We start from the raw sequence: 139013 nt of genomic DNA on the forward strand, positions 1-139013 counted from the left end.
ATAACACATATGGAATCATGTATTAACCAAAAAAAAGTGTTAAACAAATCAAAATATTTTTTAGATTCTTGAAAGTAGCCACCATTTACCTTGACAGCTTTGCACACGCTTGGCATTCTCTCAACCAAATTCATGAGGTTGTCACCTGGAATGCATTTCAATTAACAGGTGTGCCTTGTTAAAAGTTATTTGTGGAATTTCTTTCCTTCTTAATGCGTTTGAGCCAATCAGTTGTGTTGTGACAAGGTAGGGGTGGTATACAGAAGATAGACCAAGTCCATATTATGGCAAGTAAGCAAAGAGAAAAGACAGTCCATCATTACTTTATGACATGAAGGTCAGGCAATCCGTAAAATTTCAAGAACTTTGAAAGTTTCTTCAAGAGCAGTCGCAAAAACCATCAAGCGCTATGATGAAACTGGCTCTCATGAGGACCGCCACAGGAAAGGAAAACCCAGAGTTACCTCTGCTGCAGAGGACAAATTCATTAGTTACCAGCCACAGAAATTGCAGCCCAAATAAATGCATCAGAGTTCAAGTAACGGACACATCTCAACATCAACTGTTCAGAGGAGACTGCGTGAATCAGGCCTTCGTGGTCAAATTGCTACAAAGAAACCACTACTAAAGGACACCAATAAGAAGACACTTGCTTGGGCCAAGAAACACGAGCAACGGACATTAGACCGGTGGAAATCTGTCCCTTGGTCTGATGAGTCCAAATTTGAGATTTGTGGTTGCAACCGCCGTGTCTTTGTGAGACGCAGAGTAGGTGAACAGATGATCTCCGAATGTGTGGTTCCCACCGTGATGCATGGAGGAGGAGGTGCGATGGTTCTTTGCTGGTGACACTGTCAGTGATTTATTTAGAATTCAAGGCACACTTAACCAGCATGGCTACCACAGCATTCTTCAGAGATATCCCATCTGGTTTGCAGTTAGTGGGACTATCATTTGTTTTACAACAGGAGAACGACGCAACTCACCTCCAGGTTGTGTAAGGGCTATTTGACCAAGAAGGAGAGTGATGGCAGTGCTGCATCAGATGACCTGGCCTCCACAATCACCCAGCCTGAACCCAATTGAGATGGTTTAGGATGAGTTGGACCGCAGAGTGAACGAAAAGCAGCCAACAAATGCTCAGTATATGTGGGAATTCCTTCAAGACTGTTGGAAAATAATTCCAGGTGAAGCTGGTTGAGAGAGTGTGCAAAATTGTGCAAAGCTGTCATCAAGGCAAAGGGTGGCTACTTTGAAGAAATCTAAAAAATATTTTAATTTGATAACACTTTTTTGGTTACTACATGATTCCATATGTGTTATTTCATCATTTTTATGTCTTCACTATTACTCTACAATGTAGACAATAGTAAAAATAAAGAAAAAGCCCTGAAAGAGTAGGTGAGTCCAAACTTTTGCCTGGTACTGTGTGTGTGTGTGATATATATATATATAAACAATATGTGAAAGCAGAGATATCTGGAAAAATACGTTCATTCAAGTTGATAAAAATTGATTGAGAGTGAACGTGTTATACAAGGCATTAGGCACAGTCTTGCAACTTTTATTTTTTTGAGGTAGCACCTCATTCCCAATGAAGGACTGGAAAGGCCCGACTCTTAACCTGAAAGAACCCAAACAAAACAACAAGACCAAAATGACAGTTGAATAGTCTTTTAAAGCTACATTTGGATTGACTAGAGGCAATATCAAAAAAATGTACTGGAATGTGACCTGGTTATCCAGCCTTCATCAGACAAGGGTAGAATAGCTCCCAGTAAATGGAGGGAAGAGAGGTAATTTAAACTCAAAGGTCCTTAGAGAGAGCAGGAGAGGGAGAGGGGGGAAAGGGGCAAGATCCACCATTTGTTAACTTTGTTCTGTGTACATATGACACAACACAGAGGAAATCTATGACGAGTCTATTGAGGGCAAATAGGATGTGGACAGGGACTGAGTGAGCAACAACACATGAGAGAGAATGAGAGCAAGAGAGGGTCCCTTATGTCACAAGAAAGTGGGTCCTTGCATTTTGATGATGTCACTAAAAAGGAGGTCCTTGCATGTTGATTTCACAAGAAAGAACAGGTCCTTGCATTTTGACAATGTCACTAGAAAGATAGTAATTTTCCATGGACATGTTACTAGAGAGGTCGTGGCGTTTTGATGTCATCTCCAGATAAAAGTATCCTCATCTAGAGATGGGAGAGGATCCTCTTATTGTTGATGTAAGAGAGGCTATGTGTTCCGATGATGTTCCGGTGATGTGGGAGTTGGTGTTCTAGTGATGTCATACAGGATGTGTTCACCAGGCCTCGGTGTAGCGGACGTCCACCTCCTTCAGATTGGGGAGTTTTGCCTGACAGGGACAGAAAGAAGATAAGAGACCAAAACAAATGTGATATTTGTTGATATACTAATATGTTCTTGTCAGAGAGGGAATGAAGGTTCATCTTACCTTTAAGTCATCATATGTGTCTGCTGTGAGCTTGGTGCTGTTCATGTTCAAACTGCACAGGCTCTTCATGGCTGGAAGAGACACGCATAAATAAGTCACCGTTCAGACACTGAGTCTACAAAATATTAGGAACAGCTTCCTAATATTGAGTTGCACCCCCCTTTTGCCCTCAGAACTGCCTCAATTTGTCGAAGCATGGACTCTACAAGGTGTTGAAACGTTCCACAGGGATGTTGGCCCACGTTGACTCCAATGATTACCACAGTTGTGTTAAGTTGGGTATATGTCCTTTGGGTGGTGGACCATTCTTGATACACACGGGAAACTGTTAAGCGTGAAAAACCCAGCAGCATGACAGTTCTAGACAAAAAACGGTGTGCCTGGCACCTACTACAATACCCCGTTCAAAGGCATCTTTTGTTTTTTGACCATTCACCCTCTGAATGGCACACATACGCAATCCATGTCTCAATTGTCTCGAAGGCCAAAAAAAATCCTTCATTAACAGGTCTCCTCCCCTTCATCTACACTGACTGAAGTGAATTTATCAGTTGACCTCAATAAGGGATCATAGCTTTCACCTGGATTCACCTGGTCAGTTTATGTCATGGAAAGAGTTAGTGATCCTAATGTTTTGTGCACTCAGTGTATATAGAGTTAGGATATTGTGTGGGAAGCCTGATCTATACTGAATGCATGAGGTCGTGTGGCAGGCCAGAAGTATACGGTATGCGAGAAGTATATAGTTAAATGATTGAGACAAGTTCTTACAGCTGAGGGACAGCAGGCCGGCGTCGGTCACGGGTGTCTCACACAGATTCAACACCTGCAGACACGCCAAGTGTTCAGACAGCAACCGCAATCCTGTATCTCCAAACTGAAGGAAAGACAACAGGAAGAATGTCTTTCAAAGTCATGCACAGTATTACTTATCCAATTCAAATAACAACTAAATATGTGTGTGTGTGTGTATGTGTGTGTGAGTGTGCTAATACTAGTGTGCGTGTGTAGGGTGGCAGGTAGCCTAGCGGTTAGAGCGTTGGGCCAGTAACCGAAAGGTCGCTGGTTCGAATCCTTGAGCAGACAAGGTGAAAAATCTGCCGATGTGTCCTTGAGCAAGGCACACAATCCTAATTGCCCCTGAAAGTTGCTCTGGATAAGAGCGTCTGCTAAATAGCTAAAATGTTAAATATAAATTGAACAAAAATATAAACGCAACATGTAAAGTGTTGGTTCCATGAGCTGAAATAAGATATGCACAAAAAGATTATTTAAAAAAACACAAATTTGTTTACATCCCTGTTAGTGAGCATTTCTCCTTTGCCAAGATAATCCATCTACCTGACAAGTGTGGCATATCAAGAAGCTGATTTAACAGGATGATCATTACAAGGTGCACCTTGTGCTGGTGACAATAAAAGGCCACTCCACTATACTTACACATACAATGCCACAATGCCACAGACGTCTCAAGTTGAGGGAGCGTCCGTTCAATTGGCATGCTGACTGCAGGAATGTCCACAAGAGCTTTTGCCAGATAATTGAATGTTTATTTCTGTACCATAAGCCCCCTCCAACGGTGTTTTAGAGAATTTAGCAGCACGTCCAACTGGCCTCATAACTGCAGACCGTGTGTGTGTGACCACGCCAGCCCAGGACATCCACATCCGGCTTCTTTACCTGAGGGATCGTCTGAGACCAGCCACCCAGACAGCTGATGAAACTGTGGGTTTGCACAACCAAAGAATTTCTGCACAAACTGTCAGAAACCATCTCAGGGAAGCTCATCTGAGTGTTTGCCGTCCTCACGGACTGCAGTTCGACATCGTAACCGACTTCAGTGATCAAATGCTCATATTCGATGGTCACTGGCACGCTGGACAAGTGTGCTCTTAACGGATGAATCCCGGTTTTAACTGTACCGGGCGTGTATGGCGTCATGTGGGTTAGCAGTTTGCTGATGTCAACATAGTGCCCCATGGTGGCGGTGGGGTTATGGTATGGGCAGGCATAAGCTACAGACAACAAACACAATTGCATTTTATTGATGGCAATTTGAATGCACACATACCATGACAGGACCTGATTGTCGTGACATTCATCCGCCTGCCATCACCTCATGTTTCAGCATGACAATGCACGGCCCCATGTTGCAAGGATCTGTACACAATTCCTGGAAGCTGAAAATGACCCAGTTCTTCCATGGCCTGCATAGCACCAGACATATCACCCATTGAGCATGTTAGGGATGCTCTGGATCGAAGTGTGCGACAGCGTGTTCCAGTTCCCACCAATATACAGCAACTTTGCACAGCTATTGAAGAGGAGTGGGACAATATTCTACTGGGGAGATGGAGATGTGTCGCACTGTATAAAGCAAATGGTGGTCATACCAGATACTGACTGGTTTTCTGATCCACACCCCTACTATTTTTTTTAAAGGTATCAGTGACCAACAGATGCATATCTGTATTCCCAGTCATGTGAAATCCATAGATTAGGGTCTAATGAATGTATTTCAATTGATTGATTTCCTTGTATGAACTGCAACACAGTAAAATCTTTGAAATTGTTGTTGCAGTTTATATTTTTGTTCAATGTACGTGTGTGTGAATACTTGCGATTGTGAGTGTGTGTTCTGACCTGGGTGGACCACAGGTTGAGCTGTTTGAGAGAGGGCAGCTTGATGAGCTGTTCAGCACAGGCACTGGTGACGTTGGTAAAGGCAAGACTCAGGTTCTCCAGGTTCCCAAAGGAGCCAGAGCTCAGTAGCCTTGCAAGGTCTGCATCCTACAGAGAGACATGGTCGGATACAGAGGCAGCGAGAGACATAATAAAGCTGTTTGACTTTAATTGAGACGGAGGGTCTGGGAGAGACATGAAGAAAAAAGAAACAAAATCCTACCAAATTTGAACATTTAGTTAATCATATGTTCATATGAAAGAAAAACAAAGAACCTTTAAGGGAATGGGAGTAGCATAATAAAAGCCAATCTCACCGTAGACTTGGAGGGCAGAGTAAGTCGGGTTGGGCCTCCTTTTCTTTGCTGAGGGAGAAAGGGAAACAAAAATGTTGACTGATTACAGCAGGCTTTGCAGTTCCTCATTCAGACAGCAGGTGGTGTCTGTGAACAATGTGCCACCGATGAAATATATGAGGTCTTTTAAATTAGATAAAGGGTTAATATTTCCATGAAGTAACAACAGAGAAAGATTAGGTAACACAGAAGAATGAATAGATATCTCTAGCTGTGTCGACGGTGTAGAGTAGTAACAGTTTTAACTGAGCAGATACCACAGCTGTCCTCTGATGAACCAGATATCTAGTTTATTTTGCGGAAACATTGCAGAATAATTGTGAACGCGGCGCGAGGTTGAGCGTGTGGTGTTTGAGCCTTTGTTGGTTTACAGTAGTAACTCACCAGCTCTTTGAGCTCCCTCTGCCTGTCACACAGCTGCTCGTACATGTGAAGGCCCACCGGAGTGCTCTCCAGGGTGGAGATGATCTGCAGCTGGGTGTCCTTGTTCTCCATGATGTTGTACTCCAGCATCAGACACAGGATCTGAAACACACACACTTGGGTCACTTCTCCTTCCTGTACACTTATACCTCTCTGCCACACACTCACACACTAATAAAAACCGGTCAGCTCTGTGCTACGGGTGCACACACACACACCTCAACCATGGTTTGGTTCCCACGCAGAGCCAGGAGCATGCAGGGTCCAAGCTTGTTTTCAGCCAGGGACAGGAGGAACTTCTTCGTTTTGTAGCAGGAACCCATAAGGATGTGGACCTGGAGGAGAGGATCAAAGGTCAAGTCCAGCCAATTAGAACAGAAGGTGGCATGAGGGTTAGGATTATTAGGGTAAGAACACCAAACACTCACCATGCTGGCAAAGAGCTCCCCATCATCATCACAGGCCACACCCCCTGGACTGTAGAGCTGGAACCAACCGTCCTTTCCAGAGCGCACACTGAGCAGACAGGAGTGGACCTGCAACAAGCACACAACCATGAGTACCACACACCCCAACCTAGCACGGAACAAGTGTGAAACAGTGATTAATAGAGCCACACTCACTTCCTGTCTGGGGTCTTCTGCAAACCTCTGAATAACATATTTCAGCTCTCTGTTCAAACAAACAGACAGGTCAGGCACAATCCTCAAGCTTTCCTTACAGATTAATCTGGACGGTAACTGAATGTAACATTCGTTAAATAAACGTCATGGCTGTAGATACTTACTTTGTGAACTTGGCATGTGCAAGGGCCCTAAAGAGGAGAGAGGTAAGAATAATCATTAAAACATGTAATACACTAATCATGATGAAATGAAAAAAAACACATTTAAACACTTCTACCATGTTTACACTCAAACATGCAGAAAGGTGTTGAACAGATAGCAGCTGGATTGCATAGGAAATACAGACCGTTTTTGTTGTTGATTTGAACGTATCTTCAAAACACACAAATAAATACATGTCCATGTGAAGCTCTTAGGGTGTGTGTGTGGGGGTTCCGTCTGACTCATTCATTCTGGGAGTTGTGTCGGAGTGTTTTGCCCTTTCTAACGACGCCTGAATGCTTCGATTAGGCTCTGGTGCGCAGGTGAGCAGCAGGTGAGTCTCCCGGCTGTGACAACAACAGTTCTCTTTAGGTGACTGGTAATGAGGGCCAGGGCTGAGGAGCCAATTACAGCAGCAAGCCTGGAGCCCATCCCATCCCCCAGCAGGGCCCCTCAGCAGCACACCCACGTCAACACCAATCCCAGGATCCTACACCTCAGAGAGAGGCCCTCACCCACAGTCCCAGCCGTGGGTGAGGGCGAACTTATGGGCGATTCACAATATATACATACTGTGTATAATTTTTATCTAAATAAGTTTTGTTGTACAATTCAGGGGCAATCGCCATACCCTAGCTCAAGACCAAAAATGTAAAAGGCCATTAAATAAAGAAGTAGGCTATAAAAAAAGTTGACTAAAATCATTCCAATCACAATTAAAATGCAACGACAGTTAAGCGTATTGTGAGCTGCCTTTAGGACAATGCGGAGTGTCGCTCTGAGAAGCTGCCAGCCTACATGCTTTTCTCTCACTAAGAAAGTAGAAACTGTGTCAGACAGTTTGCTTTGCCGGTCTGCCGTTAAGGCAGTGCGCCCTGATGGCTCTGAATTTAATGTCGGCATTTGAACTCGGCCTTGGAAGTCTCACGGCCAGCTGTTTTATTCACCGGTTACTTTCACATTGATGTCAACATAGGCGATAGGCTTGGGGAAGTTAAGCTTCACCGAAAGCTTTAAAAAATTGCTATATAAAATGACTTGTGCATATACATAAAAATACAAATGAAAAATACTACACCAAAGAAGATCATTAGCATGTTTTAAAACGAGCCTACCAGATAACTGATTGTTGTGTTGCAGCAATCACAATATTTAAAAATACAATCGTAGGAAAAACAGCTTAGAAAGCAATGGCTATTAATGAAATGAGAAAACAAAGAAAAGACTAAATCTGTTTCCAGTTATCAAAATGATCAACTCCCAATGAAGCAAACAGTAGCCTATCTTATTGGAACCAGCGGAGAGCATGGGCCATATCGATATCGCTGACCTCAACAAACACCTTTGGGATGAATTGTGACGCCTACTGCGAACCAGACCTAATCGGCCAATATCAGTGCCCGGCCTCACTAATGCTTGTGTCTGAACCGAAGCAAGTCCCCGCAGCAACGTTCCAACATCTAGTGGAAAGCCTTTCCAGAAGAGTGGAGGCTGTTATAGCAGCAAAGGGGGGACCAACTTCATATTAACGCCCAAGATTTTGGTATGAGATATTCAACGAGCTGGTGTCATACTTTTAGCCATGTAGTGTATATAACGTTATATTGGTTGCAAGAATTCTGTATAATAATTTAAATTAAACTGGGTATCAGTTCATAAACCATGTGCAATGGAGTTGGTACATCGAAAATCTCTTCCCAACTATTTTGGCATCTGTATGGCACAGCTATCAATTTTTGGGTCCTTAAAATAAACTGGTATACTTTTTTATTCATTACAATTTTCTTCAACCAATTTTGGTCTTTAATGCTGGGCCAACAGACAAGTTCCTTACTTTCTCCCCCTTCGATGTTTGCAGTAATGCTGCAATTAGTTGGTTGTAATTTTGGAAAGAGCAGACATGTACATATTATTTTGCTAGCTGCATGTGTGATACAACTCCACCAGTCATAATTATGACATCATTTACAAAGATTATACTTTTCATTTGATCAATTAGTATATTTGAGTTTAACCGTAATATTTGTTCTGTCTTTTCTGGTTAAACTGAAATTGCAACCAACTTTCTTGTTTTAAAAATAGCGATATTGTGGAGATGATTTCATTTTCAAATCACTGAAAGTGAGAGGTTGTAATCTGAATGAAGGGAAAAAGGTCATGGTTGAACACGGGGTCAGCAATTCTTATTAATCTGCTAGAGAACCAGTTTGGATTTAAGTTTAGCTTCTGTATGACTGAAGAATTTAGTGAGAGGTCTAATGCTTTAAGGGCAGTATGCTTACTCTTTGGGGAAGGGGATGGGCTGCAGCAGACTGGCCAGGGCTGGTCTCCAGTCATCGTAGTCAGACCTGAATGGTTGGAGAGAGAAAGTGAATGATAGAAAGAGGTACACAACAGAAAGGGGTACACAGAATGAGAGCAGAGGGCTGGTCACCAAGGGAATCACAAGAGGTAACCTGAGTATAGTCCCATGATGCCCAAAAATACAAGGATCAGAGTAATGTCTGTTAAGCAACAGTGTGATTGTTACAGACACACTATTTAGTTCATTCCCCCTATTCCCACACACATAATATAACATCTTGCTCGACAGCGTCACATCCATATCATCCATCCATTCAGAGAGACACACTAAGCAGCACTCCCTCCTTTTCAATTATTCCCCAGTAGGACAGAGGCAGCAGCTGTGTCCAGCTGCTCAGCACAGCCCACACAGATAGCACCACATATTCATTCTTGTTTACACTTAGGGCTTTTTCACAAAATTTTGTTTGCAGGGATTTTTATGACATTGAAATCCTTGGACGGGCAGGGCCTATGCATTTTCTTTGGGCCACATATGCTCATAACAGTGAAAAATAGAGAGAGAAAAATAAATATATTTATATATACAGTGCCCTCCATAATTATTGGGACAGTGAAACCTTTTCTCTTTTTTTGGCTCTATACTTAACTTTTGATTTGGAATCAAACAATGACGGTAAATTGCAGACTGTCAGCTTTAATTTGAGTGTATTTCCATCCATATCGGGTGAATTGTTAAGAAATTACAGCACGTATTGTACACCCATATTAGGGGAGAAAAAGTGTTTAAGTATTAAAAAGTGATGTATTTGGTCCTATATTCATAGCACTCAATGACTACGTCAAGTTCATTACTTTCTGTAATAAACTGTATACATGTATTAAATACATTATCGGGATCGAAAAATGCTTTCAGTGTCAATTTAAAAGACTAAAAGAGAAAGTATGTAGGGAAGATAATGGGCCTACAATACCAGTCAATACCAATAAAAGTTTGGACACAGCCACTCATTCCAGGTTCTTTTTGGGCTCCCGAGTGGCGCAGTGGTCTAAGGCACTACATCTCAGTGCTAGAGACGTCACTACAGACACCCTGGTTCGAATCCAGGCTGTATCACAACCGGCCGTGATTGCTAGTCCCATAGGGCGGCACACAATAGCTGTAAAACAAAATGTTGAGTAAGTCAAGGGGTATGAATACTTTCTAAAGGGACTCTACATTGTAGGAAATCAGCTTTAAAACGGCAAAAATGTCTTGGCTCCTTGGAGAAATGTGTACAATTGCAGGAAAATGGTCTGCAAGTCTTAAGTGCCTTCTGGAAGGTTCTCCCATCTCTTCAGAGGAGCTCTGTCAGAGTCACCATCGGGTTCTTGGTCACCTCCCTGACCAAGGCCCTTCTCCCCCAAATGCTCAGTTTGGCCAGGCGGACAGCTCTAGGAAGAGTCTGGTTCCAAACTTCTTCTATTTAAGAATGATGGAGGCCATTGTGTTCCTGGGGACCTTCAATGCTTTGGTACCCTTCTCCAGATCTGTAACTCGACAAAATCCTGTCTGGGAGCTCTATGGACAATTCCTTCGACTTCATGGCTTGGTTTTTGCTCTGACATGCACTGTCAACTGTGGGACCTTATATAGACAGGAGTGTTCCTTTCCAAATCATGTCCAATCAATTGAATTTATCACAGGTGGACTCCAATCAAGTTGTAAAAACATCTCAAGGATGATCAATGGAAATAGGATAAACTGGAGCTACATTTTGAGTCCTATAGCAAAAGGTTTGAATACTTATGTAAATAAGGTATTTCTGCTTTTTATATTAAATACATTTGCAAAAAATTCTAAAAACCTGCTTTCAATTTGTCATTATGGTTATTGTGTGTAGATTGCTGAGGATTGTATATTTTTGTATCCATTTAGAATAAGGCTGTAACGTAACAAAATGTGTAAAAAGTCAAAGGGTCTCCAATGCACTCTGCCGACAAGAAAATATTTAGCTTAGTTTGTTTTGTTTCGATATGTTACATTGAAAGTGTCTAATATTGAGTTGATTCGATCACAAGTCACACAAAGGGAAACGTTGATAGTGTTAACTAAAGGGGAAAACTAGAAAGATGAGAAGTTCAATCTCGCACTTCTCTGCGATACTTCTGCGTGGCAGTCCTGGGGGAGCTGCATGCCCGCGCGCAGCTTAGTGGGAACATTGGCCCCAACCTTCATATTACTTCCGCTATGTAACATGTGTGAGGAAACTGTGACATGCAGCCAACAAAGGAGACATGACTCTGCATCAGATGCGCTCATAAATGCACACCGCTACACACAAAACGTTTCAGAGATATCAAGTTACAATATTGCATGCATTTAATCAAATGCTCGCAGTCAAACAACCGATAATAGTGCGCACCTCTGATTCTTTTCCTGTGTTTCGACCAGACTACGTTTTCACCTGCAGCGAACTGCACCACAGAATGGAATGGGACCACCCTATTTGAACAAACCACAGTGTGTTGTCACCAGAGTGCAGATTGTGTTCTGTCCAAACAAACCGAATGTAGTGGGTAAAAGTAGCAGAGTAAGAAAAAAACCCTGCTTAAAACAAACTTGGTGTGAAAGCCCCCTTAGACACACACAGACATAGTAAGGCAGGCAGTAAGGGAGAGGCATTACAGGGCCGAGACGATACTCGTTAATATCAGGCAAGGAAACAAAACATGAAGCAGATTTAACTTCTTTAGAAAAACAGCCCTGATGTTGGAAACAGAGTCACATTTATTTATTTTCCAAGCTATAGCACAATATTTTACATACAGCAGGTTTTTAAAGGACCAAAGAGTTTGTTCTGCTTTGTGTTTTCATTTTTTCCAAGGAAAAAGTATTGCGATACTGGTATCGTCACAGCCCTAAGTAACAGTAGTGGTAACTCACAGCATTTTGAGGATGAGTGCGAAGCAGCCCAACACGCGGTCGGCCTGGGCAGGCAGCTGGATTGACAGGGCGTTGAGGGCGGGGCTGACCAGCAAACAGTCGATCAGGTTGGGCTCACTATCGCTTCCCGCTGGGCCCTTCCGCCTGGCGTTGGCAGTGTTGTTGTTGCGTTCCAACTCCACCAGGATCTCACTGGAGTTGACGATGGAGGGCGGGGGAGAGAGGGGCAGTGTGGGAGAAGGGGAGAGGGGAGCTGAGGGGGAGGGGAGAGGGGCAGCAGGGACGTTGGTGGAGGTGTGGGGGCTCTGGGCGCAGCAGGCGGAGGGGCAGGGGGTTTACGCTCATTCTGTTGTTGGCAGCCGTTCCTGATCTCCTTCAGACTTGGGGAGTTGTCCCGGCTAGACAGCGAGAGAGTGGACAAGAGGAGAGAGAGATATTGATGGAGAGGGGGCAAGAGAGAGAGAGATATTGATGGAGAGGGGGCAAGAGGAGAGAGAGATATTGATGGAGAGGGGGCAAGAGGAGAGAGAGATATTGATGGAGAGGGGGCAAGAGGAGAGAGAGATATTGATGGAGAGGGGGCAATATTGTGTAAGAGAGGAATGGAGAAAGTCACTGTATCACACATTGAATAATAATTTCAAGACTACAACATTGAGGTCCATAGTAAGAATGCATGTCATTCTGTTGGGGTTGTATGTCTCTGTTACAACCCCTGTGTATTTAGAGGGAGAGTGAGGAGAGCCATGTATCCGAGCGATGATTCTCTGGGGTGACAATGTCACGGAAATTTAGCAAATGTCCCCTCACAGGGGCTGAGGACCCAGTGGCTCAGGGTGATGATGTTATGATAACCAATTAGATGACTCATTACTCAAGTCAACATCTCATTTAAAATGTTTAAAGGAGAGGAGAATAGCCTATGCTAACCTGGGAGGTTTATTTGGCCATTGAGTCTAGTCTGTGTGGTGGTTCTACAGAACACTACAGTAACAGTACATCACTCACCTGTTGATTAACTCCTCGTAGCAGGAGTAGATGGCAGCCAGGCACACTGCCACCAGGTTGGGCAGGACGCGGGGGTGAGGGCATTGCCCGGAGGGACCATGCATGCTGAAACACAGCCACACACACAATTAGCATTCAATACCCTAAACACCCTCCATCGAACATGGAGAAAACACAAAATAAACAAGGGGGTGCTGTTGATATATCTAGGTCCTGAGTTTTGGGTTGGTGGAGAAAACACAAAATAAACAAGGGGGTGCTGTTGATATATCTAGGTCCTGAGTTTTGGGTTGGTGGAGAAAACACAAAATAAACAAGGGGGTGCTGTTGATATATCTAGGTCCTGAGTTTTGGGTTGGTGGAGAAAATTCCAGTCCTAAAAACATGTTGTCACCGACTCACCTGTGAATGAATTTCTTCACAACCTCCATCCCAGCGTTGAGCTCATTTAGAGCTAAGATGTACTCTTGAGTGAAGAGACGCAGTCTGGGGCATTTCCCAAAGTCCTGACAGAGAGAGGAGGCAGAGAAATAAACATGGGGATAGAGAGGACAAGAGGCAGTATAGTGAGCTTTGACTCACTCCAACATATGACCACAGAAGAAAACAGACATAAACAAACTGAGCGTGACCCTTGACAGGAAATAAGATGGAAAACTCAGCTCACCATGTTGTGTTTGAGGATCCTCTGGACCACAGGGGTGAACACTTCAATCACAACCATCGACCGCGGACGCTCCCGACAGTGCTGCACAAACACACAAACACCATTTAACAGTAGCTAGATGTCCATACAATTTGCGACAGATTTTCATGTCAATATTCTGAAATCCGCATAAACAAAATATGCACATTTTCCCTACATAAGTTTTAATCTATAACCTAATAAACTGCATGGTTTCCCAAGTCGTACTGGGAGGACCACACACTCCATGTCATCGCGTGACTCCAATTTTACTTCGATATGATGGTTATTATATCAATATTTGCACATAAAGGCATTTCGACCGCCATTTCTCGCGTAATTGATTTTACTGGCATAAAAAGGTCACACCATATCAAACTAACAAATGATCTGTCTGCATTTATAAAATTGTACCGAAACGCCGTTTCCATCTCAGCCATCTAAATGTTCTATTAACTAGGCCCGGAACAACTAACTGTGCTGTTAATGATAGCCATGGTTGTAAAGAGTTCAAATCCTCTGCTCAAACAATGGCCCTAGGGTGAGGGACGTCAGTGTGTTTGATTCCTCAAGTCCTACCGGGCCTAGATCTCGGATCCTCTGTCTCGCAAAAACACACAAGACCGCCCTCTTGACAATGCCTAAAGGCCTCTACACACTTCATGCAAACTACGCTCCGTCGCTCTGTTTGCATAGGGTGTAGGGCCCTTCAGCCAGCTACGCCCCCGAAAAGCTAGCAATTGTATGGGCTCGGGTGGAGGCATTTCAAGCTGAATAGTGAGATTACCACTAGCACTAACTAAGGGCCAAGAGAGTTATGATTTTGACAACAGGTTGAGGTGAAATGTTTGGGCCCCATCTTTACCTTGCAGAAGAACTCACACAGGTCCGGTGGAGGGTGGTTCTTTTCCAGGAGAGGAGCAATGGCCTAGGGACACACAGAGATACCAGAGACAGGACTGATCAATACAACTTCACAATTTCCCCAGCCATGCTATCTTGTATTTACAATGGCCCCTTGCCAGCAACCTGTCATGGGCCAATAAACTCTGCTATCCTAGTATAATTCCCAAGAGTTACTGCAGAAGTCAACTTAAAAGTACACAGCTGTCCCTATTATCCTCTAGGGCTGTATTATCTTAGCTCTCAATTCGCCTCAAGACAGGTAAATAAGGTGAGCAGCTGTTCGTATGCAACAAGTGTAGATTTAACTGTACCTCGTGTGCTGCAACAGTTTAATAATGCAATCATCCTATGATTCAAGTGGCCAGGGTCCATGGGGGTATGGACACAAACACATCTAGATGAATACACCATTACACTGTAACAATAGTAAGTGGGCATAATCTGACTAGCATCCACACGAACACCAGTGGGTGCCGCTGCTACGGAGTAGCTGTCCATCATCAAAGCTGCTATCCAGGGGCTTATTGCTAACCTGCTCGACACGCCTTCTGAGCTGCAATAATAGGCAAAAAAATGTGCAGTCTCAGCAGTTTGACCAGATCACTTTCACTAAACTTCGCCATTGCTAAACTACAAAATGGTTTCTGTCCAGTCATTGACGTAATAATATGAACAAAGAAAGCATGGCTATTTACAGTTACAGGAAGCTGGCGTTCTAGAAGCTAGTGCTTCCATTCACCTTTAAACTCACCACAATGATGTTCTCATGGTCCTGAGAGCTGAGGTTGGTGTTCTGGGGAGGCAGAGGGGACAACAGAAGTGGGACAGGTATGATCAGAGAGCGAGAGCAGAAAAACAAATTGAATAGAGCCACTCCCAAACTGACGAACAGTTCTGACTCTGCCAAACAGCAGGCATCTGTGTGTTTTGAGCTGAGCTCCCAGCAGCAGGTGTGTGTATTGTAGTGTGTGTATTGTAGTGTGTGTATTGTAGTGTGTGTATTGTAGTGTGTGTGTGTGTGTGTGATGACTGCGGGCGTGCGAGGCCAGCAGATGGGCATACCTCGGCCAGCAGGGTGGAGATGATTTGCAGCGGGGCCTGGTGAATGGACTCGTCCTGCAGGGGAGAGGTCAAGGCCATGTCCACCAGTGATCTGATCTCCTTCAGAACCACCTCCCAGCGACTCGGGTTGTTCAGAACCTTACGGTACTTATAGATCTTTTTCTGGTTAGAAAATAGAGGCACACGCATAACCACATACAGATTAACTACAATTTATCACTCCAGTGTTAATCTGCAAAATTGTAATTATTCGCCTACCTCCTCATGCCTTTTGCACACATTGTATATAGACTCTCCCTTTGTTTTCTACTGTGTTATTGACTTGTTAATTTTTTACTCCATGTGTAACTCTGTGTTGTCTGCTCACACTGCTATGCTTTATCTTGGCCAGGTCGCAGTTGCAAATGAGAACTTGTTCTCAACTAGCCTACCTGGTTAAATAAAGGTGAAATAAAATAAATAAATAAAAAATAGGCTTCAAGCCTTTGGGACACAATATGTTGCTTTATAGGCTTATCAAACCAATGCAGAGATACATGAGGGAAATGCATGCATTACAGGACGAATGCATCTGAGGCCCATGGGCATCGACCAAATAAGAAAAAAATTATTTGATTTAATAATATTTAAATAAAAAGTAACTTTCAAAACATTTGTGCAGTTTTATAATGCTATTCTACACATTTTGTAATGAGGCCAAGAGAAAATGTTTCAGTTTTAAGGCAAGTTTCCTGCTATTCTACACATTTTGCCTTGAAGTTATGAGAACATTTTGGAATTGTAAAGCACATTTCCTTTAATTCTACACATTTTCCTATCATATGCTATTTGGGGAGCCTCCGACCTCCAGTGGGACCCATTCCCACGTGCCCTGCCGATGCAGCTCTCTGTGTAGCCTACAAATAAAATCTCTGTGCAAAGTACCGTGAGTCTTGTTGAACCCCCATGAACACAAACCAATGAATACTTCATCATAGTAATCCTACCTTCCACTGCAGGGAATGAAACCACTGGTCCCGAAGATAGCTGTTGGCTGCCTGTTAGGGCACACAGAACATCAGGTAACTGATCGAAAGCACACATGCATGTCATGTTACATGAATAGGGAGAGAGGGTACAGGGCATACCTGCAGGAGGACGGTGCCCCCAGGGAAGCTGAGCTGCACACAATATTTGGGGGCATTATCCCAGGAGAGCAGCTGCAGGTCCTCTATGGTACTGTAGGACAGGGCAGCCTCCATGTACCCCGTGGGCTAGAGACCATGAGAGAAATAATGTCAACCACTCATTCGTACATGCTACACACGCAGGCTGCACATTTGTATAGAGAAATACAAGGCCAACAGACAGGCTATCACAGTGTTCCAAACAATCTCTCATTGGGAAGTCATAATGATCACTGTACGTATGACCAATGTTTCCTCAAAGCTGCGCACAGAAGAAATATCAGAGCGGGCAGAGAAGCACGAGATTGAGCGTCACTCAACTTTATTGAGGTTTCCACTCTTAACACTATCAACCTTTCTCTTTACTGTGGGAATTGTGATCGAATCAACACAATATTAGCCATTTTCAATGCAACATACCAAAACAAACTACTATGCAAGACTTAATATGTAAAACAAATGATGTAAGAGATTTTGTTGTGGGCAGAACGCACGTAGGATTCTATCTTTGAAAAGCGAGTCAGGTAAAGAGCTTTTTTTAATGTAAGGGGCAGTTGGGTTTTGAGACAGGCTTGAATAAGCTAAGTAGCCAATAACCATAATGGTAATGTAATAATGATGCATTTTAAACTGTTTTTTTTGCATCAAACACCACAACAACATTTTTAGTCACCTTGTCTGAAGGACAAGTGGATGAACAGGTTAATGTCCAGCCCTGCATGTTTTTTTCAAAAAAGTCTAATGGAATGTAATCCTACATCGAACACAACACACAGGCTGAACAATAGAACAGCTATATCCATGTTAAAATGTTATTGGATGCATTTTCTTCATTGTTTTTGATGGTAGGCTACTCTGTTAGGACTACATTATGATCAAATAGCCCCAGAAGCCTACTTGACCGATGTGTAAAACTAACTTAAAGCAGGTACAGCCTCAGTGTTCACAGTAAACATGCGTCGGAAGTTGCACAGAATTTTCACAACATTCATGTTTGCGCTCAGCAGACCTGAAATTTGCCCAGTGATGGAAATAATTAGAAGAGGCATTGCTGACGACTTGTACAAGGCAGTATTCAACACCCAACATAGCTGTCCATAGAGCACAGGGATGGGCAACTTTGATGGGGGTGGGGGCATATTGTTATGTTCAAACATAAAAAATAAAAATAAAAGTGTTTTAACATTTAACGTCAATTATCTAAAAACACGTAAACTGATTTAGTTCATATTTTCACATATATGTTGTAGCTTAAATCCTCATTTCCATCATCTGAGGTTTTTGTGTTGTGCCCACCATCGGTTGAGACACAACATGCTCTTGAATACAGGGTGGGTGTCATTTCAGTCAAACAAAGAAAATGTACAGAATGGACTCATCACTAAAAACCACTGCAATTTAGTTGGTACAGGTACACTATTGAAATTTATTTGAAATTTTAACTTCTAATTACTACTACAAATATGGCCCACGGTCCACCCACTGCTGAATGTCAACTTAAAGTGGTCATGACTATTCTATTATCTATATTTCTATGATTTCAATGGGTTTCCTATGGAAGATTGAAAGCATAATTTAAAAGAGATATTCCCATTCAAGTCAACATTCTCTGATGTACATTTATTAGACAAAAAAATGACACCAACCCTGTATTCAAAAGCATGTTGTGTCTCTAAAGTAGGGTCTAAGCTAGAACATATACACAAATCTTTCTGTCTATATATAGTACCAGTCAAAGGTTCGGACAAGCCTACACTTTCAAGGGTTTTTCTTAATTTTTTACTATTTTCTACATTGTAGAATAATAGTGAAGACATCAAAACTATGAAATAACACATATGAAATCATGTCATAACCAAAACAGTGTTATCAAATCAAAATATATTTTATATTTGAGATTCTACAAATAGCCACCCTTTGCCTTGATGACAGCTTTGCACACTCTCAACCAGCTTAATGAGGGGGTCACCTGGAATGCATTTCAATTAACAGGTATACCTGGTTAATTTGTGGAATTAGAACAGCTCAAATAAGCAAAGAGAAACAACAGTCCATCATTACTTTCAGACATGAAGGTCAGTCAATACGGAAAATTTGAAGAACTTTGAAAGTTTCTTCAAGTGCAGCCGCAAAAACCATCAAGCACTATGATGAAACTGGCTCTCATGAGGACCGCCACAGGAAAGGAAGACCCAGAGTTATCGCTGCTGCAGAGGACAAATTCATTAGTTACCATCTACAGAAATTGCAGCCCAAATGAATGCTTCAAAGCTCAAGTAAGAGACACATCTGAACATCAACTGTTCAGAGGAGTGTGTGAATCAGGCCTTCATGGTCAAATTGCTGCAAAGAAACCACTACTAAAGGACACCAATAAGAACAGATTCTTCCTTGGGCCAAGAAACACGATCAATGGATATTAGACTTGCGGAAATTTGTCCTTTGGTCTGGAGTCAAAATTTGACATTTTTGTGAGATGCGGTGTGGGTGAACGGATGATCTCCACATGTGTATTTCCCACCGTAAAGTATGGAGGAGGAAGTGTTATGGCATGGGGATGCTTTGCTGGTGACACGGTCTGTGATTTATTTAGAATTCAAGGCAAACTTAACCAGCATGGCTACCACAGCAATACTCCATCCCATCAGGGTTGGGCTTAGTGAGACTATCATTTGTTTCTCAACAGGACAATGACCCAACACACATCTAGGCTGTGTAAGGGCTATTTTACCAAGAAGGAGAGTAATGGAGTGCTGCGTCAGATGACCTGGCCTCCACAATCCCCCAACCTCAAGCAAATTGAAATGGTTTGGGGATGAGTCGGACCGCAGAGTGAAGGAAAAGCAGCAAACAAGTGTTCAGAATATGTGGGAACTCATTCAAGACTGTTGGAACACTGCTGAGGGGACTTGCTTCCATTCAGCCACAAAGGCATTAGTGAGGTCAGGCACTGATGTTGGGCAATTAGGCCTGGCTCGCAGTCGGCGTCACAATTCATCCCAAAAGTGTTTGTTGGGGTTGAGGTCAGGGCTCTGTGCAGGCCAGTCAAGTTATTCCAGACCGATCAACAAACCATTTCTGTATGGACCTTGCTTTGTGCACGGGTGCATTGTCATGCTGATACAGGAAAGGGTCTTCCCCAAACTGTTGGAAGCACAGAATAGTCTAGAATGTTATTGTATGCTGCAGTTTAAAGATTTCCCTTCACTGCAACTAAAGATCCTGAACCATGAAAAAACAGCCCCAGACCATTATTCCACCTCCACCAGACTTTACAGTTGGCACTATGCATTGGAGCAGGTAGCGTTCTCCTGGCATCCGCCAAACCCAGATTTGTCCATCAGACTGCCAGATGGTAAAGCGTGATTCATTACGACTGGACTGCCGACGTGATCGGACGATTTGGTCTCAACCGGCTATTCTGTTACGATGTCACCAAAGAACCATCTGCTAGCCCCAGCCCGCTAGCTTTCTGAACGCTGTGTTCCCTGCTCACCTAGTGTAATAGTGACTACCGAACGGCACCCTGACTCACCTATTGCTGCTCTTTTGACCCAATGATCACTCGGCTACACAGCTGATGCCCCCTGGACAGTTTCAATAACACGGTACTTCATTTTGGTTACATGTCTGCCCCAGCCTTGAACTCAAGTCCTGTATGTACATAACTGACCCGCTTTGCCCATTCATCGCCATTTACCCGTTGTTGTCTTAGCTCTCCTGATCAACACCTGTGATTACTTATTGCCTCTCTCTAATGTCAATATGCCTTGTCTACTGCTGTCTTGGCTAGTTCTTATTGTTTAATTTCACTGTAGAGCCCTCAGTCCTGCTCAACATGCATTAGATATCTCTTTTGTCCCACCCCACACACATGCAGAGACCTCACCTGGCTTAACTGGTGCCTCAAGAGACTAAACCTCTTTTATCTTCACTCAACGCATAGGTTTACCTCCACTGTACTCACATCCTACCATACCCATACATTGTGCCCTGAATCTATTCTACCACGCCCAGAAATCTGCTCCTTTTACTCTCTGTTCCCGACGCAGTTGACAACCAGTTCTTATAGCCTTTAGCTGGACTCTTATCCTACTCCTCTGTTCATCTGGTGATGTAGAGGTTAACCCAGGCCCTGTAGCCCCCAGATCCACTCCTATTCCCTAGGCGCTATCTATTGTTGACTTCTGTAACTGTAAAAGCTATGGTTTCATGCATGTTAACATCAGAAGCCTCCTCCCTAAGTTTGTTTTATTCACTGCTTTAGCACACTCCGCCAACCCTGATGTCCTAGGCGTGTCTGAATCCTGGCTTAGGAAGGCCACAAAAAAATCTGAAATTTCCATCCCCAACTACAACATTTTCTGTCAAGATAGAACTGCCAAAGGGGGTGGAGTTGCAATCTACTGCATGCTACCCAGGTCTGTGCCCAAACAGTTTGAGCTTCTACTTTTACAAATCCACCTTTCCAGAAATAAGTCTCTCACTGTTGGCACTTGTTATAGACCCCCCTCAGCCCCCAGCTGTGCCCTGGACACCATATGTGAATGAATTGCCCCCCATTTATCTTCAGAGTTCGTACTGTTTGGTGATCTAAACTGGGATATGCTTAACACCCCGGTTGTCATACAATCAAAGTTAGATGCCCTCAATCTCTCACACAAATTATCAAGGAACCTGCCAGGTACAATCCTAAATCCGTAAATACGGGTACCCTCATATATATCATCGTGACCACCCTGCCCTCGAAATACACCTCCGCAGTCTTCAACCAGGATCTCAGCGATCACTGCCTTATTGCCTGCATCCGTAATGGGTCTGCGGTCAAACGACCACCCCTCATCACTGTCAAATGCTCCCTAAAACACTTCAGCGAGCAGGCCTTTCTAATCGACCTAGCCCGGGCAGCCTGGAAGGATATTGACCTCATTCCGTCAGTAGAGGATGCCTGGTTATTCTTTAAAAAGTGTTTCTCACCATCTTAAATAAGCATGCGCCATTCAAAAAATCTAGAACTAAGAACAGACATAGCCCTTGGTTCACTCCAGACCTGACTGCCCTTGACCAGCACAAAAACATCCTGTGGTGTACTGCATTAGCACCGAATAGCCCCCGCGATATGCAACTTTTCAGGGAAGTTGAGAACCAATATACACTGTCAGTCAGGAAAGCAAAGGCTAGCTTTTTCACAGAAATTTGCATCATATAGCACAAACTCCAAAACGTTCTGGGACACTGTAAAATCCATGGAGAATAAGAGCACCTCCTCCCAGCTGCCCACTGCACTGAGGCTAGGAAACACACCAATAAATCTATGATAATCGAGAATTTCAATAAGTATCTCTACAGCTGGCCATGCCTTCCACCTGGCTACCCCTACACCGGTCAACAGCTCTGCACCCCCCACAGCAACTTGCCCAAGCCTCCCCCACTTCTCCTTCACCCAAATAGCTGATGTTCTGAAAGAGCTGCAAAATCTGGACCCCAACAAATCAGCTGGGCTAGACAATCTGGACCTTTCTTTCTAAAATGATCCGCTGCAATTGTTGCAACCCTTATTACTAACCTGTTCAACCTCTCTTTCGTATCGTCTGAAATCCCTAAAGATTGGAAAGCTTCACTGGTCATCCCCCTCTAGAAAGGCAGGGTAGAATAGATATAGGTCTGGAAGAGTTTGGGTCTAAAGTCTTTGAAAGCCAAGTTAACAAAACAGATCCCCAACCATTTTGAATCCCTCCGTACCCTCTCCACTATGCAATCTGATTTCCGAGCTTGTCATGGGTGCACCTCAGCCATGCTCATGGTCCTGAACGATACCATAACCACCATCGATAAAAGACAGTACTGGGCAACCGTCTTCATCGACCTGGCCAAGGCTTTCGACTCTGTCAATCACCACATTGTTATTGGCAGACTCAACAGCCTTGGTTTCTCAAATGACTGCCTCGCCTGGTTCACCAACTACTTCTCAGATAGAGTTCAGCATGTCAAATCGGAGGGCCTGTTGTCCGGACCTCTGGCAGCTTCTATGGGGGTGCCTCAGGGTTCAATTCTCAGGCCGACTCTTTTCTCTGCATACGTCAATGATGTTGCTCTTGCCACCTCTACGCAGACGAAACCATTCTGTATACTTCTGTCACATCTTTGGACACTGTGTTAACCAACCTCCAGATGAGCTTCAATGCCGTACAACACTCATTCCGTGGCCTCCAACTGCTCTTAAATGCTAGTAAAACTAAATGCATGCTCTTCAACCGATCGCTGCACGCAACCGCCTGCCCGACTAGCATCACTACTCTCGACGGTCCGGACTTAGAATATGAGGACAACTACAAATACCTAGGTGTCTGGTTAGACTTGAAACTCTCCTTCCAGAATCACATTAAGCATCTCCAATCAAAAATGAAATATACTATTGCCTTCCTATTTTGCAACAAAGCCTCCTTCACTCATGATGCTAAACATACCCTCGTAAAACTGACTATCCTACTGATCCTTGACTTAGGCAATGTCATTTACAAAATAGCCTCCAACACTCTACTCACCAAACTGGATGCAGTCTATCACAGTGTCATCCGTTTTGTCACCAAAGCCCCATATACAGTAGGGCAAAAAAGTATTTAGTCAGCCACCAATTGTGCAAGTTCTCCCACTTAAAAAGATGAGAGGCCTGTAATTTTCATTATAGTTGAAGTGTACCTATGACAGAAATTCCAGAAAATCACATTGTAGGATTTTTATGAATTTATTTGCAAATTATTGTGGAAAATAAGTATTTGGTCAATAAAAGTTTCTCAATACTTTGTTATATACCATTTGTTGGCAATGACAGAGGTCAAACATTTTCTGTAAGTCTTCACAAGGTTTTCACACACTGTTGCTGGTATTTTGGCCCATTCCACCATGCAGATCCCCTCTAGAGCAGTGATGTTTTGGGGCTGTTGCTGGGCAACATGGACTTTCAACTCCCTCCAAAGATTTTCTATGGGGTTGAGATCTGGAGACTGGCTAGGCCACTCCAGGACCTTGAAATGCTTCTTACGAAGCCACTCCTTCCTTGCCCGGGCGGTGTGTTTGGGATCATTGTCATGCCGAAAGACCCAGCCACCTTTAATCTTTAATGCCCTTGCTGATGGAAGGAGGTTTTCACTCAAAATCTCACGATACATGGCCCCATTCATTCTTTCCTTTACACGGATCAGTCGTCCTGGTCCCTTTGCAGAAAAACAGCCCCAAAGCATGATGTTTCCATCCCCATGCTTCACAGTAGGTATGGTGTTCTTTGGATGCTTCTCAGCATTCTTTGTCCTCCAAACACAACAAGTTGAGTTTTTACCAAAAAGTTATATTTTGGTTTCATCTGACCATATGACATTCTCCCAATCTTCTTCTGGATCATCCAAATGCTCTCTAGCAAACTTCAGACGGGCCTGGACATGTACTGGCTTAAGCAGGGGGACACGTCTGGTACTGCAGGATTTGAGTCCCTGGTGGCGTAGTGTTTTACTGATGGTAGGCTTTGTTGCTTTGGTCCCAGCTCTCTGCAGGTCATTCACTAGGTCCCCCCGTGTGGTTCTGGGATTTTTGCTCACCGTTCTTGTGATCATTTTGACCCCACAGGGTGAGATCTTGCGTGGAGCCCCAGATCGAGGGAGATTATCAGTGATCTTGTATGTCTTCCATTTCCTAATAATTGCTCCCACAGTTGATTTCTTCAAACCAAGCTGCTTACATATTGCAGATTCAGTCTTCCCAGCCTGGTGCAGGTCTACAATGTTGTTTCTGGTGTCCTTTGACAGCTCTTTGGTCTTGGCCATAGTGGAGTTTGGAGTGTGACTGTTTGAGGTTGTGGACAGGTGTCTTTTATACTGATAACAAGTTCAAACAGGTGCCATTAATACAGGTAATGAGTGGAAGACAGAGGAGCCTCTTAAAGAAGAATTTACAGGTCTGTGAGAGCCAGAAATCTTGCTTGTTTGTAGGTGACCAAATACTTATTTTCCACCATAATTTGCAAATAAATTCATGAAAAATCCTACAATGTGATTTTCTGGATTTTCTTTTCTCATTTTGTCGGTCATAGTTGAAGTGTACCTATGATGAAAATTACAGGCCTCTCGTCTTTTTAATGGGAGAATTTGCACAATTGTTGGCAGACTAAATACTTTTTTTGCCCCACTGTACTACCCACCCCTGCGACCTGTATGCTCTCGTTGGCTGGCCCTCGCTTCATATTCGTCACCAAACCCACTGGCTCCAGGTCATCTATAAGTCTTTGCTCGGTAAAACCCAGCCATATCTCAGCTCACTGGTCAACATAGTAACACCCACACGTAGCACGCGCTCCAGCAGGTATATTTTAATGGTCATCCCCAAAGCCAACTCCTCATTTGGCCGCCTTTCCTTCCAGTTCTCTGCTGCCAATGACTGGAACGAATTGCAAAAAAAAATCACTGAAGCTGGAGACTTATATCTACTAGCTATCAGAGCAGCGCACCGATCATTGCACCCGTACACACCCCATCTGTAAAGAGCCCATACAACTATCCCATCCCCGTATTGTTACTTATCCTCATGCTCCTTTGCACCCCAGTATCTCTACTTCCACATCATCTTCTGCACATCTATCACTCCCGTGTTAATGCTAAATTGTAATTATTTCACTACTATGGCCGATTTATTGCCTTCCTCCATAATCTTACTACATTTGCACACACTGTATGTACAGTTGAAGTCGGAAGTTTACATGCACTTAGGTTGCAGTCATTAAAACTTGTTTTTCAACCACTCCACAAATTTCTTGTTAACAAACTATAGTTTTGGCAAGTTGGTTAGGACATCTGCTTTGCGCATGACGCAAGTAATATTTCCAACAATTGTTTACAGACAGATTATTTCACTGTATCACAATTCCAGTGGGTCAGAAGTTTGAACAGCTTGGAAAATTCCAGAAAATGATGTAATTAATAATTTGAGTCAATTGGAGGTGTATCTGTGGATGTATTTCCAGGCCTACTTTCAAACTCAGTGTCTCTTTGCTTGACATCATTGGAAAATCAAAAGAAAATCAGCCAAGATCTCTGAAAAAAATTGGAGACCTCCACAAGTCTGGTTAATCCTTGGAACAATTTCCAAATGGCTGAAGGTACTACGTTCATCTGTACAAACAATAGTATGCAAGTAACATGGGAACAAAGATCATACTTTTTGTAGACATGTCCTCTGGTCTGATGAAACAAATATAGAACTGTTTGGTCATAATGACCATCGTTATGTCTGAAGGAAAAAGGAGATGCTTGCAAGCCAAAGAACACCATCCCAACTGTGAAGCACGTGGGGTGGCACTTCACAAAATAGATGGCATCATGAGGATGGAAAAGTATGTGGATTTATTGAAGCAACATCTCGAGACATCATTCAGGAAGTTAAAGCTTGGTCGCAAAATGGGTCTTCCAAATGGACAATGACAACAAAGTCAAGGTATTGGAGTGGCCATCACAAAGCCCTGACCTCAACCCTATAGAACATTTGTGGGCAGAAGTGAAATAGTGTGTACGAGCAAGGAGGACTACAGACCTGACTCAGTTACACCAGCTCTGTCAGGAGGAATGGGCCAAAATTCACCAAACTTATTGTGAGAAGCTTGTGAAAGGCTACCCGAAACATTTGACCCAAGTTAAAAAATGTAAAGGCAATGCTACCAAATACTAATTGAGTGTATGTAAACTTCGGACCAACTGGAAATGTGATGAAAGAAATCAAAGCTGAAATATATCATTCCTTCTACTATTATTCTGACACTTCACATTCTTAAAATAAAGTGGTGATCTAACAGACCTAAGACAGGGAATTTTTACTCTGATTAAATGTCAGGAATTGTGAAAAACTGAGTTTAAATGTATTTGGCTAACACGTAAACTTCCTACTTCAACTGTATATTTTCTATTGTGTTAATGACTGTATGTTTGTTTATCCCAAGTGTAACTCTGTGTTGTTTGTGTCGCACTGCTTTGCTTTACCTTGGCCAGGTCGCAGTTGTAAATGATAATTTGTTCTCAACTGACCTACCTGGTTAAATGAAGATGAAATAAAATAAACTCCAGAGAACGTGTTTCCACTGCTCCAGAGTCCAATGACAGGGAGCTTTACACCACTCCAGCCAACGCTTGGCATTGCGCATGGTGATCTTAGGTTTGCGTGCCCTGCTCGGCCATGGAAACCTATTTCATGAAGCTCCGGACGAACAGTTCTTGTGCTGACTTTGCTTCCAGAAACAGTTTGGAACTTGGTAGTGAGTGTGGCAACCGAGGACGCGCTACAGCACTCGGTGGTCGCATTCTGTGAGCTTGTGTGGCCAATCAAATGCGGCTGAGCTGTTGTTGCTCCTAGAAGTTTCCTCTTCACAATAACAGCACTTACAGTTGACCGGGGCAGCTCTAGCAGGGCAGAAATTTGATTAACTGACTTGTTGGAAAGGTGGCATCCTATCCCATTATTTTTATTTCTACTTTGCACATTCTTCCACTGCAAATCTACCATTCCAGTGTTTTACTTGCTATATTGTATTTACTTTGCCACCATGGCCTTTGTCTTTACCTCCCTTATCTCACCTCATTTGCTCACATCGTATATAGACTTGTTTATACTGTATTATTGACTGTATGTTTGTTTTACTCCATGTGTAACTCTGTCGTTGTAGTTGTCGAACTGCTTTGCTTTATCTTGGCCAGGTCGCAATTGTAAATGAGAACTTGTTCTCAACTTGCCTACCTGGTTAGATAAAGGTGAAATAAAAATACATTTAAAAAATGACATTACCACATTGAAAGTCACTAAGCTCTTCAGTACAGGCCATTCTACTCCCAGTGTTTAACTATGGAGATTGCATGGGTGTGTGCTTGATTTAATACACCTGTCAGCAACGGGTGTGGCTGAAATAGCAGGATCCACTCATTTGAAGGGGTGTCCACATACTTTTGTATATACACAAAAAAAATCAATTTAACTTAGACGTTAGAAGGTTAAAAAAATATTTTTATTTAAAAAATGTTATACAAAATTAAATAATTTGACAACCCTGTTTGTAATAGAATGGACATTTGAAATAGTTTCACTATTTTTAATAATACCATGATATTTATTTAGGTATCCATGTAGTTGGGGCGGCAGGTAGCCTCGTGGTTAGAGCGTTGGGCCAGCAACCGAAATCCGAGCTAACAAAAACGTGTGTCGGTCATTGTAAATAAGAATTTGTTCTGACTTGACAAGTTAAATAAAGGTTACACTTTTTTTTTTAACTGTCTTACATAGTAGAAAACACGTTTTTTCTAACTTCAAATGGAGTCTCCCAGCCGAAACAGTTCGGAAGAGTTCTTGCATATATTATGACAACTTTTGTGAAGTTTTGGACATCCGGCTGTTCGGACACACCTTTTTTTTCTTGAGGTCGCTGGAGTCGACGCCCCTTCGTCGGTGATTGGTCAACAGTAGAGATTCTTCAATCAAATCTGTTGTCATTCAACGAGAGAACTCCTATTCATGCAAAATATTTTAAATGAAAATAATGCACTAATAAACATGAAAGATTTCTAGAGTTCTTAGATTAATTCGGACTACTTTGAGGAAGTGTATACTGGCTACAGCACTACTGCCGCCTTTGTCAATACTTTTTCCAAACAAAAAGCTATTTTGGGAGTTTGCGAGCACACTCGCCGAACTTAAGTAAGCAGACGCCTTTACTCACGAGACTCAAGAGCGAGGGTGCGCTGCTTGTTTCAGTAGAAGGGTGCGGGCGAGGGAGGCGCAGCGACCAGTGTGTGTGACAGTCCGTGTGGAAAGGAGCGAGAGCGATAGACAAACTTGGTATGATAACATATGGCTGCAACATCTGGTCGTGCCTGTCTTGACTGCATCAATTTGTTGTAAAGAAGCTAGCTAAAGTATTAAGGCACATTGTCTATTTTGCTGCGCTCCCTGTATGTCTACAACAACTCCATTCATATGAAACAACAGCCTATAGTACCTGTTCGTCGATCATTGTAGCATACTCCTAATTTAGCCTATTTAATTCCGTAATTTTAATTATATTTTGCGTTGACTAGAAATGGAGCCTGGGACAGTTGAGCAGCTTTGATTGACGGACAATAACAATGTGTGTGTGGAACGTGTATAGACTAGTAGTGCGTCTTTTTGTGTGGGTAGCTCATAACTTGTTTTATAAAAATGTAGAATGTAATGGTCTATCCTTGTAGTCTATGTAGCAACGTTACATAGATAATTTACTTTGACAAAGCTTTATTATTATTTTTCTTCTCGGAAATGAACTCTTCCAAGTAATCGAATACTACCATCCGTTCGGGTTATTTTAATAACCATGCCCATCCCTAGTTTAAGCTTTTAAAATTATATATTTTCCAGTGATTAAGACATGTCTTATGGTCTGATGGGGTTTGCAAAATATGTTAACTTTGAGCACCTTTATCTCTTGAATGTTTTACCATTCAGGTCCACTTTCTGCGCTACAATGGGCACATATGTATGGATGGTTGTATGGTAAAAAAAAAAAAAAAAGTGTTGTCAAAAAGTGATTTGATTCAAATGGATTTACAGTTAGACTTAAACATCTATCCTTGGATATTTGGGAATTGATACTGGTAAAGTAAATGGTATACACAGAAAGCAATAAACTACTGGTAATAGACGTTTTTCAGCTGCATGACTGACTGTTATGGTCACATGGCCCAAAAAGTCAACAAGCTGTGCTGCGTCTTCATCTCTCTACAATATAGGAGACCAGAGCTGTTCTGTTTTGTGTGACACCCTCCCATCAGTCAAACCAGCAGGCTCTTCCTTTTACTTCTGATACCCTCCCTCTGCATTAACACACTGGAGCCATTCCTTTATTTGTGACGTTTTTCCTTGTAAATTCAAACACAGTTCCTTATTTAATGTCGCCCTCAGTCAAGCCAACAGGTTGTTCCTTTATTTGCATCTCTCTCAATCTCTCCTGTGTGATAGAACAAACAAGCAGTTGCTCCATGTGTCTCCCTCCCCCTGCAAAAGAACAAACAGGCAATTCCTTTATTTAAATCTCCCTCCCTGGTTGATAGAGCAAACTGGCGGTTCAACGTCTCCCTCTCTCTGAGATAGAGATCTAATCAAATTGTCACATGCGCCGAATACAAGGTGTAGACCTTAACGTGAAATGCTTACTTACAAGCCCTTAACCAACAGTGCAGTTCAAGAAGAGTTAAGAAAATATTTACCAAATAAAGGAAAAAAATAAATAACATGTAACAACGAGGCTATATACAAGGGGTACCGAGTCAGTGTGTGGGGGTACAGGTTAGAGGTAATTTGTCCATGTAGGTAGGGGTGAAGTGACTATGCATAGATAATAAAACAGTGAGTAGCAGCAGTGTACAAAACAAATGGAGGGGGGAGGTCAATGTAATAGTCCAGCGGCCATTTGATTAGTTGTTCAGCAGTCTTATGGCTTGGGGGTAGAAGCTGTTAAGGAGTCTTTTGGTCCTAGACTTCGCACTCCGGTACTGCTTGCCGTGTTGTAGCAGAGAGAACAGTCCATGATTAGGGTGACTGGAGTCTGACAATTTTATGGGCTTTCCTCTGACACCAACTATTATATTGATCCTGGATTGCAGGAAGCTTGGCCCCAGTGATGCACTGGGCTGTACGCACCACTCTCTGTAGCGCCTTACGGTCAGATGCCCTGCAGTTGCCATACCAAGCGGTGATGCAACCGGTCAGGATGCTCTCGATGATGCAGCTGTAGAACTTTTTGAGGATCTGGGGACCCATGCCAAATCTTTCCGTCTCCCGAGGGGGAAAAGGTTTTGTTGTGCCCTCTATTCGACTGTCTTGGTGTGTTTGGAACATGATAGATCGTTGGTGATGTGGACACCAAGGAACTTGAAACTCTCAACCCACTCCCCTACAGCCCCGTTTCCTGTAGTCCACGATCAGATCCTTTGTCTTGCGCACATTGAGGGAGAGGTGGTTGTCCTGGCACCACACTGCCAGTTCTCTGACCTCCTTATAGACTGGTCTCAGCGTTGTCGGGGATCAGGCCTACCACTGTTGTTGTCAGCAAACTTAATGATGGTGTTGGAGTCATGTTTGGCCACGCAGTCGTGGGTGAACAGGGAGTACAGGAGGGGCCCCAGTGTTGAGGATCAGCACGGCGGACATGTTGTTGCCTACCCTAACCACCTGGGGTCAGCCCATAAGGAAGTCCAGGATCCAGTTCCAGAGGGAAGTATTTAGTCCCAGGGTCCTTAGCTTAGTGATGAGCTTTGGGGCACTATGGTGTTGAATGCTGAGCTGTAGTCAATGAACAGCATTCTCACATAGGTGTTCCTTTTGTCCAGGTGGGAAAGTGCAGTGTGGAGTGCAATAGAGATTGCGTCATCTGTGGATCTGTTGAGGCAGTATGCGAATTGGAGTGGGTCTAGAGTATCCGGGAGGATGCTGTTGTTTGACATGCCGTAGCCATATTGTGAAATCAGGAGTGATTTGCATTACACCATCCCTATATCAAAAATATATTTTTTTGTCTAAGAACAAAATACATTTTTGTTTTGTTTTTGTCTCTCCTTCAGAGAGTATTCATACTCCTCGGCTTATTCCACATTTTATGTTACAGCTCGAATTCAAAATGGATTAAATAGATGTTCTCCCTCACCTTTCTAAGCACACACACAATACCCCACAATGAATGTGAAAACATGTGTTTAGACATTTTAGCAAATTTATTGAAAATGAAAATACCTAATTTACAGGTATTCAAAGCCCTTTGGCAGCGATTACAGCTGTGAGTCTTTCTGGGTAAGTCCCTAAGAGCTTTGCACACTGGGATTGTACAAGATTTTCCCATTATTCTTTTCAAAATTCTTCAAACTCTGTCAAATTATTTGGTGATCATTGCTAGACAACCATTTCCAAGTCTTGCCAGAGATTTTAACGCAGATTTAAGTCAAAACTAACTCCAGTGTAGGTTTGGCCTTATTGTTTTAGGTTATTATCCTGCTAAAAGGTGAATTCATCTACCAGTGTCTGTGCTTAGCTCCATTCAGCTTTTTTTAAATCCTGAAATATTCTACAGTCTTTAATGATTACAAGCATACCCATAACATGATGCAGCCACCACTATCCTTGACAAATTGGAGAGTGGTACTCAGTAGTGTTGTATTGGATTTACCCCAAACATAACACTTTGTATTTAAGACAAAAAGTACAATTACTTTGTCACATTTTTTGCAGTATTACTTTAGTGCCTTGTTGCAAACGGGATGCATGTCTTGGAATATTTGTATTCTGTACAAGCTTTTCACCCTGTCAATTAAGTTTGTATTGTGGAGTAACTACAATGTTGTTGATCAGTTTTCTATCTCGTAAATCCCTGAGCCGTTTCCTTCCTCTCCGGCAACGGCGTTAGGAAGGATGCCTATATCTTTGTAGTGACTGGGTGTATCGATACACCATCCAAAGTGTCATTAACACATTGCTCAAAGGGAAATTCAATGTCTTTAAAAAAATTTTTACCCATCAACCAAATGTGCCCTTCTTTGCGAGGCATTGTAAAACATCCCTGGTCTTTGTGGTTGAAATGTACTGCTCGAGTGAGGGACCTTGCAGGTAATTGTGTGGGGTGAATGAAGTAGTCATTCAAAAATCATGTTAACTATTATTGCATACAGTGTGTCCATGAAATTTACGTGACACATTTTTACTCCTGAACCTATTTAGGCTAGCCATAACAAAGGAGTTGAATACTTACTCAAGACATTAACTTTCATTTGTAAAAATGTCAATATAATTTGACTTTGACATTGTGTGGTATTGTGTTTAGGCCAGTGGCCTAACAAATCTCAATTTAAATTCAGGCTGTAACAACAAAATGTGGGAAAAGTTGGGGTATGAATACTTAAGGCACTGTCCAATACCATTTTTAATTTAACTTGTTGTGCGTGTATCTGGACACAGGTGCATGCACAAATGCACCACATATGCATGCATGCACACAAATAGCAAAGCAAGACAAAAAACTAAAGTCACTTGAGAAGTGGAACCTTGCATCTCTGAGAAATTGAAATGAAAAAGTCTATATATATATTACAGGAGCAAACAGATAGGGTTAATTGAATCCCCTAGAGCACAAGACGTTGAAAAGCCATCTTTCAACCAAATTTGCTCACTGGGAACTACCATAAATTGTCAAAGATGCAATATCTTGCACAAGAGCTTGCTGTGGTAACTTGCATCAATCTTTCTTCACTTTTGCTTATGGTCTTTCTTCATCTAATTTTGTCTCTTTTTATTCAGCTTTTCTTCCTTGAGGAGAAGTGGAGTACAGCTCTTCTCACCATCACAGCTATGTTGCCATGGAAACAAGGAGGTGAAATGGAGACATGTTTTTGTTGTTTCCAGGGAGAACCAGGTGGAAAGCATCTCTGTATTCAGGTGCACTGGCAAACTGATCATATGAACGATGAAGACAATCAATGTTGATCTTGCTCATGATATAGTCTAACAATCATAGCAGGTTTCAGTGGTCAGTGTTCATGATTAATTCTTTAGCTCTAGTAATGAACACAATGAATTTACCAACACTGTGCTCACCTTATTCAATTATACCCCATGTCTCTTTATAGGATGTTTATATCAACTAAATTTGAGGATGAATGTATTTTGGCAGCAAAATTTTTTTATCACACCAAAAAAAAGATGGTAAAAAGCATTCAATTGTAAATTAATTTGAATGTATAGAAGGTACACAAATACTGCCAGGCGCTTCTACATACCGATGCAAATAAAATATGAAAACAGCTATTCACAAAATGCAGCATCAAATCTCTCCTTCCATTGTATAGGCATTATGGGTATTGCTAGCCAAGTACTCTCCACCATTTTCTCATTTGCACATGTTATGAACATCAGAGACCAGTAGATGGCAGTTGCCTCTGGACAGCTTGTATGAAGGATATCCAATTAATGAGACTTCAATGGCAGCCTGAAACTATGAGTGATTAGAGAAACAGAAAACACAGTGGTTTGAAAGGTACATTAGGCTACTTTGTAACACAGCATCCGTTTGCAGAAGGTGAGGTATGGAGGATTATTAATCAGGCATGACCTAGTGGACCTGAGGTTAATAAAGTCAAGCCATGACGCATTGGGGGATTCTGACTGGTGTATGTGGACAACTCCATATAGTGATTGTGACCTGCACAATATGGCTTGATCTAATAAGAGACAGACTGCAGTGGACGTGCATGTAATAGCAACCATTACCCCGTTTTCTTCAAACAAAAACACACATTTGACAAGCTGTGGTTTTTCTTTTTGTCAATACCTTGATAAACTTTATACTGGTTTTTGTAATGTTATGCTAGCCGAGTACTTTAAGCGTTCACATCTGGTCCGGAAGGCATGAAGGCTTCCAGTGTGAAAGATGGTAAAATAAAGGTGAAATGGATTATGGGATACAGGGCAAATAGGGTGTAAGCATTTCATCATACAATGCTGGAACATACTATTATGTAACTCACAGAAATATGTCTCTTGGCTTAGATTCAATAATGAAAAATAAACAATACAATTGTGCCAACATGCCTTCCCAAATATCATGCAAATGGCCACTTTTCTAGGTGTCAAAATGAATGATACATTAAATCAGCTTTATGTGCAGCAAGTTGTAACAAAACGGGTTATTATTACTGTAACTGCATAATAAGGAACCAACCAGTAGGTTGTAAATTACCAACCAGGCTGCTGTCTGATAAACAAGCTCTAGTGTAAGTGTGAAGGACTTTGAATACCTGAGCCGACAAGGTGAAAAAAATCTGTCTGTGCCCTTGAGCAAGGCACTTAAACCTAATTTGCTCCAGAGGTACTGTACTACTATGGCTGACCCTGTAAAACAACACATTTCACTGCACCCATTCGTGTGACAAAATATATATTTTTAAATGTACTGGGATTTCACTCTATGAACATGGCAAAACAAACTAAATACATTAAAGGTATTACTTTGGGAAATGCACTGTGAGAGCTGAGACAATCGCACTGAGAGAGCTGAGACAATCACACTGTGAGAGCTGAGACAATCACACAGTGAGAGCTGAGACAATCACACAGTGAGAGCTGAGACAATCACACAGTGAGAGCTGAGACAATCACACAGTGAGAGCTGAGACAATCACACAGCTGAGACAATCACACAGTGAGCTGAGACAATCACACAGAGAGCTGAGAGCAGTGAGACAATCACACAGTGAGAGCTGAGACAATCACACAGAGAGCTGAGACAATCACACAGTGAGAGCTGAGACAATCACACAGTGAGACAGACAATCACACAGAGAGCTGAGACTGAGAGCTGAGACCACACAGAGAGCTGAGCTGACAGACACACCACACAGAGAGAGCTGAGACAATCACACAGAGAGAGCTGAGACAATCACACAGAGAGAGCTGAGACAATCACACTGAGAGAGCTGAGACAATCACACTGAGAGAGCTGAGACAATCACACTGTGAGAGCTGAGACAATCACACTGTGAGAGCTCAGACAATCACACTGTGAGAGCTGAGACAATCACACTGTGCCACTGGCAAAATAGAGCCCAGCCAGGACCTCGCCACAGCAGAGGTTCCAAAGGTTCTCATATGATGAACCATGTAAGGGAGGGGGATAATCTAGTTCTGATGCCACATGACCAGCTCACTGCCCTTCCTTTCACCACTCTGTTACTCCCTCCTGAACTGCCAAGGATCCCATGTACTGTATACCGTGTCTGAGTACTGGGCTACACAAATGTTTATACTTGATAGCACCTGTTCCACTGTTACTGTACAGATTGGGTTACAACAAAGGTGGCAAACTTATGGTAGTTTAGTACCACTTCAGTTAGAAAATCTATAACATTTGCTGTAACATCTGTATTTGATTTAAAGGGATTTCTGATTAACAACACCCATTGGTCAAATGCACACAAGAGCCAAAACCACTGCTCATCATAGTTATGGCATACAGCGGGCTACTGTACACTTTTATAATAAGGCATAAAACGTATTTACTGGGTAGGTGACAAATAGGCCTGAGTCTATATGTCTAAGATTATGATAAAATGACCTTTATTTCATTATTGCACACATGTTCTCTTTATTTCTCCCTCTACTGAATGTTCTGGAAAAGGGGAAAGTCACATTTAGGTTAATAATAAGAAACCATATGTCAGGGTACTGCAGCTTAACTCCAGACAATAATTCAAATATTCTCTTAATGGGTGATTATCCCAACAAAAGGAGGATGATCCTGTATTTGAATGTGAACACATTTGTCTGCCAAGAGGTTCTCTGTGGCGTCTGTGTGTGTCACAACTGCGTATTATAAATGTCTTCACTTCATTTTACGCTACAATAATAGCTATAATGGAGTATGATGTGAAAAATAGTTTGGTTTTTCAGTCTGACTTTCAATGTTTAGATTGTATTTTTTATTTATTTAACCAGGAAGGGCTCATTGAGATTTGAAATCTCTTTTTCAAGAGCGTCCTGACCAAGATAGCCTGCACCAAGTCAATACACAATTACAGACATGAACAACTACAGGTAATCTAGTAAAAAAACAGAATTCACAAGATCATAAAACAACAAGTAAAATAAAACATTGACAGGTCAGGGAATCAGCCTCAAAATCCTTAATCAATGATTTAAAAATCACCAATTCCAGTTTAAAACTATTTTGTAAGGTGTTCCAAGCCGATGGCGCAGAGTACATAAAAGCCCTTTTACCAAATTCAGTTCAGACATTTGAAACAGTTAGCAGGATAAAGTCCTGTGAACAAAGAGAGTACCCACCACATTTCTGAACAACAAAAAACGCCCAAATAAAAAGGTAGTAAACCCAAAATGGCTTTGTAAATAAAAGTATACCAGTGACAGCCTACGATTGACTAGAGAAGGCCAGCCAACCCTTGTAGGTAAAGTGTAGATAGAAAGTTGCCTCATCTTGTGTTTTCAGTTGCTTGCTGATAGTAAGGTATCTCAGTCTAATCTGAGCTCTTTGGGGAGTAGTATGGCCTAACCCTGCTCAACCTCATGTTCTTAGTTTCTGTCTGTTCGTGTTCGCTTCAAGACATAATAGGACCCTTGAGATATCAGAACTGCAAGCTAATCTGTAGGCCTTTGTGAAGGAGGCGTGACAGGAAGTTCTTGTAATGGGTTGGTGTTACGCAAATATGATGCAGGTTCTCAATAGTGACTGGCCTATGCTTAAGAAGAGGAATGATTCACATTTCTCATATCAGGCTCTCATCTATTTATACAGTAGCCTACCTCATTTGTTGAAACTGAAGCATCCACATGGCTTGGGGTTTTGTCCTAATGTAAATTATGACAGGAAAGGAGTAAGTCTGATAGGAGAAAATGCACCTGAACTTGTGTGGCATGGCTCAAAGTTTCAGTCACAGTTTGGTGACCCAATACACAAAGGAAACATAATTCAAGTTGTTTTTAGTACAGAACAACAACAGTTCTGCACTCGATAATTTGCGATTGAACTAGTTATAGACCTGACTTGTCTGACATATAGTCAAACTGTGGAATTACAATGTATGGGGGAGAAAAAATTTCCTTGGGGCTTTAATGTGCAATTTATTGAGAACAGTACCTTGTTATGAATACTATATTGACACATCAAACAATACATGTAATGGCTCACTTCTAAAGACAGACAGACATTACAGATTTAAAAGTAAGACACTGACTGTGGCCCAAAGAGACCATTAGCCACAGACAACTACACATCCATTAGTGACGCTCCACCAGACAATGAGCACCTGTTGGACACCTATTAGTGACCCTGTTGCTGAGAGGGACTGTTATTGATAATGGGGTGAGGTGGTTAGTCAGCACCTTACTCTTCACATCTGATAGAATGAGCTGTGAAGGAAGACATAACTTTTTTGTAAAGTTATGTAGTCTACTATATATATATATATATATATACTCATCAACAACTAGGTCAAGCCACAAAATACTGTCTAATTTGTCATGATGTCTGACAAAGACGTCTTGTCTGGGAGTGTTTGACACTTGTAACTGTACTGTGCTTTTCATTGAAGCACTGTGGCATTAGTGTGATTATCCACAAGTTAAGATGAGCTATAAGAATATATTTGACAGTATGTCTTCGTAAATTGTAATGCAGTCTACCAAGACAAAACATTTGTGAACAGCCCCATGGGTGACTAGCCAATTGTACTGCAATTAAATGATATCTTCTGCATAAGTGTAATACATTCAAAACACACTGTATGTTCATATTCTTATTAAAGTAACTTATTAAATATCCCCACCATTGTTTACTATATGAAGTCTTTTCATAATAAAATCTGAAAAATACCAAATGTGGCATTATTAGCTTACTGCATGCAGCATGGGTGAAATTGTTCAAATGGGTGAAAATGTAAAACAAAAAAACAATGTCCTCTTAGAAAACCTGTTGATAAAACAATGCCCTAACCCTTATGACAACTGTCCCACTGCCACCAGTAAACAACAGTAACAATAATAATAGCCTAACAGTGATCATGATCGTATTTTTTTCAACCATTTTAGATGCATTTAACCAGGAAGTCTCTTAATAAGGTGTGAACCTTTTTAAGAGACCAGGCACTTGTAACTATAGGAAGAGTAATATTAATACTATTTGTTCGGTTTAAAAACTCATATTTCGTATGGCATTCCTGTTGAAAACAGTTTTAATCTATGAGCTATGGCTTCATACAAGGTTTACACAGCAGATCAGAGTCCAATGAGTACAGTAATGTTTACATCACAGTTAGGATCAATTCAGGAAGTGCATTGAAATTAAATATGATAAATGCCTATTGTTTGCTTCTTGAATTCACTTAATTGATCCCTGCCCTGGCCTGGGCCAACCGTATTTAATGTGATACAAATCCATAGGAGGCAGCTGTTGGGAGATTAACATTAGGCCCAATTCAGCTTTCATAGACTACAGAAAATGTCATCCAATACATTTGTGAGCATGCCATCACTCACTGCCCACAAAACAATGCTTTAATACAGAAATAACACGTCAGTCCGTGCCTATGTATCCAACGTGAGGACAACAGTAGGCCTAGGCCGCCGAGGACTGATAAACCATATCAACAGCCATACATGTTTGATGAACCAATAGTCCTAGAGATTATCAAATGTTATAATGATATGAAAATCGTAGCCAACTAAAATAAAAGCGTAGCAAATAGGAGTCCACTGCACAGTCGTCAGAGGATGTGTGTAGGTGTAGCGACAATAGTGTCACCGAAGGGGGAAATAAAGCAACAATGTTGCGATCTAATTATCAGCTGAGCAAATGGAACTTGGAAGGTAACAAAGGAAACTGATAGGCTACATTTTCTGCTGTTAATCACAGAAAATGCGTCAATCGTCGTGTTTAAACGGATTATTACAAGTGATAACAAAGCCCACATTTAAAAAAAGACAGCATGGGGGGGGGGGTATAAACATTGTACGTGCACACAATGTTGCAACAACAGTAGCAACTCACCGTCGCAGACGCCAGGCTGCAGTCTGTCAAGGTGAGGTGGTGCGGTTCCCATCTCCGTAAGAATTTTGAGGTTAGAATTTTGCTGAGGAAGGTCCGAGGGTGTTTGACCACACACACCTGGATGTCCCCCTCCTGTAGTAGTTTATATCGCATCCCGCTGCTGCAATGGAGAAGGGTTCTCTTGCACGGCCCGGCGCCTAACTTAATATTATTCCCCTCCGGTGGCGTCGGCGCAGACATCTCCCCCAGCAAAGGCTTGCTCTCCTCAGATTGATAGAATTGTTTATTATGTAGCTCGTTACCCCCGCCGCTGCTGTTAAAATCCATATTCAACTAGTCGCAAAAAGATCCTATAGGTAACAATGTAGGCCTATCTAATATTAGTTTAAATATATATATTTCAAAAGAAAAGCCAATTGGATTGGATTGTAAACCTTGGGAGCAAAGCTACCGCGATACGACCTCAATTGTTAAAAGAGTGTTGTGGGCGAAAAACAGACACGGCGGAGCCACTGATAGAAAAGCCATGAAAGAGTCTTTGATGGGGGTATTTCAGAACGGAAAAGTAAAAGAGCAGTTATTGGATAGGCAAATAATCATATATCCACACCATTCCCACTGTAATGTCTATCCTGTCCGCGTTTAGCACCCCCAACGAGCTACTCAATATGTTCGGGCCATGTCCATTCTGCCAGCTCCGGTCCAGATAACATCTTCCACAGATTGAACTCATACAAGTCACGTAGCTTTGATAGAAAACACCCAAATCCAAAGGCGACGTATTTCTTCGTGTTTCTTGGTCTTTAAACGGTCATTGGCATGGTTCCTTTTTACTGTCTTTTTCTTCTATCTTCGTGAAAGAACCTAAGCACTTCGATAGAGCCACTTGGATTGGTCCCTTCTCGTTCATGTGATACCAAAGTGACGTCAATGGGGAGGCAAGCGGATGCGCTGTGCGTCTTTTAGCTCCACTGTCTGCTGCCTACTATGTGATAGGAGGGTGTACAGTTTCCTCAACACAAAAATGGAGGGCGCACGACCTACATGTCAATTTTCTCGTCTAGCAGTGTTGTCTCTATTTTTGTTAAAGAAGACTGCGTTTGACACGGAAATCAATCATTCTACATAATAAATGTTGCTGGAATCACGGGCGTTATGAATCATAAGAAGACCGGATAGGATACTGAGGGAAACATATGGCAATATTTAATATGAGGATATCCGCCTAATGGTCGGTAGGCTACTGTTTCAATTACAAACCGAAAACGGTTGTAGGCTATAGTTTCCATTTTATTGCAAATTCTTTAGCGTTTTGGTTCACATTATAATAAACATGAATCACGGACAGTTTCCCTTTAAGTGTGAGCTCAATGTTGATACTTCATTCCCAGAATTGATTGATTAGCATCCACACGGTCTGTGATGGGGGACTGCACAACACATACCCATTAAAACTGTTTCAGCAATGGGTCAGAGACTCCCAGTCCCATTCTTGACCCACAGTGACAGTATGTATTGATGTTTCCAGATTAAATCTAAGAAAACAGTTGTCACAAACCTACGGTATGTAACAGCCTTTGTTGACAATACGGTATGGGCATGCTGAAGGGTATACTGAGTAGGATAAGTATTGCAGAGATAGAAGAGGGACCTCTAATGCTGCGTTCATAACCAAGTGGGAAGTGGGAATTTACCACATATGACTGGCAAAAATCCACTTGAACCGACCTCCAACTGGTAATTACAAGTGGGAACTCATATCATCATGAGCTCTGACGTCACCTTGCTAACAGCATTTTCGGTAGTTAAATGCAACAAAACATTTATAAAAAGCAATCTATTAATATGGTTTTTGAATGGAGTAACTTATTTACAAGCATGATAGCTGTACTTTTAATTTATGGTTTATGCAGCTTGTTGGCCATTAGCCAATCAGCATTTCTAAATGAATTCAATGCATGTGAATGCATCCAACTGGTATTTACGGCATCACAACTGGTAAATTCCTACCTCCCACTTGGTTACGAACGCAGCATTGTCTTAAGTAATTGTGCCGGTTCTTTTCATTAACATTTGGAAATTATGTTTTGTTTGTGGGGAGGGACACAGCAGGTAGACCAGAGTTAAGCAATAAGGCCTGAGGAGGTGTGGTATATGGCCAATACACCACGGCTAACAGCTGTTGTTAAGCACGACGCAACACGGAGTGCCTTAATACAGCCCTTAGCCGTGGTATATTGGCCATGTATCACAAACCCTGAGGAGCCTTATTGCTATTATAAACTGGTTTCCAACATAATTAGAGCAGTACAACTAAATGTTTTGTCAAATCCGTGGTATACAGTCTGTTATAAACTGGGTGGTTTGAGCCCTGAATGCTGATTGGCTTACAGCCGTGGTATATCAGTCTGTATATCACAGGTATGACAAAACATATATTTTTACTGCTCTAATTACATTGGTAACCAGTTTATCGGCGATGCCTCATGCGTAAGAACAGCCCTTAGCCATGGTATATTGGTCATATACCACACCCCCTCGTGCATTATTGCTTAAATATACCATGGCTTTCAGCCAATCTGAATTCAGGGCTCAATCCGCCCAGTTTATAATGTGAAATATACAGTACCTTGGACACTCAACTCATGGGTCACACTCTCAAAAACAAGCATCTCTCCAAAGATGCACAATGCAGAAACCGCTCCGCCATTTCCGGGTTGCTAAATTCTAATAGTTTGCCTAATTTCATTTTATGACAAAAGAAGCAAGTATAGTGTAGAGAATCATTGTACCATCTAAACCGCTGTGAAATATATTTTACATAACCAAAAATATTGTATTTTCAGAGCTGTACAAAACTGAAAGTAAGATGCAAAACGAAACTTAAGAACGGGAAGCATAGAAATAGCGTACATAGAACATATCTATAACTAACATTTCTGTAAATTTGGTCAGGTCATCCAAAAAGTTACATATTGCTTCGTCTCTCTGCTAAGGTCTAGATGCTCCCACTGGGAGCGGAACACATTTCTCTGAATACTTTTTCAATTCCACCCTCTCCCATTACGCAACTTGACCACAACATTGCAGAGATAGCACTCTTACCAATTGTGCTCCATATTTGCATCACACAATAGCAAGCCTTGGTCTGTCATGCCTGAACACTTAGTAAAGCTGAAAGTGAAAGACAATGTGACTGTCATTATGCAGTTTAGACATTTCAGATATAAGAGGAAGTTAAATAACCCCCTATGTAGTCTGTTCTTTAAATGATAAACCACATTCAAATGCAACAAACATAAGGAGGTCCCAATACCTTAGGGCATAACAGATAGTTTCCTAATTTTTCCTAATTTCTGATTAATTCATTCCTTTACAATCAGCATTAATATTTAAACATTGATTACACTCAACGTAAATCTCAAAACAGGTTTTGTCAAAGCAATGAGTGTAGAGTGCTGGTGGCTTTCTGTTATGCTTCCCTTCACATGCCACTGGTGGACATGAACAAGTCTCATCAAGTTGTCCGGCAGCACAGTCTCTCAGATCTCAGTTTAACATTAGCTACTCATCAGTGTCCCAAGTCACAAGATCTCTTGTTAAATGATGAGGATGTAATGAGAGCAGCTTGGTTTAAATTAATTAACTCCATCCTGATTATCTTCAGTAATCCTGTTGTGTTAAAGGGAAACTCCACTCAAAAACAATTTGGCAATTTTTTATAAAAAATGAGTCCACAGCAGTCAAGTTTTAAAGATATTGGTCTTTCAAGAAGCAAAGAGTCACCATCCACATCATCATCATTTAAAATGCACCATATGGCTATTTTCTTTTGCTTCTTGAAAGTCCAATATCTTAACTTGACTGATGACATGAGAAACATTTTTGGACTGTATCTGACATACACACACTTCTGGAGTGGATTCTCTTGGTTAACTACTGTTTCCAAAAAAATCAACAATAACCAAAATATAATGGATTATTTGGGGAAATAACTCCTCAGTAACCCCTGAATATAAAAGTATAAAAAAACATCCTGAATGCTACTTGATTTAAACCACTTCAAGCAGGGCTGAAGTCACAGAGGAATAACTACCCAGTTGACCACACAGAGTCGTGTTTAATCCATTTTGTTAAACCAAAAGACACTCATGATTGAGCTCATTCCATGACACCTTCCTTGCTACTCCACAGAATTGACTACAAAATACAAATAAATTCAAAGCTATGTTCCTCTCGAATCCCTATTTTGGTTAACAACCACTTGATGGTACTATTGCAGAATTCCCAGAAGAACAGTGCTTAAGTGCATCAAAGTGTTTTGATAGCTACACAATGGGTGAATGTTTTGTGAAAGCACTGTTTTGACCACTGAATGTGGATAGTGTTTTAACTGTGTGAGGGACACTGGAATGTTGAGTATCTCTCAGCAATACACTGTAACATGCTGCAAGTAAACAGTGTTAAGTGGAGATTGTGATACAGTATAATATGTGTTCTTGGTGCTTTTCAGAGGTGTCCTGAGCTCTGTTGGCTACATTAATAAGGCATTAAGTGTGTGTGTGTGAATGCATTTTCTCTAATACTGTATGCGTCTGTGAGTGCATAGGTGATGAGTTGCCCTTCTATTGAGACGGAACGCAACAGCTGTAACTCACACAGAACAAATGGGGTCAACAGATGCCAAATCTGTCCACTGACTGAAAAGCCAGTTCAAAGGTCATCAGCCAATTACACCCAGCAACTTAAAATCCAATTTATGCTTGATCCAAAAATGTGGTCCGGGTCTACCTAATGGAGGGTGCGACGCAATTGCAGAGCCTCCAGAGGCATAAAGATGCCAAATTGAGATCTGTACCGCATCGCCATGGACCTCCCAAATTTTGTAACAATGCAGAGGGCTCCATATACAGTTGAAGTTTACATACACTTAGGTTGGAGTCATTAAAACTTGTTTTTCAACCACTCCACAAATTTCTTGTTAACAAAAGATAGTTTGGCAAGTTGGTTAGGACATCTATTTTTACAATTTTTCCAACAATTGTTTACAGATTATAATTCACTGTATCACAATTCCAGTGGGTCAGAAGTTTACATACACCAAGTCGACTGTGCATTTAAACAGCTTGTAAAATTCCAGAAAATGATGTCATGGCTTTAGAAGCTTCTGATAGTCTAATTGACATAATTGGAGTGAATTGGAGGTGCACCTGTGGATGTATTTCAAGACCTACCTTCAAACTCAGTGCCTCTTTGCTTGACATCATGGAAAAATCTATAGAAATCAGCCAAGACCTCAGAAAAAAAATTGGAGACCTCCACAAGTCTGGTTCATCCTTGGAAGAAATTTCCAAATGCCTGAAGGTACCACCTTCAACTGTACAAACAATAGTATGCAAGTATAAACACCACGGGACCACGCAGCCGTCGTACCGCTCAGGAAGGAGACGCGTTCTGTCTCCTAGAAATTAACGTACTTTGGTGCGAAAAGTACAAATCAATCCCAGAACAGCAAAGGACCTTGTGAAGATGCTGGAGGAAACAGGTACAAAAGTATCTATATCCACAGTAAAACAAGTCCTAAATCGACATAACCTGAAAAGACGCTCAGCAAGGAAGAAGCCACTGCTCCAAAACAGCTATAAAAAAGCCAGACTACGGTTTGCAACTGCACATGGGGACAAAGATCGGACTTTTTGGAGAAATGTCCCCTGGTCTGATGAAACAAAAGTATAACTGTTATGTTTGGAGGAAAAAGGGGGAGGTTTGCATCCCGAAGAACACCATCCCAACCATGAGGCACGGGGGTGGCTGCATCATGTTGTGGGGGTGCTTTGCTGCAGGAAGGACTGGTGCACTTCACAAAATAAATGGCATCATGAGGATGGAAAATGATATGGATATATTGAAGCAACATCAAGACATCAGTCAGGAAGTTAAAGCTTGGTTGCAAATGTGTCTTCCAAATGGACAATGACCCCAAGCATACTTCAAAAGTTGTGGCAAAGTGGCTTAAGGACAACAAAGTCAAGGTATTGGAGTGGCCATCACAAAGCCGGGACCTCAATCCTATAGAAAATGTGTGGGCAGAACTGAAAAAGCGTGTGCAAGCAAGGAGACCTACAAACCTGACTCAGTTACACCAGCTATGTCAGGAGGAATGGGCCAAGATTCACCCAACTTATTGTGGGAAGCTTGTGGAATGCTACCTGAAACATTTGACCCAAGTTAAACAATTTAAAGGCAATGCTACCAAATATGAATTGAGTGTATGGAAACTTCTGACCCACTGGGAATGTGATGAAAGAAATAAAAGCTGAAATAATTATCTCTACTATTATTCTGACATTTCACATTCTTAAAATAAAGTGGTGATCCTAACTGATCTAAGACAGAGAATTTTAACTAGGATTAAATGTCAGGAAAGGTGAAAAACGTAGTTTAAATGTATTTGGCTAAAGTGTATGTAAACTTCCGACTTCAACTGTAGCTCCGCATTTACACGATTGGTTGACGGTAGGTGGGGGCGGGAGGTCCTGTATAAACAAACGCACTTACTTGACAACAGCTCTGCGAAGCGCAAGAAGTATGGATGCCCGGACTTCTACAGAGGCCGTATCACCGTAAATGCTGCATGGCCAATGCAGATGTTGGATTGACCATGCAGCAACATTAAGAGCAACACTAGTAACTCTACATCTATTTCTGACCCACGCTGTTCCTGGAGTGCTTGGTTGAAGAGAAACCAATGGCACTGCAGGAAAATGCTTAACTCAGCCTTATATTCATGTCATGAAGAGATTTCACTTAGGATACAGTACCGTTTATATATACACACACACAGTGCACAAAACATTAGGAACACCTAATATTGAGTTGCACCCCCTTTTGCCTTCAGAACATCCTCAATTCGTCAGGGCATGAACTACAAGGTGTAGAAAGCATTTCACAGAGACCCTGGCACATGTTGACGCCAATGCTTCCCACAGTTGTGTCAAGTTGGCTGGATGTCCTTTCGGTGGTCGACCATTCTTGATAGGCTAGAAACGGTTGAGTGTGAAAAACCCAGCAGTGTTGCAGTTCTCGACCCACTCAAACCGGTGTGCCTGGCACCTACTACCATACCCTGTTCAAAAGCACTTAAATCCTTTGTCTTGCCCATTCACCCTCTGAATGGCACACATACACAATCCATGTCTCAATTGTCTCAAAGCTTGAAAATCCTTCTTTAACCTGTCTCCTCCCCTTCAGCTACACTTATTGAAGTGGATTTAACAGGTGACATCAATAAGGGATCATAGCTTTCACCTGGTCAGTCTGTTGTGGAAAGAGCAGTTGTTCCTAATGTTTTATACACTCAGTGTATACAGTATATCACCAGTAACCATTGAAATATGTGCTATGCTCCAGCTTTTGGCATTAAGCACTATAAACTGTCTATTTAGAAAGTCTATTTTGAGTAAAGATAATTTTATAGGCCACAAGTCCCTTAGCTAAGGGAACAACTAAAACCACATGTTATTTTATAAGTCTCCTTGTGTATCTCTAGTTGTCATAGGCCAAAAACAGCATTTGTCCTTTTGTGAATCTAGTTATGCATCTCTAGTTGACATTCACTGACTCATAACAACAACAAAAAAATACAGTGTTAGACATGGGTCTAGATTTTCCTTAAAAATGACAGGCTAGGTGATTACAAATTACAGTACTACTAGGCGGCAGGGAGCCTAGTGGTTAAGTGAAAGGTCGCTGGTTTAAATTCCCGAGCCGACTAGGTGAAAAATGTGTAGATGTGCCCTTGAACAAGGCACTTTCATCTAATTGCTCCTGTAAGTGGCTCTGGATAAGCGTGTCCGCTAAAATGTAATTCTTCCTTTTCACCCCTTAAAAATAGTGTTCCATTCTCTAAAACCCACCAAGCAGCAGCAAAAATGTAGTAAACATAAAAAGCAAATGGGGAATGTCAGTAAAATGTATTTACAAATCATTCCCACTGTTAAATTGCAATGAAATAAGGCCATGTTTAAAAAGTGATCCCTCTTCAAGCAAGATCGCACATACAATAATACCCTCATGAACCCTAAGAAAGTCAGCAAAATATGCAGATAAATACTCCAAACATCCCCATTGGAGGGTCCCTTCTTCAACCTCCATTCTTATGTCCCATTGCTGTGCCCATAGCCAAAAGATGTGGAGACAATGCCACTCCTTTAGGTGCTTTCTATGACGATGGGACCCTGTGTCTAAACAGGCCCTGCTTCAGCTGCAGACGGAACAGTTTGCAGTTAGCGATGCGCAGGGCTGCACAGCCCGTCTTGCACAGATCAGATGTCAGCATGGGCTTGGTGCGGTGCCACGTCCCCGAGCTACGACGGAATTCCCTCACATAGTCATAGGTTGTACCTACGCAGAGGGAGGAAAATATATATTGATATTGCCCTCAGGGGATTGCCAGCTGTGTACCCCCCCCCTTTAGAGAATGTATACACACAGTAACTTGTATTGTTCAACTTGTTGTTGTAATATGCTTCAGGAGTCCATTACATAACATATCATAATATTTACATTCTATTGGCACAGCCTTTAACTCACCAGTGTCTAGGTCTCCCACCACATAAATGCTGACTCCAATGGGGACAGCTCCATACACAAAGGAGGAACTGGTCTGAACACAGAGATTCTGGTCATCCAGGTATATCCATCTGGACACAGTGTGGTTGGGCAAAAAAAAAAGATGATTGAAAGATGTTGATAATCTACAAACACAGTAAATATAAGGTCTCTTCGTCTTTAAGTAACAAGGATACACCCAGTCTATAACCGTTCTGGCTAAAGCATGAATGAAAACAAGGATGTATTTGATCAAAGTAAGCCCTATTATTGACCTTTTCATCTCATCATGGAAAAACTCGGACTTGCAGGTGGTCATGGTGCTGGATTCTGGGTTCTCTGAGTCACGGCTCCTCACGCCTCCAAACACATAGAGCTCCTGACCCACACCACACGCCACTGAGCCAAACCTGCAGGCAGAGACATCCCCACCGTAATATCAGGTCAGGTGTCACTCATCAAAAGCATAACATTAATAACACCAACACTAAACAAATCCACCACAGGAGACTTGGTGTAACATTCCTCTTCTGTGGTCTTTGAAGGGATGAAAAATATACTTTAAAAATACGAGTTCATCTGGGGACGCAGCTATGCTTCTGACCTTATTCTCGACCTCTTGGGTGGAAATACAATAGACAGAATGCAGTTATGTAATCTAACCTAATATATAGTCAGTATAATAAGTGCATGCAATTGTTCACTGTTAGTTTTTTTTTATCACTTTGGTGCAATTTTTACAAGTATGTGGAACTGCTCCACAACTCTTAGTTCAAATAAAATGTTATTTGTCACATGCTTCGTAGACAACAGGTGAAAATGTTTACTTACGGGTCCTTTTCCAACAATGCAGAGTTAAAGATAAGATAGAAAATCGAATAAAAAAATAAAAATTACGAGTAAAAATACCGTGGTTATATACAGAGTAGAAAATACCATGGTTATATACAGAGTAGAAAATACCGTGGTTATATACAGAGTAGAAAATACCATGGCTATATACAGAGTAGAAAATACCATGGTTATATACACTGAGTGTACAAAACAGAAACACCCTCCTAATATTGAGTTGAACCCCTTTTGCCCTCAGAACAGCTTCAATTCGTCAGAGCATGGACTCTGGTGTCGAAAGCATTCTACAGGGATGCTGTCCCATGTTGACTCCAATGCTTCCCACAGTTGTGTCAAGTTGGCTGGATGTCCTTTGGGTGGTGGACCATTCTTGATACACACAGGAAACACCCTCAAACCTGTGCGCCTGGCACCTACGAACATACCCTGTTCAAAGGCACTTACATTTTTGTCTTGCCCATTCATCCTCTGAATGGCCCACATACATAATCCATGTCTCAAGGTGTAAAAACCCATCTTTAACCCATCTCCTCCCCTTCATCTACAGTGATTGAAGTGAATTTAACAAGTGACATCAATAAGGGATCATAGACTGACCAGGTGAAAGCTATGTGATGGAAAGAGCAGATGTTTCTAATGTTTTGTACACTCAGTATACAAGGAGTACCGAGTCGATGTGCAGGGGTACGAGGTAATTTAAGTAGCGACGTACTGTACATATAGGTAGGGGTAAAGTGACTAGACAACAGGATAGTTAATAGACAGTTGTTGCAGCTTATGTGGTGAGTGTGAAAGTGTGTGTGTTGAGGTGTCAGTGTAAGTATGTATGAGTGTGTGGGTAAAGTCCAGTGTGGGTAAAGTCCAGTGTGGGTGCATAGAGTTAGTTAGTGCAAGAGAGTTAGTGCAAAAAAAGGGTCAATGCAGGTAGTCAGAGTAGCAATTTGATTAGATATTTGGCAATGTTGTTTAGAAGTCTTATGGCTTGGGGGGGTTAGAAGCTGTTCAGAGTCCTGTTGGTTCCAGACTTGGTGCACTGTTACCACTTTCTGTGCGGCAAAAAATGTATTCATGAAAATGTACAGTATCAGTCAAAAGTTTGGACACACCTACTAATTCAAGGGTTTTTCTTTATTTTTAAAAATGTTCTACATTGTAGACTAATAGTGAAGACATCAAATCTATGAAATACACATATGGAATCATTTAGTAAGCAACAAAAGTGTTAAGCAAATCAAAATATATTTTACATTTGAGATTCTTCAAAGTAGCCGCCCTTTGCCTTGATGACAGCTTTGCACACTCTTGGCATTCTCTCAACCAGCTTCACCTGGAATGCTCTTCCAACAGTCTTGAAGGCATTCCCACATATGCTGAGCACTTGTTGGCTGCTTTTCCTTCACTCTGCGATCAAACTCATCTAAAACCATCTCAATTGGTTTGAGGCCAGTTGATCTGATGCAGCCCTTCCACTGCCTGGAGGTGTGTTGGGTCATTGTCCTGTTGAAAAACAAATGATAGTGGGACTATGCGCAATCCAGATGCAATGGCGTATCGCTACAGAATGCTGGAGTAGCCATGCTGGTTAAGTGTGCCTTGAATTCTAAATAAATCACAGACAGTGTCACCAGAATAGCACACCCACACCTCCTCCTCCTTGCTTCATAGTGGGAACCACACATGCCGAGATCATCCGTTCATTTTCTCTACGTCTCACAAAGACATGGCGGTTGGAACAAAAAATCTCAAATGTTGACTCATCAGACCAAAGGACAGATTTCCACCGGTCTAATATCCATTGCTTGTGTTTCTTGGCCCAAGCAAGTCTCTTCTTACTATTGGTGTCCTTTAGTAGTGGTTTCTTTGTAGCAATTCGACCATGAATGCCTGATTCACGCAGTCTCCTCTGAACAGTTGATGTTGAGATGTGTCTGTTGCTTGAACTCCGTGAAGCATTTATTTGGGCTGCAATCTGTGGTTCAGTTAACTATAATGAACTTATCCACTGCAGCAGAGGTAACTCGGAGTCTTCCTTTCCCGAGAGCCAGTTTCATCATACGCTTGATGGTTTTTGTGACTGCAATTAAAGAAATGTTCAAAGTTCTTTAAAATAATCCGGACTGACTGACCTTCATGTCTTACAGTAATTATGGACTGTCGTTTCTCTTTGTTTATTTAAGCTGCTCTTGCCATAATATGGACTTGGTCTTTCACCAAATAGGGCCATCTTCTGTATACCACCCCTACCTTGTCACAACACAACAAATTGGCCCAAACGCATCAAGGAAAGAAATTTCACAAATTAACAAGGCACACCTGTTAATTGAAATGCATTCCAGATAACGACCTCATGAAGCTGGATGAGAGAATGCCAAGAATGTGCAAAGCTGTCATCAGGGCAAAGCGTGGCTACTTTGAAGAATCTAAAATATATTTTGATTTGTTTAACACTTTTTTGGTTACTACATGATTAAATGTGTTATTTCATAATTTGTCTTCACTATTATGCTACAAAAAAAAAGTTAAAATAAAAGAAAAACTCTGGAATGAGTAGGAGTGTCCAAACTTTTGACTAGTTCTGTATGTCTGAAGTATAAACATAAAAAGTACAATATATACTCAAATGTACTACTATGATGACTATTGTAAACTTGCCACAGCAAGTAAAATCATATCTGACAAGATCAGACATGTACAGATTAGCAGGTGTTACAGCAGCTGCAGCGAAATGCTTGTGTTTCTGTCACTACAATTTCAAATAATCCAGAAAGTCCAAAACAAGTAATAAATGCATCCCCTATACAGTAAACATGTATCCAAAATGCCATGGATGAGGCATGGAATGATTTCAATCCAGACCTACAGTGCATGTCAGGTTTGGACTCGCCATGCCAAAAGGGTTTTCCCCAGGTGCATGAACAATGAGGATATTTACTGCAATTTCGATGAGAGAACCTTTGGCCAAATGCTCAAGACAGGCTTGCTGCAAACTAGTGCCTGCTAAACATGATGTTTCTTTAATTTGATTACATTGCTTTTTGCCATTCTCAGTGCAGGTGGTACATAAATCCCTGAACTCCTTAGATCAGAGAAAGCCTGCAGGTCCTGATCTTCTGGATCCCTGCTTTTTAAATCTGGCAGCTGATTTCATAGCTGAACCACTTACACATCTGTTCAATCTAACCCTGGAATGTAATGCTGATTTACAGATCTTTGGATTGTTTTTGGGCCTACCACTTTTAAAAGGGGAGATCCAACTATTCTAAATAATTATAGGCCAATCGCAAAGCTGTCACCCCTGGTGAAAATACTTGAAACCCTTGTAAGTGAACAGCTAAAAGAGTTTTTATATACTAACTCTATTTTATCAATGTATCAATCGGGCTTCAGGAAGAGGCATAGCACAGCAGCCATGAAGGTTTTAAATGATTTCACTGAAGCCATTGACAAACAACAGCACTGTGTCTCACTTTTTATTGATCTCTCTAAGGCTTTTGATACAGTTGATCATGCTAATTTTTATGCTGATGATACTGTTATGCCTGGTCTCTTACAAAAGCATTCCAGAACTTGCAAACTGCTTTTTATACTGTTCAACATACCCTAGTGTCAATTGAGGCTTATCCTCAATACTGACAAAACTAAACTAATGGTGTTTTCTAAAGCAAGATATAGACCTCTGAACTTTTCACCTATTATTACCTGTCAGGGCAATGAGATTGAGACTAACCTCATATAAATATCTTGGAATTTTAATTGATGACGGCCTCTTTTAAATTGCATATTCAACAATTTACAAAAAAAATGGAAGCTGAAATTGGGATTTTATTTTAGGAATAAGGCCTGTTTTTCTTTTGAAGCCAGAAGGAGGCTAGTATCAGCTACATTTATGCCCTTACTAGACTGGGAATATTTTATATATGAATGCTTCCGCTCAGTGTTTGAGATCAATTGATGCCCTTTACCATTGCACTTTGAGATTTATTTTAAAACTGCAAAACCATTACGCACTACTGCACTTTGTATACCAGGGTTGGCTGGCCTTCTCTAGTCAATCGTAGGCTCAGTCACTGGTATACTTTTATTTACAAAGCCATTTTGGGTTTATTACCTTTTTATTTGGGCATTTTATTGTTCAGAAATATGGTGGGTACTCTCTTCGTTCGCTGGACATTATCCTGCTAACTGTTCCAAATGTCCGAACTGAATTTGTTAAAAGGGCTTTTATGTACTCTGTGCCATCGGTTTGGAACACCTTGCAAAATACTTTTAAAAACTGGAAGAACTTTTTAAATCACTGATGAATGATCTTGAGACGGATTTCCTGACCTGTCAATGTTTTCAATTTGCTGTTTATGATTTTGTTATACTCCTGTGAATTCTGTTTTTTAATAGATTACTTGTAGTTTTTCATGTTGTTTGTCTGTAATTTTTGTAATGACTTGGTGCTGCCTATCTTGGCCAGGACGCTCTTGAAAAAGAGATTTTAAATCTCAATGAGCCCTTCCTGGTTAAATAAAGGTTCAATCAAAATAAAATCAAAATTGTGAAAGAAGATCACACATGGGATAGAGATGATGGAAATGTGATGTTCAGTAGTGCAAGTGTATTGCCTAATGTGAAAACAGTGTAATGTACTGTAATTTACAGGACTGTAGCATGCTACATTACATGTTTTGCTATTGGATTAACTGGTTGTTAAAAATAACTAAATTGAGAAGATATCATTATGTTGTGTTTGTGATTAAACCAATGTACTCATGATATATTTCACAGTAAACTCATATTTTGGATCAATGGTTGTGTGGTGAAAGATGTCTACAAACAAAATTAATGCACGATGAAAGGTTTTGAATGTTTGAATGGTTGCGTTACAAGTTACCAGTTTGGAGTTTAGTACTAAGAGTTTAGAAAATAGTACAAAAGCAATAAAATAAACTGTATTACAATTGTATAAATGTGTTACTTGGAAAATAGCATTTGGCTTCACCTCTCATCTAAATAAAGTTGAATCATTTCTGAAGTAAAACCTGACATCTGACAGGTAAAATATATATACACACACACACACACACACACACACACACACACACACACACACACAGTGGGGTCATAAATTGACACCCTTGATAAATATTAGCAATAATGACTGTATAAAATAAATAATTCAAATACTGAGCTGTATTGTATGCAAAAGAAACTGGTAAGTTATTTTTTTATACTAATACAATTGCTCAAAGATAATTACTTCGTTTAACAAGTAATATTTATTTTTCTCAAAAACAGGGGTCAAAATTACTGACACCCGTTTTCACCTTGCGAGGATAACGGCACTGAGCCGTTTTGTAAAATATTTTATGAGTGGTAGAACACATTGGAAGGGATCTTAGACTATTCCTCCATACAGAATCCTTCCAGATCCTTGATATCCTTCCTCTGTACTTATGGATTGCCCTCTTCAATTCAAACCACAGGTTTTCAAATGGGGTTTCAAGTCCGGAGACAGATGGCCATTGCAAAATGTTGATTTTGTGGCCAAATGAACTATTTCTTTGTGGATTTGTATGTGTACTTGGGCAAATAGTCTTGCTGGAAGATCCATTTGCAGCCAAGTTTCAGCCTCCTGGCAGAGGCAACCAGGTTTTTGCCTAAAATATCCTGGTACTGGATAAAGTTAATGATGCCATTGACCTTAAAGGCCCAATGCAGACATTTCTATATCAATATCAAACCATTTCTGGGTAACAATTAAATACCTTACTAACCACGTTTCCATCTACAGTTTTTATACGAGTAAAGTTATACCATATAAAAGAAAATTATGACAGCTGTGATGGAAACAGGAAGTTTCAGTACAATTTCATAGATGCAAACAGATAATTTATTTTACAGACCAAAAAAATCTCAATGTTGAACGAACAAATTATGCATGAAATTGTGATGGAAACCAAGTGCAAATAGTGATATAATAACCATCATATCGATGTGATTTTGTAGTCACGCGATGATATGGTGTGTGCTCCTCCCACTACGACTCGGGAAATCATGCAGTTTAAATTAGGCTACAGATGAAATAAGTTCATATGAACTTCACAGGGTGGTGAAAGTGCATGGTATGAAGTTGATGCTCCTTTCCAATAAATGTCGAGAATCTTATTCTGGTGACATGATGAACAATGACAAATTTTGACAAATAAAAACGGTTTTGCACTTATCCATAATCTCATCATGTAGACAAGCTTATCACCACTGTATCTGCGAGCTGTTGGCTAGAATGCACATGCCAAGACCAGAGTAGGCATATTTGCTATTTAATGCAACAAATTGTGACAAAACTACTGGTAGAGTTGAAAATGCAATGGAAACACTGATCCAGTGGCAACCCGTCATTCAGGACAGGTGGGGCAGAGAACCAATAATACGTGTCACATATTAGTTTGCAAACAATGTAAAAAAAATATATATACACATCATTGAGTTAATAGAGCAGCATACAAACATGGTCTTTTTTTTGTTTTCTTGAGTAAGGCAGCTCCAAAATGCAGGCGTTTCAGCCTAGCTCAGTGCATTCAGGGTGTTGTTGGGGCAAGCCAGCAGAAAATATGGCGCATTGAGCAGTGATTGGCTCGGTGTTCTGTCACTCATGGGGACACTACGTCAGAGCCAAGTCTAAGACCTCGAAAATTCTCGCCCGTTGGGTGCTGCATTAGAAGTGCCCATTTAAGAAGGCTCAAGGTCTTTGGCCACATAAAATGGTCAAATCACGTTATATCTACAGTAGCTTTGATTTTTTTTTTTTACCTTTATTTAACTAGGCAAGTCAGTTAAGAACAAATTCTTATTTCCAATGACGGACTAGGAACAGTGGGTTAACTGCCTGTTCAGGGGCAGAACGACAGATTTGTACCTTGTCAGCTCGGGGATTTGAACTTGCAACCTTTCGGTTACTAGTCCAATGCTCTAACCACTAGGCTACCCTGCCGCCGATTGGACTGATCATGTCAACATCATACTTACACAATCTTAGCTAGCAGTCATGAATTAAGTCCACAATCTACTGGCAAATCCTTTAGAATCCTTGTCATATGCTCATCGACCATGGACATAAACATTACACAAGTTAGAAATCGCAAATTTAACAATGAGTGGTTTGGAAGGAATCAGTGGCTAACTGCAAGCATTGCAAAGCAATCATTAGCCTGCTAGTCTATTTTCACCTACTCTTCTGACTTGGTGGTGCACATATGACCTGTTTTTGAGAAATGTAATCATTGAAAATTGTAAGCGCTTTCATTATCTGCTTATAGGCCCCCTTTATCTATCCTACGGTTCTGAATTGGTGTACAGGGAGAACTCTGTAAGAGCAGCCCATGTTCTGAATTCTGATGCTGTACATTTCAAAAGTGCTGAACAAATTGTTATATTGACTACGTCCGTCCTAGCTGCCTCATTAATGTCTTAATGTCTTTCGAAATTACTGATTGCCTCTTATCCGCTCGTTGTCCCCTTGTGCCATAGTTTGTACAATTAATGTATTGTTTAGTGGCTTTGCTGGCATGCAGCCCATTTAATGTTTTTTTCCCCCACCAAGATTTACATGCTAAAACATCAAAGATCCACCAGCATATTTTACAGTAGGTATGGGGTTATTTTCTGCTTGTGCATTCTCATTTCGGCGACAAACCCACCACTGGTGTGCGTGGCCAAAGAGCTCTATTTGAATGTCATCTGACCAAAGCACTAGTTCCAATCCAAGTGTCCATGTCGTTTAACAAACTCCAGGCATTTACATGTGTTGGATGACATGAAAATTGAGCACTTTGACCATGCACACCAGTTGATGAAGGACATCAAGGATCTGGAAGGATTCTGTATGGAGGAATGGTCTATGATCCTCCTAATGTGTTCTCGAACTCATAAAACATTTTAGAAAAAGGGTCAGTGCTGTTATCCTCAAAAAGTGAGATATTGAAAGTAATTGAAAACGGGAGAGAAAAACCTATATTACTTGTTAAACAAAATACATTTCTCTGAGCAATTGTATTAGTATAAAATACTTTCTTTGGCATACAATATAGCTCAGTACTTATTTTATATAGTCATTTCTCCTCATTTTTAATCAAGGGTTTCAATTTCCAACCCCACTACATATACAGTGGGGCAAAAAAGTATTTAGTCAGCCACCAATTGTGCAAGTTCTCCCACTTAAAAAGATGAGGCCTGTAATTTTCATCATAGGTACACTTCAACTATGACAGACAAAATGAGAAGAAAAAAATCCAGAAAATCACATTGTAGGATTTTTAATTGAATTTATTTGCAAATTAATGGTGGAAAATAAGTATTTGGTCAATAAAAGTTTCTCAATACTTTGTTATATACCCTTTGTTGGCAATGACAGAGGTCAAACATTTTCTGTAAGTCTTCACAAGGTTTTCACACACCGTTGCTGGTATTTTGGCCCATTCCTCCATGCAGATCTCCTCTAGAGCAGTGATGTTTTGGGGCTGTTGCTGGGCAACACGGACTTTCAATTCCCTCCAAAGATTTTCTATGGGGGTGAGATCTGGAGACTGGCTAGGCCACTCCAGGACCTTGATATGCTTCTTACGAAGCCACTCCTTCGTTGCCCGGGCGGTGTGTTTGGGATCATTGTCATGCTGAAAGACCCAGCCACCTTTCATCTTTAATGCCCTTGCTGATGGAAGGAGGTTTTCACTCAAAATCTCACGATACATGGCCCCATTCATTCTTTCCTTTACACGGATCAGTCGTCCTGGTCCCTTTGCAGAAAAACAGCCCCAAAGCATGATGTTTCCACCCCCTTGCTTCACAGTAGGTATGGTGTTCTTTGGATGCAACTCAGCATTCTTTGTCCTCCAAACACAACGAGTTGAGTTTCATCTGACCATATGACATTCTCCCAATCTTCTTCTGGATCATCCAAATGCTCTCTAGCAAACTTCAGACGGGCCTGGACATGTACTGGCTTAAGCAGGGGGACACGTCTGGCACTGCAGGATTTGAGTCCCTGGCGGCGTAGTGTGTTACTGATCGTAGGCTTTGTTGCTTTGGTCCCAGCTCTCTGCAGGTCATTCACTAGGTCCCCCCGTGTGGTTCTGGGATTTTTACTCACCGTTCTTGTGATCATTTTGACCCCACGGGGTGAGATCTTGCGTGGAGCCCCAGATCAAGGGAGATTATCAGTGGTCTTATATGTCTTCAAACCAAGCTGCTTACCTATTGCAGATTCAGTCTTCCTAGCCTGGTGCAGGTCTACAATTTTGTTTCTGCTGTCCTTTGACAGCTCTTTGGTCTTGGCCATAGTGGAGTTTGGAGTGTGACTGTTTGAGGTTGTGGACAGGTGTCTTTTATACTGATAACAAGTTCAAACAGGTGCCATTAATACAGGTAATGAGTGGAAGACAGAGGAGCCTCTTAAAGAAGAATTTACAGGTCTGTGAGAGCCAGAAATCTTGCTTGTTTGTAGGTGACCAAATACTTATTTTCCACCATAATTTGCAAATAAATTCATTAACAATCCTACAATTTGATTTTTTGGAGAGAAAAAAAAATCTCATTTTGTCTGTCATAGTTGAAGTGTACCTATGATGAAAATTACAGGCCTCTCTCATCTTTTTAAGTGGGAGAACTTGCACAATTGGTGCCTGACTAAATACTTTTTTTTGCCCCACTGTATATTCAAACTAGTGACTTGATTATGTACCTTCTCTCTTTCAAAGGGCAGATTGCAGTCCACTGCTGGGTCTTTGGATCATAAGATTCTACTGAGTCGTACAGCTTTCCATATGACCCACCACCCATGGCATAGATCTTCTTTTTCATGGTGGCATAGCAGCCAACCTGAGGAGAGGAGAGATCGTTGGGCAAGTGGTGAGAGATTTGGAAAGGATGCAATTTGTGAATGTGTTTGTTATACATTTCAGTTGGAAGCCGGAAATGTTCATGTCACGTCACACCTTGCGGACCATGGTCATGCTGGTTTGGGTTGTCCAGGTGTTGTAGTGAGGGTCGAACACCTCCACAGTCAGGAGCTCCATGTCCTCTTCCTCTCCTCCCAACACATAGATCATCCCATCCAGCTCAGCAACACCAAAGTTCTGCCTCGCCTGACCAAACAAATGGCAGAAGCCTTAATAATACTGAGAAACATTGACCCCTAGTGGCATCACTTGGAACAATAACACACTTTAGGAGGGTAGAGAAGAAGAAAACAAATGGCTACCAGTGGGAGTATACAAGTAAAAAGGACAGATGGAACATTTGATAGATTAAATAAATTGTCATGTATGTACATACCACAATATTCACTTTAGTTCAGTGGAAGACATTTATTTTGTCTACATAACCAATTGAAGTGAGAACTTCAGATGATACCACTTGAAATGTCTATGAACCAAGCGGGTTGAATGGTGCTAATGAAAAGGTTGAAAGGATTGCAAAGAAAAAAACGTTGCAGTTTTTAATGTTGTGTGGAGTAGTACTGTAGAATACCTGTTTCATGGAAGGAATGGGGGTCCAAGTGTTTGTGTTTGGGTCATATTTCTCTCCACTGCTCAGGACTGTCTTGGTTTCATCCATGCCACCCATCACAAAGAGATGGCCCTCTGAGAGGACAAAGAATGGGGTTAATCTATTGTTGATTACTAAGACTAGGTTGGGTTTGCCTTACATGAGAATTGTTGGAGCCATCAACTAATCATTAGCTGCCATGAAGACTGCACTGTGTATAAGTATGTGCATATGTAACAGTAAAACTGTGTCTGGATCCAATACCAACCTGCTGCCAGCACCCCATGCCCTATTCGCCCAATGCTCATTGGTTCCAGCTCGATCCACAGCTGGCGGTTTGGGTCATAGAGTGGACACATGCAGCGTATCATGGCTGACGGCTTCCTCGTTCTAAACAGGAACCAAACAACAGGACGTCAATTGTGGTCAGTCCTGTTAGTTTTTATCTCTGACACACTGGCTCCTTCTCTAACCTCATCCGCTGTCTATGTGTCACCAGAACACCCCTTCAACTTTACTTACTTGTCTAGAGTCTCCTCAATCACTATGCGCTCTATCAGTAGATCAACCACACACTATTCTCAGTTTTTCCCCTTCCTGTCCTTAATACATTCTCTTCTTGCAGATATCTAAATGTTTTGCATGAATTTCCATTACAAACTGTTTATCTATCAAGCATGTGCACAAAACCACAGCATATCGCAAAATGAGAATCCATGTGTTATGACCACATTGTATGAGTCATATACAATACCTTCAGAAAATATTCACACACTTGACTTTTTCCACATTTCGTTGGGTTACAGCCTGAACTTAAAATTGATTAAATTTCGATTTTTTTTGTCACTGTCCTACACACACACACACACACACAATACCCCATAATGTCAAAGTATAATGATGTTTTTGGAAACTTTTATAAATTCATTTAAAATGGGAAGCTGAAATTTCAACCCCTATGTTATGGCAAGTCTAAATAAGTTCAGGAGTAAAAATGTTCTTAACAAGTGACAGGAAGGTTGTCCAATGCACCCATTGGTAGATCAAAAAAAAAGAAAAAGACTTTGAATATCCCTTTGAGCATTGTGAAGTTATTAATTACACTTTACATGGTATATCAATACACCCACTCACAACAAAGATACAGGCATCCTTCCTAACTCAGTTGGCAGAGGGGAAGGAAACCACTCAGGGATTTCACCATGAGGCCAATGGTGACTTTTAAACAGTTAGAGATTAATGGCTGTGAAGGGAAAAAAAACTGAGGACGGATCAACATTGTAGTTACTCCACAATATTAACCTAATTGACAGAGTGAAAAGGAGGAAGCGTGTACATAATGCAAATATTCCAAAACATGCATCACTAAAGTAACACTACAAAAAAATGTGGCAAAGCAAATTCACTTTTTTCTCTGAAAACAAAGTGTTAGGAGTACCACTCTCCATATTTACAAGCATAGTGATGGCTGCATCATGTTATGGGTATGCTTATAATTGTTAAGGACTGGGGAGTTAATCAGGATTTTAAAAAAGAAACAGAATGGAGCTAAGCACAGGCAAAATCCTAGAGGAAAACCTGGTTCAGTCTGCTTTCCACCAGACACTGGGAGATGAATTTGACAGAGTTTAAATAATGTTGATAAAGAATAATGGCAATCCAGGTGTGGAAAGCTCTTAGAGACTTACCCAGAAAGACTCACAGCTGTAGTTGCTGCCGAAGGTGCTTCTAAAAAACGATTGACTCAGGGGTGTGAATACCTGTGTAAATAAGTTATTTCTGTATTCATTTTCCATGAACTTGCTAACATTTCTAAAAACATGTTTTTTTCACTTTGTCATTATTATGGGGTATTGTGTGTAGATGGGTGAGAGAAAAAAGTTATCTATTTTGAATTCAGGCTGTAACACAACAAAATGTGGAATAAGGGGTATTAATACTTTCTGAAGGCACTGTACACATTCAACAGCATAGACATTTATGTCTGGACATCGTCCCAGAGTAAGAGACTCACACTCTCTCCTCCCCCCCTACAGTGACAATGCACTCCGAGTAGCCACGAGGTTTGAAGGCGGCTAAAAGAGCCTCGCCCTGCAGTGTTGCGCCCCCCAGTGGAGCATTGCAGTACTCCCGGATCACCTCCCTCATCAAGGGCTCTCCTAACATCTGCTCCCTCAGGTAACCCTGGTCCAGCCCCTGGATCCACACCGATGACATCACCTCTTTCATGTGTACCTGGAGGGGAGGGGGGGCACACCAAGAAGATGTTACTCAGGGGATAAGCTAAAAGGCCAATAGTAATGCATAGGCAAATTGTGTGCGAAAAACACATTCCTTCAAATTATTTAGTAGTCTTCGACCATAATTGTAGTAATTCTACAGCCATGCTTTAGGCAGACGTTTGTATCACATCTGGCTGTATCACATCCGGCCGTGATTGAGAGTCCCATAGGGAGGCGCACAATTGGCCCAGCGTCGTCTGGGTTTGGCCAGGGTAAGCCTTTTTTGTAAATAAGAATTTGTTCTTAACCGACTTGTCTAGTTAAATAAATAACACAAACAGACAGAAATAAGGGCAGGACCACCACCACCCTAGCAGTAGAACAGGCCCTCACCCTCCGTTCCTCCAGGTCATGGCCAAGCCAGCGCACCACAGCCTCCAGGACATGTTTCTCATTGCCCACGTTGAGCTTGTCCATCGACAGGATCTCGCACAGCCGGTCTGGAGGTAACTCCCTAAACTCCTCCGTGACGGCCACATCACAGAAATGTGTCTGAAGGAAGTCTGTGGCAGCATGGTGAACATGGTGAAGGCAGTAATGTAGAGAGAAAAGCCGGATCCCAATGCAGTTCTCTGCAGCAATGCAGCTCTCCAGGAACTGGCAGCACAGGGACTTCAGGTCTGTCAAGAGCAGCAGGTCAGCGGCCTGGACCATGTCCTGAATGGTGTCCTCACTCAGACTGATCTACACACAGACAACAAGGAGCGGGATGGAAGGAGAAGTGTAACATCAGGATTGTTCTTGGTATCATAATATGTTTTTGAATATTATACAATTCTAAAATAGATATGAATATGGATTCTCTCAAAAGAGTTAGGCATATAACCTACTGGACAATATCAGTACTGGCAATTTAAAAACCATTATAAGAATCACACGTACTGGTCAGTTTTAAGTAATCTGACCCATCCCACTTGTGTTCACTTTACTGTAGGCCTACTACAGATTTGCATACTGCTTACCTCCCCACTAAAGATATAGTCCAATATCTGCTTCATGATAGTGACAGAGATTCCCTGGAGCTCAATGGTGTACATGGATCCATCTTCCTTTGGAGGGTTGTAGTTCAGCTTTGTTCTATGGGATGTCAGAATACTGTATCAGAATGACAGGAAAGGGCACTGACAGTCTGCAAGCACAGAGTGGGACACACCCTTGACAGCTGGAAAACTGTTACATAACTAGCCCTGTCAACATTTTTTTTAAACCATAGCATGTCAAAAGCTGATTACCTGATATATGGACTAGCCGCAGCCAAAATGTTTTTCTGGACTGGAATCTTTTCCCCTTCCAGTACTAACACTGCGTCTTGGAAGCATTGTTCTATCCAGAATGAGCGAAGGGCCTTGAGAAGTTTCTGAGAGTGTTGAGGGTCCGATACCACCGAACCTGCAGCGCTAACCACTGGATCAGAGGTGGACATTGTGTACCTACAGATGAAAAACCCGTTATTATTAACACAGCTGCCCGGATGAGGGCACAGAGAATAAATCAATTTAACCGGCCAGTGTTAGTTTCACACAGGATTAGCCTACGTAGGCTATGCTAACGTCAGCATAATAAATTAGTTACTGTAGCAATAAGTAATGACTGAACTGAATTGTTGGCTGAATATTAAGTGACATCGTTACACTTGGTAGGGTCACACACATTTCAATAAAAACCGACAGGTTTCGGCGACATGCATAGCTAACTAACGTTATAATAGTAACCTACTTTACCGCTAGCTAGCTAGACAGACAAAGAACAGGGTGCGTCCCAATTCACAGTAGCATTACGTTACCTTGCATGGATCACCACAAATCAGAGGCAGACGGTGAGTTTCTGTAAAGTAGGCGTGAAGAAGCTTTCAGCAGGCTCCAATGACAAACGTTTAATGTCCTTCCTTTTGAGCAAACCATACATTAATTGGAGCAATCACAGACCTGCGAGATATATATGTTGAATCCTTCCTTTCACCTTTCCGCTTTCAAACAGATTCGTGTGTGCACCATTGATTTACATTATATATGAAGATGTAAACCTCGAGGAAGAAAGGTTGGATACATCTTCAAAGTAATCTAACAGAGCCAAAATGTACTGTATTTTGGATCCGCCCATGTTACGCCCACAAAAAAAGCACTACAGTGTTTTCACACAAATGGTCCAAGCGCATGTGTCAGAGGCAATAATGCTGCATTCATAACCAAAAGGAAAGGTAGTAATTACTAGTGGTGAAGTCGTAAATACATTCATATGCTTTGAACGCGTTGAGAAACGCCGATTGGCTGATGGCCAACAAGCTGTGTCAACCATTAACTAAAAGTATGTCTATTGTGCTTGTAAACAACTGGTAGTGTTCAAAAACCCTATTAATAGATTGCTTTTTATGTATATAGAATGTCTTGCTGTTACATTTAACTGCCGAAAATGCTGTTATTGAGGTAATTTCCTTAGTAGGTGACATGAGGTCAGCATGTGGGAGAAGTCGGAAGGATGACGCAGCAATTTTCAGGTTAGAAAGAGGCCCGATTTCCCCGAGTAGGGTGACCGTTCAAATTGATCTCTCCCAGCCGGAGCTCGTTTTTCCCCCAGAGTTCCCAGTTGTTTTGAACTCACTAAAGTCGGAAGTCAGAGATTTCCGAGTTCCCAGTTGTTTTGAACGTGGCATGATATACGAGTTTCCCCACTATTAATTACGAGTTGGATGCGCATCGTGTATTTTCTCAGAGGTTTGTGGTAAATACCACCTCCCACTTGGTTGTGAACGCAGCATTCGAGCTGCGCATATTTCTCCAGTACCCCTGACTGCAGTGTGCAAATCGAGGCCCGGCTCCATACGGGCGGAGTCAAAAGCTTGACCCCACCCACCTTTTTTTGTCCATCTGAAGTTTGGCAGTCACACTGAATACAAACACACACGTTTGCACAAGGCACACGTTCAATACAAACGTAATTCATTTTTAAAGATCTTAAGAAATATTATTTAAAGTGGTACCAGCAGATGTGTTGTAACACTTTTTGCTTCATGCTATATTTGAGACAAGCTACTGATATTGTTGCAGTGAACAGACTTGTTATGTATGTCATATACTGTTAAAATTGCGTTGATAAGTGTTATAACTTTGTAATTATATTATTTCATTGAACACACACACACTACCTATCTGGATGCTATTTACTTTTCTCATGAGAATGGAGACAGACTATACCATATAGACAAGCTGAATGTGCTTTGTACATTAAGTTATACGAGCTCCAGTAAAGAGATCAGAGACTCGGGTGACTTCTACGTCATCTTTACGAAACCACATAACACAATTAAAACAGCAGACAAAAACGAGGTTTGACCACTCCTCAAAAATGGCTTCACTCCTGCTCCTCAAGAGGCAAAGACAGTAATTTTCTTGTTGTCAACTGCCTCCACATAGAACATCTCATAATCTCTCTCTGTAACAGGAATGGTTCCTTGAGGAGAATATTTTCCTCTTCATCCTGGCCATCATACAACCGTAGTTCTTTAAGGGTTGTAATGCGGTCTTCCCCGTCCATCCCAATTACACTATGGAAGGAAACAATGCCTTCATATGTTGAGTTCGCACCACCTTGCTGCCTCTAGGGTGCCCCTTAGAAGAGCATCTGCTTCCTAGAAGAAAAAGGAAGAATAAATATTAAGAGTAGTGCCTCATTGGGTGATGAAGACAAATTACACCCCACTTTCACAATACCACCATGCAAACAAAAAACACTATTACTAAAGGGGTGTTCAGTGATATCTATAACTACTCAACAAGTCATCACAACTATTATATCGTGCCATGCATCAAGCCTTCAGCATTACATACAGTAGACTACATAGCCAGTTCACAGCTCCCAGTTGTCCGTGCATTTTGTTTTCAGTATCATCTAGAAAGAAAACAGATTGTGGTCATTAAGTAATATAAGGGAACCTCTAGGGATGTGTGTACAAGAATGCATCTTACTTTAGCTAATAGCCAATACAGTACCTGATCCTGTAGAGCTGGATGCTGATGTGACATGCTTGGGGGGGGGGGGACATCTTCTACATCAACCTGAAATATATTGGAGGGAGGGTTTAAGACGTTAAACATTGGTTTAAGACTTTACCACTCATCATATGACACCTACCTGTAATGTGTTTTGTTTTCGCCACCTTTTTCAATCTTTCAACCTCTCTTCTTCAGACCTTAGTGAGTGAATGACATACATTCAATATGAAAATATATTCAGGTCAGTCTGGCTAGTGAAACAAGTGATTTTAAGGATGCAAATGAAACGTTTTTATAATGTTCAAGACTTACGGCATGGGAAAGTTCTGCAGAACAAGGCACCACCGTCGCATAATTTGCTGCATGTTTTCCTTTGAAAAAGAAAATCACATAGTCGGATGGGGATCCCAAAAAACATATCCACTAGTGATGAGAATTTCATAATTTATACATACCTCAGTGAAATCACACTGTGCTTCCACTGCAATGTACAGAGCATACTGTAAGTTAAGAAAGAGTAGGTTGTTAAGTTTGATAGTTATAACAACAATAATGATAATAGTAAATAATAATACCACCACCCCCCAGGAATATATTTCAGGATGTAGAAGACACCCCCCCACCCCCCAAGAAGTCACAGTATGTCACATCAGCATCCAGCTCTGCAGGAGTTTGATGTATGAATTGTATGTCGTGTAAAAACTGTAGGAAATAGGTTAAAAAAAGTGTCAAGAATAATAAAGAAGAAGTAGTATGAGAAATAACAAGTGTGCTTTGCATGCTACAAGCACATAAATAATCATATATTTTCATATGTTATAACAGAAAATAGGACTAATATAATATACTGAATAGCCAGCATCTTACTATCAAAACAAACACCCCACAGTTGTTTGAGAAACCTTGCTTTGGTAGATCCTGTGGTGTGAAGAAGGTACAATTTTCAATAAAGGAATGACAATCAAATGGTATAGTTCAGTGGAATCATTTAAAGGAATATCTAACCTGATCATCCACACCAAAAGTTCTCCAAGGTCCAAGATCCGAGCAATGTTTCTGTGAACAGTGTATGTGGAAGTAAAGAAAAAGTACAATTCAACAGCTTTTTATGCTCCAGCATGCATAACATTTTTGAACACAGCTGGAACTGAATTAGCCCAAGTATTTTTCACATCATTATGGGTGTTGTTGGACCAGAAAATGTATTTTCGACTGCAAACACCATTTCTCAAATCAATGCACTCACATGGCAAAAATATTTCCTTGGACACTGTTTCAAAGCAATGTGAATGCTTTCTTCGTAAAATAAATCATTATTGTACATATTATGTGTATGACGACACACATTTAGAGCCAAACACAATAAGGCATTTGCAAATGAATTCATTAAAAATCCTACAATGTGATTTTCTGGATTTTTTTTCTCATTTTGTCTGTCATAGTTGAAGTGTACCTATGATGAAAATTACAGGCCTCTCTCATCTTTTTAAGTGGGAGAACTTGCACAATTGGTGGCTGACTAAATACTTTTTTGCCCCACTGTATAGAGACCTGCCAAGAGGAAGGATCTTATGTGCTACATGCCTTTCAATTAATGACTTTGAACACCTTGAAATGCATTTGTTGTAAGAAATGTGCTATATATGCTGAACAAAAATATAAACTCAACATGTAAAGTGTTGGTCCCATGTTTCATGAGCTGAAATAAAAGATCCCAGAAATGTTTCATAGGCACAGAAAGCTTATTTTTGACAGGTATGGAATATCAAGAATGTGATTAAACATCATGATCATTACATATGTACACCTTGTGCTGGGGACAATAAAAGGTCACTTTAAAATGTACAGCTTTGCCACACATCACAATGCCACAGATGTCTCAAGTTTTGAGGGAGTTTGCAATTGGCATGCTGACTGCATCCACCAGAACTGTTACCATAGAATTTAATGTTCATTTCTCTACCATAAGCCACCTCCAATGTCGTTTTAGAGATTTTGGCATTACATCAAACCAGCCTCACAACTGCAGAGGTGGGTGCTGAGGAGTATTTCTGTCTGTAATAAAGCCCTTTATTGATAAAACCTATCTTGTTCGAGAGAGAATTACACTGTTATCAAAACATCACGCCAATGTAAGCCTACACCAAACACACAGTTAATTTGAAGTGTTTGTAAAAGTCACAATGTGAAAAATGAATGGCGAAAAACCATAGGAACCATTTCCGTGTTGTTATGGGTACGGACTATATGGCAGACAAGTGGCTTCAAAGCCTCTCATCAGCTATCCAGGGTTTAAATACATCATTGGTCAATGACATTCAATTCAGCATTGGAAAAAAGCACGTTTACATTTGTTCTACCTGAGCAAGTCTGACCACAAGTCAAAGACCACTATGATGACACACCAAATGTGTTTGATGGATCCTTATTTGTCTAATTCTAATGTAATCCAAAAGTAACGGAAAGTAATCAGATTACATTACTGAGTTTGGGTAATCCAAAAGGTACATTACCGATGAAAATGTTGTAGAGGTAACTAGTAACTGTTACATTTAGAAAGTTACCTACCCAACACTTTTGGTTTAATCAGTCTATAGACAATGTATGACAGCAATCAATGCTTTGGTTTTGTTTCCCTGGCACTGTTTCCACATGCTAACATTTTAACATGCCAAATCATGGGAATGATTTTAACATTGTTCGTGTGTCATGTCCAAATAATCCCTAAGTACAATATCTGAAATTGATTGTGAAGCTCAACAAAGTCACTTATAGATGATTTGAACATAATGCGCAAAAAATGCTAATATTTGAATTGGATTTGTGCCACAAATGCTCAAACGTTATTTTGTGGAAACAGTTCCAGGTAAACTAAACCAAAGCATCGATTGCTGTCATACCTTGTCCATAGACTGCTTACAGGTTAAGGAAACCAATATCTCATTTTGAAATTGCATCTTAAATTAGGAATTAAAAAAGAGAGAAGGTACAGTGTCACACCCTGACCATAGTTTGCTTTGTATGTTTCTATGTTTTGGTTGGTCAGGGTGTGATCTGAGTGGGCATTCTATGTTGGATGTCTTGTTTGTCTATTTCTATGTCTGGCCTGATATGGTTCTCAATCAGAGGCAGGTGTTAGTCATTGTCTCTGATTGGGAACCATATTTAGGTAGCCTGGGTTTCACTGTGTGTTTGTGGGTGATTGTTCCTGTCTCTGTGTTTTGCACCAGACAGGGCTGTTTTTGGTTTTCCACATTTATTGTTTTGTAGTGTTCGTGTTTATCTTTGTTTATTAAACATGAATCAATATAATCACGCTGCGTTTTGGTCCGCCTCTACTTCACCCCAAGAGAACGTTACATATAGCCTATACTTTACTTATTTAATTCTCAGACCTGCTGTTAATATACACGGCTTTTATTTAATTTATTTCTATACATAAAAATATACTTCAGGTATTGTTTTATAATGGAACATATCCCTCTGCTATGCTTTTTTAAAATTTAAATACAGTGTTTTAACTGTTTTATCAACAGATGAGTGAGAAAGCAGTCAACCACTGCCATAAAAGGACAACTTGGCAGGACGTCAAAGTAAACTCTATTATTTGTGCATGATTCTTTATATTATGTATTTTCCTGTTTATAAAACGGAAGAGGATTATAACAACTTTACAAGTGCACACAGCTGGCCGGTGCTTACATTACAAGTTTGGAGGTTTCAGCATCTAAACTACTGAGTTTTCCTGAGTTTGTCTTTTTTCCTCGCCTCACAGATGATGATTCCTGAAATAGGCCAACCAGTTTGATCTACTGCTCTGCTAACTAGCTAGCTAAAGTGTAGTTAGTGGCTAGCAAAGACAGAGAAAGGGGAGGTAACTTTTTTTCAATTAATTTCAATACAGCACATGGATTCATCATGGATTGGGCACAGAAGTTCTCTCATCGCACTGGTGAATGGTAGCTGAAAGTGTGGGCTAGAAATTATGTGCAGGAGCTTCCTGCAGGAATATGTAGTCTTGCTGAGGTCTTCTCTATGACTAATTTCATTTTTTTTTTGTAAATTGAGGGGAATATATTGAAAAAACTCACCTTGTCGGAGAGATAATTACCCACACGGCAAGGTAAGCCTACACCAAACACATACTTAATTTGAAGTGTTTGTAAAATTCACTGTGTGAAAAATGAATGGTGGAAATGCGATTGGAACTATTTCCGTGTTTGACCACAAGGTTTTATGGGTATTATGACACGTCCACTGTGGGGGACTATAACCACCTAATCAAGGAGCCCTGTGGCTGCAATGATCTCAATGCACTCGTGGGGCATTTAAGTCTTGAACGATGCCTGACAGGCAGTCCTTTCTCCCAGGCTGTGCTATCTACCAGGCTGCGTGCCACTCCCAAGACCACAGCCAATCAAATGCACGGAATAACGCAGCAAAAGTTAGTTAGGTAGTCTTCTGTTATTTATGCTAGTTATCAGCTTGCATAACTGATATGTATATAATTATAAGGGACACTTAATGTTTTGTGGATAATATTTCAATTTACAGTGGGTGAGCTCCATTCCTGACAGGCTGATCAGATTCAATAGCAGCATCAGAGACTGACAAATCAGGATGCTGCTTTGTAGGCTCTTTCACATGTAAGTCTCCTTGCAGTCAGCCTACAAGGCAGCATGCTGACTTATCAGCCTCTGAGGCTGTTATTGAATCTGATCAGCCTGCCAGGAATAGAGTGCACCCACATTTAATCGTAATCATAATGCACTTTCTGCTAATCTGCCTGCAAGCAGCTTTACCTATGAAACAGGCTACAAGCCAAAATCCTGATTTATCAGCTTTGAGGCTGAAATCTTATTTGATCAAGTCAAATCAAACTTTATTTGTCACATGCGCCAAATACATCAAGTGTAGACCTTACCATTAAATGCTTACTTACAAGCCCTTAATAACCAACAGTGCTGTTCAAAAAGAGTTAAGAAAATATTTTACAAATAAACAAAATAAATAAATAAAAACAAAATAATAATAACGAGGCTATATACAGGGGGTACCGGTACCGAGTCAGTGTGCGGGGGTACAGGTTAGTTGAGGTAATTTGTACATGTAGGTAAGGGTGAAGTGACTATGCATTGGTAATGAACAGTGGGTAGCAGCAGTGTACAAAACAAATAGAGGGGGGGTCAATGTAAATAGTCTGGTGGCCATCTGATTAATTGTTCAGCAGTCTTATGGCTTGGGGGTAGAAGCTGTTAAAAGGAGCCTTTTGGTCCTAAACTTGGCGCTCCGGTACCTCCTGCCGTGCGATAGAGAAAACAGTCTATGACTTGGGTGACTGGAGTCTGACAATTTAATGGGCTTTCCTCTGACACCGCCTATTATATACAGTTGAAGTCGGAAGTTTACATACACCTTAGCCAAAAACATTTAAACTCAGTTTTTCACAGTTCCTGACATTTAATCCTAGTTAAAATCCCCTGTCTTAGGTCAGTTAGGATCACCACTTTATTTTAAGAATGTGAAATGTCAGAATAATGGTAGAGAGAATGATTTATTTCAGATTTTATTTATATTATCACATTCCCAGTGGGTCAGAAGTTTACATACCAAATGCTAATTTAGTGTAGCATTGCCTTTAAATTCTTCAACTTGGGTCAAACATTTCAGGTAGCCTTCCACAAGCTTCCCATAATAACTTGGGTGAATCTTGACCCATTCCTCCTGGCAGAGCTGGTGTAACTGAGTCAGGTTTGTAGGCCTCTTTGCCACACATTTTCAGGTCTGTCCACAAATTTTATATGGGATTGAGGTCAGGGCTTTGTGATGGCCATTCCAATACCTTGACTTTGTTGTCCTTAAGCTATTTTGCTACAACTTTGGAAGTATGCTTGGGGTCATTGTCCATTTGGAAGAACCATTTGCAACCAAGCTTTAACTTCCTGACTGATGTTTTGAGATGTTGCTTCAATATATCCACATAATTTTCTTTCCTCATGATGCCACCTACTTTGTGAAGTGCACCAGTCCCTCCTGCAGCAAAGCACCCCCACAACATGATGCAGCCACCCCCGTGCTTCACGGTTGGGATGGTGTTCTTCGGATTGCAAGCCTCCGCGTTTTTCCTCCAAACATAACGATGGTAATTATGGCCAAACAGTTCTATTTTTGTTTCATCAGACCAGAGGACATTTCTCCAAAAAGTCCGATCTTTGTCCCCATGTGCAGTTGTAAACCGTAGTCTGGCTTTTTTAAATCGCGGTTTTGGAGCAGTGTCTTCTTCCTTGCTGAGCGGGCTTTCAGGTTATGTCGATATAGGACTCGTTTAACTATGGATATAGATACTTTTGTACCTGTTTCCTTCAGCATCTCCAGAAGGTCCTTTGCTGTTGTTCTGGGATTGATTTGCACTTTTCACACCAAAGTACGTTCATCTCCAGGAGACAGAAAGAGTCTCCTTCCTGAGCGGTATGACGGCTGAGGGGTCCCATGGTGTTTATACTTGCGTACTATTGTTTGTACAGATGAACGTGGTACCTTCAGGCATTTGAAAATTGATCACAAGGATGAACCAGACTTGTAGAGGTCTACAATTTTTTTTCCTGAGGTCTTGGCTGATTTCTCTTGATTTTGCCATGATGTCAAGCAAAGGGGCACTGATTTTGAAGGTAGGCCTTGAAATACATCCACAGGTACACCTCCAATTGACTAAAATGATGTAAATTAGCCAGAAGCTTCTAAAGCCATGACATTTTCTGGAATTTTCCAAGCTGTTTAAAGGCACAGTCAACTTAGTGTATGTAACTTCTGACCCACTGGAACTGTGATACAGTGAATTATAAGTGAAATAATCTATCTGTAAACAATTGTTAGAAAAATTATTTGTGTCATGCACAAAGTAGATGGCCTAACCGACTTCCCAAAACTATAGTTTGCTAACAAGACATTTGTGGAATGTTGGAAAAACTAGTTTTAATGATTCCAACCTAAGTATATGTAAACTTTCAACTTCAACTGTAGGTCCTTGATGGCAGGAAGCTTGGCCCCAGTGATGTACTGGGCCGTACGCACAACCCTCTGTAGTGCCTTGCGGTCAGATGCCAAGCAGTTGCCATACCAGGCGGTGATGCAACCGGTCAGGATGCCCTCGATGGTGCAGCTGTAGAACTTTTTGAAGATCTGGGGACCCATGCCAAATCTTTTCAGTCTCCTGAGGGGGAAAAGGTTTTGTCGTGCCCTCTTCTCCGACAGTCGTGGTGTGTTTGGACCATGATAGTTTGTTGGTGATGTGGACACCAAGGAACTTGAAACTCTCGACCTGCTCCACTACAGCCCCGTCGATGTTAATGGGGGCCTTTTCAGCCTGCCTTTTCCTGTAGTCCACGATCAGCTTCTTTGTCTTTGTCACTGCCAGTTCTCTGACCTCCTCCCTATATGCCGCCTCATTGTTGTCGGTGATCAGGCCTACCACTGTTGTGTCGTCAGCAAACTTAATGATGGTGTTGGAGTCGTGTCTGGCCACGCAGTCGCTGGTGAACAGAGAGTACAGGCGGGGAATAAGTACACACCCCTGAGGGGCCAAAGTGTTGAGGACCAGTGTGTCTAATGTGTTGTTGCCTACCCTTACCACCTGGGGGCAGCCCATCAGGAAGTCCAGGATCCAGTTGCAGAGGGAGGTGTTTAGTCCCAGGGTCTTTAGCTTAGTGACAAGCTTTTTGGGCACTATGGTGTTGAACGCTGAGCTGTAGTCAATGAACAGCATTCTCACATAGTATGTTCCATTTGTCCAGGTGGGAAAGGGCAGTGTGGAGTGCAATAGAGATTGCATCATCTGAGGATCTGTTGGGGCGGTATGCGAATTTGAGTGGGTCTAGGGTATCCGGGATGATGCTGTTGATGTGAGCCAAGACCAGTCTTTCAAAGCACTTCATGGCTATGGATGTGAGTGCTACAGGGCGTTAATCATTTAGGTAGGTTACCTTCACTTCCTTATGCACAGGGACTATGGTGGTCTACTTGAAACATGTAGGTATTACAGACTCGGTCAAGGAGAGGTTGAAAATATCAGTGAAGACACTTGCCAGTTGGTCCGCGCATGCTTGAGTACACGTCCTGGTAATCCGTCTGGCCCCGCGGCTTTGTGAATGTTGACCTGTTTAAAGGTCTTGCTCACATCGGCTACCAAGAGCGTTATCACACAGTCATCCAGAACAGCTGGTGCTCCTGTGCATGCTTCAGTGTTGCTTGCATCGAAGCGAGCATAAAAGGCGTTTAGCTCGTCTGGTAGACTCGCAGGACTGGGTTTCCCTTTGTAGTCCGTAATAGTTTTCAAGCCCTACCACATCCGACGAGCGTCAGAGCCGGTGTAGTAGGATTCAATCTTAATCCTTTATTAATGTTTTGCTTGTTTGGTGGTTCATCTGAGGGCATAGCGGGATTTCTTATAAGCGTCCAGAATACTGTCCCGCTCCTTGAAAGCGGCAGCTCTAGCCTTTAGCTCGATGCGGATGTTGCCTGTAATCCATGGCTTCTGGTTGGGATATGTACATATGGTCACTGTGGGGACGATGCCGTCGATGCACGTATTGATGAAGCCGATGACTGAGGTGGTAAACTCCTCAATGCAATTGTATGAATCCCGGAACATATTCCAGTGTGTGTTAGCAAAACAGTCCTGTAGCGTAGCATCCGCGTCATCTAACCACTTCCGTATTGAGCTGGTACTAGTACTTCCTGCTTTAGTTTTTGCTTGTATGCAGGAATCAGGAGGATAGAATTATGGACAGATTTGCCAAATGGAGGGCGGGGGAGAGCTTTGTATGCATCTCTGTATGTAGTGTAAAGGTGATCTAGAGTCCCCGGTCACTAGAGGCGCCGCTTCTGCATGAGCATTTTCTTGTTTGCTTATGGCCTTATAGAGTTGGTTGAGTGCTGTCTTTGTGTCAGCATCGGTCTGTGGTGGTAAATCGACGGCTACGAATAATATAGATGAGTACTCGCTTGGTAGATATTGTGGTCTACAGCTTCTCATAAGGTACTCTACCTCAGGCGAGCAATACCTCGAGACTTCTTGAATATTAGACATTGCGTACCAGTTGTTATTGACAAATAGACACACACCCTTAGGCCTCCCGAGTGGCGCAGTGGTCTACGGCACTGTATCGCACAAGAGATCTTGGTTTGAGTCCAGGCTCTGTCGCAGCCGGCTGCGACCATGAGACCCATGGGGCGGTACACAATCAGCCCAGCGCCGTCCGGGTTAGGGGAGGGTTTGGCCGGCAGGGATGTTCTTGTCCCATCACGCACTAGCAACTCCTGTGGCGGGCCGGGCGCAATGCCCACTGACACGGTCACCAGGTGTATGGTGTTTCTTCTGACACATTGGTGCAGCTGGCTTCCGGGTTAAGCGGGCAATGTGTCAAGAAGCAGTGCCGCTTGGCTGGGTTGTGTTTCGGAGGACGCGCAGCTCTTGGCCTTCACCTCTCCAGAGTCCGTTTGGGAGTTGCAGCAATGGGACAAGACTATAACTACCAATTGGATACCACGAAATTGGGGAGAAAAAAAACAAAATAATATAAATATGTATATATATATATATATTTTAATAAAAGACACACCCCCACCCCTCGTCTTACCAGACACAGCTTCTCTGTTCTGCCGGTGCATGGAAAATCCCGCCAGCTCTATATTATCTGTGTCGTCGTCAGCCATGACTCGGTGAAACATAAGATATTACAGTTTTAATGTCCCGTTGGTAGGATAATCTTAATCGTAGGTCATCAATTGTATTTTCCAATGATTGTATGTTAGCCAGTAGAACAGATGGCAGTGGGAGTTTACTCACTCGCCTAGGGATTCTCAGAAGGCAGCCCGACCTGCGCCCCCTTTTCCTCCATCTTTTCTTCACGCAAATGATCGGGATTTGGGCCTGTTCCCGGAAAAGCAGTATATCCTTCTCTTCAGACTTGCTAAAGTAAAACACTTCTTCCAGTTTAAGGTAAGTAATCACTGTTCTGATGTCCAGAAGTTATTTTCGATCATAAGAGATGGTAGCAGCAACATTATGTACAAAAACTAGTTACAAACTAACAAAATAGCCATCAACTTTGGCGCCATCAGATGCATGATAACCACCTCATCAAAGAGCCCTGTGGCTGTGTTGATAACAATGTGCTTATAGGGCATTTAAGCAAATATTATCCATAAAACATGAAGTGTCCCTTACAATTATACACATATCAGTTACGCAAGCTAAAAAAAAGCATTGATAATAAACATGCTAGTTAGCTATCTAGGTAACACTACTACCTACCTAACTAGCTAACTAGCTGGCTCACTCACAAGACTAGCCAAGTTAGCTGCATTGCTTGCATGCGATTGGCTGTGGTCTTGGGGGTGGCACACAGCCTGGGAGACAGAGATGCCTGTCAGGCATTGTTCGGGGCTTAAATGCCCCACCAGGTCTTACTTAGCTCTTTCACAAGCTCTTAGCTCAGGGTAAGGACATTTAGCTTGCAAACATTCTAACTTATAAACTGATAATTAGCTCCAAACACAAATTAAAGCATGATGTTAGCATGAAATGTGCCATCCCTTAGCGTAGCAATAATAAAATCACTCCTATTTATAGGGTGTTTCGATTGTGTGCAAGTTGGATTGAACAGAATCTCTGAGTGTTTGTCAGGTACAGGGGAAGTGCACTAAGACCAATCCTTAGAAGTCTTGAGTAAAATCAAATACGTTTTGCGATTTTTCTTTGAATACAATTTATGTTTTTAATCTCAACATTACAACTTTTGTTATGTCTTGACCGTGAGAAAATGATATCGTGATCAGGAGAAAACAACTTTTATTTGGTTGTGATCTTTTTTATTCATGTCTGTTCTGGACTTCCGTATTAAAGTGTGTGTGAATAAGTAAACTATTTAAAAATTATATAATTCACAAGTCAGGCAAAAAAAAGCACACGATTCTCTTTCTCACCATTAGGTGTTGCCAAATGTCTTTCTTTTGTTCCTGGGAAAGCCAAGTCCATAGGCCAGGGTTTGACATACTGTATGATACTATCTTTAACCAAATCTGGAACCCTTCTTGTCAGGGTTGCTCTGACCTCTTTTGGAGGTAAAATATTTATATAGTGTCTAACACTGTCCCTGTCGATGCAATATTTATATAATTCAAAGGGTGACCTCTGTAGCCCATTTCTCTATCAAATGTAAATGTTTTGGTACTCAATTGATTGTTTAAAATATAAATACTTCTTATTGGTTACACTATAATTGTCTAAGAGCCATCTCCCCACTAACCAAACCAACAGAGTAGTGTAGGACAAGTTTTTGATGTCCACAAAACAACCTAGAAAAAATAGCCTAGTGTAGGTAGACTATATGCTCATTGACCACATTATTTCCATTTTTGCATTTACCCCAGCTATTATATTTAAATGATAAATATTTGTCACTTATAGTGGGCTTGATGTCTATATATTTTGTCTGGGGAGCAACTTTGGTTTTAAAGGTGGAGGGGACATAATATTCAAAATAAATGTTTATCCAGTCGGATAAACACTCCAAACACCGCTCAGAGGCGTCCTCATGGTCCTGAAGCACACCGTCGCCTCATTTTGTATCACATTCCAATGATAAAACTGGGGGGACAAAAATGCAATTTCAGAATGTGGGGGGACATAGTCCCTACTGAAAGTTGTGCCTCCGTATTTTGTTATTGGTCAATTAATGGAATGGGCTGCAATAGCACCCTCCAATATCAGATGAGTGTATGGGATAAACACTTGAGAGAGACTACATAGCCTCAAGGTTAGAGCGTTAGACCAGTAACTGAAAGGTTACTGGTTCAGATCCCAGAGCTGACAAGGTGAAAACCTGTCACGGTGCCCTTGAGCAAGGCACTTAACCCAAATTTCTCCAGAGACACTGGACAATGGTGACCCTGGTCGTGAATCCACTCCCTGTGGGTGTCTCAGGGGGAGTTGGGATACACAAAAAAAACACATTGTACAAGTGTGTAACAGGACAAATATAAGCACCCCCCATGTTATTATTATTACCTAGGCTATAGGCTGCTTTTGGACACGATTGCCTCACAGGAGGTTGGTGGCACCTTAATTGGGGAGGACGGGCTCGTGGTAATGGCTGGAGCGGAATCAGTGGAATGGTATCAAATAAATCAATCATATGCTTTCCATGTGTTTGATGCCATTCCATTCGCTCAATTCCAACTATTATTATCAGCCGTCCTCCCCTCAGCAGCCTCCACTGGTTGGCTGATTTCTTAATGAATCATCATCTGTGAGGCGAGGAAAAAAGACAAACTCAGGAAAACTCAGTAGTTTAGATGCTGAAACCTCCAAACTTGTAATGTAAGCACCGGCCAGCTGTGTGCACTTGTAAAGTTGTTATAATCCTCTTCCGTTTTATAAACAGGAAAATACATAATATAAAGAATCATGCACAAATAATAGAGTTTACTTTGACGTCCTGCCAAGTTGTCCTTTTATGGCAGTGGTTGACTGCTTTCTCACTCATCTGTTGATAAAACAGTTAAAACGCTGTATTTAAAAAAATCAAGCATAGCAGAGGGATATGTTCCATTATAAAACAATACCTGAAGTATATTTTTATGTATAGTAATAAATTAAATAAAAACAGCAGGTATGGGAACTAAGTAAGTAAAGTATAGGCTATACCTTCTCTCTTTTTAAATTCCTAATTTAAGATGGAAGGGGGATCTGCACAACATGAGTTAAAGGGATAGTTCACCCAAATAAAAAAATTAAATATTGGTTTCCTTAACCTGTAAGCAGTCTATGGACAAGGTATGACAGCAATCTATGCTTTGGTTTAGTTTACCTGGCACTGTTTTCACGTACTAACATTTGAGCATTTGTGTTCAAATCATCTATAAATGACTTTGTTGAGCTTCACAATCAATTTGAGATATTGTACTTAGGGATTAATTGGACATGACGCACGAACAATGTTAAAATCGGTCTCATGATTTGGCATGTTAAAATATTAGCATGTGGAAACAGTGCCAGGGAAACAAAACCAAAGCATTGACTGCTGTCATACCTTGTCTATAGACTGATTAAACCAACAGTGTTGGGTAGGTAACTTTCTAAATGTAACAGTTACTAGTTACCTCTACAACATTTGAATCAGTAATGTAACTTTTGGATTACCCAAACTCAGTAACGTAATCTGATTACTTTCAGTTACTTTTGGATTACATTAGAAGAAGACAAAAAATTATCCATCAAACGCATTTGGTGTGTCATCATAGTGGTCTTTGACTTGTGGTCAGACTTGCTCAGGTAGAACAAACTTAAACTCGTGCTTTTTTCCAATGCTGATTTGAATGTCATTGATCAATGATGTATGATGTATATAAACCCTGGATTGCTGATGAGAGGCTTTGAAGCCACCGGTTGACCATATAGTCCGCCACAGTACCCATAACAATACGGAAATGGTTCCAATGGTTTTTCCGCCATTCATTTTTCACATCGTGAATTTTACAAACATTTCAAATTAACTGTGTGTTTGGTGTAGGCTTACATTGATGTGACGTTTTGATAACCGTGTAATTCTCTCTCGGACAAGGTAAGTTTGATCAATATAATTCGCCTCAATTTACTCTAAAAATGTCAATATGCTAATTAGCAACAGAAAATACCTCAGCAAGACTACAAATTCCTGCATGAAGCTCCTGCACTTCAGTTGACATTTACCACCAGATCAGAGACCTGTACCCAATCCCATGATGAATCCATGTGCTGTATTGAAATTAATTGAATAAAGTGTTAAACTTCTTGCGTCCTCTTTCTCTGTCTTAGCTAGCCACAAACTACACGTTAGCTAGCTAGTTAGCAGAGCAGTAGACAAACAAAATAGCCTAGATGATTGTTTGTAAACCATGTCTACTTCAGACCTTAAGACAATTTTCAAGGATGAGCATAAGAGCTTTAAAAAGGGAGAAGACCACTATAAGTCTACTCATGTGGAGAAGTGCAGCTAAAGTGAGGCCAGAATGAGGGATAAAGTTTATCCTGTGTAGGTGAGTGTAGCTATTAAGTTCAGTTTGAGCATCTTAACAACACAATGTGTTGAATACGGCTGTCAACATTTTTAATAAATTATATAATCATTAACCAGAGGATATGGATACCAGAGTGTTGTCATTAATGAGAATGAATCAAAAAATCTATTGACATTCAGAATTGATTTTGTTAGACATACAGCCTGTATTGTAGTTTCATGACCAGAGACAAATCTTCAAAGGCAAAGTATTTATTTATTCAGAGTGGTACATGCATTCACACAATCTTGCTTTATAGAATCCTTCCCACTATATGTTTGATAAGTCAAGTGTTAAAATCCCAAGTTTGTCACGAATCCCGCCGAAGATGGTGCCTCTTCCTGTTCGGGCGGCACTCGGCGGTCGTCGTCGCCGGCCTACTAGCTGCCACCGATCCCCTTTTCTGTTTCATTTAGTTGTGTCTGATTTGTTGCACCTGTTTCGTGTTTAGGTTTGGCTGTGGGCTATTTAAACCCAGTAGGCCCGCCGGCTTTTGTGTGGGCTTGTTTTTCTGTTTATGGTGTTTGATTATTCCTGTGGTTTCTTTTTTCCGATCAGTTTTGTCCTGTTTGTTTGGACTGGGACTTTACGCGCCCTTGTGTGTGTGGCGTGACCGTCTCTCTGGTTTTGTTGGAATATTAAAGATCCACATCTTTTGAACTACCCTGCTCTCTGCGCCTGACTCCTGCACTCACTACTTATTGAAGCCGTGACAAAGTTACCAATTATACATTTATGGAAAAACTGCACTTGTTCTCTTGAAAATGACAGTTTATTAAATATTCTACATCTGTAATGTAATCAATCAAATCAAACTTAATTTATATAGCACATTTCTTACAACTAATGTGTTCAAAGTCACACATTGAAAGGCATGTGGCACATCCTTCCCCTTGCCAGGTCTCTATAGGTGACCAGGGGATTCTCTCTACCACATGAGAATGCCTCCGTGGAGCTCATACAGGTAGCCATGCAGCTATTTTGGCGGTTCACAATATCGGCCATATGGATGTGGAATGCGAGTGGAGGAAGCCAGCCGTGCCCAACCAGGTGCCGTCAATGGAGGACCTGTACCCGGCCAAAGACTACAACCCTCTGTCCTGCGAGCCCACAGAGGAGGATCTTCAGTGGCTATGGAACCGTCTCTGGGGCAGGTTCAGTGGAATGGCATGTCTCCTTGAACCTGAGCCAGAACAACTGCTACCCTCCTTGTTAACCCTTTCTGTACCAGACATTGTTCAAGAGCACCTGGGGCATGCAGCCATCCTGGCTGTCATGGCGCTCTCGGTGGAGCAGTAGGAGGCTATACGGCAGGCAACAGTTGGACAGCGCACCAACCGCAACTGGCACACAATGAGGAGGAGGTCGACGGCCAGCAAGTATAAATCTGTGGTTAGGGCCAAGAGCGTTACTCCATCGCTGCTAAAAAGTCTCAGTCTTTGGATGGGGTTTTGTCTGTAATGTGGGGCTCAGATAACAAAAAGGAGGGCATCAAGGCATTCAAAATGGCTTTAGGCATGTGCAGGAATCAGGGCTTTGGGTCACAGGATCTGGGATCCTGGGTGCCCCACCAGATGGTCTGGTGAACTCCACAGCAGTGATGGAGGTCAAGTGTACCTATGGTGCAAGGGACCTTACCATTGAAGAGGCAGTGAAGTCAAAGGATTTTATCCGTGAAGACCATCCTTACTGGCACCCGGTCCAAGGTCAGCTCCACATCCCTGGAATGGACACCTGCTTCTTCGTTGTGTGGAACCCCAAAGCTTCCATCACACACCCCATCGAGCATGACAGCCTCTAGCAGACTCATATTGCTCCTCCTGTCAGTACCTGTTTTCGGGAAGTGAATGGTCCAAAAATATTCCACTTAGTTCAAACACACACACAAGGCTCCCAGAATAGGTTATAATATACAAGCTTTGCTCAAAACTTTATCATGGGCACAGTGGGAATGGACATCTTGCTGAAGGCAGTAGCAAGTTTCAGTTTCATTCAGTAGTACAACACGATTCACATTGCATGTCATCATAGGCACATTGGGAATTTATATCTGTGATGTTTAAATTACAGTACCAGGCAAAAGTTTGGATAAACATTTTTATTTATTTTACTAGACAAGTCAGTTAAGAACAAATTCTTATTTTCAATGACAGCCTAGGAACAGTCGGTTAACTGCCTGTTCAGGAGCAGAACAACAGATTTATACCTTGTCAGCCCAGGGGTTTGAACTTGCAACCTTCCGGTTACAAGACCAGTGCTCTTACCACTAGGCTACCTACTCCTTCAAAGGTTTTCATTATTTTTACAATGTTCTACATTGTAGAATAATAGTGAAGACATCACAACTGTGATTCCATAACACATATGGAATCATGTAGAAACCAACAATGTGTTAAAAATACTTTTTTAGATTTTTGATTCTTCAAAGTAGCCACTCTTTACCTTGATGACAGCTTTGCACACTTTTGGCATTCTCTCCACCAGCTTCATGAGGAATGCTTTTCCAACAGCCTTGAAGGATTTCCCAAGTATTCTGAGCACTTGTTGGCTGCTTTTCCTTCACTCTGCGGTCCAACTCATCCCAAACCATCTCAAATTTTGACTTCCACCGGTGTAATGTCCATTGCTCGTGTTTCTTGACCCAAGCAAGTCTCTTATTATTGTTGGTGTCCTTTAGTAGTGGTTTCTTTGCAATAATTCAATCATGAAGGCCTGATTCTGACAGTCTCCTCTGAACAGTTGATGTTGAGATATGTCTCTTACATGAACTCCGTGAAGCATTTATTTGGGCTGGAATCTGAGGTGCAGTTAACTCTAATGAATTTATCCTCTGCAGCAGAGGTAACTCTGGCTCTTCCTTTTCATTCTAGCCATAATATGGACTTGGTCTATCTTCTGTATACCACCCCTACCTTGTCACAACACAACTGATTGGCTCAAATGGATTAAACTCTCTAGGGTAGGGGGCAGCATTCTGAGTTTTGGATGAAAATCATGCCCAAATTACACAGCCTGCTACACAGAAGATATGATATGCATATAAGATTAGATTTAGATAGAAAACACTCTAAAGTTTCCAAAACTGTTAAAATAGTGTCTGTGAGTATAACAGAACTGATTTAGCAGGCGAAAACCTGATAAATCCATTCAGGAAGTAGTTTTTTTAGTTGGTTTTGTAGTTTCTATTCAATGCCATTACAGTATCCATTGACTTAGGACTCCATTTGCAGTTCCTATGCTTTCCACTAGATGTCAACAGTGTTTAGAAATCGTTTCAGGCTTCTATTCTTATAAATGAGGGAGTAAGACCAGTCTGAACGAGTGGACCCTAACGTGTCGAAGAGCTTTTTCAGGCGCATGTGCATTTCTTGTTTACCTTTTATATTGACGACGTCATTGTCCGGTTGAAATATTATAGATCATTTAGGCTAAAAAACAACCTGAGGATTGAATATAAACATCGTTTGACATGTTTCTATGAACTTTACGGATACAATTTGGATTTTTTTGTCTGATTGTTTTGACTGAGTTTGAGCCTGTGGATTACTGAAGAAAACGCGCTAACAAAACGGAGGTTTTTGGATATGAAGAGACTTCATCGAACAAAAGGAACATTTATTGAGTAAATGAATGTCTTCTGATTGCCACCATATGAAGATCATCAAAGGTAAGGGATTAATTTTATCTCTGTTTCTGAGTTTTGTAACGCTTCTGCTTGGCTGGTTACTGTTTGTAATCATTTGTCAACTGGGCTATGTTCTGGGCTAGGTATGTTCTGGGCTAGGTATACTTTCGCCGAAAAGCATTTTATAAATATGACACTGTGGTTGGTTTAACAAGAAGTTAATCTTTAAACCTATGTAAAATATGTTTTGTTTTCTGAATTTTTATAATGAGCATTTCTGTAATTGAATTTGGCATTCTGCAACCTCACTGGATGTTGGCCAGATGGGACGCTAGTATCCCACGTACCCTAGAGAGGTTAAGAAGGAAAGAAATTCCACAAATTAACAAGGCACACCTGTTTATGGAAATGCATTCCAGGTGACTACCCAATTAAACTGGTTGAGAGAATGCCAAGTGTGTGCAAAGCTGTCATCAAGGAAAAGAGTGGCTACTTTGACAAATCTCAAATGTAAAATATACTTAGATTTGTTTAACTTTTTTTTGGTTACTACATGATTCCATATGTGTTATGTCATAGTTTTGATGTCTTCACTATTATTCTACAATGTAGAAAATAGTACAAATAAAGAAAATCCCTTTAATGAGTAGGTGTGTCCAAACATTTGACGAGTACTGTATATCTTACCCCCAGAATGAAAGAGTACATCACTTCCAGCAGATCTCCTTGCTGAGCGTGGCGTTGATCGTGCACCACTTCTCGTGGGGTGTGCCTGATGTTCCGCAGGTCAAGCCTCTTGTCTAAAACATGGGGAAAAGGGGACATGAAGTCAGAATTTTGATGCAGCTACAAATTCAATGTTTTACACAATATTGTATCGTATTTGATGAGTTATTGACCTATCTGTCCACAGGCTCGATGTGCTGTAGTCTCCACAACTGGACGCTTATGCTCAGATCACCCCGGCATAGGATGTCCATGCATCAGATGGTTCAAAGGATGTTCTGTTGGAAAAACAAAGATACATTTAATCAATGATGGGTATTTTTCAATGCCGTATCAACATCTTTATCTGGACAGAAAATGCATTGTTTATCATAACACAAACCCCCCTTGGACAATTTGCCAAGTGGTCCATCAACCCCCAACCTCATGCCTCATTGTTTGTTCTTGTTTCCCAATCATCAGTCTGGATCTTCCACTTCTGCCATGGTGGATGAGCTTCCTTTTCTGGTAAATACAGACCCAATTTCTTTCCCACCGAAAAATGGCAGCTGCAGACCCAAGTGTTGTCACTGGGTTTCGGGTAGGCCCATCTGTAAGATAAAAAAAGAAAAGAGCAAGGGGAACCACTACTTCAAGGTCTCAGAGAAAGTGACGTCACCGATTGAACCGCTATTTAGCGTGCACCACAGCTAACTAAGCTAGCCGTTTCACATCCGTTACATATACAACTGTACTTCTGATTCTAATTATCTAGAGGAAAGTTTAAACCGTTAGCTGTGAAGTCACTGAAAGTGACTGACATGCAGGGATGTAACATAAGGATTTTGGGCACCGGCCAGCCGACCATGATTTCTACATTCAGGTCCTAAATCTGTGGCATGTGATGTTTGTAAAGGCAAAATTTCACTGCTGTGTTAGGCTAGTTTGGCACAGGTTCTACTAAGTATTTTACTGCTGTGTCAAGTTCTAGCCTCGGGCTAGCTTAATGTATATCCCTGCTGATATGTATAACTGACTTCACAGGTCATTTGATTCGTCATGTACAGATGCACTCATGGAACAAAAACGTTTGTGTTTTGTATGGGGAAACATTGAGCCTGCAAGTCCTTTGTGAGTTAGCTAGCCAACTTTAGCTGATGTAGATAACTAGTCAACCAAGGTGTCTAACTAGCTAGGTAACCTGGTGATATTTAGCTAGCTAGTTAACATTAGCTCACCGTTCGTGTAGTCAGACTTTTGTAAGTGGTGACATTCTAGCTAACCAACTATCCTTGCCCTGGTGCTGGCCTAATGTTAGCTAGCAAGTCTGACTACACGACTGGTGAGAACGTTAACTAGCTAGCTAAATCAAAATCAAATCAAATGTAATTGTCACATACACGTGTTTAGCAGATGTTGACAAAAGTACACGTCCAGATAAAGAAAGATCTCTTAATAACAAGGGGTTAAATATTTTTCCAATTTTCTCTACAATAGGGGAGGCATTTTAATTGGTTCTTTCTGATCTTTTCAAACTTTAATACCAAAATATGTGATCACATATTTTACAGGAATATTCCATATTGAACCTTGTTATTGTAGTCTATCAAGTCTCATACTAGTCAGACATTATTACATTTACAGTTTAAGTGGGAAGTTTACATACACCTTAGCCAAATACATTTAAACTCAGTTTTTCACAATTCCCGACATTTCATCCTAGTAAATATTCCCTCTCTTAGGTCAGTTAGGATCACCACTTTATTTTAAGAATGTGAAATGTCAGAATAATAGTAGAGAAAATGATTTATTCCAGTGGGTCATAAGTTAACATACACTCAATTAGTATTTGGTAGCATTGCCTTTAAATTGTTTAACTTGGGTCAAACCTTTCGGGTAGCCTTCCACAAACTTCCCACAATAACTTGGGTGAATTTTGGCCCATTCCTCCTGACAGAGCTGGTGTAATTGAGTCAGGTTTGTAGGCCTCCTTGCTCACACACACCTTTTCAGTTCTGCCCACAGATTCTCTATGGGATTGAGGTCAGGACTTTGTGATGGCCACTCCAATACCTTGACTTTGTTGTCCTTAAGCCATTTTGCCACAACTTTTGAAGTATGCTTGGCGTTTGCGACCAAGCTTAAACTTCCTGACGTCGCTTCAATATATCCACACAGTTTTCCATCCTTATGATTTTGTGAAGTGCACCAGTCCCTCCTGCAGCAAAGCACCCCCACAAGATGATGCTGCCACCCCGTTTCATGGTGTTCTTTGGCTTGCAAGCCTCCCCCTTTTTCCTCTGAACATAATTACTTTTTTTTTTAATGTAATTTATCCAGGTAAGTTGACTGAGAACACATTCTCATAACAACCTGGGGAATAGTTACAGGGGATGAATGAGCCAATTGTAAACTGGGGATTATTAGGTGACCATGATGTTTGTTTTACCCCTTTTTCTCCCTAATTTTGTTTTTAGTAGCTACAACTCCCGTACGGGCTCTGGAGAGACAAAGGTTGAAAGTCATGCATCCTCCAATACACAACCACACTGCTTCTTAACACAACTCGCATCCAACCCAGAAGCCAGCCTCACCAATGTGTCAGAGGAAACACCATGCACCTGGCAACCTTGGTTAGCATTCACTGCTCCCAGCCCACCACAGGAGTCACTGCTGCACAATGAAACAAGGATATCCCTACCAGCCAAGCCCTCCCTAATGACGCTAGGCCAATTGTGCATCGCTCCATGTACCTCCCTGTCAGTTACAACAGAGCCTGGGCACAAACCCAGCTGGCACTGCAGTACAGTGTCCTTAACCACTGTCCCACCCGGGAGGCCCTGTGAAGTTCTTCTGAGGGCCAGGACACCAGGGTTAACACCCCTACTCTTACAATAAGTGCCATGGGACCTTTAATGACCTCAGAGAGTCAGGACACCCATTTAACATCACCCTACACAAGGCAGTGTCCCCAATCACAGCCCTGGGGTATTGGGATATTTTTTAGACCAGAGGAAAGAGTGCCTCCTACTGGCCCTCCAAGACCACTTCCATCTGCATCTGGTCTCCCATCCAGGGACTGACCAGGACCAACCCTGCTTAGCTTCTGAAGCAAGCCAGCAGTGGTATGCAGGGTGGTATGCTGCTTGCTCAATAATGATGGTCATTATGGCCAAACAGTTCTATTTTTGTTTCATCGGACCAGAGGACATTTCTCCAAAAAGTCAGAGCTTTGTCCCCATGTGCAGTTGCAAACCATAGTCTGGCTTCTTCCTTGCTGAGCGGCCTTTCAGGTTATGTCAATATAGGACTTGTTCTACTGTGGATATAGATACGTTTGTACCTGTTTCCTCCAGCATCTTCACAAGGTCCTTTGCTGTTGTTCTGGGATTGATTTGCACTTTTCGCACCAAAGTACGTTCATCTCTAGGAGACAAAACGCGTCTCCTTCCTGAGCGGAATCATGGCTGCGTGGTCCCATGGTGTTTATACTTGTGTACTATTGTTTGTACAGATGAATGTGGTACCTTCAGGCGTTTGGACATTTTGGAAAACCAGACTTGTGGAGGTCTACAATTTTTTTTCTGAGGTTTTGGCTGATTTATTTGGATTTTCCCATGATGTCAATCAAAGGGGCACTGAGTTTGAAGGTAGGCCTTGAAATTGACATCCACAGGTACACCTTCAATTGACTCAAATTATGTCAATTATTATCAGAAGCTTCTAAAGCCATGACATCATTTTCTGGAATTTTCCAAGCTGTTTAAAGGCACAGTCAAACTTAGTGTATGTAAACTTCTGACCCACTGGAATTCTGATACAGTGAATTATAAGTGAAATAATATATCTGTAAGCAATTGTTGGAAAAATGACTTGTGTCATGCACAAAGTAGATGTCCTAACTGACTTGCCAAAACTAGTTTGTTTAACAAGACATTTTTGGAGTGGTTGAAAAACAAGTTTTAATGACTTGAACCTAAGTGTATGTAAACTTCAGACTTCAACGGTATGTCTGCCCTCCATAAAACCAGACTGGGTATCATCAATGATTTGGTTAATACCTTTTTAAAGTATTTCTGCAAAGATGGATGCAAGTAGCTTTTCATCATTGTTCATTAATGTCATTCGTCTCCGATTTTCTAACATCATAGGATTTTTGTTTTGTTTGGGGATTACAGAACTGAGGCCTTTTGTCATAGAAACAAGCAGGAACCCTAAATCAATTGCCTCCTTAAAGACATTACATATAAATTCAACAATATCCTCATGAAAATATCTATAGAATTCCCTAATAAGGCCATCATTCACTGGAGATTATTTTTTAAATTTCATTAATTGAAACAAATGAATCACAAGACTTACAGTATTGAAGTCTTCTTTTTCTATGGATTTTGCATAGTATTTGAGTCATGAAAAGCAGACATCAAATCAAATCCAATTGTATTTGTCACATGCACCGAATACAACAGGTGTTGCATGGAAATGCTTACTTACAAGTCCTTAACCAACAATTCAGTTTAAGAAAAATACCTACAAAAATAAGAAATAAAAGTTACAAATAATTAAAGAGCAGCAGTAAAATAACAATAGCGAGGCTATATACGGTACAGAGTCAATGTACGGGGACACCGGTTAGTCGAGGTAATATATACATGTGGGACAGGCATCACTAGTAGGACAGGCATTACTGGTGTAAAGATTACCATAGATTTCTGAAACATATTTAGAAATATCTTTGAGGTTTTCGTTTTCTTTGCAATCTATATTAAGCTTATTAGTAGAAGAAAGATTTAGATTTTTTTTTCTCTAAATTGTGATTTTTTCTTTTACCTTCCTCCAACCATCTCCTTTTTGATCATACAAATGCCCTTTTGCTCTCTCTTTGTACATTCAGACCCTTTCTCTATTCATCAAGGTCCTCCATAGAGATTAGAGAAAGTATTTATTGCCTCAATCTTAAATTCAGCAATTTATTTACCTTTCTTCATGGCTGTTTGTCTTATTTCATACTGGATTAATTCCCAATAGTTCCCATAAGATTGACATTTTCTTGTATAATATCTTTGGAATCCCATCTTAAATTATCATCTTCCAACAGCCTACTATTGAGTTTCCAAAAACTCTTGATTCGGTTTATTAACTTCAGAGCCATTCATATTTACAGATAAGAATATAACTTTATGATCAGTAAGAATTGATGATTCAATGGATACCTTGCTTACAGTGTTATCTAATGAATTAGAAATAAACCAGAAATTAATTCATGACTGTCTGGACATGCCCTTGTTACACAAGGTGAAGTCCTTTTTATTCAATATTTAGATCTCCAAATATCAAATAATCTACGACCAAGACATAGATTATTAAACTCAGAATTAACCATGCTGGCTCCATTAGGAGGGGGATATCTGTCACATCACATTAGTCCCCAGAATTAAAATAAATCTCCACCTAAGATAATTTGGATAACCTGAAATACACCTTTAACTATTAATCTCTTCTTCAAATTCTTTTTGTTTTTGTTGAATAGATATTCCCTAATAAAACATTTCACTGTTCAAATTAACGAATGTCCAGAGTGGTGAGTCTTACTAATGATGACCTTCCATTAAATGCACCTCTTAAAACTGCTACACCTGCAGAGTGGTTGTTGCCATATGATAACCAGATATTGTTACCCCGTTGATTTTTCCAAAAAGCTAGATCAGAAGAACAAGCATGAGTCTCTTGTAGAAAGTATAAGTCTGCATTAAACCTTTTGCAACACAGGAAAATAGCCTTACGTTTGAGTAAATTATGAATACCCCTGACATTAATTGAACAAAGAGATAAAGACACAAACTTCAACCAACAACCTTATGCTAATATAAGCTTTTCCTAAGGAAATGTTACTCAGAAGGATTCCCATCCCATTTTTAACCCAGTCTTTTTCATTCAAAGGTTTGTGTAAACCCATTTCACGAAGCTCCCGACAAACAGTTATTGTGCTGACTTTGCTTCCAGAGGCAGTTTGGAACTCGGGAGTGAGTGTTGTAACTGAAGACAGATGATTTCTACTCGCTACGTGCTTCAGCACTTGATGGCCCCATTCTTGTGTGGCCTACCACTTTGCAGCTGAGACGTTGTTGCTCCTAGACTTTTCCACTTCACAATAACAGCACTTACAGTTGACCGGGGCAGCTCTAGCAGGGAAGAAATTTGAAGAACTGACTTGTTTGAAAGGTGGCATCCTATGACGGTGCCTTGTTGAAAGTCACTAAGCTCTTCAGTAATGCCATTCCATTTCCAGTGTTTGTCTATGGAGATTGCATGGCGGTGTGCTCGATTTTATACACCTGTCAGCAACAGGTGTGGCTGAAATAGCAAAATCCACTCATTTAAAGGGATGTCCACAAATGTTTCTATATATAGTGTAACTTAATTTAGTTACACAATATATTTGTGACAAATCATTCACTAAACCATAAACCTCAACTAAGTCCTGGAATAAATCATGTGGAAATTGAGCAAGTTGAGGAGACTAAACTGCTTGGAGTAACCCTGGATTTGAAACGGTCATGGTCAAAACATGTTGATACAACAATAGCTAAGATGGGGAGAAGTCTGGCCATAATACAGAGCTCTCTGCCATTTTAACAACACTATCAACAAGGCAGGTCCTACAGGCTCTAGTTTTATCACACCTGGACTACTGTTCAGTTGTGTGGTCAGGTGGCACAAAGAGAGACCTCGTAAAATAATTACAATTGGTTTAGAACAGGGCAGCACGGCTGGCTCTTAACTGTACACAGAGAGCTAGCATTAATAATATGCATGTAAATCGCTCATGGCTCAAAGTGGAAGAGAGATTGACTTCATCACTACTTGTTTTTGTAAGAAGTGTTGACATGCTGAATGCAGCGATGTGTCTGTTTAAACTACTAGCACACAGCTCGGACACCCATGCATTCATTACCCACAAGACATGACACCAAAGGTCTCTTCACAATCCCCAAGTCAAGAACAGACTATGGGAGGTGCACAGTACTACATAGAGCCATGACTACATGGAACTATATTCTACATCAGGTAACTGATGCAAACAGTAGAATCAGATTTTTAAAAACAGCTAAAAATAGACCTTACAGAGATTGTGACGAGACACACACAGGCACAGACACACGATAAGACACACACATACACATGGATGTTGTATTGTAAATATGTGATAGTGGAGTAGTGGCCTGAGGGAATAAACTAAACGTTTTGGGTAAAGTGTTATGAAATGTCATGTCATGAAATATTTTTAATTGTATATAACTGCTTTAATGTTGCAGGACCCCAGGAAGAGTAGCTGCTGCCTTGGCAGGGATCCTTAAGAAATACAAATACAAATACACAGTCATTTTTTAGAAACTTGAGGATGATTTGGCCAAACACATTTAATTATATAACAAAAAAAGTGTAGATTGTAGCCACTTATATCCCTTCATAGTTTGTTTGTTTAAGCATGACCATTATCCACATAGGTCTACCTCATTTTTGACCAAATGTTTTGTGTCAGCACTTGGGGGGGTCACCCCACATGTAATCAGTTACTCAACAGTAACTTTGTAAACCAATGTGTAATTTTGTCATTTGGGTGAACTATCCCTTTAAAATAAAAAAAGGTTTAAGCTATTTTCCTTTTATACACTTTGTTTTTATTTCAAGTAACCCACAGCAACTCCCAGAAAGAACTCGGCCGTGTTTGCTTGTTCTCTCTGTGAGCAACTTTCAGCGTCAAGGGTGGACGTGATATTTCAAACATCAGATCAGTGCGTTTATGTATTGGGTGCCCGGAAATTTTTCCAAATAAACACAGCTTGATTCAACTTGGGTGGGCAGACTTATCAACAGACTAATTCTATAAACAAATGTGGGAATAACCAAGAACACCATTGGCTGGTAGGCCTACGCAGGGGACACGCGGGGAGAGAGCTGGGGCTTTCAGCAATGAAATTTTAATTAATGTGGGTGGGCTGAGAACACAACCAGTGTTTATGATAGACAATTTATTTTCCAATGAAAAGTCAACATAAAACATGTTAAACAATTATTTAACATTGTTTGACTCATGAGGCAGAGACACTGTGGGATCCCATCATTCCAAGAGCAGTTCTCCCCACGAGCTGAAGTTCCTTGGGAAGCAGATAGCGCTCCAGCATCATGAGCCTTTACCACAGCCGAGTGCTTGGAGTGCCAGCCTCGGCGCTAAATTTCCCCAATTCGTCCCTGATTTACTTGTATGGAGGCGACGGCGGTACCATTCTTCCCGCTTTGGGCTTCCTCCCAACTCGGCAGGAATCTCTGCAAAAACCTCCGTACAGCTACATTGCACTTATCGCTATGGCCATCAAGAGCGCACCAGACAAGCGCACAACGCTGAGCGGCATTTACCAGTTCATAATGGACGGCTTCCCCTATTACCATGACAACAAGCAGGGCTGGCAGAACTCAATACGCCACAACCTCTCTCTAAACGACTGTTTCATCAAGGTACCGAGAGAAAAGGGCCGTACCGGGAAAGGCAGCTACTGGACTTTGGACACCAAATGTCTAGACATGTTCGAGAACGGGAACTATAGACGCAGGAAGAGAAAACTAAAGGGCCAAGAGACTGCAGAGTACAAAACTACTTACAAGAGGAAAAGAGGTCCAGTCTCCACGAACCCGTCAGGACAGGATAGGAGGCCCATTCATAACGTTCCAGCTGATGCTCACCCGAGGATGGGTAGGCCTATGTCAGCTGGAGATTGGGCTGTGGTGGGCACGGAGGTGAAACAACAACATAGACATTTTGAGCAACGTAGTTCAGATTTAAAACATGTTCTTGGTGAGTTCAACAATGTTGGGATGCAGCAAAGTGGGTCTGTCCATGGCCAAAAATGTAATGTGCAGAATCAAATCCAAACTGAATCCATGCAGGACATGTATGGCACACAATCAGCTGACGCGCTACACGGTCCAAGGTGCATACCCGTTCAGGAGCACAGGGTCTGTTTGGACACAGCGCATCTGTCAGGAGCGTCTTCCCTCCATGCGAGTGAAGCAGACAACAGTAGACTAGCCTTTGATTGGAGGGAGAATGGGCCTCCTATCCTGTCCGGTTGCACGGAGAACTTGAACTCATCTATGCTGTGTAGAACAATGGAAATTATACCCACTGTCCCTAGCAGAGCAACGGACAAATCCAAAGGTTTTAGCATAGACAGTATCCTATCAAAAAAGGGAAACCAAATGCACAAAAGCAGCGTTGGTGTAACAACAGAGGCAGGCTTGTACCCCCAAAGTCACCAATTCAAGCTGATGGGATTCCCGCTTTGCAGTTACTTATCGCTCACGTGCCCTGAGAAAGTTCTACATTTTAAATAGGCAGAGTGATATGCTAAAAAAAAAAGGGAATATCTGAATAATAATATAATGGGAACATCTAAAAAATAAATAATATATATTGCAAGATATTACGCGCGAGTGTTACCATGTTGATACAGTGGGGAGAGAGAAAATGACTTCGACAATTATATTTTTCAGGCGCCAATAAAGACTGTGATTAAAACATGATTGCGATTATTGTTATTATAGGCTAACTTCTCTTCCGATGTGCAGCTGCGCATAAAATACCATTGCAGTTCCTCTTTCAGTTGATTTATCGTCATGAGAGAACAGTTAATAAACGCCCAAGAGTGTACGGATGTTGTTTTAGTAAATGTAAATGTTTAGGAAAACTATGGTTTATATGTAGGAGCTCTGAGCTTGTCATCTGAGTGCCTGCCATTTGACTGTTGTGTGTGTTATATTATGTTCTGCTTCTCAGATGTTGAATTTAGATGTTAAAGTGGAAATACGTTTTTTTCAGCTACCTTCTAAAAAACTATGTAAAATGTTCTTTTTTCCCCATCTTGAATGTAAAATAAAAGTGTAATAAACTAAAAAAATACATCGCAAGTCAGCTTGATTTTATTCCATGAAAATAGACATGAGTAAATTGAAAGAAAGGACAGTACAAAGTAACACATTCAATCTTAGCCTATTCAACTTAAAGATCATTACAGTCATGTACTCTATTATAAACTGGGTGGTTCGAGCCCTGAATACTGATTTGCTGAAAGCCATGGTATATCAGACCATATACCATAGGTCAGGTATGACAAAACATGTATTTTTACTAATCACCTTGGAAACTAGTTTATAGTAGCAATAAGACGCCTCAGGGCACCTGTATCCAGGCACTCCGTGTTGTGTTGTGCAAGAACAGCTTTTAGCAGTGTTATATTGGCCATATACAACACCCCCTCGGGCCTTGTTGCTTAAATATAATCCTGCAGCTGGTTTTCAATGTTCTTCCTCAAACAGATTTACACCTTTGAATAATAAACCAAAATTCTGAAGGGAAAAGTGAAACATTTTTAATAACCCTGCACTGCATACTACACCAGGATTAGAGCTATGGGCACTAGTAAACATTCATTTGTTTATAAGTTAAACAAATTCCCCATTGCAAAAAGTGCTGTTAACACAAATACTGAATCAATCAGAGCATTGCCATCTGTTTCCTTGAGGCCACATGTGATTTACAGTGAATTAAAGTTGTTATGGTATTGAACTGTAAAGTTTCATACTGTACAAATAAACAGTGGGTTTGTAGGGGTTTCTATGACACCTGCATGAAATCAGAGCATTATTGACAACATAATCATGAAATATATGACAAAAAAACTCAGACTTCTGAATATAGCTTACATTTATATTCCTCTGAAACCTTCACTGTAGACTTTGAGAGAGCAAATCAGGAATGCCTGTAGAAATAAATACACTTCCCAACATTTGAGGAGAGAAACTCACAATCACAAGAATTTCCTGTGTATAGGATTATTTTGGTCAGATGTATAAATAAAACCTCATGCTGAAAACCTCAGAGGAGAAAAAGAGTTTGCATTCCCTAGCCTGCTCAGCTCAAATGGTCATCAGCCCATTTAGGCTTCAGCTCTATGGACAAATTCTGTAGGACCTTCTGTAAGACACCGTGGCTCTGCTAAACTGACGATCATCAACAAACAAGAACTAAGCATCTGAAACAACATAATATTTGAAAGAATTTCTTTGATTAAATGTGCTGCACACAAAATGGATCACACAAAACCACACAAAACCTGAATTTTATGCATTTGATTAAAATATGGCAATCTTCCTTCTCAATATTATTCTAATTTAAATATTGTGACTAAGTAAATGATTGAAAACCAATTTCAGTTCACATCTAAACACACTTCTACTGGTCTGAGATACCACTCTCTAACATAATGACTTCATTTCAAGTCTCTCTAGAGCAAACTCCTCAACCAACAACTGTAACGTTGGTTAATTGTAGAGAGTGGTGATCTTGAGACAAACATAACAAGATGGCTGAATGGTCTAGTGCCACCCACTGGCTCAACTGTTCAACACTCTGGTCTCTATTTCTAAGGCACACAAATGCATGATCTGTTGACCCCTCTACGTGTTTGATTTAAAACATGATCCACATTTAGGCTCCAGCACTAATATGTAGTCCTCTCATTCTTATCTATTTTCATGGGAAACAAATCTGAAAGCTCTCTGCGTCAATAACTTTTCTCTTCAATGAGATGAATGCTGTGTTCCCGGTGTGATATTTCCGATCTACTCTACTACCGACTAGACCGATTGCAATAGTGCACAATGTCAGACTGAAACACCAATGACTGTCAATTTCTTTCTCAAGACCGAAACTGTAGGTAATCAGGTAAGCTCACTGAATCGTGTGGATTCAGTAACCCCTAAAATCAACTGTTGGCTACTCTGTTTCCTCTAACCAATTGCCAGACCACCTACGAGGAAGAGACTCCATGACATCATTCCGTGGGACAAGGCCGCAGTAGTCAAATGGAGGGCTGTCAGGGAAGATATATGGGTGGATGAAATGATTATTATTGGTGAATGGTGGGGTAATGAGGCATATATCGTAATGTAGGTTTAAGGGTGTGGTTCACACTCATAGCTCTATGAATCGAAGTTGAATCTCCTCACCATAACTCGTTTGAGATTGAGTTGACAAGGCTTGATGAATCAGCGTGGGTTCAAATAAACAGTGAGAGAAATATAGCTTGTATAGGAAAGTGTCATCCCTTTCATGAACAATCAGATCTCAATTTAAAACAGCTAGGTTCAAATGGGTTTTAATCTACATGTTTATTATATTTGTTCACTCTCTACATATACCAACTACACTTGTCCAAATACATACTCAGCACAAGGGTATGGGGCGGCCGTGATGAAGATCGATGGGCTCGCTGCAAGGAGCATTAACTGCTAATCAAGTTATGTTTCCTGGCACACAATTGTATATGTCATTATCTGACTCAGATATCCACAAGGCCTATGCATGCTGCTGACCATGTAGACACAAATGCACGTATTCTGACATGCAAACGCTGAGCATGGATTGGACACACATTCACTACAATGACACATATAAACAAAAAAAACTCTGTTTTAAAAATGCTCTCAGATGACAGTTATCTTTCCATCAAAACACAAAGCAGCAATATCACAAAAATATAGACATAAAACCTTTACTCTTGTTGAAAATTATATCGAAGACTGCAATAAAACCAACACAAATGGACCCACCTATAAAGATGGACCTACATAGTAAATGACATGATAACATCTGTGGAAGCATGAAAATATGACTTTGAAGAGAACAGCAAAACGCTTTGAAAAACATTTGATAAGACTCTTTCACTTCAGTACGTGAGGAAGCCAAAGGCTGTGTGTGAACCGCATATAGCTGCAAACCAAGTGTGTACATTTAGTCCTCTCTCATTAACCCTGCCTGTACTTAAACTGGGTATCAACATCCACAAAACAGTTTCAGTTTCTAGGATACTTTGGAATCTTTGGCTCTACTTCTGCAGGCCCTCTTTACCAATTATCAAGATGAACAATTTAAATAGTCACAGAAGAATTTAAATGGATCTATTTTATATCATTTCTTTAAATATAATTTTAAAACCATACAATCTACCTGCAGTGAAGTCGCTCAACATTTATATTACATTGTCATCTAGCAGACACTTCCATCCAGAGCAACCTACAGGAGCAACCAGGGTTGATTAAGTGCCCCGCCCAAGGGCACATCAACAGATCTACCACCAAGATGAATCAGGGACCCGAATCAGCGACCTCTCAGCCACTGGTGCAAGCTCCCAACCGCCAAGCCACCAACCATCCAAGATCCCCCCACAGTCCCCCCCAAGAGCTGCCCCTCAACCATCCTAGACCCCCTTACAAGAATTCTGTACAATAGTTTTAGCTGAAAAGCAAAGTCTTGAATCTTGTGTCGTTTTATATATAAACTCATACACCCTGTTCCATGGAATAGGTACATCAAAAATCTCCTCCCAGCTATTTTGCAATCTGTATGGCACAGCTGTCAACATTCTGGTCCTCAAATGACATTGGTAAACTTTCCTATTTATGCTATTTTTGTTCTTCCGCCAGTTTGGATCTTTTATATTGGGCAGACAGAGCAGTTCCCCACCTCCTCCCACTGCCACCTGCCTCCTCCATTTTTAGAGTAGTGCTGTAATTGAGCAGACCTTCCCAAACAATTCCGATAGCTCCATGAAAGACAAATCTACCATTCCAATTTCCAATATAATTTAAAAACAAAATACCCCTTTCAAACATAAAATACCTGTATTTATGGAAAAATGTTATCAACCAGCACATTTGAGTTCAACCATAATATTTGTTGCAGTGTTGTAGTACTCAAGACCAGTCTTGAGACCACATATTGAGTGTCTCGGGCTCAGAGGCGACCTGTCATTCAGGGCAGAGCCTCATCTGTTTTGGGTCCCACCTTTGTGTGTGTGTGGTGGGTGTTTGCCTGTTTTGCATGTTATTTTTGCATTAACATGTGTTAAATCAAATCACATTTTTCACATGCTCTGAATACAACAGTTTTAGACCTTACAGTGAAATGCTTACATACAAGCCCTTAACTCTATTTATTGACCTGCTTCGTTGGTTAAGAAATATTTACAAAATAAACTGAAGTAGAAAATGAAAAGTAACACAATAAAATAACAATAACGAGGCTAAATACAGGGGCTACCGGTACCCAGTCACTGTGCGGGATAATAGGTTGGTGCTCCAGTACCGCTTGCCGTGCGGTAGCAGAGAGAACAGTCTATGACCTGGGTGACTGGAGTTTTTTGGTGCTTCCTCTGACACTGCCTAGTATATAAGTCCTGGATGGCAGGTAGCTTGGCCGCAGTGATGTACTGGGCCATACGCATTACCCTGTGTAGCAGCTTACAGTTGGATGCCGAGGACTTGCCATGTCAGGCGGTGATGCAACCATTCAGGATGCTCTTGATGGTGAAGCTGTAGAACTTTTTGAGGATCTGGGGATCCATGCTGAATCTTTTCATTCTCCTAAGGGGGAAAAGTGTTGTCGTGCCCTCTTCATGACTGTATTGGTGTGTTTGGACCATGATAGTTATTGGTGATGTGGACACCAAGGAACTTGAAACTCTTAACCCGCTCCACTACAGTCCCGTCGATGTGAATAGGGGCGTGTTCCACCATCCTTTTCCTGTAGTCCACGATCATCTCCTTTGTCTTGCTCATGTTGAGGGAGAGGTTGTTGTCCTGCCACCACACTGCCAGGCCTCTGACCTCCTCCCTAAAGGCTGTCTCATCATTGTCGTTGATCAAGCCTACTACTGTTTTGTCGTCAGCAAACTTAATGATGGTGTTGGATTCGTGCTTGGCCACGCAGTCGTGGGTGAACAGGAAGTACAGGAGAGGACTAAGCACGCACCCCTGAGGGGCCACCGTGTTGAGGATCAGCATGGCAGATGTGTTGTTGTCTACCCTTACCACCTTGGGGCAGCCCGTCAGGAAGTCCAGGATCCAGTTGCAGAGCGGGGTGTTTAGTCGCAGGGTCTTTAGCTTAGTGACAAGCTTTTTGGGCACTATGGTGTTGAACGCTGAGCTGTAGTCAATGAACAGCATTCTCACATAGGTGTTCCTTTTGTCCAGGTGGGAAAGGGCAATGTGGAGTGCGATTGAGTGATCTGTGGATTTGTTGGGGCGGTAAGCGAATTGGTGGGTCTAGGGTTTCTGGGATGATGATGTTGATGTGAGCCATGACCAGCCTTTCTAAGCACTTCTTGGCTCCCGACGTGGCGGTAGTCATTTAGGCAGGTTACATTTGCTTTCTTGGGCACAGGGACTATGGTGGTCTGCTTGAAACATGTAGGTATTACAGACTCGGTTAGGGAGAGGTTGAAAATGTCAGTGAAGACACTTGCCAGTTGGTCCACGCATGCTCTGGCATGTCCTGGTAATCCGTCTGGCCCCGCAGCCAGGTGAATGTTGACCTGTTTAAAGGTCTTGCTCATATCTGCTACGGAGTGCGTAGTCGAGCTGGTGCTCTCATGCATGCTTCAGTGTTACTTGCCTCGAACGGAACATAAAAGGCATTTCGGCTCACGTCATTGGGCTGTTCACGGCTGGGTTTCTCTTTGTGGTCCTTAATAGTTTGCAAGCCCTGTCACATCCGACGATCGTCGGAGCCGGTGTAGTAGGATTCAATCTTAGTCCTGTATTAACGTTTTGCCTGTTTGATGGTTCGTCTGAGGGCATAGCAGGATTTTTTATAAGCGTCTTGATTAGTGTCCCGCTCCTTGAAAGTGGCAGCTCTAGCCTTTAGCTCGGTCTAGATGTTGCCTGTAATCCATGGCTTCTGGTTGGGATATGTACGTACGTTCACTGTGGAGACAAAATTCTCACAAGGCACCCGATTTCCACCCCCTGCATTTTCATATTTCATTTATGCGAATGAAGGGGATTTGGGCCTGGTCTTGGAGAAGCAGCATATCCTTCGTCCAGTTCGAGGTGCGTAATAGCTGTTCTGATATCCAGAAGTTATTTTTGGTCATAAGTGTCACACCCTGATCTGTTTCACCTGTCTTTGTGCTTGTCTCCACCCCCTCCAGGTGTCGCCCATCTCCATCATTATCCCCAGTGTATTTATACCTGTGTTCTCTGTTTGTGTGTTGCCAGTTCGTCCTGACAATTCTGCCTGTCCTGACCCCGAGCCTGCCTGCTGTTCTGTACCTTATTGACTCTGCCCTGGATTACAGACCTCTGCCTGACTTTGAGCTGTTTTTTTGCCTGTTCCCCTGTTTGGGTCAATAAACATCTGTGACTCTAGCGGTCTGCATCTGGGTCTTATCCTGAGTTCTGATAATAAGAGATGGTAGAAGCAACATTATGTACAAAATAAGTTACAAACAATGTGAAAACACAAATGTCACCTTACATTTCAAAAAAGTGCTGAACAAATTGTTATATTGACTACATCTGTCCTAGCTTGCTCATTAATGTCTTTATTGAACAGACGGATTGCCTCTTATCCACCCATCGTCCCCTTATGCCATAGTTTGTACATCTCAATTGTCAGAAGAAACCACATTTGTTTAAGCAAGTCAGCCATTTCAGCTATGTTTTTTTTTAAAGGCAGTAAATGAGGCTGAATGAAATGTTTTACTGCCAGACAAGGCTCCGCTGAGAGCCAGGTGTACCAGTGGTAAGGTATTGGGACTGCTGTTAAAACAGCTTTATGTAGTCCCTAACAGTTTCTCGGCACCGTTCGTCACTGTTGTAGTGCAATTAATGTATTGTTTAGTGTTGCAACAATGGGTATGCAAATCAGGTATTGAAAAAGTTCAAGTCCGAAGGGTTAGCAGGCTATTTGTGATGCACAATTGTCATCATGCACTGTTTACATCAGGGGCAAGACATGGATGGGCCTGGGTGGACAGAGGCCCACCAACTAGGGAACCAAGCCCTGACAGGCCCACCCAATGACCTTGATGTGATTTAAGTAATTGTTGTGGACTTAGACCGTCAATTTTTTTGTGTTTTTTATATTTTAAAAAAAGTGTGATTTTGAGAGTGAAAATTGGATTAATCCATAGGAAATATTTCCTTCATTATGCGGGCCATTTGGGAACTTTCGGGCAAGATTTGAGTATACACACTTCTCCAGGCACCACTACACCACTGCATAGGGGCGATGGAAATATAGCAGTCACATACAGCATGATGTTAAAAACGTCTTAAGGCTAGGCGTCGGTAGACAAATCCGGTGAAATTGGAGGGCGCGCAATTAAAATAAATAATCGTAATGTTAAACATTTATGAACATACAAGTATCTTATATCATTTAAAAGCTTAAATCCTTGTTAATCTAACTGCATTGTCCGATTTACAATAGGCTTTACAGCGAAAGCATACCATGCGATTGTCCTCAACATATTTTTCAAACCAGCACATGCTTCATAAAATCACAAATAGCGATTAAATAAATCACTTACTTTTGAAAATCTTCCTCTGTTTGCAATCCCAAGGGTCCCAGCTACAACATGAATGGTTGTTTTGTTGTCCTTCTTATATCCCAAAAAGTCTGTTTAGTTGGCGCCAGCGATTTCAGTAATCCACTCGTTCAACGTGCAGACAAAGGAGTCCAAAAAGCTACCGCTAAACTTTGTTCAAACAAGTCAAACTACGTTTCTATTTAATTTTCTATATAAATATTTCATATGGAAAGAAGACCGTTCAATAGAAAAGTAAAATTATTAAGCGCGCGTCCTCTTCGTCTCGCGCCGACAGACTGATGTTGTACCGTGTCAGTCAGGCGGATGTGTCAGTCAGGCGGAAATTCAGGAAAATAGAACCTAGCACAAAGAAGTTTTTAAAGGACAAGCAGTCCATAAACTCAGACATAATAAGCCAGTAGGTCCAAATCATAAGAATACAAAAATACAACCATTAAGCATTTCCCAATCAAAATGTACAACTATTAATTCCCATTGCAAAAAACATTTCATGTTTAGCACCGAAAGTAACCGGTGACATAAAGTTTAAAGTTTAAACTACTTTGCAGATATGAAACAAACATACAATCATAATATCAGTCAAAATTATTAAATTCCCAGTTCATGCTACAAAACCAGTTTTATATGAGGTTTTAAAAATAGATTATATTTGAGCAGTGGCGGTTCTAGCTTGGCTCCCTGGGCGAACTCCCCTTCAGCCCCCCAACAAAAGCACCATTCTGCACTAACTCTTTTTCATTCAGTCATTTGGAACACCACAAATAAATAATCTTAACATTTAAAACTATATAAATATAAAAACATATTTAAAAAAACAAGCCTTGTAAATATAAAAAAGAAGTAACAAAGACAAATAGAAACAAATGTATTGACTTGGCATTTGATCTGGGTTAATCTGAGGTCAACCTACCCCCGCCCCCTTCCCAGGCAGTAGCCTGCCTAGCTCACAAACTAGAATCAGGGCGCCCACTCCGACAAGGTTAACGGACCCACAGTCCCACACAGTGACATGATATCATTGACCTGACGTGCAAATGAGCGATAGAAAACCGATCACGCAAATGTCACCATTAGGATTTTTTTGTGCAGGCCCCCATGCCGCTCCCAACAAGATGCCGCCTGTACCTAAATCGGCCAATGTATTTGAGTCAACTTTCCATGCCGTACTGTTATGGTTATTCTATCTCCTCCTCTGATGAGGAGGTGTAGCAAGGATCGGACCAAAATGCAGCGTGGTAATTTAGATTTGTGTTTAATAAACAAATAAAACACGAACAGAATACAAAAACAAGAAACGTAACACGAAAACCTAACAGCCTATACTGGTGCAAAACAAACACAGAGACAGGAACAATCACCCACGAAACACTCAAAGAATATGGCTGCCTAAATATGGTTCCCAATCAGAGACAACGATAAACACCTGACTCTGATTGAGAACCACTTCAGGCAACCATAGACTTTTCTAGAAAACCCCACTATACCACAATCCCAATACCTACAAAAAAAACAAGACTAAACACACCACAATAATAAACCCATGTCACACCCTGGCCTGACCAAAATAATAAAGAAAACACAAAATACTAAGACCAGGGCGTGACACGTACACTAAGGCTTTGTTGGCAGAATAGATGGATGCAGTTCAATGCATGATTAATATAATTCACCAATACATTTCTTTGTAGTCTAGAAAATATTGCTATCAGGGTGTAAATCACAGCTGGTCTGGTACATTGTTTGCTGCCTCCATTCAGGATGCAGTTTCGGTTTAAATGACTCAATATTCTAGACAAAACAGACAAACGTAACTAAGGCTGGGAATGTCAATACACTCAAACTAGCAAGGGCAATGATCACCTGTCATAACATGGCTAATAGGCTAGCTTATCTATTTATGTAGCAAACTAAAAACACAGAGCCTAACATTAGCTGGGTAGATAGCTAGATATCTAACCAGCTAAGATTTCTGTACACCAGCAGAACCCATCCAACTTGAAGGATCTGGAGCAGTTTTGCCTTGAAGAATGGTCACAAATCCCAGTGGCTAGATATGTCTCTAAAAGCTTGGCACACCCCAAGAGACTTGCGGCTGTAATTATTGTATTTGGGGGGGGGGGGGGATAGTTATATAGTTTTCATTTTTTTTGGTCTTATTTCTTGTTTGTTTCACAAAAATATTTTGCATCTTCAAAGTGGTAGGCATGTTGTGTAAATCAAATGATACAAACTCCTCCAAATCAATTTTAATTCCAGGTTGTAAGGCAACAAAATAGGAAAACTGCCAAGGGGGTGAATACTTTCGCAAGCCACTTTATATTGCCATCGAATTATCCAAACATTCTAAGAATTTATTGAAAATGTGAAAATGACCATATGTAAGTGATCACTTGTCAGATTTTAAAAGTGTAATATTCTTCCTGGGGATGTGTATGGACAGATTGTAATAAGATATCATATTGCTTCTGCAAATTAGTTTTGATAGTGTTCCTGTGTAGAAGATTCAGGAAGAATTCTGTGCATTTTTCTCCATATTCCATCCAGTTTGCTTTATTTTTGTAACAGATGACATGAAATCGTTCTTGAATAAGTTCCTCCAGTTTTTTTTCTTCCTATAACTTGTTTTGTATCTCTGTAGTACCGTTTTTATGCTACCCACCCTTGTTCGTCTCCTTAGACAGAAACAGTTTTTTCTTTACTGAAGAATATTGAATTACCTCTGAAGGTACATTTAAAGGAATCCCACACAATACGGGGATTTGCTGAACCAATATTGTACTGGGAAAATTCTGTTATTAATTATTTTGTCTGAGTTAAATTGTCTTCCAGTAGACTTTGATTACATTTCCAACATCTCCGTCCAAGTAGAAATTCTGGGAGTTATGTGAAGGCTAATTAGATGATGGTCCGATCTCATTCCGTCTCCTATCAATACTTAATGCAAGAGAGAAAGAGACAAGAAAGTACTCAAGACGACTAGCTTGATTAAGTCTCCTCCATGTATAACTAACAAGGTCAGGGTATTTTAGTCTCCAAATATCCACTATTTCTAATGTGTCCATAATATTTGTGATCTCCTTAAGGGCACGATTATAGTTTGTAGAGTGATTTCCTTTGCGGTCTATTGAGGTACTTAACACTGTGTAATAATCTTCCACCATAATGATTTGATCGTTTGTTGCCTGTAAACTCAATAGATTATAAATATTTTAGAAGAAGAAGAGTGGATCATCCGGATTTGGACCATATACAGTGCGGCAAAAAGGTATTTAGTCAGCCACCAATTGTGCAAGTTCTCCCACTTAAAAAGATGAGGCCTGTAATTTTCATCATATAGGTACACTTCAACTATGACAGACAAAATGAGAAAAAAAAAATCCAGAAAATCACATTGTAGGATTTTTAATGAATTTATTTGCAAATTATGGTGGAAAATAAGTATTTGGTCACCTACAAACAAGTAAGATTTCTGGCTCTCACAGACCTTTTACATCTTCTTAAGAGGCTCCTCTGTCCTCCACTCGTTACCTGTATTAATGGCACCTGTTTGAACTTGTTATCAGTATAAAAGACACCTGTCCACAACCTCAAACAGTCACACTCCAAACTCCACTATGTCCAAGACCAAAGAGCTGTCAAAGGACACCAGAAACAAAATTGTAGACCTGCACCAGCTGGGAAGACTGCATCTGCAATAGGTAAGCAGCTTGGTTTGAAGAAATCAACTGTGGGAGCAATTATTAGGAAATGGAAGACCTACAAGACCACTGATAATCTCCCTCGATCTGGGGCTCCACCCAAGATCTCACCCCGTGGGGTCAAAATTATCACAAGAACGGTGAGCAAAAATCCCAGAACCACACAGGGGGACCTAGTGAATGACCTGCAGAGAGCTGGGACCAAAGTAACAAAGCCTACCATCAGTAACACACTACGCCGCCAGGGACTCAAATTCTGTAGTGCCAGACGTGTCCCCTTGCTTAAGCCAGTACATGTCCAGGCCCGTCATTTGGATGATCCAGAAGAAGATTGGGAGAATGTCATATGGTCAGATGAAACCAAAATATAACTTTTTGGTAAAAACTCAACTCGTCGTGTTTGGAGGACAAAGAATGCTGAGTTGTATCCAAAGAACACCATACCTACTGTGAAGCATGGGGGTGGAAACATCATGCTTTGGGGATGTTTTTCTGCAAAGGGACCAGGACGACTGATCCGTGTAAAGGAAAGAATGAATGGGGCCATGTATCATGAGATTTTGAGTGAAAACCTCCTTCCATCAGCAAGGGCATTGAAGATTAAACGTGGCTGGGTCTTTCAGCATGACAATGATCCCAAACACACCGCCCGGGCAACGAAGGAGTGGCTCCGTAAGAAGCATATCAAGGTCCTGGAGTGGCCTAGCCAGTCTCCAGATCTCACCCCCATATAAAATCTTTGGAGGGAATTGAAAGTCCGTGTTGCCCAGCAACAGCCCCAAAACATCACTGCTCTAGAGGAGATCTGCATGGAGGAATGGGCCAAAATACCAGCAACAGTGTGTGAAAACCTTGTGAAGACTTACAGAAAACGTTTGACCTCTGTTATATACCCTTTGTTGGCAATGACAAAGTATTGAGAAACTTTTGTTATTGACCAAATACTTATTTTCCACCATAATTTGCAAATAAATTCATAAAAAATCCTACAATGTGATTTTCTGGATTTTTTTCTCTCTTATTTTGTCTGTCATAGTTGAAGTGTACCTATGATGAAAATTACAGGCCTCTCTCATCTTTTTAAGTGGGAGAACTTTCACAATTGGTGGCTGACTAAATACTTTTTTGCCCCACTGTAGATTAATGACACAAATCTGATTTTCATCCACTTTCATATTCAAGAGTCCACCTTCCTTGCAGATCATTCCTGACTGTTTTCACATTCGGATCAACATTATTGTTAATTAGTATCATCACACCCTTTGAGTTCCTTTGTCTACGACAGGAAATTATTTCCCTGCCTTCATCTCATGTAGACTGAATGTCCTGTAAACAGTATATTTAATATTCCTTTTAGCCACGTAAAGTCGGATTGTCTTTCCTTATTATGTGCTAAACCGTTACAATTACAAATAGCTATACTTATTTCATCCTTACCATAATTAGATACTATTCTCAGTCTAAATTGACCATAATCAGTGGCTGTAAAATTACTGCCAAAAGGGGTATCATGACAGTCAAAAACAGATTTTAAATGTCTGATGTTTAGATTTCAATAAACAGGTTCTAGCAAATTTCATGGTTGAGTGTCTGTGTTTAACATGATATGAGTGCAGTCTTAATATTCAGGATGATAATAGTAATCCATATAGTGTCATCATAATTACATTAAAGATCATATTCATAGAAAAACACATCCCAGCATTTCCATAGCAATTGATGTTTCACATGATTTTGAAAGAGACCTTGCATTACTATGTTCCTGTTCTATCTTCCCATTGCTTGTTGTAAATATAGATAAACATGTAGAATAAGACAGACAAACAAGAAACATTGAATTATAGAAAGTTAGACAATAGAGAGGGAGAGAAGACAGAGATCAAGTGTGTATGTATCTGTGTGTATACGAGCATGTAATTGAGTGTGTGTGTGTGCACGTATCACCTTCATAGTGTTCAGATATTTTACAGTCCCCAGAGCCATTCAATTCTACAGCCCCCTAACAAAGCCATCACCTACAGAGAAATTAACCTGGAGAAGAGCCCCCTAAGCAAGCTGGTCCTGGGGCTCTGTGGTGTCTGTTTGTGTTTGTGAACAGAGCCCCAGGACCAGCTTGCTTAGGGGGGCTCTTCTCCAGGTTCGTTTCTCTGTAGAGCAACACAATTAGACACAACCAAATCATGAGAAAACAAAAAGATAATTACTTGACACATTGAAAAGAATTTACAAAAAAAAAAGAGCACTAGAATGCTATTTGTCCCTAAGAGAGTACACAGTGGCAGAATACCTGACCACTGTGACTGACCCAAAATTAAGGAAATCTTTGACTTTTTACAGACTCAGTGAGCATAGCTTTGCTATTGGGAGGGCAGACACTGCCCACAAAATTTGGTGGAAACTGAGCTGCACTTCCTAACCTCCTGCCAAATGTATGACCATAGAGACACAAATTTTCCTCAGATTACACAGAACCACAATGAATTCAAAAACAAATAAAATGTTGATAAACACCCATATATATTGGGTGAAATACCACAGTGTGCATTCACAGCAGCAAGATTTGTAACCCATTGCCAAAAAAAAGGGCAACCAGTGAAGAACAAACACCATTGTAAATACCATTTATATTTATTTTCCTTTTTGTACTTTAACTATTTGCGCATATGACATTTGAAATGTCTTTATTCTTTTGGAACATTTGTGAGTAATGTTTACTGTTATTTTTTTATTTCACTTTTATCTATTTCACTTGCTTTGGCAATGTAAACATATGTTTCCCATGCCAATAAAGCACTTGAATTGAGAGACCCTCATTGTGTGACACCACTGACTGAGCTTTCACTGCTCATCATATTGTGTCCAATCATTGAGCAGCCATTTGGCAGTTTGGGCCAGGATCTAAAACCCTCCCACATTGTGCTACATGTTCCCACTCTATACCCTGCTCACGTTGACTCAGTCTCACACACTGGAGTGCACAGAGACTTCTCTATCTAATCTACACATTCACACGGAGCTCTCCTTCCCAAACACCTCTAATTCAAACATCTTATACCCTCTCTCGCATGCACTCACAGACACGACTCCAAAAGCATCCACATTCAAAAATATATTTATTACAGCATCAGCTACTTGTTCTATCATAATTACACATCCATGCAAACTCAGCCACCATTGCACAACAGAAGTGGGAGGACATTACAGCTACCTGTAAGAGACTCTTTCCCCGCTCATTAAAGAGAAGGGTTGGCTATATTCTCCTATGCCAAAGTTTGTTTCACCTCCAAAGACACAAGGCTTGTCCATGACTAGGTATCAGGTGCTAATTACAACTGGTCAAATCAGACCACCACTGCCCAGACAAACAATGTACAACACTTTTCATGAGAGATGTCTTAAAGACCAGTGATGGACCATCCATGCATTTGACATGCAACATGAAAAGCAGGCGAAGCATTCCAAGTATTAGAGGGCTGTTCTGCATTTCAACAATACTGAAAGGCCAGAGTGCACACAGCAATACAAACACCCAGGAGGGCTTGGTGCTAAACTAAAACTGCACACAGCAATACAAACACCCAGGAGGGCTTGGTGCTAAACTAAAACTGCACACAGCAATACAAACACCCAGGAGGGCTTGGTGCTAAACTAAAACTGCACACAGCAATACAAACACCCAGGAGGGCTTGGAGCTAAACTAAAACTGCACACAGCCACAAAACAAAAAAGGGTCAAGTCATTCAGCAGTATGGAAATAGAGGTCATCACATGCAGATGCACAATATGTCTGATTGCTGAACAGAATGTCAGATCCAGACATGAAGCAGGGAGCAGCATTGCAATCCAAGGGAAATAACAGAGACAGAGCAGAACACAAGTGACACTTTGTGGCAAGAAGCTGGTCCTCTGCTAAACAGCCCACAAGAAAAGAGAGAGAGAGAGCAAGACAAGACATAGAACTTCAACTACAAGGCATCACACGCAACTACACATCGTAACTAACACACTGGAGGAATTACCCAATAGTTTATACTAAACATTTTACACATAGCACACATATAGTTTGGTTTAGCACTTGAATGGGCCACTCCTAAGGGAGGAATTATGACGGCACTTCAGGGTCTTAATAAGGGGAAAGTTTTAGTTGCCATTGAGACAGACATCAAAACACAATGACCATAATCAGTTACATAGTCATTCACCAACAGATATGACACAAAACCAGTGATAAACAAGTCTTTGAACATAATAAAACATAGGTGAAAAAAATACAATATAAATACAAAATCAAGTGATAGACAATAGATTAATAAAAAATTATATATATATATATATATAAAAACTTGCCAGTACTTCAATCCAGCATTGAGAAAAACATACAATAATCCTAATTCCTATTCACATAGCTCAAATGTCAATGCTCCGAGATGTCAAGAATTATATATTCTCCCTCAAAAGCTGGATCCACACAGTAGTTTTTAAACTTGTAACTCCATTGATAAATTAAGTGCTCTGAACAAGTCACCAGGCTTCCCTCTGGTGGGCTTAAATAATGCAAACAAGACATTGACGCCCTTGCTGCACGATGCCCAACTTGCACAATGCTCGTTTCTCACTTATAAAGGGCAAGGATGCATGCCATGCATATAGCACAGACACCTCAGGTCACGGCTACTCTAGGAATAAAACAGAAGGTATGGGACTGCTGCTGGAAGTCATGCTGCAGCCTCTCACCACGACACACTGCACTTTCATTAGCCGTGATCTAACACCATGACAATCACTAAACACAGAGGACACTGAGCATGAGAATTCGACCTTATTGGAAATATGCTGACACAGTATATAGATGGTAGAATCATGAACAGGAGGATATTGTATCAAGTGGTTTTACAGATTGTTACAATTGAGACTTGCATTGATTACCACTGAAACAGAAAGGACAGTTCCCCACGGGTACATTCAAGGCACTTCGACATTGGGCAGAGAGGAAATCATAAAAGGTCACTATTGCAAACAATATAAATAATACTAATTGTAGGATATGTGCAAGGAGCAGGTTACAGTATATCTAAAATATGTATACTGTAGTCAGGCAGGGGACATGAAAAAGGCTATAGAGAGCCTGGGCCGGTTACACGAAGCTGATTATGTCAAATGGGTTAATGGATGCTGATATGGCTGAAAGTGTCCAACTATACAGTAAAATAAAGGACCTGAGGAAGGTACTCATTAGTGACAGTATAAAATAATGTAGTAGTGATAGGGTGAATGACCTTGTTGACAGTGCCCAGGAGAGGGTAGGTTACAGTATGTTGGTTGGTGAAGCTGGAATATTGACTACGCAGCTTCATGTTTACTATGACTGTAATAAAAGGTTTTGTGTTATTTATTGTTGCAGGTTATGGAGGCTTTACTAAAATAGGTGATTGGAGTTTACTGTACTGGATATTGATTGAATACAGTTATTGGTGAGCCTTCACAACATTGGAGAGTGAGGAGGAGTTTAGCTTCAACTAATTACTATTGATAGAGCACTAAGTAGTCATTGAAGTACCATTCTTTGCCACTCACTCCGTGGCCATCTGCTCAATGTGGTCGCTCAACAGCTTGTACTGCTCTGTAAGAGAGAAACAGAGAGCTCTTTTCAATCAAAACCACTAAGCATGTTTTTCCAGTTATAAATACATTAGTCTCAGAAAGCCTGTCTCCCCAACGGGCTCAGGAGAGGCAAAGGTGGAGGCATGACCCGCCTAACAGGCGCTCCTTAAAACCCACCAGCTTAACCCAGAAGCCAGCCTCACCAATGTGTCAGAGGAAACACCGTTCAACTGGCAACCGGGGTCAGCCTGCAGGCGCCCGGCCTGCCAGAAGGAGTCGCTAGGGCGCGATGAGCCAAGTAAAGTCCACCGGCCAAACCCTCCCCTGACGACGCTGGGCCAATTATGCGCCTCCTATGGGACTCCCGGTTGTGGCACAGCCCGAGAATGAACCCGGGTCTGTAGTAACGCCTCTAGCACTGCGATACAGTGCCTTAGACCGCTGCACCACTCAGGAGGCCCGAACTAATATTTGTTTTTATACATTTAAAACAGTTTGAACAGGGGAAACAAAGTAAATTATATGAAAAGGAAGCGTGGCAGATAACCAAACGACCTATTTGATCTTATTGATGTGAGGAAGGTTGGTTCAAGTAGGGGTACCTTCATTTAGGTTCCCAATAACTGCTTGCTTCTTCAGGAAGTCATTGCAGAGTTTCTTACTGAGCCCAAAAGCCAGCATGTTGTGAGTGAATGTCCTGAAAGCAGACACTAAGAGTTAACTGACCATGAGATACAGTATACAAACCATGCAGATTCCTCTCCTCCTCAGATGGAATGTTACTTAGAAGTTGTTTTTTTGTCCATAGGCATGAGTATGTCACCTCACTCACCCCAGTTGGCCAAAGGCAATATTCTCGTCGACTTTAGAGCTGTCATCTTTCTCTTCCTGGGTCATATGACACCACTTCTCTCTGGAGAAAGATAAGAGCAGAGAGAGGTTAGGGGTCAAGGTCTCCAAGTTTACCTCTGACCTTTTACCCACACCAAAACAACAAACCAGACATCATTGGAATGAGATGAAAATAGCAAAACATGTGAAAACTTTTTCGAAGGAAAACACGTCAAACTAAAGGGATGGCATGCTGGATATTGCGTGTTAGATTGCGGTTCTCTCTCTGATTGGGGAACGGAGAGAAATGTCTATCCAAAAGCTTTGGGAGGCTTTATAACCAGTGTAGTCATACATATGTACAAGAAAACAGAGGACCTTTTTATTTTATTTTAGCAGGGAGTCACCATTGAGAACAGTGTCTATTTTTCAAGGGAGCCCTGCATATACAATTTAATAGAACCAAAAAATGGAATACAATATAAAACAAGTAAAATACAGCACAACACAAATTGAACACATATACACAAAACACAATCAACTAAAACAAACACATTCTTCATTATAAAATTCCTCTGTCCACTCTCTAAACTGCCCCAGGGACACAATGGCTACTATGTGTAATGCTTTTGGGAGATTATTCCAAACATATGGAGAAGAAAAACTAAAGGCTGATTTACCTAACTCTGAAGACACCAAATGAGTCTCCAGAGTTAACTAACCCTGTGAACAGGATTGATAACTCGACCTGAACAGCACCACAACATCACACACCCGTCCACTCACACTCATACATACACATAGAAGGTACAGGAGGATTTCTGAAATAAATAATACAATAAACTGAATGCTTAGCATTTGATGGGCTGCTACAGTAATTCATGGCAATACCCATGGAGAAGAACATAGCTATTAAGTGCTACAACACACCGTTCTACTTGAATGTGTTTTTCAAAACAATTGTCATTGTGGCTCAGTAAGACAGCATTCAGCGTGCAGTGGAATAAGACTTAACAGTAGCACTTTGTAATAACTCCACAAAATAAAGCATTTATAATGGGTTAGTAAGTCACAAATTAATCATTGCTCCATTAATAAGGTTTAATATAGGTCCTTATAAACCATTTATTAATCATTAGTTAAGTATTTTTGCATGGCCTCATCTACAGTGTGGGCTATTTATACTTTATAAATGTTGAGTGACCAGTGGAATTTCTCACCAAAAGATGGACATGCCATTGGTAGACATTCCAGCAGTACCAGTACATTCCAGCTCCTTAAGGTCTCACTAATATATATATTTTTAAATTCAAAATCAAATAGCTAAATGATCATCGGTATGACCTTAAAACAATTCCATATGGCTTAGTAATACCTTTCATCCGGCTTAGACTCTGATGTGATATTTTTAAAGATATAGGGATAGTTCAGCAAAATAATGTATTCCAATATTTGTTTCCTTGCCTTGTAAGCAGTCTATGGACGGCTCATAATCTCTTGTGGACAGATTCTGCATGTTAACCAAATAATGTCTGGTGAAGAGATAGAATGCGTAGGATAAGGAGCTGCAGTAGTCCTGGTGTTTGGGTTTTCAGCACTGATTATTTGGACGTACCAGGATTTGGCGAAGACGGTGCTTTAACTTTGACTGCTTCGCATCGTGGTGAAATTAACAGCAAGGGGGTGGGGGCAGACAGTTTCCTTTTGTGAGGGTGGAGACTTTGCAAACCAGAACTCCCAATTTCTAACATGTATGGACCCAGAATTTTATCACGCAGCTGACCAAATTACACAGGATTTTAGTTCTAGGTTAACCGAGATTCTAAACTGGGTGGTTCGAGCCCTGAATGCTGATTGGCTGAAAGCCGTGGTATATCAGCCCATATACCATGGGTATGACAAAATATTTTTACTGCTCTAATTATGATGGTAACCAGTTTATAATAGCAATAAGGCACCGCGGGGGTTTGTGGTCTATTGCCAATATATCGCGGCTAAGGGCTGTATTCAGGCACTCCGCGTTGAGCCTAAGAACAGCCCTTAGCTGTGGTATATTGGCCATATACCACACCCCCTCTGGCCTTATTGCCTAATTAGCCTGACCCGCAATTCATACTTTTGGTAGAAAAGTCCCTGTCAAGAAACGCTTATAGCATTTTCAGACAGAAAACATTATTTTACTCAGCATAGTATATCCAAAGTTACACATCACATTATTACAACAGGGTGACTGTTTTGGAATGACATTTTCATTATATTTTCTTAAACACCCTCTGTATTGTGTGCTTATTGTTAAACTATGGATACACTACATGGCAAAAGGATGTGGACACCCCTTCAAATTAGTGGATGCGGCTATTTCAGCCACACCCATTGCTGACAGGTGTATAAAATCGAGCACACAGCCATGCAATCTCCATAGACAAATATTGGCAGTAGAATGGCCCATACCGAAGAGCACAGTGACTTTCAACATGGCACCGTCATAGGATGCCACCTTTCCAACAATTGAGTTCGTCAAATTTCTACCCTGCTAGAGCTGCCCCGGTCAACTGTAAGTGCTGTTATTTTGAAGTGGAAATGTCTAGGAGAGATAATGTCAAAGCCACCAAGTGGTAGGCCACACAAGCTCACAGAATGGAACCACCAAGTGCTGAAGCACATAGCGTGTAAAAATGGTCTGTCCTCAGTTGCAACACTCACTACAGAGTTCCAAACTGGCTCTGGAAGCAATGTCAGCACCAGAACTGTTCGTCTGGAGCGTCATGAATTAGGTTTCCATGGCCTAACAGCCACACACAAGCCTAAGACCGCACTCTCTGGAGTGATGAATCACTCTTCACCATCTGGCAGTCCAACGGAAGAATCTGGGTTTGGCGTATGCCAGGAGAACGCTACCTACCCCAATGCATAGTGCAAACTGTAAAGTTTGGTGGAGGAGGAATTATGGTCTGGGGCTGTTTTTCATGGTTCGGGCAAGGCCCCTTCGTTCCAGTGAAGGGAAATAATGCTACAGCATACAATTACATTCTAGATAGACGATTCTGTGCTTCCAACTTTGTGGCAACAATTTGGGGAAGGCCCATTCATGTTTCAGCATGACAATGCCCCCGTGCACAAAGCAAGGTCCATACAGAAATGGTTTGTTGAGATCGGTGTGGAAGAACTTGACTGGCCTGCACAGAGCTCTGACCTCAACCCCATCGAACACCTTTGTGATGATTTGGAACATCGACTGCAAGCCAGGCCTAATCGCCCAACATCAGCGCCCAACCTCACTAATGCTCTTGTGGTTGAATGGAAGCAAGTCCCTGCAGCAATGTTCCAACATCCAGTGGGAAGTCGGGACCAACTCCATATTAATGCCAATGCCCATTTTGGAATGAGATGTTTGACGAGCAGGTGTCCACATACACTACATGGCCAAAAGTATGTTCTAGGGGCCATTTTGAGACCTTAAGGAGCATCAGGTACTGCTGGAATGTCTATCTATAATTAACTAGGTTACTAACATGTACAGATGTGAGCATAATGATTAAACTATTTACTAATCCATTGTAAATGCTTTATTACATGGAGTTATTCTAAAGCGCTACAGACTTAACATGCACTGGACGAGAGCAAAAAATTATGTCACATGCAACAGGCCCTACTAAAGAGAAACCCCTCATGCTGCAGATAAGAGTGAACATGTCAGCATGCAATCATCTGTGAAAACATAATACCTCGCCATCATGACACGAACAACTCTTTTAAAACCCTGCTTTATGCTCGAGGCAAATGTATTCATCCATGAAATTAACCCAAACAAACAGAAATAACAACAACCAAACAAACAAGAAGTGCATGTCTTTCTGATGCTCGACAAGCACGCAGTAAACTTTGTGGCACTTATGACAAGTAATGCCCGCATCATGATCAAAATTAGGAAAAGTGTATGCAATCAACATAAATGTGTATTAACAAGAGAAACACACTTTTAATTAGTTGTCTAAAATAGATGGCTTTGAGCTATGACAGACACAGAGGATACAGTGAGTGAGAGGAGAAGTTCATGCAGATATCAGTGGACATGTCAATAGGACAGCAACTATCCTACTGCTCCAATGCTGAGCCTATTATTGAACTTCAGTACAAAGATCTGTCCTTACCCTGTTCTGCTTGTGCTCAGTGAAGCACATCCTGAACAGTGCAAATTAAGCCTACGGCTCTTTCTAGATTTTCAACTCTCTCACTCTAAGTCACAATGTTGAGCATCCATCTGTTCCTTTCTCGGTTCATCCCTTTATTCGTCCTCTCTCTTTTGCCTCTTTCCCTTGTTCCTCGCTTTCACTTGTTCCTCGCTTTCCCTCCCTATCTCTCCGTCTACCAGTGTTAGGAGGAGCAGACAGATAGGACAGACCTCTCGTCTTTCTCTTCCTCATCCGTCCCCCTGCCCGGCAGCAAGGCACAAGGAGACAAAGGGTTAAAGATACATGCAAAGGTTGAGAACAAGAGCTTGGGAGAAGAAACTGGTGGCAACAGTCAGGAGCTCAACAGCAGTTTGAGTGAACTACAGACTGGTATACAGTCAGCCTTCCTTAAATTCCTAATTTGTGGTAAAACTCATACCACATTCCCTTACCCCTCATTTATACACACAGACAAGACAAGTGTTCACAAACAAAGAGACGAACCTCCCACCTCTTGAAAATACACCCCACATTCACGCATACGTTTCATTCAATCTATCTATCTACTGCACTCTATTACACACTCCCATTTTATCCAGTTCGCACTACACAGGCTGTAAAAGGAGCTTTATAGTAACATCCCAGTTTAGTGATTAACAGTCGTATCATCTTTCATCTCCCCTGCTGGTACATCAGTCTCTCACCTGGTGGTAGGTGACCTCTTCTTCCTCTCACAGTGGACCGCATCAAAGAACGCGGCGTTCCAAAACCTCAACGTATGCCTGTCACCGGAGACACCACAACACATCTATAACACCAACCAGGTAGGACAATAATTCACTACCTCATTGTTATTGTGTGGATTTTAAATAATCTATAAACATAAATGAACATCCATCTCATACCAGATGGGTTGCTGTTTCAGGTGTGTGTACAGGTACACCTTCTCGTTCTCTACTTTCTTCTTCTCTGGAGGCACAGAGGACACTTTAGAGGACAGGCAGAGGGAGCAACTGATAAAGGCAACCCATACTTTGAGGCAAGAGAGGAGTAATTTGACCAGTTGGCAGGTTGGTTATAAGAACATTTAAAGACATGGAGTTATAAATCAGACTAATACAGGAACTGACTTGCTTGTATCTTAAACTTTTGATGGGTGTGTACCCTACAATCAACAAGAGATGAGATTGACGTACCTGGTGATTTGGGCTTTACCTCGACTGGACTCTCTGCCTCCCTGGGTAGAAAATAGTTGGGAGGAAAAGTCAGCAAATAAACTGACTAAAACCGTTCTTAGAAGAAACATTATTGATTGGTTATTAACAGGAATACATCTCACTCATTCTTTCGAGCGGACGCTCTCAGCTTGCTCTCCAGGCCTCCAAAGAAACCTTTGACTTCCGTTTTGGCAGCAGAGGAGTTCTTCAGGAGCCGCTCGGCTGCGTCCTTCTTGCCAGACAGCCAGGAGTTGGCCTTATTCAGGTAGGAGTCCATGGCTACATGCGGCTGCTGCAGCAGCTCAGTGGGGGATGGCTGGGACTTACCTGAGGTGCAGAGAAGGATCCTTTTACTATACACCACCATGCTCTAATCATGTTTCCTATTGATTATGAATACGTACTGCGTAGAGCCTAATAGCAAATTAATAGCATAGTAATAGCAAAGTAATAGCATTGTATTAGCACAAATTCTAATACCCCACACATGCAGAGATGCACACATCAATAGTATGTACAGTTAGCTTAAACTGACTCCGTGGTTATGTTGCAACTACAAAAGGGTACAACCCTGACCGTTGACCCCTCCCCATTAATGTTGGGAAACTGGGAGGCCATTAAGAGAGGGGAGAATAACTCTCTCATTTGTGGTTCTAAGCAGATACACATCTCACCAGTGTGGTAGTAAGTGAAACACATGGTCATGAGGTTTTTAGCTGGACTGTAGTCATCCATCTGATAGCACCTGCAACACACACACTTCTGTAATGGGGATATGATTGTGCAGATAATATTGTACAGTGAAATACACCCATTCCCTTATGTGTGACTTAGGTCTAGACAAAGAGCTTTGCACACAACACCCACATGTATTTGACCACACACACAAACGTGTTCACATATTCTCCTTCTGAGATGGAGCCGAGCCTGGAAGTTGTTGTCTTTACAAACTCTTAAGGGAACGAAGCCATTGTGTAAAACCCATCAATACAATGTAGCAGGTGTATAGCTCAGTCTCCCAACAAAAATAAGTGAAACAGGGAAAAAATAAGCACTTAACAAAACACGAAAGAGTTGAAGTGAAAGAGGGAGTCAGACTTACTCGAAAAGAACAACTGCAAAAGACTGCACCAGCCTGTAGAATGTTGCTTCACTCACACACTTGGAGTTGCAGCGCTGCAAATAAAGCCATGCGTCTTCAGTTACCATAAACTTAAAACATGTAGCACCAGCAGCGAAGCTGTGCTGATAACTGTGCCATTACTCTGTGTCTATGTGCAGAGACATACATATATCTGTGCTTACATACCGGCCCTTACCTGTGCACTGACGTATCTGGCAAACCACTCCCTACCCTTGCCATTTTCTCCACTGCACAGCTCCCCAAAGCGAGCCTTCTCCTCCTGGTCAAAGTCCTCCCTGAGAGAAAAGAGGTTTATACAGACCCACCTTAAACAGTGACTGAACAAAAATAAAACGCAACATGCAACAATTTCAAAGACTTTACTGAGTTACAGTTCATATAAGGAAATAAGTCAATTGAAATAAATTCATGAGTCCCTAATCTATAGATTTCACATGACTGTATCAAAGATACACTATAGTGCATTCGAAAAGTATTCAGGCCTTTTGCCTTTTTCCACATTTTGTTACATTACAGCCCTATTCTAAAATATATATATATTTTTTATTTAAATCCTCATCAATCTACTCACAATACCCCAAAATGACAAAGCAAAAACAGGTTTAGAATTTTTTTCAACTGAAATCTCACATTTACATAAGTATTAAGACCCTTTACTCAGTACTTTGTTGAAGCACCTTCGGCAGCCTTGAGTCTTCTTGGGTATTATGCTATAAGCTTGGCACACATGTATTTGGGGAGTTCCTCCCAATCTTCTCTGCAGATCCTCTCAAGCTCTGTCAGGTTGAATGGAGAGCGTTGCTGCACAGCTATTTTCAGGTCTCTCTGCCTTTATTTCTTGCGCCACCCCAGAAATAACCCCCTTGATCGGTGCCCTGCTATGAAAATCCATGCAGGAAACATTCCACTCTGATATCTTTTAGAGTCTTAACACATGCTTCTTCTGCTCTGCAGACACACCAAAAAAAATCTAAAATAAGACCACTTCTTGTGACTTTCACTGACTCCAAACTTTGTTCCAACACATTCCAGATTTTCCTAGGAGACATTAAAAGGATTTTCCAAGTAGCATTCATCCAAAAAACCTGACTCAAAAACGAGTCAAATGGTTTCCTATTTTCCAACATAGCTTTAATTATTTGGTTTCCCTTTTTCTTCGGCACTGTATCCTACTCATGCTCACTTTCTGTACTATTAGATTCACTCGACTCACTAGCAGTTTCAAACATTGACCTCAGTTTCCGCCAACGAACATCTACCCTGACATACAATGTCAACTGTGAGACCTTATATAGATTAGGTGTGCTTTTCCAAATCATGTCCAATCAATTGAAATGACCACCGATGGACTCTTAAGTCAAGTTATAGAAACATCTCAAGGATAATCAATGGAAACAGGGTGCACCTGAGCTCAATGATCTTGAGTGGCGCAGGCAGGGTTCCTGAGTAGCGCAGCGGTCTAAATCAAATTATATTTGTCACATGTGCAGAATACAACAGGTGTAGAGACCTTACAGTGAAATGCGTACTTACGAGCCCTTAACGAACAATACTTTAAGATGTTTCAAGAAAAAAATAGATAAGTAAAAAATGGAAAATAAGTAACAAATAATTAAACAGCAACAGTAAAATAACAGTAGTGAGGCTATATACAGTGGGTACCGGTACAGGGTCAATGTGCGGGGGCACCGGTTAGTTGAGGTAATATGTACGTGTACGTAGAGTTAAAGTGACTATGTGTAGATAATAAACAGAGTAGCAGCAGCATAAAAGAGTGGTCTGGGTAGCCCTTTGATTAGCTGTTCAGGAGTCTTATGGCTTGGGGATAGAAGCTGTTAAGAAGCCTTTGGGAACTAGACTTGGAGCTCCGGTACCACTTGCTGTGCGGTAGCAGAGAGAACAGTCCATGACTAGGGTGGCTGGAGTCTTTGACAATTTTTAGGGCCTTCCTCTGACACCGCCTGGTATAGAGGTCCTGGATGGCAGGAAGCTTGGCCCCAGTGATGTAGTGGGCCGTACGCACTACCCTCTGTAGTGCCTTGCGGTCGGAGGCCGAGCAGTTGCCATACCAGGCAGTGATGCTCTTGATGGTGCAGCTGTAGAACCTTTTGAGAATCTGAGGAACCATGCCAAATCTTCAGTCTCCTAAGGGGGAATAGGTGTTGTCGTGCCCTCTTCACGACTGTCTTCGTGTGTTTGGACCATGATTGTTTGTTGGTGATTTGGACACCAAGGAACTTGAAGCTCTCAACCTGCTCCACTGTAGCCCCGTCGATGAGAACGGGGACCTGTTCGGGTCCTCCTTTTCCTGTAGTCCACAATCATCTCCTTTGTCTTGATCACGTTGAGGGAGAGGTTGTTGTCCTGGCACCACACGGCCAGGTCTCTGACCTCCCTATAGGCTGTCTCATAGTTGTGGTTGATCATGCCTATCACTGTTGTGTCATCGGCAAACTTGATGGTGTTGGAGTCGTGCCTGGCCGTGCAGTCATGAGTGAACAGGGAGTACAGGAGGGGACTGAGCACGCACCCCTGAGGGGCCCCCATGTTGAGGATCAGCGTGCCGGATGTGCTATTACCTACCCTTACCACCTGGGAGCGGCCCGTCAGGAAGCCCAGGATCCAGTTGCAGAGGGAGGTGTTTAGTACCAGGGTCCTTAGCTTAGTGATGAGCTTTGAGGGCACTATGGTGTTGAATGCTGTGCTGTAGTCAATGAACAGCATTATCACATAGGTGTTCCTTTTGTCCAGGTGGGAAAGGGCAGTGTGGAGTGCAATAGAGATTGCATCATCTGTGGATCTGTTGGGGCGGTATGCAAATTGGAATGGATCTAGGGTTTCTGGGATAATGCTGTTGATGTGAGCCATGACCAGCCTTTCAAAACACTTCATGGCTACAGACGTGAGTGCTATGTGTCGGTTGTCATTTAGGCAGGTTACCTTAGTGTTCTTGGGCACAGGGACTATAGGGGTCTGCTTGAAACATGTTGGTATTACAGACTCGGACAGGGAGAGGTTGAAAATGTCAGTGAAGACACTTGCCAGCTGGTCAGCGCATGCTCGGAGTACACGTCCTGGCAATCCGTCTGGCCCTGCGGCCTTTTGAATGTTGACCTGTTCAAAGGTCTTACATTGGCTATGGAGAGCGTGATCACACAGTCGTCCGGAACAGCTGATGCTCTCATGCGTGCTTCAGTGTTACTTGCCTCGAAGCCAGCATAGAAGTAATTTAGTTGTCTGGTAGGCTTGTGTCACTGGGCAGCCTGCGGCTGTGCTTCCCTTTGTTGTCTGTAATAGTTTGCAAGCCCTGCCACATCCAACGATTGTCGGAACCGGTGTAGTATGATTCAATCTTTGTCCTGTATTGACGCTTTGCCTGTTTGATGGTTCATCAGAGGGCATAGCAGGATTTCTTATAAGCTTCCGGGTTAGAGTCCCCCTCCTTGAAAGCGGCAGCTCTACCCTTTAGCACAGTGCGGATGTTGCCTGTAATCTAAGGCACTGCATCGCAGTGCTAGAGGCGTTTCTCCTGACCCGGGATCTATCCCGGGCTGTATCACAACCGGCCGTGATCGGGAGTCCTATAGGGCGGCGCACAATTGGCCAAGTGTCGTCCCGGTTAGGGGAGGGTTTGGCCGGGGTAAGCCGTCATTGTAGATAAGAATTTGTTGTTTACAGACTTGCCTAGTTAAATCAAATTTAAATAATACATTGAGTCTCATAGCAAAGGGTTTGAACACTTATGTAAATAAGGTATCTGTTTTTTAATTTGAATGCAGTTGCAAAATATATATATATATTTTTTTACTTGTCTTCCATTTGTCATTATGAGGTATTGTGTGTACATTGATGAGGGAAAATGTTCTTTAAATCTATTTTAGAATAAAGCTGTAAGGTAACAAAATGTGGAAAGCCAAACATTGGCAGTAGAATGGCCTTACTGAAAACCTAATTAACTTTCAACGTGGCACTGTCATAGGATGCCACCTTTCCAAATAGTCAGTTCGTCAAATTTCTGCCCTGCTCGAACTGCCCAATTCAACTGTAAGTCTTGTTATTGATAAGTGGAAACGTCTAGGAGCAACAATGTCTCAGCCGTGAAGTGGTAGGCCACACAAGCTCAGACAACAGGACTGCCGAGTGCTGAAGCGTGTAAAAATGTTCTGTCCTCATTTGCAACACTCATTCCCGAGTTATAAAATGCCTATGTAAGCAACGTCAACACAAGAACTGTTCGTCGGGAGGATAATGAAATGGGTTTCCATGGCCAAGCAGCCGCACACAAGCCTAAGAACACTATGTGCAACACCAAGCGCCGACTGGAGTGGTGTAAAGCTTGCCACCATTGGACTCTGAAGTAGTGGAAACGCGTTATCTGGAGTGATGAATCACGCTTCACCATCTGGCAGTCTGAAGGAAGAATCTGGGTTTGGCGGATGCAATGTGCCAAATGTAAAGTTTGGTGGAGGAGGAATAATAGTCTAGGCCTGTTTTTCATGGTTCGGGCTAGGCACCTTCGTTCCAGTGAAGGGAAATCTTATCGCTACAGCATACAACGACATTCTAGACGATTCTGTGCTTCAAACTTTGTGGCAACAGTTTGGGGAAGGCCCATTCATGTTTCAGCATGACAATGCCCCCGTGCAGAAAGAGAGGTCCATCCAGAAATGGTTTGTCAAGATAGGTGTGGAAGAACTTGACTGGCCTGCACAGAGCTCTGACCTTTACCCCGTCGAACAACTTTGGGATGAATTGGAACGCCAACTGCGAGCCAGGCCTAATCGCCCAACATCAGTGCCCGACCTCACTAATGCTTGTGAATGAATGGAAGTAAATCCCTGCAGCAATGTTCCAACATCTTGTGGAAAGCCTTCCTAGAAGAGTGGAGGCTGTTATAGTAGCAAAGGGAAAACTAACTCCATATTAATGCCCATAATTTTGGAATTAGATGTTCGACAAGCAGGTGTCTGCATACTTTTGGTCATGTTGTGTACCTTTTTTAAAAAGGTAGGGGCGTGGATCAGAAAACCAGTCAGTATCTGGTGTGACCACATTTCACCTCATGCAGCGTGACATCTCTTTCACAAATGTTGATCAGGCTGTTGATTGCGGCCTGTGGAATGTTGTCCCACTCCTCTTCAATGGCTATGCGAAGTTGCTGGATATTGGCGGGAACTGGAACATGCTGTTGTACACGTCGATCCAGAGCATCCTTAACATGCTCAAAGAGTGACATATTCAAATTGCCATTGATAAAATGCAATTGTGTTCATTGTCCGTAGCTTATGCCTGCCCATACCATAACCCCACCATTGGGCACTCTGTTCACAATGTAGACTTCAGCAAACCGCTCGCCCACAACGCCACACACATGTGGTCTGAGGTTGTGAGGCTGGTTCGACATACTGCAAAATTCTCTAAAACGATGTTGGAGGTGGCTTATGGTAGAGAAATTAACATTCATTTATCTGCCAACAGCTCTGGTGGACAGTCCTGCAGTCAGCATGCACATTTCACACTACCTCAATACTTGAGACATCTGTGGCATTGTATTATGTGACAAAACTGCACATTTTATTGTACCCAGCACAAGGTGCACCTGTGTAATTAATGACCATGCTGTGTAATTGGCTTCTTGATATTCCACATCTGTCAGGTGGATGGATTATCTTGGCAAAGATTAAATGCTCACTAACAGGGATGTAAACAAATTTGTGCACAACATTTTATAGAAATTTGCTTTTTGTGCATATGGAAAATTTCTGGGAACTTTTATTTCTGCTCATGAAAAATGGGTCCAACACTTAACATGTTGCGTTTATATTTTTGTTCAGTATTTTACACTCATACTAAACCCTCATAAAAGACCCTATCCATGTTTAAGTACCACTGTAAAATAGTTAATTCTAGCTACACATACTGTACAGGCCCTCAAGGACAGACCCACACCACCCCACATTCAGAGAATCCAGGGTGATCTTACTTTCCATGAAACACCATCTCCACGTAAGCTTTCATGAACTCCTGATTCTCCACTGCCTCTACCCCAAGCTCTGCGCTGTGATTGGACGAGGAGGATGAGTGCCGTGAGTTCCACTGCTGGGAGTGTGGGTCCATGTCATTCTCACTGTCTGCCGACTCTGTGGCATCACTGTCCCTGTCCTCTCCCTCACAATGGTGGTGGGAGCTGGGTATGGGGGCCAGGGGATCAGGCAACTGTGGCTCCAGGAGAACAATGGAGGCAGGCTCTTGGAACAGCGGCTCAGAGGAGAAAACGTCTGTATGGAGCAGCGCCCCACTAGGAGGACTTGCAAATGAGGGGGCTGTATCGTCTGAACATGAAGGGATATCAAAGTCTATGAGGTTTTCCACAGCTACCCCCTCCATTGTTGAGGACAGAGAACAGAGATGGCAGAGCTAAAGTAGACAGGAGAAGGCTCTTCAGACGCTCTCATCCACGAGGGGCGCTGTAGCAGAATGGACTCAATGCCCACACACCCATTGCACACTGTGAAGAGAGGAGAGAGGGAACTGTTACTTATAACACTCATAGGCCAACTTTAACCAAATAACACAATATAATGATGTACAGTAATGCTGTTGATATGACTGTTTGGATATGAACGGATATTGTGTTTTCCATCAGTATTGAAGCTGTCTTTAACCAGGTAGGCCAGTTCTCATTTACAACTGCGACCTGGCCAAGATAAAGCAAAGCAGTGCGACAAAAACAACAGAGTTACACATGGGATAAACAAATGTACAGTCAATAACACAATAGAAAATCTATATACAGTATGTGCAAATGTAGTAAGATTAAGGAGGTAAAGCAATAAATAGGCCGTAGTGGCGAAATAATTACAATTTAGCATTAAGACTGGAGTGATTGATGTGTAGATGGTGATGTGCAAGTAGAGACACTGGGGTGCAAAAGAGCAAAAAAATAACAATATGGGGATGAGGTAGTTGGGTGGGATATTTACAGATGGGCTGCGTACAGGTGCAGTGATAGGTAAGCTGCTCTGCCAACTAATGCTTATAGTTAGTGAGGGAGATAAGTCTCCAGCTTCAGTGACTTCTGCAATTCGTTCCAGTCATTGGCAGCAGAGAACTGGAAGGAAAGGCGGCCAAACGAGCTGTTGGCTTTGAGGATGACCATTGAAATATACCTGCTAGAGCGCACACTATGGGTGGGTGTTGCTATGGTGACCAGTGAGCTGAGATAAGGCGGGGCTTTACCTAGCAGACTTATAGATGACCTGGAGCCAGTGGGTTTGGCGACGGATATGTAGCGAGGGCCAGCCAACGAGAGAATACAGGTCGCAGTGGTGGGTAGTATATGGAGCTTTAGTGACAAAATGGATGGCACTGTGATAGACTACATCCAATTTGCTGAGTAGAGTGTTGGAGGCTATTTCTTCTGAAGTTAAGCCATTTTGCTTCTTTGTCAGGGGAACAGTTTAGCTTTTGCCCTGATCCTGGATCTGGCAGCTCTGCCAGTCTAACCCCCAGGCTGATGTCTGGTCTGATCCTGGATCTGGCAGCTCTGCAAGTCTAACCCCCTGGCTGATGTCGTCTGACTGAAAGACTGGGGATATTATTGAGATAAGGAGGACATAATATAGGATTGGCACAGTTGGACTGTAACCCAGCATTAGTGAAAACACACGCACACGCCGATGCACCAAACACGCCGCAATGTTTTATAAAAGTAAGAAAATAAAGGAATATGGCCATTCATTTAGCCTGTTTTTCACACAACCCCTTTTCAATTGTTCATGTCAAATCAATGAACTACAGCTTACTCTGTTGAAACCTGAACATGCCTCAGTTGTGAAATTTCACTCTTGACATTTTGGTGTATTAGATGTTAGCTAAAATAGGCTTTATCTGACTTGTTCACAAAATGTCAAGAGGGAAATCTCCCAACTCTTTTTTTCTCTCGCAGCTTTATCACAAGGACCGAGGTGAGCCGAGCTGAGTGAGAAAAAACAGGTTTCTCTGTTGTTGTGGTTCCCACTGCAGTACTAACGGCACGGCAGAATCACCTTCCAGATATGCCATTGGCCTATGCACTGAGCCCCCCTGGCTGCCCTCCGAGTGAGGGGGAGACCTTCAGTTGAGCTCAGGAAATCTCAGCGGTGAGTGCACAGGCTGAAGTATTTCTGCTTCCCTAGCAAGAGAACAGGCCCCCAGTCCTGCTCAACCACCCACACACTCTCCCTCAGGGGATTGAGCATAGAGGACAGGGACGGGACGCTTTTCATCACAAATGACGGGATACTGAAAAGCTTGAGTAATTAGGTCTACTGGATTTATGACTTGAGAGATGTGAGAGAGGGGTTGTAGAAAGATAGTGCATTGCATTGATCCATGTGTACGATCCAGGCTGTAATGATATGAAAATGATAAACTGAACATACGTACATTTACTGTAGACAGGATCTGGCACCTAGTTTTATATTGCAGACAAACACATCTCATCTTTTTATTATCAAAATTAATATCTAGGTGTATCTCTTCCATCGTCAACTAATATCTAGTTTCCAACAATCACAAGTGGTCATTACATAAAGTGTGGCATTGTTCTATTATGAGGTCTTGTTATCATGTAAAATATGCCCTTGCAAACATTCATGTGAGGGCATGACACATAAAAGCCATGTTATACTAATGTCCCCATGTCCACCCCAGGAAATATTATTCAGTAGGCTAGTCTCTCCACAACCATCATCCAAGCAACATACTCTATGTGATAGACTGAGTAGAGGAAACATCTTGTCAATTCAGTGTGGGTCATATCATTTTCTGATTTTCTTCCTTCAGTCCTCACTGGCATTCTAAAATTACATTTCATGGTCTGCAGGCCAGGAACTGAAGTCTTGCTTGCTTGGAGTGTCCTCCCTATAATCTCTTAGCAATAAAATCTAAATGTTCCTTACCCCAATGTAGGAGGGCTGTTGTCCAGTCCAGACGCCTGACTGTCCTGACTCAAACCAGACTTTGAGAGGAGGGTGAACTGGTTCAGTTATATCTAATCACAGGCATTTGGACACTTGAATGTCCATGTAGGCTGCCCCTCTCTTCCATGGGAGTGGACTAGCAACATAGATAAGACTGACTGAGTGCATAACTAAACATTTCACACTGAAGGGAATGTGGGAGAGAAAAGACTGATAAGGGAGGTTTGGAATCTTGATTCGTTATGCCTTGCTGCTAGTGCTATAGCTGGATGCTGTATATACGATCTGACCTAACATGACATGGACACGGCTAGTTCAGAGAAAAAGGCGGTCTAAAATAAATGACTTAGAGGACATGCATTACTCACTCCAATTTGGTAGGCAAAATTCGGTTTTCTTTGCAAAGTAGGCATTTCACATAGCTCATTGTTCTTTTCACATGGCTGTTTGTTTCTTTGGTGCATCATCTCACAACAACTTGAATCTGAAGCAGAGAAAATACATCAGTCTTCCAAGCTCCCTTTTTTTGTCCAAGAATCAAACAAGTATGATACCCAACAAACATGTCCTGCTGAGAACCAACATCCCTATTTTATTAACGAGTTTTCCCAAATAAGTCAAACCCTCCTCCCCTTCATGACCTTGATCAAACAAGGTCACTTAAATAGAGCTTCCATGGTGACAAATGAAGATAAGCTGTTAAGACCACTTGGACACGACAGCAAAGATGGAGCCAGAAGAGACAACAGTCACTGTGTGAATGACCATATAAATATTAACAGGAAGTTCTCTTCCATGTGCAGTTCCAGATAAAACCAAAGACAGCCCCAAAGCCAAACAAAACCAATGAGTAGCCTATTATGAGTAAGCTTCATCACTAACACCAGCCTGCACTTACTAGTACTTTTAACTGGTGTATGAAATGTACTCTCTATAAATAAAGTTATTATACATGAGTAAAATAAAAACAAAAAATTTCCAACCTGATACGGCTATGGTACTTTTATCAAAGATAGAGCTAGTGAGAGTGACACTGTATCGAAACGATGTCTAATTGTTTTGGGCAAAATGCAGTAGCTACTTTCCCATCAGTAAGGCTACATTGGTGTTATTGCCAATATGTGTGTACGAGGTAAGCTTCCAGAACAACATGCTTGATCATAAGAACAGTCTAGTAGGTCTAGTAGCCTGGGGGGACATCAAAACTACTTATATTTTAATTCTGAATTCAACCATTACTTCAGTAACGTTAACTTGAAAGCATATTTTCAGGAAATAGATCGAATACTGTAAACAACACCCATTAGGTTAGGCTACAGTATGGTAGTTTACTCGTATATTTAGTGTTCAATTTTTTTTAAACACGCACTTCAGAGGGATAAGCCCATGTTACGCAGACAATAAACATCTATAGGGTTGCCAGTGCCTGCCAACACCACCACTTGACATCTCCAGCAATCTGATGATGAATGACAGTCATCTAGTAGGCCTACAGTGTGAAATCGAAATAAGATTGTATATGGCTTGTCAATAAAACACACCAAATTACAAGCGTATGTCGAGAAATGGATTATATTAAAACATATATAATAACAGTACATTTCCTTTACAGTTGTACGTACATGAAATGTCCCAGGTTGATGAGGGGTTTAGTCTTCCCTGTATGCGTCGGATCCTGCTCACTTCAGTAGTGTCAAAACAGGCATGCGCAATCAAGCACGACTGTAAAGTGGGGGTGGGGAACCCAATGACGTCACTAAGTATCCCGTTCATGTCCTCTCGAAAACTCGGGCCCTCCGAGTTAAAATGTGTTAAAAATGAACGTAAATTATTTGCGTAGAGCTTCTTATTGGTTGATTCTGATATTTCCTTAGTGGGAAACTCTGGAATATTATTTCCACAACAAGTAAGCAAGTCAGACATTTTCGATTTACCGAATTTAACGTTTTTGTTGTTGTTCCCGACAGACTATGAACACGGAAGTAGATGTTTGACTTTTTTAGATAATTTTTTTACCTGAACGTCCCAACTCTGTCGTGGCCCCATTTAACTTGACGTTGAAAATGGTTAAGATAATGGTAAAGGTTAAGTAATGGTTAACGTTAGAGTACGGATGTCCCAATGATCCCAGATTGAACTAACACCAACATATGTTCACGCGAAAATAAGAATACCAATTGAGGAGCTTTTGTATGGGGGGCAATGAGAGAGTGTCGAAATTGGTCAATATAACAGTTAATTGCTATTTTGATAGGTGACGCTTATTTGATCGAATATAAGATTCATAATGCTTAGGTTGATGCAATGTAGGCTACTGATATAAGTGATAAGACATTCTGACAACCTTGTAAATAACGATTTTATACCGGAGTTGTACCATATGTTCACATGCGTATCTGCCCTATCGTTGGCTAGAATGTTCCCACCTGATCTCGCTTCTTTCCGCCTACCTTTCGCATTTAAGGACATGCGTTTCCATTGTTAGAGCGGTTAGTTGACCATCTTGTCAATATAATAGATCATCTTTGCTCTGCATCTAAACGGGAAAAGGGCCAGTAATATTTGAGCAGACTTCGTCACGATACTGATGACCAACCAATATCATTTGTGGTTATAGCGCACGGACCTGTGTTGTTTCAGCAGAGCTCATGACTCACTTGCGTTCATGTTTTTTTTCCCGGTGTTGCCCTTTCCAAGTCAACACTGTAATACTGTGAATGTAAATAATCTATAACCATTTCCATTGGCAATAGGACTTCAAATCTCTTCCTATATCATAATGGGTGTTTTTTCCAATTACGAATAAAGACAGAAAGATGACAAGCACATGTTTTAAATTAATTCAGAGTCAGAGACTCAAGAGTTAAGAGTCTTAACCTACCTACAAAAACATGTCAAAAGAATTACAGGTGCAGTGTTTAGAGGTGTAGCCTACGCTAATAAAGCTGACTTGCAGCAGCTGCCAGGCTGTGGAACTTCTGAGGGAGGAGGACAGTCATGAAGTGCAGCTTGTCCTTTTTTAGGCTCTGAGCAACCATCTACTTTAAACCCAACCCCATGTACTTTCTTCTCATACAGGGACCACTTTACCAGCCCCTCTCCTGGGGAGCTGCGGGTCACATCCAGTCACAGTTAGTACCCAGGGATCAGTGTGCTTAACAGGCCTATTCATGAAGAAAAGTAGCTCAGGATTATACTTCTAATAGTGTGCTGGACTGTTGTGAAAATCATGCAGCTAGAAGTTATGGATCCAAGAAATAGCTATACTGTCGTCAGTTTATATCAGTGTGCATTGCATGCAAGCAATATTGCCCCAATATTTTACCTTTATTTAGCTAGGCAAGTCAGTTAAGAACAAATTCTTATTTTCAATGACAGCCTAGGAACAGTGGGTTAACTGCCTTGTTTAGGGGCAGAACAATAGATTTTTACATTGTCAGCTCAGGGATTCAATCTTGCAACCTTTTGGTTGCTAGTCCAATGCTTTAACCACTAGGTTACAATATGCCATCATTTTCCTTGCACAGCTTCTCCTCCTCTTCAATGACTGTTCCTGTAAGTGGCATTTGAGGGAATATAGGGAGTGATCAGATGTGTTGCCGTGTTTTGAAATTAATATGATCTCTACAAGCTCTTTATTGTGACTGACTTATTTCCATAAATAGGGACAAAACAGTTATATCAACAAATAATGATCTAGTGGCCACCTGACCAGTTTATTTGATGATGCATCTATCTTTCTTTTATCCCTATTATTTTTATCTTGTGAAAAGATAATGTTCATATCCTCAGAGACAAAATCAATATCCCCTTATAACTTTCAGGTCATTGATAACATTTATTAACTTGCATAATACATTAGAATTATTCTGGTGATCACAAATGGCATCAACCATGCCAATGTAACAGTAGGTTATGTAGTTCAGGTCCTGACTAACCAAATCTGGGGCCCTAGTGTAACCGATGTGAAATGGCTAGCTAGTTAGCGGTGGTGCGCGGTAATAGTGTTTCAATTGACGTCACTTGCTTTGAGACCTTGAAGTAGTGGTTCCCCTTGCTCTGCAAGGGCCGTGACTTTTGTGGAGTGATGGGTAACGATGCTTCGTGGGTGTCAGTTGTTGATGTGTGCAGAGGGTCCCTGGTTCGAGCCCGGGTTGAGGCGAGGAGAGGGATGGAAGCTACACTGTTACACTAGGCAAGAACATTTTAGATGGCCCACTCTTGGTGGCAGAGACACAATTTTTCACTTTTCAACCAATGTCCTGTAATTATACACATTTAGCGTTGGGGCATTGAGAAAATGTTGCAGTTTAAAGCACATTTCCTGTATTTATTTGACACATTTTGCCATGGTTTATGCCGTGTAATCCATCCCTGATGTAGTTGATGTCTGCTTTAGACCTACCTGTTATCTTTATACAGTTGAAGTCGGAAGTTTACATACACCTTAGCCAAATACATTTAAACTCAGTTTTTCAAAATTCCTGACATTTAATCCTAGTAAAAATTCCCTGTCTTATTCCCTGTTAGGATTACCACTTTATTTTAAGAATGTGAAATGTCAGTATAATAGTAGAGGGAATGAATTCTTTCAGCTTTTATTTCTTTCATCACATTCCCAGTGTGTCAGAAGTTTACATACACTCAATTAGTATTTGGTAGCATTGCCTTTAAATTGCATAATTTGGGTCAAACGTTTCGGGTAGCCTTCCACAAGCTTCCCACAATAAATTGGGTGAATTCTGGCCCATTCCTACTGACAGAGCTGGTGTAACTGAGTCAGGTTTGTAGGTCTCCTTGCTTGCACATGCTTCTTCAGTTCTGCCCACACATTTTCTATAGGATTGAGGTCAGGGCTTTGTGATGGCCACTTCAATACCTTGCCTTTGTTGTCCTTAAGCCATTGTGCCATAACTTTTGAAGTATGCTTGGGGTCATTGTCCATTTGGAAGACCCATTTGCAAAAAGCTCTATTTTTGGCTCATCAGACCTGTCGTGTCTTTGGCTATGCTGGATTAAGTGATATGACATGCTATTCTATAAAATCATTTCTCCGTAATTAATATTACCTGATTGAGCTAATCATGTAAATGTAATTAACTAGAGAGTCGGGGCACCACAAAATAATATTTATAGAGCTGTTATCTTCCGAATAAACTCTTAAAGACCTAGTAATATTTTACATCAATATTAATCGTCACCTTAATTCAGTCTCATCTGAAAGTTGTAAATTATTGGTTATCTTCACGAACCCTGGCTAACAAGTTGAATCAGTAATACAAAATTGGGTTTAATTATTTATTTACTAAATACCTAACTAATCACACAGAATTACACATACACATAATTAATCATAACTTGATTACAAATTACGTCATAAAGGAAAACGTCCCTAGCGGGCGGAACAGATATGACAGCTCGTTACACAAAAGAAAAGGGTCTGGGTTTGAGTGAAAGAGCGGGAAGACTGAGTAACAAAGGAAGAAGCTGTGCTATCGTAAATACAGTATCTTATGCACTCTAAATTACGGCCCATTTGGAAAAGGAAAATGCAATAAATATTTACTCTGAGCTGCGCTTCAGTAGGTTGGTGGTAGATGGAAGGCCGTGTTGCCAAACTGAGTCCTTTGAAGAATGTATCTGGTGGTCAATTGCATACGTTGTAGTAACGTCGTTGTGTGATAGACGGGATACTCTGTCTGTTCCTTCCTAACCCTCATTTGCAGCTGCTGTTGCTCACTCAACGTCTAGGAGGTATCACTTCTATAGTGAATAAGAGTTCAAAGTTCATACCATTCGCAACCAAAGCTGACGCTGATGTTGGCTTCGTTCTGTAGTTATTATCTGAACCATTCTGATATCGGACCGTCGTCTTCACATCCCCGGAACAGGAGGTTACATTGTCGTCAAGGCTTTATATAGGAAGGCGAGAAGGGTGTGTCTGAAGAGTTTTATAACCCATGTCTCTTCACAGGGGCGGGCCACTGATTGAGCAGAGCCCTAACCTTATGAAAACCCAATTCTCACATTTTAGAAGCTAAAATCACATTTAATTTCATCCCATCACAAATTATTTCATATTCAAACATTTAAATTGAACAACAATTCCATGTGAATCCGATAACTCTGATGTGTAGACTTTCCACTGTAGAGTTTATGTCATCTTATCATTGATGAGAATGTCTCAGATGACAACCGAACTGACATATATACATTAAGTACCACTGCATATGTTCAATTGTTCGGATTACCAGAATATAGTTCATTTCCCCCCACCTTCTGATGTTCCCAGAATCTCTATGTTAACTAAGGGGTTTGCAAATGTAACATCAGTAGGGTAGAGAGAGGAAAAAGGGGGGAAGAGGTATTTATGACTGTCATAAACCTACCACCAGGCCAACGTCATGACAGACCACATGACCTTCTCCCATTCCTCCTCTGGATCATCCAGACGGTCATTGGCAAACTTCAGACGGGCCAGGACATGCGCTGGCTTGAGCAGGGGGGACCTTGCGTGTGCTGCAGGATTTTAATCCATGACGGTGTAGTGTGTTACTAATGGTTTTCTTTGAGACTGTGGTTCCAGCTCTCTTCAGGTCATTGACCAGGTCCTGCCGTGTAGTTCTGGGCTGATCCCTCTCCTTCCTCATGATCATTGATGCCCCACGAGGTGAGATCTTGCATGGAGCCCCAGACCGAGGGTGATTGACCGTCATCTTGAACCTCTTCCATTTTCTAATAATTGTGCCAACAGTTGTTGCCTTCTCACCAAGTTGCTTGCCTATTGTCCTGTAGCCCATCCCAGCCTTGTGCAGGTCTACAATTTTATCCCTAATGTCCTTACACAGCTCTCTGGTCTTGGCCATTGTGGAGAGGTTGGAGTCTGTTTGATTGAGTGTGTGGACAGGTGTCTTTTATACAGGTAACAAGTTCAAACAGGTGTAGTTAATACAGGTAATGAGTGGAGAACAGGAGGGCTTCTTAAAGAAAAACTAACAGGTCTGTGAGAGCCGGAATTCTTACTGGTTGGTAGGTGATCAAATACTTATGTCATGCAATAAAATGCTAATTAATTACTTAAAAATCATACAATGTGATTTTCTGGATTTTTTTTTAGATGTCGTCTCTCACAGTTGAAGTGTACCCATGATAAAAATTACAGACCTCTACATGCTTTGTAAGTAGGAAAACCTGCAAAATCGGGAGTGTATCAAATACTTGTTCTCCCCACTGTATATTGAGCAGAAGTGTTTTTAATCAAGAAAAACTGACCTTGCCAGTGGGAGGATCCATCCAAACTCATGGTTAGTCATTCCAAGGAGCACAGGAACCTTCTGGACCAGATTCACATCTAAAATGCAACCGGCTCAATGGTTGAAAACAGGCCTAACCTGACCTCTTGTGGCTGTTATTGTTATAACTTTACAGTAATATCTAAGGGAGATGCTACTGTATGGTCCTATAGAGGCTTTCGTCTGAGGTCTAACAATTTCAACCATAGGAAAATAATCATTTGAACCATCATAGGAAGAAATGCACATGCAACATATCTTCCGTATGTCTCAACTGGTAATAGCTAGTTGACCTTTTTTATGGCATTCACCAAATCCTCTTCACTTCTCATAAACTTGACAAGCTACTCATTAGTAGTGTAGAAACACTGCCAGGTTAGACATCATTATCATCACCTAGACATCACCTGGCCAGTTGTTCAAACATCACATAGCATTCCAAACTTTTATATAATTGATTGATAAACCAGTTAACAGTTTGAACTGATTCAAATGTGATTTGAATTAATGTTGGATGATTTGTGAGGCAGGTACAATACCTTAGCTTGGACCAGAGGCTCTTTTGTAGTGTCACGAACCAGCTCGTAGCTCGTAACAAAGGAGACAACATGGAGATAATATATTTATTAAATAAAGTAAACTATATACAATTAACAATAATGTCAGTAATCAGTAGTGTAAGTGAGTGGTTACATGCATACATGGTCATAATGATGGGTGTTGCAAGGTGCCAAAACAAGGTTGCAAGGTGCCTCTTTTTAACAATATGGAGGCCCTGATGCCTCCTGCAAATTCCCCTGCGATGCTGACTGACTCTGGGTCCCCACCAAAGCTCTCAATGTTCTCCTGGACCCACTTCAGAGTTGCAGTGTTCTAGGAAACCACAGTTGCCTGGTGCATGCTCATCTCCAGTGCTTTCAACAGATATGCAAAGAGATACAGTGCATTCGGAAAGTATTCAGACTGCTTCACTTTTTCCAATTTTTTTTTACAGCTTATTCTAAAATTGATTAAAAAGTTTTTTTCCCCTCGTCAATCTACACACAATACCACATAATGAAAAAGGAAAAACAAATTTAGACATTTTTGCAAATGTATAAATAATACAAAACAGAAATATCACATTTACATCAGTATTCAGACCCTTTACTCAGTACTTTGTTGAAGCATCTTTGGCAGCGATTACAGCCTCGAGTCTTCTTGGGTATGAAGCTACAAGCTTGGCACACCAGTATTTGGGGAGTTTCTCCCATTCTTTGCAGATCCTCTCAAACTCTCAGGTTTGATGGGGAGCGTCACTGCACAGTTATTTTCAGGTCTCTCCAGAGATGTTCGATTGGTTCAAGTCCGGGCTCTGGCTTGGCACGGGCTCGCTCAAGTGCAACTGCAGTTGAAGAAAATGTCAAAGTTCTTGACATTTTCTGCATTGACTGACCTTCATGACTTAAAGTAATGATGAACTGTCGTTTCTCTTTGCTTATTTTAGCTGTTCTTGTCAATAATACCAAATAGGGCTATCTTCCATATACCACCCCTACCTTGTCACAACACAATCAATTGGCTCAAACGCATTAAGAAGGAAAGAAATTCCACAAATTAACTTTTAACAAGGCACACCTGTTAATTCAGATGCTTTCCAGGTGACTACCCCATGAAGCTGGTTGAGAGAATGTCATGCATGTGTAAAGAGCTGTCATCAAGGCAAAGTGTGGCTACTTTGAAGAATCCCAAATATAAAATATATTTGCTTAACACTTTTTTGGTTACTACATGATTCCATATGTGTTCTTTCATAGTTTTGATGTTTTCAATATTATTCTACAATGTAGAAAATAGTAAAAATAAAGAAAAACCCTTGAATGAGTAAGTGTGTCCAAACTTTTGACTGGTACTGTAAGTAACATGTTAATACAACTTTTCATGCCTAACTTACAGGTAGTTTTTTGCCTGTTGCTGCCTCTTTAGATGTGTATACATTAAGATAAAGACAGTCCTCTGACACGTCTGTCAGGTCGTATTCAATGGCCATTACATTTACTATGTGTTGAGAAATAACTGGATCCTGAATACAACTAAAATGAGAAAAAGAGAGTGAGAGAGACCGAGAGGTGTTTTGGTCAATGCCATATTGGTTAGCACTCCATATCCAATGACATACACTGTAAAAAGTGGTACGGCACTGTTGTTCATCTGAAGTGCTTTTTCTGATTGGTATGATCCAAAATTACACTTTGGTTCGTTCAACCTATTCAATTTGTCTGAAATCAAATAACAAATTTGACAGATCAGTGTGACATTTTAAATTGAATGACAGCTTCTAAATTGCTTTCAACAGCTCATGCACATTTGCATTGCATAGCGGTGGGAGCAATGTGGTGGCGGCAGCCTATCAGAAGAGGTGGAGGTGCAGCCTATTAGGGGCGTGGCTTTCAGTCTGTTCTTTTTGGCTACCCATAAGAGTGAATGTCATTCCAGGTATGTTTAGTCTCAGCACTGAATCTCAACCAAAGAGGAAAAGAGTATTGATTGTTGAAAGAAATAGTTTGCAAGTTGAAATATTTTATTTATTTTATTTTTTATTTTACCTTTATTTAACCAGGTAGGCAAGTTGAGAACAAGTTCTCATTTACAATTGCGACCTGGCCAAGATAAAGCAAAGCAGTTCGACAGATACAACGACACAGAGTTACACATGGAGTAAAACAAACATACAGTCAATAATACAGTATAAACAAGTCTATATACAATGTGAGCAAATGAGGTGAGAAGGGAGGTAAAGGCAAAAAAGGCCATGGTGGCAAAGTAAATACAATATAGCAAGTAAAACACTGGAATGGTAGTTTTGCAATGGAAGAATGTGCAAAGTAGAAATAAAAATAATGGGGTGCAAAGGAGCAAAATAAATAAATAAATAAAAATTAAATACAGTTGGGAAAGAGGTAGTTGTTTGGGCTAAATTATAGGTGGGCTATGTACAGGTGCAGTAATCTGTGAGCTGCTCTGACAGTTGGTGCTTAAAGCTAGTGAGGGAGATAAGTTTTCCCAGTTTCAGAGATTTTTGTATTTCGTTCCAGTCATTGGCAGCAGAGAACTGGAAGGAGAGGCGGCCAAAGAAAGAATTGGTTTTGGGGGTGACTAGAGAGATATACCTGCTGGAGCGTGTGCTACAGGTGGGAGATGCTATGGTGACCAGCGAGCTGAGATAAGGGGGGACTTTACCTAGCAGGGTCTTGTAGATGACATGGAGCCAGTGGGTTTGGCGACGAGTATGAAGCGAGGGCCAGCCAACGAGAGCGTACAGGTCGCAATGGTGGGTAGTATATGGGGCTTTGGTGATAAAACGGATTGCACTGTGATAGACTGCATCCAATTTGTTGAGTAGGGTATTGGAGGCTATTTTGTAAATGACATCGCCAAAGTCGAGGACTGGTAGGATGGTCAGTTTTACAAGGGTATGTTTGGCAGCATGAGTGAAGGATGCTTTGTTGCGAAATAGGAAGCCAATTCTAGATTTAACTTTGGATTGGAGATGTTTGATATGGGTCTGGAAGGAGAGTTTACAGTCTAACCAGACACCTATATAGGTTTGTTAATAATCAAATACATGTATAGCAGTTGGCATTTACTCATGTATTCAGTTTCAACACATGTCCTTTATTTTCTGTATTTAAAGGAGTAAAACATCGGTACAGGATGTTTCACTTTTTAAAATAAAAACATGTAAGTGAAGTATGCTGCAACGTATGATGTTCCTGTAGTACTTTCCCCATTATTATTGTCTAGTTAAATAAAGGTTAAATAAAATAAATAAATAATCTTGGTAGCTAAAGTAATCAAAATATGCATGTTATGTAATGTACCAGTTTTTTGTATTTTTTCTTTAGTACAAAATAAAGAAATAAGGATTTCTTACCCATTGTGCCCAGCTAAGCACCTAAAAATACTATAGTATGGTAAACACTAAGAAGTGTTGTTTACATCATGGCTGTGTCTTTGGAAAGACAGACAGACACTCAGTTTTCATTCAAGCAAATACCACTCCCTACACCAAGTACTTGCCCCTGAATGGGTACACACACACACATTGATTTAACTTCTGTTTCACCAGACCCTGCCCTAACTGTCACATCCTGACCATAGACAGCCCTTATTTTCTATGTTAGAGTAGGTCACGGCGTGACTGGGGGGTTTTCTAGTTATTATTTTCTATGTGGGGTTCTAGTTTAGTTTTTCTATGTTGGTGTTTGGTATGATTCCCAATAAGAGGCAGCTGGCTATCGTTGTCTCTAATTGGGGATCATATTTAAGTAGCATTTTTTCGACCTGTGTTTTATGGGATATTGTTTGAGTAGTGTATGTTACACCTGTTAGTTACGGTTCGTTGTTTGTTTCATTCTTTTTGTTGTTTTGTGAGTTTCTAATAAATAATATGTGGAAACCATATCGCGCTGCAGCTTGGTCCGATAATTATTCCAACGAACGTGACAGAATATCCCATCAAACCAGGACCAAGCAGTGTGCCCAAAGAGGGAAGGATTTCTGGACATGG

The 139013-nt window shown here is 41.3% G+C and overlaps 4 protein-coding genes and 1 long non-coding RNA gene across 10 annotated transcripts; 1 reads left to right on the forward strand and 4 right to left on the reverse strand.

Annotated features, from left to right (window-relative positions):
- Nucleotides 1–1529: 1529 nt before the first annotated feature.
- LOC112252304 (c-Maf inducing protein) lies at nt 1530–40354 on the reverse strand. Its single transcript, XM_042323112.1, is given in 23 exon segments — nt 1530–2359; nt 2459–2529; nt 3230–3335; nt 5102–5248; nt 5458–5505; nt 5881–6021; nt 6138–6254; nt 6348–6455; nt 6543–6591; nt 6707–6733; nt 9029–9094; nt 11977–12229; nt 12261–12307; nt 12309–12374; nt 12985–13089; nt 13387–13490; nt 13652–13732; nt 14535–14597; nt 15327–15368; nt 15638–15799; nt 16624–16674; nt 16765–16890; nt 39404–40354. Coding segments are annotated over 23 exon segments (2361 nt in total). The 5' UTR covers nt 39731–40354; the 3' UTR covers nt 1530–2305.
- A 6690-nt stretch (nt 40355–47044) lies between these two features.
- LOC112252305 (gigaxonin) lies at nt 47045–63758 on the reverse strand. Of its 2 annotated transcripts, XM_024423420.2 has the most exons (13): nt 63603–63758; nt 63461–63501; nt 62910–63107; nt 62640–62754; nt 62011–62361; nt 61410–61630; nt 59664–59785; nt 59378–59490; nt 58843–58992; nt 58590–58726; nt 48289–48423; nt 47996–48105; nt 47045–47806 (listed from the first exon to the last, which is right to left on the reverse strand). In XM_024423420.2, the coding sequence occupies exons 3-13, from the start codon at nt 63098–63100 to the stop codon at nt 47625–47627; spliced, it is 1827 nt and encodes a 608-aa protein (XP_024279188.1). In that variant the 5' UTR covers nt 63101–63107; nt 63461–63501; nt 63603–63758; the 3' UTR covers nt 47045–47624. The 2 variants fall into 2 exon arrangements, with proteins under 2 accessions (XP_024279188.1, XP_024279189.1); XM_024423421.2 differs by lacking the exons at nt 63461–63501; nt 63603–63758 and adding an exon at nt 63399–63454.
- Nucleotides 63759–66671: 2913 nt separating this feature from the next.
- On the reverse strand, nt 66672–84777 carry LOC112253341. The gene is made up of 4 exons (XR_002953982.2): nt 84288–84777; nt 84076–84188; nt 81402–81593; nt 66672–66722 (listed from the first exon to the last, which is right to left on the reverse strand). It is a non-coding gene; the product is annotated as an uncharacterized LOC112253341 (long non-coding RNA).
- Nucleotides 84778–92018: 7241 nt separating this feature from the next.
- On the forward strand, nt 92019–94040 carry LOC112252306 (forkhead box protein I2-A-like). The gene has a single exon (XM_024423422.2). It carries the CDS (start codon nt 92281–92283, stop codon nt 93484–93486), a length of 1206 nt encoding a protein of 401 aa, XP_024279190.1. The 5' UTR covers nt 92019–92280; the 3' UTR covers nt 93487–94040.
- Nucleotides 94041–108340: 14300 nt separating this feature from the next.
- On the reverse strand, nt 108341–128923 carry kiaa0513 (KIAA0513 ortholog). Of its 5 annotated transcripts, XM_024423424.2 has the most exons (14): nt 128795–128923; nt 127541–127656; nt 124193–124717; nt 118385–118484; nt 118168–118241; nt 117740–117810; nt 117188–117392; nt 117045–117085; nt 116754–116835; nt 116553–116630; nt 116079–116108; nt 111678–111758; nt 111448–111542; nt 108341–110864 (listed from the first exon to the last, which is right to left on the reverse strand). In XM_024423424.2, the coding sequence occupies exons 3-14, from the start codon at nt 124594–124596 to the stop codon at nt 110815–110817; spliced, it is 1311 nt and encodes a 436-aa protein (XP_024279192.1). In that variant the 5' UTR covers nt 124597–124717; nt 127541–127656; nt 128795–128923; the 3' UTR covers nt 108341–110814. The 5 variants fall into 5 exon arrangements, with proteins under 5 accessions (XP_024279192.1, XP_024279194.1, XP_024279191.1 ...); XM_024423426.2 differs by lacking the exon at nt 127541–127656 and having other exon boundaries at nt 116754–116817; XM_024423423.2 differs by lacking the exon at nt 127541–127656.
- Nucleotides 128924–139013: the final 10090 nt, after the last annotated feature.

The sequence above is a fragment of the Oncorhynchus tshawytscha genome, linkage group LG06 (assembly GCF_018296145.1).
Source record: "Oncorhynchus tshawytscha isolate Ot180627B linkage group LG06, Otsh_v2.0, whole genome shotgun sequence".
Taxonomy (NCBI): Eukaryota; Metazoa; Chordata; class Actinopteri; order Salmoniformes; family Salmonidae; genus Oncorhynchus; species Oncorhynchus tshawytscha.

Coding starts and splice junctions, on each gene's coding strand:
- LOC112252305 (XM_024423420.2), bottom strand. CDS start 63,100: ATGTCCACCTCTGATCCAGTGGTTAGCGCTGCAGGTTCGGTGGTATCG. Junction 58,727..58,842: donor GCATGACCATGGTCCGCAAG/GTGTGACGTGAC, acceptor TCCTCTCCTCAG/GTTGGCTGCTATGCCACCAT. Junction 48,106..48,288: donor TTCCATGATGAGATGAAAAG/GTCAATAATAGG, acceptor CACTGTGTCCAG/ATGGATATACCTGGATGACC.
- LOC112252306 (XM_024423422.2), top strand. CDS start 92,281: ATGAGCCTTTACCACAGCCGAGTGCTTGGAGTGCCAGCCTCGGCGCTA.
- kiaa0513 (XM_024423423.2), bottom strand. CDS start 124,596: ATGGAGGGGGTAGCTGTGGAAAACCTCATAGACTTTGATATCCCTTCA. Junction 118,242..118,384: donor CCAGATACGTCAGTGCACAG/GTAAGGGCCGGT, acceptor CTTTATTTGCAG/CGCTGCAACTCCAAGTGTGT. Junction 117,393..117,739: donor TTTCACTTACTACCACACTG/GTGAGATGTGTA, acceptor TCTGCACCTCAG/GTAAGTCCCAGCCATCCCCC.